General features: G+C 38.5%; 12 protein-coding genes and 1 pseudogene across 13 annotated transcripts; 5 read left to right on the top strand and 8 right to left on the bottom strand.

Annotated features, from left to right (window-relative positions):
* Positions 1-3,352: 3,352 nt before the first annotated feature.
* LOC112180548 (1-aminocyclopropane-1-carboxylate synthase) lies at positions 3,353-6,263 on the bottom strand. The gene is made up of 4 exons (XM_024319105.2): positions 5,835-6,263; positions 5,618-5,749; positions 5,337-5,497; positions 3,353-4,700 (listed from the first exon to the last, which is right to left on the bottom strand). Exons 1-4 carry the CDS (start codon positions 6,003-6,005, stop codon positions 3,698-3,700), a joined length of 1,467 nt encoding a protein of 488 aa, XP_024174873.1. The 5' UTR covers positions 6,006-6,263; the 3' UTR covers positions 3,353-3,697.
* Positions 6,264-8,677: 2,414 nt separating this feature from the next.
* On the top strand, positions 8,678-12,395 carry LOC112177462. The gene is made up of 2 exons (XM_024315751.1): positions 8,678-9,417; positions 12,338-12,395. Exons 1-2 carry the CDS (start codon positions 8,678-8,680, stop codon positions 12,393-12,395), a joined length of 798 nt encoding a protein of 265 aa, XP_024171519.1.
* LOC112176507 (2-C-methyl-D-erythritol 2,4-cyclodiphosphate synthase, chloroplastic) lies at positions 12,331-14,323 on the bottom strand. Its single transcript, XM_024314465.2, has 3 exons — positions 13,895-14,323; positions 13,676-13,806; positions 12,331-12,853 (listed from the first exon to the last, which is right to left on the bottom strand). Exons 1-3 carry the CDS (start codon positions 14,220-14,222, stop codon positions 12,620-12,622), a joined length of 693 nt encoding a protein of 230 aa, XP_024170233.1. The 5' UTR covers positions 14,223-14,323; the 3' UTR covers positions 12,331-12,619.
* Positions 14,324-15,171: 848 nt separating this feature from the next.
* Positions 15,172-17,999, bottom strand: LOC112176508 (DET1- and DDB1-associated protein 1). Its single transcript, XM_024314466.2, has 4 exons — positions 17,821-17,999; positions 15,870-15,930; positions 15,583-15,647; positions 15,172-15,466 (listed from the first exon to the last, which is right to left on the bottom strand). The coding sequence occupies exons 1-4, from the start codon at positions 17,902-17,904 to the stop codon at positions 15,380-15,382; spliced, it is 297 nt and encodes a 98-aa protein (XP_024170234.1). The 5' UTR covers positions 17,905-17,999; the 3' UTR covers positions 15,172-15,379.
* Positions 18,000-23,624: 5,625 nt separating this feature from the next.
* Positions 23,625-27,253, top strand: LOC112176505 (G-patch domain-containing protein 1). Its single transcript, XM_024314464.2, has 11 exons — positions 23,625-23,819; positions 23,890-23,974; positions 24,068-24,144; positions 24,241-24,268; positions 24,361-24,460; positions 24,546-24,612; positions 24,803-24,887; positions 25,688-25,857; positions 26,075-26,302; positions 26,378-26,494; positions 26,791-27,253. Exons 1-11 carry the CDS (start codon positions 23,742-23,744, stop codon positions 26,854-26,856), a joined length of 1,101 nt encoding a protein of 366 aa, XP_024170232.1. The 5' UTR covers positions 23,625-23,741; the 3' UTR covers positions 26,857-27,253.
* Positions 26,977-29,226, bottom strand: LOC112176504 (meiotic recombination protein SPO11-2). The gene is made up of 10 exons (XM_024314463.2): positions 29,062-29,226; positions 28,863-28,992; positions 28,638-28,775; positions 28,457-28,545; positions 28,239-28,367; positions 28,065-28,159; positions 27,901-27,963; positions 27,743-27,819; positions 27,524-27,651; positions 26,977-27,443 (listed from the first exon to the last, which is right to left on the bottom strand). The coding sequence occupies exons 1-10, from the start codon at positions 29,224-29,226 to the stop codon at positions 27,309-27,311; spliced, it is 1,149 nt and encodes a 382-aa protein (XP_024170231.1). The 3' UTR covers positions 26,977-27,308.
* A 2,809-nt stretch (positions 29,227-32,035) lies between these two features.
* Positions 32,036-33,423, top strand: LOC112178891 (probable WRKY transcription factor 29). The gene is given in 3 exon segments (XM_024317154.2): positions 32,036-32,453; positions 32,613-32,929; positions 32,932-33,423. Coding segments are annotated over 3 exon segments (915 nt in total). The 5' UTR covers positions 32,036-32,109; the 3' UTR covers positions 33,186-33,423.
* A 7,803-nt stretch (positions 33,424-41,226) lies between these two features.
* Positions 41,227-45,603, top strand: LOC112180464 (annotated as a pseudogene).
* Positions 45,604-59,611: 14,008 nt separating this feature from the next.
* LOC112179272 (endoglucanase 20) lies at positions 59,612-62,320 on the top strand. The gene is made up of 8 exons (XM_024317640.2): positions 59,612-59,999; positions 60,111-60,323; positions 60,675-60,875; positions 60,950-61,027; positions 61,127-61,279; positions 61,364-61,472; positions 61,558-61,724; positions 61,827-62,320. Exons 1-8 carry the CDS (start codon positions 59,802-59,804, stop codon positions 62,142-62,144), a joined length of 1,437 nt encoding a protein of 478 aa, XP_024173408.1. The 5' UTR covers positions 59,612-59,801; the 3' UTR covers positions 62,145-62,320.
* Positions 62,321-63,082: 762 nt separating this feature from the next.
* Positions 63,083-71,099, bottom strand: LOC112176338. Its single transcript, XM_024314207.2, is given in 10 exon segments — positions 63,083-63,729; positions 63,884-64,090; positions 64,495-64,618; positions 64,928-65,130; positions 65,696-66,475; positions 67,571-67,640; positions 67,808-67,911; positions 68,002-70,674; positions 70,797-70,876; positions 70,879-71,099. Coding segments are annotated over 10 exon segments (4,458 nt in total). The 5' UTR covers positions 70,952-71,099; the 3' UTR covers positions 63,083-63,585.
* Positions 71,100-71,833: 734 nt separating this feature from the next.
* LOC112176904 (E4 SUMO-protein ligase PIAL2) lies at positions 71,834-78,646 on the bottom strand. 2 transcript variants are annotated; one of them, XM_024315033.2, is made up of 16 exons: positions 78,286-78,646; positions 78,125-78,197; positions 77,977-78,042; positions 77,830-77,895; positions 77,617-77,699; positions 77,124-77,175; positions 76,968-77,039; positions 76,046-76,176; positions 75,909-75,957; positions 75,721-75,805; positions 75,533-75,631; positions 75,372-75,423; positions 74,929-74,980; positions 74,074-74,190; positions 73,153-73,992; positions 71,834-72,885 (listed from the first exon to the last, which is right to left on the bottom strand). In XM_024315033.2, exons 1-16 carry the CDS (start codon positions 78,486-78,488, stop codon positions 72,103-72,105), a joined length of 2,823 nt encoding a protein of 940 aa, XP_024170801.1. In that variant the 5' UTR covers positions 78,489-78,646; the 3' UTR covers positions 71,834-72,102. The 2 variants fall into 2 exon arrangements, with proteins under 2 accessions (XP_024170801.1, XP_024170802.1); XM_024315034.2 differs by having other exon boundaries at positions 76,046-76,113; positions 78,286-78,645.
* Positions 78,647-90,681: 12,035 nt separating this feature from the next.
* Positions 90,682-94,119, bottom strand: LOC112179045 (serine/threonine-protein phosphatase PP1). The gene is made up of 4 exons (XM_024317359.2): positions 93,647-94,119; positions 92,335-92,894; positions 91,241-91,453; positions 90,682-91,068 (listed from the first exon to the last, which is right to left on the bottom strand). The coding sequence occupies exons 1-4, from the start codon at positions 93,822-93,824 to the stop codon at positions 91,057-91,059; spliced, it is 963 nt and encodes a 320-aa protein (XP_024173127.1). The 5' UTR covers positions 93,825-94,119; the 3' UTR covers positions 90,682-91,056.
* A 9,487-nt stretch (positions 94,120-103,606) lies between these two features.
* Positions 103,607-104,176, bottom strand: LOC112177461. Its single transcript, XM_024315750.1, has one exon. It carries the CDS (start codon positions 104,174-104,176, stop codon positions 103,607-103,609), a length of 570 nt encoding a protein of 189 aa, XP_024171518.1.
* Positions 104,177-106,015: the final 1,839 nt, after the last annotated feature.

The following is a 106,015-nucleotide window of genomic DNA, read 5'->3' as shown; positions in this document are numbered from 1 at the left end:
ATAAACCCATCCAACGGTCGGTTTTTCCATTTTCTTTGAATTGATAGGGGTTGCTCTTTGGAGTGTATGATATATAAATATAGGTTTATAAAAATTAGTGTCTTTAAAAATTTATTTATCAATAAATTAGTATCTATATATAAATATAGATTTTTTTGGTACAATATAGTTATATAGATCTATTATCTTTGGTTTGTATTTGATCATTATCCATTGAATTTCCAAAGCTTGATTAAAAAAAAAAACTTGTGTCTTTAAATATTTATTTATAAATAAAGCCCGCAAGGCCCGGCCCAAAAAAGCCCGCAAGGCTAAGCCCGGCCCGGCCCGAAAAAGCCCGCAAGGCCCGCTTTATATGGACGGGCTTGGATCCTTTGATTTTTAATAAAGCCCGGCCCGGCCCGACCCGCAATTATTTAAAAATATGGCAAGGCCCGGCGCGGCCCGGCCCGAGCCTGCTATGAATGGGCCGGGCCGGGCCCGGCCCGGCCCGTTGACGACCCCTACATTATAATATGGAGCTGCATCAAATGGATGTGAAAACAGTCTTTTTGAATGGAGAGTTAGATGAGGTCATATATATGAAACAACCTGAAGGTTTTGTGAAAACAGGAAAAGAAGATCATGTATGCAAACTGAAAAGATCAATTTATGGACTTAAGCAGGCTTCTAGACAATGGTATAAGAAGTTTGATTCAGTGATTTCATCTTTTGGCTTTTCAGAAAATATTGTAGATGAATGTGTATACATTAAGACAGTTGGGAATAATTTTATTTTTCTTATACTGTATGTGGATGATATTCTTTTAGCTAGTACTGACTTTAAATTGCTTAGAGATACCAAAGCTTTTCTGTCTAATAATTTTGACATGAAAGATTTGGGTGAGGCATCCTATGTTTTAGGAATTGAAATTAAGAGAGACAGGTCACAAGGCTTATTAGGCTTATCTCAACACAATTACATCACAAAAGTGTTGAAAAGATTTGGTATGGAATCTTGTGCTTCAGGTGATGCACCTATGACAAAGGGTGACAAACTGTCCAAAAACAAAAATTCTAAAAATGGGGGGAAGATGTCTGATATGGAAAGCAAGCCTTATGCTTGGTTAATTGGTAGCCTAATGTATGCACAGGTCTGCACCAAACCTGATTTGTCATTTGCAGTTGGAATTTTATCTAGGTTTCAGTCTAATCCTACCCATGAACACTGGGTTGCAGGAAAGAAAGTGCTTAGATATCTGCAGAAAACCAAATCTCACATGTTAGTTTACAGACAAGTAAAGAAGCTTGAACTAGTTGGCTATACTGATTCAGACTTTGCAGGCCATTATCCGGATTCTAAAAAGTCCACATCTGGTTATGTCTTCATGCTTGCAGGAGGGGCTGTTGCATGGAAAACCATGAAACAATCATTGATTTCAACCTCCACTTTGCAGGCTGAGTTCATAGCCATTTATGAAGGAGTCTGTGAAGGCTTGTGGATCAAAAATTTTCTATTGCATACTAAAGTATTAAGTTCAATTGTTTCAGATGCATTGAAGATATTTTGTGATAATGAGGCTGCAGTATTTTTTGGTAAAAACAGTAAGAGGTCCAACAACTCTAAACACATAGATTTAAAATTCTATAGTGTTAGAGAAAGAGTGAAGCATGGTGAGATAAATGTTTTGAACATAAATACAGAGTCACAGCTAGCAGATCCCTTCACTAAAGCATTATCAGTTACAAGTTTTCAGAAGCATACCAAGAACATAGGAATTCTATCTGAATTGGAGGCTTGAGTTCAGTGGGAGCCAATTTTAATTTTTAGAATTTTATTTTGTGTAATAGGATTCTTGCTCCAGTTATTGTCGTTTTTGTTTTTGCTTGTAATTTTGATACTGCAGTTTCTGAATAAAATGAGGTATTTCATATATGTGTTCTTTTCGTTTTGGCATTATTTTAATTTCTACAGTCTTGAAAATTACAGTTCTTGAACTGTAAAATATCAGTGTGTGTTGTCAAGTGAACTTTTCTGCATTGAGGAATTTTGTAGGTTCAGTTTCAGTTTTCAGTTAAGCAAATATAAGTTCACTAGTGTTTTCAGTTTTGCTGTTAAGATTTTGAGTTGTCAAAATCATTCTGTTGGACTATGAGCATTGGATTTTTGCAGGTAGATATACTTATCCAAATTTAGCTCTTATTATCACTTTGAGCTTATGTGATTGCAGTATTTGATGTTAGTGATCTTTAATCAATCTGGTTATTTAATCAAAATTGGTTTGAGGTTCTGCATTATTTTCTGTAAATTGACCAAGCTGAATGAGCTATGAGTTTTTGTGTATTTCAGTGCACACTTCAGTTTGTTGTCTATATGGGGTTATTGGTTCAATTGTGTTGTGTACAGACAATGTTAGTCCAAGTGGGAGAATGTTAGAATATGTGGACTTAACATTATCTTAATCACATTGAGATAAAACCAGTTGATTTAATCCTATGTAAATAACAAGGAGTACATGAATATAACTCTAATTCCAGTTATCTACGTGGGTGTATATCTCCTAGTAGAAGTAGGGAACTCATTTGTAATCAACCTGAATTACATTAAGTGTTTGTGATAAATTCTAAGTCTCCTATCAAGATAAACATGAAGCAAGTATTGGACTCCTTATGGGATGAGTCCAGCTCAGGTTTATTGATCAATATAAATAGGGAGCAAAGTCCCTGTATTCATCACCGTTGTTAAGCATATTGTTCAGCCCCATTCTGAAGCTTTTGGTGTTGACATACAGAAGGCTTTCTGCTCTAGTTCTGCTGCTGTTCATTCTCGTTTCCAGTTGCTCAAGATGTCTAACCTTGGACACGTTGTTTCTGCAGGGATCCAGAGCGTCATTCATCTACGTGGAGTCCTAGTGCAGCTAGAAAAGCTATTCTGCAGATCTTGTGATTGTTATGCAGCTGGTTTATTGTTCTTGATGTGTGTTGTATGATATGATCTTGTGGTTGATGTGTTGTTTGTTGCATCATGTAGTTTTAACAGGAAAGTCATCTCGAAACAACGGAACAAGCTTCATACTTCTCATGCATACTCAAAATTTAAATCCGGTCCAAGATCGACAATTAACAAATTGTTAATTAAGCAACAGTTTCATATTTCTCATAAAAACTTCTGTGGTCGTATGTGTTTTAAGATAGATGGAAACTGAACAACTCTTTGTATAGTGTTTATTTTATTAAGAAATCAGCAAGTCCATCGATTTTGTTCATCATATAAAGTTGTCTTGACCATTTCAAAGGTGGATCGTAGAGCAGCCAACAAAGAACTTTGATTGATCATGACTCATGAGGCAAATGAAATTCTTGGCATTGTGTGTGTTCTTTTCCAGAAGTCTCTAGTATATTCATATTTTGGTGTAAAACAATGTACAATGAAGTGAAAGCACTCAAAGCTCTTTGATGGAAAATTATTACAAATCAAGACAAACTTTTTTCACTGAAAGTGAAAAAAGAAAAACCTGCAATCTGCAGGTGAGAAACAATTGCATGTATTGACTAGCTTCTAGGTGGAATACCTATTCTTGGTTATTTTCTTGTGTTAATTTACGAGTATACCCATCCACCTAGCTAACAATTAACCTATAATGAAATACAGTAACTAAGAGATTTTATGCATCAATGTTGCTAGCTGCATATCTAAATGGAGATGATCATCACTTTTCTAAGTGGCTCGAACAAGAGGTGACTGTGGAATAGGGGAATGCGGTGACATGCTGACCTCATCCAATATTCGAAAATTGAAGGATTTGAAGCTGAGACTCAGCTTTTTATTACTTTGCCAGCAGCTCTTCTTCTTAATTGCTACCACAGCATCCTTGTCTTGAAGCACAAAGTTTCTGATTCGTTCCAAAGCAACTTCCATAGTCTGGTCGTCCATGTTGGCAAAACAAACCCTGAACCAACCCGGTTCGGGGCAATGAAAAGAAACACCGGGTGACACATTGAGCTTAACTTGATGGATTATGGTTCTCCACAATGCCATCTCTGCTTCAAAAGTTTGCTCCTTTAAATGCTTGTGCAAGTCCATCCACACAAACAAGCCACCATTGCTCTTCAAACAAGTGGTACCTTGTTCCTCAAGTCCCACAGTGAATCTCGTGTGCCTTGCTTTCAACCTCTTGGCACTTTCTACAATGAATCTGTCCACAAACTCATTGTCTGATAGCATCGATGCGATTAGATGCTGAGTTTGTGTAGAAACCAACCCGAAACTCGACATCTTTCTCGCGCAATTCACTACTGCATCATTGTATGAGTACACTATCCCAACCCTAAAGCCAGGGAACCCCATGTCCTTGGAAAGACTGTAGACAATGTGAACCAGATCCCGGTTGCATTCTACTTCTTCTTCCTCGAGAATTTCAGCAATGCTGATGAACCTAGGCTGAGTGAACACAGTGGCAGCATAGATCTCATCAGAGACTAGGTGGATATTCTTCTCATTGATGAAAGTTACTAGGCTTTTAAGGGTCTCTCTGTCTAGGACTGTGCCTAGTGGGTTTGAGGGGTTGGTAATGAGTAAGCCTTTAACTCTGATGTTGGCCTTTTGGGCTTTCTCATAGGCATCTTCCAAGGCTGCTCTGGTGATCTTGAAATTGTTGGAGCTTTCACAAGCAACTGGAAGAAGTTGTACCCCTGTTCGCCATCTCAAATCTCTATCGAATCTGCAATGATGTAAAAAAGTTATTTAGCAAGCAACTCATGAATGGAGAATATTTTAACCGTACGTTGTAAACAAATATGAAATTCTACGTCGAGAATTCTAAATTTCGCATAACAATAAATAAGTATCAGAGTAGATAATCTACTTGTAAGCAACTCATGCATGGAGAATATTTTAACCGTACGTTATGAACAAATATGGAATTCTACGTCGAGAATTCTAAATTTCGCATAACAATAAATAAGTATCAAAATAGATAATCTACTTGTCGGATCTCCATAAAGAATATATTTTAATGATGTGTTCAGTGCGCCTAACTACCATAAGAAGTTTACAAGTGTTCAATTGTACAGTTGTACTTGTCCTTTTAAAAGGAAGGATGGTCCTCATTTTCCCAAGGCATCTTTCATGTTTGTCAAAGTGAGGTATAGATTGAATGGTGTCTAGCCAAGACAATTTGTACAAAGATCGTTTTGATTCCCCCCTCAATAATTCAAGATGGTCCAAGACGACCACATAAGGGTCAACACAGTCTCTTTCATTGCTAATTTCTCATATCTCGCCTAAATTAATTAGCTAATTTTTTCCTGTCTTAGTTGGATCATAGTCAATCTTAGAAAGATAAAACTAAGCTTACCCAGGATAATAAGGAACGGGAACCAGAAATGCCTCTCCGGGATCAGCCAAGCAAAAGGCAATCATCTCGTGAGCTCCGGTTGCTCCGCCGCTCATAACAATGCGGTCAGGGTCGAATGTGACTCGATTTCCTCTCACTTTTCCCATGAAATTTGCAACAGCCTGTGGAGTTTCACAACAATAATTAACTTTGTTAATATTTGAACAACAAACTTGGTAAGATTGTGTAATGAGTTAATTAGTGATGCTAAGAAAATCTTGTAGATGTTGATCAATACATACATTTCTGAACTCTGGCAGGCCATGATAGTCTTGAAAGATGGCTATGTCCTTGAATTCTTTTGCTCCTTGTGCAGTGCAAATGGAGGCTTCTGGGTTTTTCAGAACCCATTCTTGAATCAAATCAAAAGAAAGCTGCATAGAGAAGAAACCAATTAGTAAATAGCCAAGAGATGAAATTGTGCTAGTAAAACAAGGTTTCTGTCTTTGAATCTCTTACTTGATTTTCTGCTAGACCCATCTGAATAACCCCTTGAGGGTTCGCGGTGGGGTGGTAAGGATTACTATCAAACGCCTTCCAGCCATCAAAATATGGCGTGTTTTCGCCATGTCCATTGCCGGTTGCTATCTTAGACAACAGTTGCTGTTGGTTGCTCAAAGTGAATCCCATTGTTCTTGTAATGCCTTAAAGATCGATGGATACCTTCAGTGCAATGAGAAATCTACCAAAAAGGAGAAAAGAGAGCTAGCTAAAAGGTCAGGTCCTTTGGGAACTCGTAAAATGCACGAAATTGTTTTGCAGTTGAATGAAGAATACTACTTCCTGAATGGTATTTATAGACGTTATGGATGAGGTTGGTCTCAGATGGCTATGCAAATTAAATAAGCGTCGGACTTTTTGTTCTTGTATTTCTGGGGAGTTTCCATGAAGCTGCAACTGACGCTTCTTTAATTTTGAAAATCTAGTCGGAAGTTGATTTGTGTTTGAGTTTCAATCAATGTTGACGATGTGGTGTAAGTGGTTAGAACACCCATTACCTAGAATTCAGATCCTAGATTAGAGTCACCATTCTTTATATAAAAAATAATAATAATAATAATAATGTTATAAAATATTGACTTACGTCGTAGAGAGTAAGGAATGTATAAATAGAGATGATGGGAAAATAGAGAAGTATATTATTCAGTCTTAGAGGCCTCCCTTATATAGAGGTAGAGTTTACATAATAAGTGTTCAGATTATTGAGATATTACATGTAGATTCCTAACTAATAACATGTACAACCACATAAAAATTAATATTTACAACAAATAATAATAATAAATTTTTTTAAAAAAATTCAATCAATGTTAAACTAAATAGATGGGCTCAAATTCTAAGCCAGTTGGGGAAAGCTGTTTCATTGTCACTTCCTTTATGTAACGACAAGGCATTATTGAAGGTACCTTAATTGTCAGCCATCATCAATATCTAGTCCAGTGTTCACTGAATAGGTCTCTACTCAGTCAAACCATCCCTGTGAAGTTTGTACCAAAACGAGTTTTGTACATGCCTACACGGTAACACACATTAATTACACGGAGACTTCTCTAATGGCATGGGGGATGAAAAATGCGGAACATGAGTGTTCAACGGATTTGAACCAAAAATCTCATATAGTATACCAATAAGTTTCTGATATCATGTTAGATAATTACTGACATGTTAAAGTTACGATTTTGAGTCAATAATGCATATTAAGCTTAGAATAGACTGCTATACTTTCAAAATTGTATGCTTATACTGAAAAGGACGGACATGAGGATTTTCAAACTAAAAAGTAAAAACACAGTTCTATTAAACTTGATTTCAACTATTACTTCATATCTCAATATAAAATGTGAACGATCACTATATTGGGTGATTAGTCTCACCAAACCAGTAGGACTTTGTATCTGTGGTGGAGGCCGTGGAGCCAAAAGGGGGTCAATGAAATGCCCAAACGAACCATTTTATGGGTTAGAAATTACTAATTCACACTTCTCTATAATCCATTTCATAAGCATCTTTATAATGACAGATTTCTCACTCCGATAGAATTTAGGGTGGCATGACCGCCTTGTAGAATTATGAAAATACCGAGTACTTAAAAGCATGGTCTCATCTGCGCCTTATATTTTAAAACCAGCATCTATGACAATGAGAAATGCTAAAATCAGTCTTGCTGGATTAAAGCTGGCTGCTGTGGAAACCATAGAATACACAGAGAAAACACCCATGTCATATTCAAGGTGTTGTGCTACACGATCAGTTACAGTTGACTCTTGTAGAAGAAACCATACGACCTCCAATGGTCTCGCTTTCCGTAGATCACTCAGAAAAAACACCTATTATTCAATAACAGAGCTCTCGATCAGTTTACTCGATGTTCATCTAGAATTTTCAACTTTTGGTCCCATTATATTGAATGCTCCTGAGAATTGAATTGCAGTTGCACCAGATCCCCATTGTACAGGCTGTTTGGTCTGATAATGGGGAGAACAACAGCCTTTGACTGCAATTCTCTGCGCCATTTATGGCGGTTGGTTGCTGCAACCCGCGTAGACTTGGAGTGGAGACACTGTCGGTGAATTTCCTCCAACTACGAGCAACCTTTGAAACAAGTAGTACTCCTAGTTTAACTGTTGGTGAATAAAAAAATTATTAAACTACCTGAAAAATTATTAGGAGTATTTATCAATTCTTTTTCTAAGTGTCATGAAAATTTTCGTGTAGAAAATTAACAATTTTTACTTGGTTGATAATTTTGGGAGAGTTAATTACTCCCAAGAACAATGAGGAAAATGATACTGATCAGTGAGAGGAAAATGAGGGTGGCTTTGACTTTCATTTTTCATCATATTCATCAAGGTCGATCACTTTCATAATTTCATTATCAGTTGAGTTTGCATTAAAAATTGGGTCAATGTTTTAAACAATTGGGACCTTTTACATAATTAATTAATTATATGTGCAGCAATCAAGGGTTGGTTTAGTTGGTAAGAGCATCTTTAGCAATGCTAGCCATTTTTTAGTCAAATTTTAACTAAAGTAGTTAAAAAGTTATTGGGCAAATTACTGGTCACACCCTCATCTTTTTGGGATTCGACAGTTCAGTCCCTCGTATCTTAATTTTAACAAGTAACTCCTCAAACATTCAAATTTCACACAATTTGGTCCAAAATGACCATTTTACCCCTCACTTCCTTTTTTTTTTTTTAATTATTCTTCTCTCTCTCTCTCTCTCTGTGATACGAATCTACAGACCCCCTCTAAAGCTCCAGTCTTTCTTTCCCCAACTATTTCTTCTTCAAATTGCAGCAATGGATCCCTATTATGAACAAAGACTCAGAGACGAAGTCATTTACCTCCACTCTCTCTGGCACCAAGGTCCCCCTAATCGCCGAAACCCCATTCCCATTCCCTTTCCCAATTCCACAATCCGAGCCACCCCAAATGGCGGAAACCCCCAATTGCCGTACCCGATCGCCTCCCAAGAAGGCCCCACCACCAAGAGGAAAACAAGAACCGAAATTGAATTGCCCAGCAGCAACAAGAAGCCCTCCCAACCTGACCTGCGTTCGGAATGGCCGGGTCCGGCCTTGAACGATGACTCAACCTCTGAGTGGCCCTCGTCTGGGTGGACAGTGACTTCAGCCAAGCTCAATTTGGCTCCGGCGTCGGCAGAAGAGCAGTTGAGGCACCACGCGCTTCGGCTACACAACAAGGCCTTGGAGGCCTGCAGCGGATTCTTTAAGGGCAATGTCGGGTCGGGTAGTGGGTCCGAGTGTGAGGAGGAAGAAGAGGATTGCAAGGTTGGAGATGAGGAGAATGAGGAGTACAAGTTGTTGTTGAATTTGTTTGTGGAGGAGAGTGGGTTGAGGAGTTATTACGAGGGGAATTGGGATAGTGGTGATTTCTATTGCTTGGTGTGTGGTGGGTTGGGGAAGACGAAGAAGATCAAGGGTTGTACCGGGCTTGTTCAGCACGCGGTTTCGATAAGCAAGACGAAGAAGAAGAGAGCTCACAGGGCTTTTGCTCAGGTTGTGTGTAGGGTTTTAGGGTGGGTGGGATTTTGGCCGGAAAAAAAAAAACACAGAGAGAGAGAGAGAGAGAGAGAGAAGAAGAATTTAAAAAAAAAAAAAGGAAGTGAGGGGTAAAATGGTCATTTTGGACCAAATTGTGTGAAATTTGAATGTCTGAGGAGTTACTTGTTAAAATTACGATACGAGGGACTGAACTGTCGAATCCCAAAAAAATGAGGGTGTGACCAGTAATTTGCCCAAAGTTATTTTAGCTAGCCACTTTAGAATTACATCTGCATCAATGCTCTCTATTTTAGCTAGTTTTGAATTTATATTATTTTTTAAATGAAGATTAAATAGTTTAAATGTATTTATAAATTACATAAAATAACTTAAAAAGAATGTTTTAAATTAGAGAGAGCTTCATCCCGCTCTCTATATTTGGGAGCGAGATAGCTAAAAGTTATAATAGAGAGCCACTTAGGAGTCTGGTGCAGCTGCTAAAATAGATAAAAAGCTATACATGCTCTCCAAAATAGCTAAGGAGTCAAAATAAAGAGTCTGCTAAAGATGCTCTAAGGGCGTGTTTGTGGTTGAGCCACAATCCAAGTTTGATCCTCGCTGCTAACCATACCTTGTTGGTGGGTAACTGGGTTATAGTGTATGATCTGGTGACAATTCACCAAAACCCTAATAGGGGAATATATATACACACACACACACACACACACACACACAACCGTTCGAGAGCGGATGTCCGCAACCCAGAAAAAATGCTGACGTCACTCCTCCGGCCTTGATCAAGCATCGACGGTGCGGCTTGCCGGACGGAGGCCAGGGGTCTGGGAAGCCAGTCTGTCGTCGAGTGGAGTCGTAGCCGACCGGTTTGCAGCGCTGCCCAGAAACCTGCAACCCCAACCTTCTCCGACCTCGATCGCTACCAAGAAGCCGTTTGGGATGCCTCCGACCTCCTTCCGGCAAGCCGTGCGCCGCCATCGAGGCCTGAAAGTGGCTGCTGCGCCGACGTCCGCACTTTAACGATAGTGCGGACGTCCATCTGTGATCAGGCCTATATATATCATATCTAGAGCGGAGGTCCGCTTTGAAATTAAGGAGCGAACTTCTAGTTTTGGGTTACTTTTAGGTCGCATATCCACATCTTGATCATTCAGTTTTTAGGTACTAGTGTATAGATCATCTCTGCAAAATTTCAGCCAAATTGATGATCGTTAAGGTATCTAACTCGCTTAAACCAATCGACGAACTGAATCTGTCCTACCTGAACCGTACTAGTTTTAAGGCAGTTATCAATGTCTTAACGGTCATCAATTTGGCTGAAAATTTGCAGAGATGATCTATACACTAGTACCTAAAAACTGAACGGTCGAGATGTAGATATGCGACCTAAAAGTGACCAAAAACTCGAAGTTCACTCCGTAATTTCAAAGTACAACTCCGCTCTGGATAAAATTTGTGTATATATATATATATATATATATATATATATATATATATATATATATAGGGCCCTTCTAATGAGGGATCCATTTTTTTGGGTCTTTTATAGAGATAGGGCATTAGACCAACTTTTTAATCATATTTTAACATCTTAACCGTTTAGATTTTAGGTCCAAATGTGTAGATCACTTATGCAAATTTTTAGCCAAATTGATTATCGTTAAGATATTTAAAATGGCGACTTAAGATTATAAGTATGAACTATTCAAGTTTGACAGATTTGGTTCGTTCATTGATTTATTCTAGTTTGATACTTTAACAAATCACTGATTTGGCTAAAAATTTGCAGAAATGATCTACACATTAGGACCTAAAAACTAAACGGTTAAGATGCCGAAATGTGATCGAAAAGTTGGTCTAGTGCCCTATCCCTATACAACTATCCATATACAAGACCAAAAACAGGATCCTTAGTGGAAGGGCCCTCTATATATATATATATATATATATATATATATATATATATATATATAGGGCCATTCTATTGAGAGATTCTATTTTTTGGCCATTTTAACAGATCGCTTATTAGACCCACTTTTCGATCATATATTCACATATCAACCGTGTGTTTTAGGGTGAAGGGAGAACCTCTTGTCGACTACATAGAAACTCATCTGTGGCACCATCACTCCATCAATTATGACTAAGCTATGTAATTTATGTATCGAATTTTAATTTCAGAAATATGATTAGTGAATCGGACGTGTCATTTGTAATTTGTGTATCGAGTTTTAATTTCAAAAATATGATAAATATTTAATGGCTATTAATCTTTGAGACTTTTTGTCAACCATACGGGTGGCTGTAAGATGGGGTCATGGAGGCGGACTTTGTTGGTCAGCTTCAATTGTTCAAGATCAAGACCGCTACAGTTTAGTGGAGACCCTGTCGTTGAACCGGCTCTGCTTTGCTGTGTTTGGTTCTCTTCCATTTGCAGTGGAAATTGTTTACCCCCTCATCCTAGTCAAAAGTCAGACATTAGAACGATTCCTCCACGTGAGGCATTGAACACTTGAGAATATAAACAGACCCTTGTGGCTTTGAACAAGTCGAGCCCTGATCAAGTGACTGGCCCTGGAATCTGGGAGTTGAAACTCCATGACCCTTTAGAGTACTAAAACCTTCCCTGAAATATATTCAGATCACATTCTAGAATGGTACGCACTGGGTGGTTTAAGGGAAGGTCAACAAGGGTTCGAGGCCTCAAGCTACACTGCCATAGCTTGCGACCGCTAATCGCCTCTCGAAATGTTAGCTTGTGAGATCTCTCTAAAGCCAAAATAATCAAAGCAGGCTTAAACTAATGACTAAGAAACGCGAACAAAGGCATATTACATTATAAGGGATAAGCTCAGGTCTTAGCAAGAGGCAAATGAATTCAAATTTGGCAAACTAGCTAGTCTTTGTAGATTTTGCATGTGCCTTGCTCTGGATTTTCAGGGTCAATCAAGATCTCAACACAGAGAATATAACAGTTCACATGAAACAGCCTACCTAGTTTAGGCAGCACGTTCCAATGACATCATATTGCCCAATCATACTATTGTCATATATTATGACTTTTCTCTCAAAGGAGTTCAGGAGAAAGAAAACAACTTTACATGTATCTAGCGCAAAACCAAATGCCATGAAGAGTAAGCAACCTATACGAAGCAGCATAAAAGAAAAGAGCTGTAATAAGATACAAATGTAGCACGTGATAACTGGAATTGAAGGCCCTTTCTATTTCCTCATAAGAAGAACCACTGTGTGAGCTGCAATGCTACGATTTTCTCCTAGGCTGTCGACCTTCTCATGAGTCTTGGCTTTCAGATTCACAACAGATGGGTCTGCACCAAGCAGCTTAGCCAAGTTGGCCCTCATAACCTCCTTATGTGGGCTCAATTTCGGTCTTTGAAGAATCAAGGTGGCGTCTAAATTTCCAATTTCATAACCTGCCTCATGCATCAATTTCACCTGGAACAACCATAGCACAGATGTGAAGTTTGCTTAAATTAATTTTTCTCTATGGATTTTTCTAGCATTCTGTTCAACATCATTGAAGGCATTTCTTAATTTAACATACAGAAAAAGAAACACAGACAAGAGTGGTCATGAAGATTGGTAGACCCTACAGAACAAGCACACTAGGCAATGCTAACAGGAACGAAGTCCATGGAAAATTATCTTCCATATTGTTTACTACCTAATCTTGTTTGCACATTTTCTTATAAACAACTCACCTGCCCCTGCCCTAGGATGAGACACCGAGGGCTTCTGCCCCATACCCCACACCAAGGCGGTCCTAATTTTGTATATATAAAAGAAGAAGAAGAAGAAGAAGCCTATTTTTAACAAACTCGATTCTTTATCTGTGAAAGATCAACTTCAGTTTCGTAAGAGGCCCCTTACACCAATGCAGCCCCTAATACCTTCAACCTTTACATTATTATGTTATTCTTTATAATTTTGCTTGTAAAATTGTGAGTGGATTGGAGCCCAGCTTTTGCTCGAATAGTTAAAAAACTCAACCCTTTAACCCATCATTGTTGCCCTATCGTCACGCATGATCGATCACTCAACAATTCAATGCTTAGTCTAACCTCGTGTAGCTTTTTTTTTATTTATGTCCCCAGCAAATCAGACAACACAAAGACCATAGCTTTCATTTGTCCCAATCATCCCAACTGTTACAATTAGGGCAACAATGACACAAATTGTATACAAAACTGATTCCGAGTGATCAATTAGACCTACAAACCAGAAAGAAAAAAGAACAAGGGAGCTAGGACTACTTACAGCTTCTTTGATGAAGACAGAGGAAGCCGCACCGCGCCACTTGGGATCCGAATCCGGGAATATCTGCCCGATATCCGGGAGGCCCAATGCTCCCAGTATAGCATCCACCACACAGTGAAGCAACACATCCCCTGAGCACAGTAAAATTAATTAATTAATTAAAAAAATTTGTGGTAATTATAGTAGATGAAATTTGGCTATGGAAATTGATCAACTTACCATCGGAGTGAGCCTCGCAGCCTCTATCGTGAGGGATGTCGATGCCGCCGATGATCAGAGGGTAGCCGGGCTCCAATCGGTGGAGGTCGAAGCCGTGCCCGACCCGGAAAGGCAAGGTCTTGGAGGGGGTGGCCGAGGTTTGGGCTTGGTCGACCTCGAGGGCCGTGCCGGCGGAGGCCCAAACTAGGGGTTTGGTCCTGGGCCGGGTTTCCGGTAATCGGAGAGATGGAGAAGAAGAGGTGTGGAGATTGGAGAGGAAAAGAGAGTGAGGGAGTGATTTGGTTGTTGTGGCGGCGACTGAAGAGGCGGAGAGGGATGCGGCCGCCATGGTGGTTGAAGAGCTGGAAGCTCCGGGAGGCGAAGCGACGGCGTTTTGGGGACTGTGTGTGGTTTTTGTTGGCTCGGTCCGACTGTTTTGGGCCTCACTTAAGAGATTGAAGATGATGCGGCAATGATGGGACCCACTTTGGTACACTTGTCTCGTGTGAAACTCAAGTGCTCAGTGGCATATTCTTTTTTTATTTTTATTATATATATATATATTTTTTTTTTTTTTTTTTTTGCGAAGAAGAATGATTAAAAGCTAAACATTGACCTCTTTAAATATCCAGCTCATATTTGCTTAACTTGCAGACCTAGTTAGGTTTCTGCTAGACCAAACCCGTTAGGTAGAGGCATATTCATAATTTGAGTAACTTCATTCATTCTCTTTTTTGGTCAAAATAATCCTAATTTTTGGAAATGGCGTGTTTGGTGTTTATAGTTTTCTCTGTTGTTGGTGGGAAGTGAAGAACATAGAAAGCATGGAATGCAAGGGCAAATGTTCTTCTGGCCATATAAACGTGACAATACTGCGTTAGGGATATCATGAGATACAATGAACCCTACCAGCAAGGAAACAATTTAAAGACCCAATTAATGATACCCTCAAAGTCTTTCCCATTTTCCACTTTCAAGTTTTGACTATAGTAGAAGAAAACCTACACGATGAGGCCTGGCCGTAGCACAGTTCCTACAACTGGAAACCTACAAACTTCTATTGAGCATATCAAGTATGACCAGAATACTAATCCCATGGCTTAAGATGCAAAGTAAAATCGATTAAAACAACGTGTGCATTGCTCTCTTGTATGCAGGCATATGCCGATAGGGTGTATCGCATGCACCTTCCAAACCTGCAGTCACCTTACACAAGCATTTTTTTTTGGGAAGCATGTTCCTCATTCGATTCAAATGAGCATGGAACTAGCATTTGGAAGACATATAGAACCATAACATAAGCAAAGCATGTAACTAATCATTTTATTTGTTTAAAGCTGTATATCTAATTTGTACAACACAAGTCTACATGTCTGTGAAGCAGCTTTTACACTTAATACATCTATCACTTGTGACACTAATATTCACACTGTGGGTATGCTGAACTTCCAGTATCCATGCAACAACAAATGAGCCCAGTTGGAAGTGATAGAGGCAGTTTGCTTGTTAGGACTTATCTGAGACAGAACCCTTAAGTTGCTTGCATCCATGCTCTGGTAAAAGATTTTCTGATGCAGCTCGCTTTTGTCTCAACTGCAACAAGAAGTCATGAAAACTAGAATAAAGCTTCTCTCTCACTATTCTCAGTCATATGCACGTCAGCATATGTAAGCTGTCAGAAAAAGGAGGCATAAAGTCTGCATTAGTACCTTCTCTTCGGCATGCTGCTGATACATGTGCCTCAGAAGAATGTTTTTGGATTCAGTAGTTATCACTGCAAAGTGGTTCCAATCAGGTAAGTTTCAAATTTTAAAACAACACAATTAGCAAATTCCAAAGCAAAATTTACAAGTCTAAACAGCATCCCTGATGGGATCTTATTAAGACCCTGAATATTGATGCAGGAACCAAACTCTACACTAATCAACAGCAAATGTGAAGTCAAACAAAAGGCGTTACCATTGAAATAACAGGGATAGAAACATTTCTTCATTACCTTGATCAGGTGGTGGAAGGGTCCGGTTGTGGGTAGCATGATAGGTTGTAGGAGTCATTTTCTACAGAGAGATGGAGACAGGATTATAAGAAAGAAAAAGCATTTACTTCCAATCGCTTTGCAATCACAAGCACAAATCATGACATGAAAGCATTAATTCACATCATTTTCAATTTTTGATGAGAGACATACGACAAGCTATAATTATTACTTCCACTTTCCATTCTAATCTAGATTGGTGATCAGAATAAGTAGCCAACACGCTGCAGCTGTAACTATTAGCATAATACAAGCACACTATAGAATATGTATTCTGGTGGTTGGAATCAGATAGGCCTTTTTCAACACTAAGCCAACTAGCCAAGCTAAATGATGGATGATACCCATACTAACATATGTTTCAGAGTATTGCTAAACTCTGTACCAACAATCCTGCTTCTCTTTACAAGGTAGGGTAAACTCTTTGCAGTTTCTCTTTCATTCATTTCTTAGCACTCAGTCATACAAGAAACAGAACATTCACCTTCAGTATAAAAGCTGCTAAGTTATCTTCTAGGTATAAGGAAAGGCAATAATATCTTAAAGAGTTTGTTGAGACGTAGAGAACACATATATCGCTCTGACTTCCTCACTATATTTCATGTTGGCAATCCTTATAACATATTTCAATCAATGTGTTCTTGCCCACGATGTGAGCTCAGTCATTCTCAAACAGATCTAAGCTTAAGGTGCTACGCTAGACATGCCAGCTATTTTTGCAGAAAAGCACAGACACCATGTTTTCTCATGCATATAAATTTGAACACTATTGAGCATCTCACCATTACTGATTGGTTTCGAGTTAGATGCTCTAACGTTAACATGCTACAAGAACAGACAATTTGGCCAGACATACTCTATACCGCCCAATACGACTTATTCATGCATTTGGCTCAACTAAGTAAGCATTTGGAGAATGCAGAAATCCTACATCATGTATTCTAACCTTGCATACCACCATATAAAAATTCTAGACGTCTTACCAAACATACGACAAAACCATATTAAACGCATTCTATCTGGCAGACAATTATGGAGATATTTTCTATAACAGCCATATATAGGAAGGCGAAACCTAATTGGCACACTTTTCAAATACTAGTTTCCCCACCGTAACTTAGCAAGGTATTAAATGAGCTTCATGTATATGGTATACTCATCAGTAGAAGCTATAATCACCCATCATTGCCATGTAGAACAGTTCAAAATGCCAAAAATATCTCAAATTCAGTAAAGTTGTAACTAATGCCTCTGCTTGCCAATTCCTTGTGAACTCTCTAAGATTTGAACACAACAGTATATGTTAACTGAAGAACAAAGCTTCATTTTGGCAGAAAACATTTTTAATTGTATATGGTAAAAAGAATGAAACTTTATGGAGAAATGATGATATAATTTAGATCACAACACTATGAATGACATGATTGTTAACAGTCACAACAAGCCATAACTAAAAGCAACACATTGTTCAATGATCAAAAGATCAAACAGAAAACACATCTGATAAATTCTGACCAAGAAGAGCAACATAAGAGACTGTAATTCATGGATCAAGCTAATCTAGAGACTGTAAATCAAGAAAACTGGTAAATTCTTGTGATGCTAGAATTCTGTATTTACTTACACTATTCATTACAAGAACAAAAATTAGAGTCACTAACAGAAATCATGATTCTCATACAATTCAAACTGGGTCTCAAAAGTTTCTTAATGCACATACCCAGAAGCCCTTATCTAGAACTGAATAAGATCACAGCAAAAACCAACCTTCTTTTCTCAACTCGGTTCAGAAAAAAAAAAACACAACTTGGCAACGATCATTACAAAAAATTACATAAGACAATTGAAGCAGAAAACTTGACAAGAAAAAAACCGAAGCAAGCTTTTGATGATTGAGAAAGTGAAGACTCACAGAAGGATTTGTGGGATCGGAGGGTCGGAGCTGGCTAAAGTTGTGAGGGTCATATGACGGCCAGTTACCGAACAAAGACCCCATGAAATGCACTTAAAGAGAATGCCCTGCTGATTCTAGAACCAACCCCAATCACGCACACACGGAGAGAGTTGGTATATGGCAAAACCTACGAATCCATCCATGTGTGCCGTATTATATAGAGGCCACCACTGTAATTCTAATTATTTGTCCCACCACCTCGACTTCGCTGCCCACTGCCTAATTACAAAGGAAGTAATCCTGTTTCCATGGTAAAAAGTAAAAAATGCGCCGGGTTACTTCTGTCATTTTTTGTGAGGCAAACAAAAGGTCTTTTTTTAGGTCTAATACTAAAAAAAATCTTTGTAGGAACTAGGAACATTACATACCAAATATATAATATACCTTAGCTTTCGTCCAAAAGAAAAATATGCCTTAACTAGCATTTGATATATTCATCTAGACTGAAATGCTAATAGAGTTATCAAGTTGGAAACTTTCTTTCTTTTTTTTGGTATGAATAATACTATCATTTTAGTTTGGGGAACTAAGGCACTGACCTAGCCGCTCTCTGCTAGGGTTTATTGAAGAAAACTTTTCCTCGACAAAATCTTTCAATTTACCCAAACTCGATGGCGGATGTCATCCCTAGCCTTGCGGATGCTTGGCTCCTCTTGGCACTTGCTGTCGGCTTGACAGATGGACCGTCGCCGGCACTGTTTTGTTCACCGCCTGCATCGGTGAAGTGGATCAATAGAGTTCAACCAGATTTGCCTTCTGATCTCTAGCTTTGAGAACCGCTGTACAAAGACGAGGCTGGACGTGGTGGGGATATATTGGGTGAGCTTGGCGGTGGTGAGATTGAAGGTTTTGGTGACGGTGGTCGTTCAAAGGTAGAGGAGACTATGATGGGCTTCTGGTCTCGTGCAGTTGGTGTCAAGATTGGAGCCTCGCAGTTGGATTCTCATACTAGGCGAGATGTGAAGGGGAGCTGCTCAGATGCGTTAGCTCTTTCACCGGTGACGCTGGTTACGAACGTCGACGGTGGGTCGAGGTTGAAGGATGAGGAAGATGGTGGTTGTGGTGGCTTTCGATGCAGCAGGTGTCGTCAATTGGCCGTGCTATCTCGACAGAGGAGGCTGCTGCGGCGGCGTGGAGCAGGTCAGTGGCATAGGTGAACGGGAGCAGGGCGGGGTGCCCTTAGCAATTACAATTTAGACTCTCTGGGCTTCGTTTTAGACTGCGGGCTGGGCTTGGGTGGGTTGGACTCTAAAATTTGGGTCCTGGGCCTCCTTAGTTTGGGGTGTGGAGGATGATTTGTCATCCGCTAATCCAAATATTGTTTAATTTCATTTAGGTCGCAAAATCTAGTTTGATCGGTTGTTACATTTTATTTAACTTGCTTCTGAGCTTCTAGGTTTTGTTAGAATAAATGTGCGTAAATCTCCTTAAATGGTGGGTGTACCCAAGAGTGCGAGGTTATGTTTGTTTAGAATAGGTCATTTGTATATCCTAAATGACGGCTCTTTCTGTCGGCCCCTTGGGGATGTGTCGTTTCTGGTACTGCTTGCTGAAATATAAAATTGGCTGACCTCATTCGATTCAAAAAAAAAGTTATCAAGTTGGAATCATTTTTGGGAGCTTCTATTCAAACCTCCAAAATTAGTATTTGGATCTCTCTCTTTTTCCAAATAATAGTTGACTTTGTCAACTCATGTCAAGTTACCAATAAAGACATAAAAGAGGGGAGGGAAAAAAAACGCCTCTTCTTATCTCTAGTAGTTTTCAATTTGGAGAAAACCTTCTCCTCCAACATAAACTCTAAAATCATTGACCATTGTATCGCACCAATATCTAACTCTAATTTCTCGATTAGTACTACTAAAACCTAGAAGCATTCACTTGAGAAAATTGAAATTTTGGTTATGCATCTTGATTACATGGTATGATGTTCTCGATTTGTACTACTGTACTCAAAATTAGAAGTATCCACTTCATAAACTTGGAATTTTGGTTCTTGGTTTGATTAAATGGTTCGATTTGGCACCATGTTTTTTTGTGCAGACCATTGGGAAGAATGATTAGTATTTATCCTTAGAGAGTCCAAGACCTAATTGTGTTTGACATTACTTTGAATGGCCTTTTATTTAATTACTCTTGTATAATTGTAGGCTTTTCGATTAACTTGGTATGACCTGAAAAGTTGGTGCTATTATGCTATCTAACTATTTGATTGTTGGATTTCTTTGTTTCCACTTCAATTCTCTTGTACTATAGTTTCATAGACTTGATAGCATGGTAGACTTTTTTTTTTTTTGATACAATAGCAGTACACAAAGGCCAGAAGGTCAGAAAGAGAAAAACAAAGCAAGAAAGCATAACAGTAACATAAACCAAACTGAAACAAAAGTCAAACTATGATAGTTAGAATTTGGAAGAAAGACTAAAAAATACGCATGGATGAAAGAAACAACATAGAAGTGACAAAATTATGTGAAAGAAAGAGACTACCACCTGGAGATTTTTGTTTTTCAAAGGTAAAATAGGATTGTGAATTGTTCAAAATTTGAAGGGACCCATTATCGATTTTGGAGGTATGAATAGAATCTAGAAAAGAAAAACAAAAGGATTTTTATTGATTTTATTAGACGATGGGCATTTTGGAAAAATTAGGGAGGTGTGGATGGCATATTGGTATTTTGTAAAAATAAATTGGAGGTCTATTAAGTGGGGAGATCCAAATACCAATTTTGGAGATATGAATAGAAGCTCCCATCATATTTTCTTCTTGCTGAAAAATTGGTAATTTGAAATTACTAACAATATAAAGAGCTTGGTGTACTTATTTTGCTTAGAAGGCAAGGATCAATCTGATGCCAAGGATCAATCTTATGCAATATCTACACTATCTCGAACATAATTTCATTACGATATTTAATTATAACCACAAGATTTGACTCATTTGAGCTTTCAGCCTAACTAAGTTTCAGGCCTGAATTTTTTTTTTTTTTTGAGTCCTTAACCCAAAGCACAAAAATAAGTTAAAATCAACTAACTTACCCCAATAACAAATTTGTGTTCTCACTAACCCAATTTAACAGCTTAATGTCAATTTTAGCCTTCAAAAGAGTACGAAATTAAACCACAGCCACTCATCTCTCTCTCTCTCTCTCTCTCTCTCTCAAATCCCCTTTATTCGACTTCCACTGGCGACATCGATCTCTGACATCCCGGCGACAACACAAACCATATAACCGATGACATCCTCTCCCTCCCCAGCGATAGTTCACCATCGAGCCCACTTGAGGCAATTTTCCGATGAGATTATTGTACCAGAGGTCCAAATTGCATATCAAAGTTGCAAAGTTCAGTCGCCGAGCTCCGCCAGGTTCTAGGACTCGGACTTCTCGGCTTTTGATCTAAAACTCTTGGTTCTGATAGATATTGAAGGATTGTAGGGCAAAATACTCATCTTAACTAGAGCCCATATCTCGATTAAGAAAACATCTAGTCTAAGGAAGAAGAAGATAAAGAAACACTTAAGATTTGTTTAAGGCCGTCGTTGGATAAGTAGCGAGGTTGAAGATGAACAATATTGACGGAGCAGCCAAGTTCAGTAACAACAGCGGAAGAGGGTTTCTGGGCCCATCTTGGAGCTCAAGTTTGTCTCTTCCTTGCGTTCAAAACCAAAGCCCCTTTAGTTTACATGAATTGTTAATGATTTATATGGTAATTGTCACATCAGGTTCAGCTTTATGCAAACATATTCATTTATTTATTGTTGAAATGTTGTTGTTTTCACTCTTAACTTTAGTTTCTTTTAAATCTCAGTTAAACTTTTAGATTGGGGAGAGGAGGGCCATAGATTTGACTCTGAAATATTCTCTGTAACAACAACTTTTACTTAAGAGGTTGTTTTTTGGCATAAACTTAACCATTCTAATGTAACCCAGTGGTTGTCTTGCCTTTGGAGATAATTATGGGGGCAATAGACGTTTTAAATTGATATAATTTCCTTATTTTTTTCTTTAATCAAAGTTTTATTTGTCTAAATTTAGAGAGATTAGTTCTCATTCCGGCGACTGAAAATTCTATTGGGGGGCAATAGACGTTTTGAATTGATGTAATCTCCTTGTTTTTTTTCTTTAATCAAAGTTTATTTGTCTAAATTTAGGGAGATTAGTTTTCATTTTTGAGACCAAAAGTTCTATTGGGGGGCAATAAACCTTTCCGGCGACCTATAAGATCTCTAACCACTTCTTTAGGGACATCCGGTGAGGTTGTCAAAGCAGTCCGATGGGCGGCGGCCTGTGACCGGAATCTGGCAATCGGTGACTGGATTCCGGCAAAAGTTGGCCAAAATCCGACGATCGGTGACGGAATCCCACGAAGTCTCTTATGGTCTCTCTCTCTCTCTCTCTCTCTCTATGTAACAAAGGAGTGAGGGTAAAAAAGTCTCAAAAATAAAAAATAAAAAAACAAAAAACACTTAATGAGGTATTAGGGAATACCTCCTTAGAGTGTTTTTTTTTTAATCAACCCAAAACTGGTGTTAATATATTGCATCACAAGCCAGAATAGGCCGGTACATACTCTTCCGCCGTAGAGAAGAAGCTAGTAGTAGTACCCACAATGGTACATAGCTATAGACCCACTTATTAGACAAATTAAGCAGATAGACATAGCGAGAATTCCCTTTCGGTACTACTCTGAAGGCGCTAGCAGACTAGGTTCCTAATACAAGGAAATTATTGTAATTAGACAAAAGCAAAACCCATAGGGTTGGGCCAAGGGCCAAAGCCCTAGCCCAATTAAAAGCCCAAAAAGGAGATACTCCAAAACCGCAAGGCCTAACAGGATCTGGATCAGACCTAACCATCATCTCCCACCAGTGCATGCTCGTGCGACATCGTCCACACCTATTGCCAGGCTGCCATACCCTGCTCGCCTACCACAAGCAACCAGGCCGCACCGTCCCAGCATACAGCGCCCACCAGTTGGCCTCGCTGCACACCCCTCCAAAAGCAAAAAGCCCGCCACCCTGGTCCTCCAGATCCACACCGCCGCATATCTCATTAGAACTACGCTGCCGCTTGAAACCATTAGAACCATGACGCCACTCAGCTCTACAGCACGTACGCAGATCCAACCAACCCTGCACAACGCCATAACACATAGAGATTCCGTCTGGAAACCAACCCAGCCTCGTCCAAACCTTGAGCTAGAAGCCTCTCCCTTTGAACTCCCCGAGCAATAGCGTTCTACACCCGTCAGGCAGCGGCCCAATAGCGGCGAGGCAGACACCCGTCGATCCGAGCAGAAGTTCTCAAACTCTCGACCTAGGGCAGCAGGGTTTTTTTGGAGCTCCTTAGAGTTTTTTTTTGTACCTCCTTAGAGTGTTTTGAGTAAGGAAGAATTAAAAAAACTTAATGAGGTAAGTGGGAAAAAAATCTCTAAAAAACTTATTTTTTATTTTTTATTTTTTTATATTGGATTGAAAGAAAGTTATCATGAGAATACCCGTTGGATGGATTTGTGGTTGTATTGCATCAATTTGAATTTATATATATATATATATATTTTTTTTTTTTCATTTGAACTACTAAAAAGAACTTGAAATTTAAAATATTAACCAATACTTTGAGCTCGTAGCTCATTTTTTATTTTTCAGTTTTACTTAATTGCTTTGGTAAATAAAAAATAAGTTGGTAGAGCAACACGACGTCGCTTAGATGGTAGTGGAAGATTGGTGCGGTCGTCGAGACTCGGTTCCTCTATTAGGTTTGTAGTTTGGCGCTGTGCAACTTCTCTTTACTCCTCGACCTCCGGGATTTGTGAGAGAGACGGCTGCAAATCGCGGCTCGTCGGTCGGAGTCACAGAAGCTACAACAACCCAAACCATGGCCGCACCGGAAGCCCCTGTCAACTATGTCGGTGTGGCCAAAAAGTCCGCCGCTTTCCGCCTCATGAAACAAATGGTACTCTTGTTTCTCTCAAATTACACGCCTTTCACTCCAATTTTGTTGAATTAATAGGATTTGAATTCAGGGCTGGGAAGAAGGAGAAGGGCTTGGGAAAGACAAGCAGGGGATCAAAGGCTATGTTAGAGTCAAAAACAAGCAGGACACTGCTGGTTTGTGCTTTTTTGTTTTTGGGAACTGAAAACAGAAAGTTTATGTCTTGTTATGATGAATGTGTTCATTTTTTGTGTTTGTTGTTGGATTAGGTGTTGGTGTAGAGAAGCCTAACCAGTGGGCATTTGATACAACCCAATTCGATAGCATCCTCAAAAGATTGAAAGTGGTAAACTTTTTCTTCTTGTTATTCAAATCCCATTCTAGCAAATCCAAGCTTTTGCAAACATGGAACTCATTTGGTTCTTTTTTTTTGGATTGGCAGCAAGCAGCTAAACCTATTATTGATGAAGGTATTTTTTTAAATTTAATGATTGTTGTGTATATATGATGGCAAATCTATGATATTTGATTACTATCGTCTAATTGTCATTGTATTTTATAGCTGCTGACAAGAAGAAGAAGAGCACTGAAGTGGAAAGCGAGGATGAATTGCCTAGTGAGGTTAAGGAACCAGTTGTCAAGGCTACTCGACCACAGGGAAGGTTGGTGTAATTCTCATCGAGATTCTAGTGTTTTCATTACCAGCTGTTTCACTAATTCTTCTTTGTATTTGGCTATGATTATCAGATATAAGAGAAGAGAAAGAGGAAAGCTTGTTGATGCTTATTCTTCCAAGGATCTGGAAGGAATCCTTGTAAGTGATAACTTTCGGAAAATATTTCTCTTGCATAATGAGTACACAAATTTTTGTTTTAGAGGGTAGTTGGCAGTTATGTTGTGGATTATGGTAAAATGGTGGTAATGAAACTTGGATGCAAGGTCCTGAGTTTTTTCTTGGCATGCATTTTGTCATTGCTGACTGTGGTTGTGCCTGCATACTACAGGTCAAAAGGGCGGCGTCTCCTGAGATAAATTATCTTGATGATGAGTCAGAGAAGGCAACCGAGATTCAAGTTATATGTCCTGAAGGTAAGTTAACCTGGAATAGATGTACATGCAAGGAAGTTAACTGTTTTGTATTTCAACTCCCCAGTAGACTTCAGTCAAGGATCCAGTACATGAATACATAATCTCTTTCCTTCAGCTATAGTCATGCATTTTGGGTGACCTGATGATCTTTTGGTACACTTTTCATTCTAATGTTGCTACTGATCAACCTTTGTTGAGACTTGAGAGTGCTTATCAAAGGGTACCCAGAACGAATGTTTTACCCTCTAAAATGACCAATGCCTATTGTACATATATCTAAAGAGATTTTCCTCGTTCATAAGTTGGGCATTTAAAAATTGGTGTTACAATGTTGCATTATTGTTATAATTATTAGTTCAATGGAATTTTTCTCTTTTTTTTTTTTTTTTTTTTTTGCAAAATTGAGGAATTGGTCATGAACGAGGAAATGAACGAGAAAATTGGTGTTATAATGTTGCTACTGATCAACCTTTGTTGAGACTTGAGAGTGCTTATCAAAGGGTACCCAGAACGAATGTTTTGCCCTCTAAAATGACCAATGCCTATTGTACATATATCCAAAGAGATTTTCCTCGTTCATAAGTTGGGCATTTAAAAATTGGTGTTACAATGTTGCATTATTGTTATAATTATTAGTTCAATGGAATTTTTCTCTTTTTTTTTTTTTTTGCAAAATTGAGGAAATTTTTAATGTATTTTTCCTTGGGGAGATTAGTACTCTTGATCCTCTTACTATTTAATTGGCATAGAACCTTTTCACCATTCCTTTTTCTTGTAATGATCTTGTTGTGCTCTTACAGAAACCACATGTAAAGAGATTCCTCCAAATTGGTGGGGCCATAAATATGGGTTCGTCCCTGGGGGTTTGCTTGGTGCAGAATTGAAAAGGAGGAAGTTAGAAAAGTCCCAAGTGAATGAGAGAACTATGTTTTACGAGGATGATCAAGTAAATCTATACAATCTTGTTCAGGTATGTGCTGTCCTGGTTCTGGTTGGATCTTTTTTCTGTAACTCAAGCATATGGTTTTATGATTGTATCTCAATGCAATCATTACTCTTACTGCCTCATGCTTATAGCTTTTGAGAATGGACTAAACAGCTATAAGAAAGTTATTAAACGGAAGTGGGGCATATTTGGAGTTGTGTTATCAGTAAGACAATTTATGCGGTTTGCCTTATATGTTCAGGACAAATCCACAACTGGAAAGCAAGGACTAGGCATTAAGGACCGGAAAAAGAAAGTAGCCGGTTGCTACTTTGAGGGGAAAAAGACATCATTTAATGATAGCGATGATGAAGGTTCTGCTGATCTTGGCGCTCCCATGGAAGACAAACAAGATGAGTCGTTGGAAGTGGGAAGTGGCAATGAACCAAAACTAAAGCTGAAAAAGCTTTCTAAACAACTTCTTCGTCAGGTGAGTCTTAAAAAGTTCTTCATCCAAATTTTGATCTTAAAAATTTCTCTGGCACTAATTGATAGCCTTTTCTAGGCACCTGGAGAGTCAATGAAACTGAAAGCACTGAAAGCTTTGATCGATGAACATTCATCTTCTGTTTTCTCTGACTTTTCTTCAAAAAGAGATGCTGTTGCTTACTTGAGACAAAAGGTATGAGCACCAGAAAATATTTAACAGTATTCTAATGTTCCCTTCAGAAGAACATATCATTTTACCCCTGCCACATTTCTGAATTCGCACAATGTGGTTTCTTAAATGGTTTAAGCACTTTATTAAAACAAAGAAACTATGTCAGTTTATTTGGTGGGTGCTCGCTTTACAAGCAAATGGCAAAGGGAGCATCTTTCTGAATTTGGATTCCTTGTTCATTCTATTTTTTTTTTTCTCAATTTAGTGTTCATGCTTTCTTGCTTCTGAGGCCATAACTTTGTTGGTGGTGACTGCAGCTGGAAGGCAGCTCAAAGTTTATTGTGGAAGGGAAAAAAGTGAGTCTCAGATCGAAGACAGCCTGAAGATTTTGGTAGAGATAGTGAGGTGATATTATTTTTCGTTTGCCAATTTTGGGACTTTTGCGGTATGATCTGCACATTGCAGCTGAGCCTAGTTTATAGTTAAATTATACAAGTATGCCCTTGCTAGAGTTGTAGTAGTAATCAGTCCGAAGTAAAATCCCAAGCGTCATTTTTTTTTAATGTGTTAAATCTGTGTCCGTAATGTAAGCAGTATGTCAGAAGTTGCAAAGTTGCTATTTTCTAGTTATTGTAATGTTAAAATAAGATACTAGTGTAACCGATTCGTTTTTGGTTCTTCTCTAGCCTTCTGACAATCCCAATGGCTACTGTGAACCAACTACTATTGTTTGAATACTATTTGAATCACACACATATATAAGATGAGGGGGTTCAAGCATTATCTCTATCCATTTCATGGTATTTGACTATCTAACTTGAAGTAGGGGCTAATGCTAGATGTAATTGGCTCGTACAATTTTCTTTGCCATGAACTTTCCCAAGTAATCATATCCATGACAATAAAGTGCTTCAATTTCTGCTCTCTGGCCGCTCTCAACCATCAGTGTCAGCTCTTCTCTGTAGCTCTCCTGCACACACAACCTAAACTCAGTTAAAGATGTTAATGCTGTCGGAAATAAAATGTTCAGGTGCAGGATATGTTGTTAACCTGCAACATGTCCGATGACATCAAGCTTTTAGCAATTTGGATGTCCTTTGGTTTCAATGGAACCAAAGCTTCTGCGGGTATGAGATCTATGTCATCAGCTCGCATTCCCAACCACTTGACATTGCAAGCTAAAACATAAAGTGAACCCAGTTAAAATTTGTAGTTTCTTTCTGCATAGCAGCAAATTGTAATACAGTATCAAATTAAACAGAAAAGTACCATATCTGTAAGCTTCCAGTCCCATCCCTATACTTCCGAACTTGAAAGTGCATAAAATAGCTAAACCCGCTGGGTTCCTTCAAAAATAATTTTTCGGTCAAAAGATGAGAACTAGCAATCCAACTATTGCAGTATTCACAATAACAGAACATCCATACCAGTCGACTAGTGCTAAAATCGGCAAATCAGGAAATGCATGGCTCAATCGATGAAGCAGCAGCCTGCAATATTCAACAATGGTCGAGACATATCTAATTGAGTCATTAGAATACCTCCAATCTTCTTGTGGGAATCAATGTATGTCTGCTTGTTCAGAACTTACCTCGTGGCAATATCTGGGTACCCTTTGGCAGTGATAAGAATGCTGGGAATTTGGTTGAACACATGGTCCTCAACCAGCCGCTGGTATATTGCATGCTAAATCAAACAAAATTAATCTTCTTAAACTTTGAGAACGATGCCTGAAATCGGATCATAATCTTGGTAAAACAAATACCTTTTCGACTACAATGATGTACCGCGCATCTGTTTTCATCATCAACTTATCTATCGAATTCAAGTCACCAGTGATAGCATGCCCGGAAAATCCACAGGCAGCACAGTCCACAACCTCTTGGTTTGGCTCCTATAGCAAATTTACTGATTAGGTACCCAGCTGCTTCAAACATTTACAGATGAAATGAAAATCATGTGGAGAGTTAAAAGTAAAATCACCTGCAACAGCAAACGGCCGGCAACAAGTCCTCGGCTAGAGGCCATGATTCCGAGGCTGTAACGGCTGCAGCGAAGCAATGCCACTACATCTGCATACACACAGATCAATTTTAAGCCATTTCCAATTTAACCAAACTTAGAAGATTGTGATAAATTTGAGTTTGGTACTGAAGAACCTGACCTTGGATAGTCCGATTGACCTGCGATTGCGACGAGAAATACTCCGGCGAGTCGCAAAGCAACTTGTAGAAGAGCTCCCGCTGCGTGACTCTCTTTCCTTGCCCCAAAATCTCAGAGCACATCGCCATCACCTTCCACACTGTCACATCCATTCCACAGTTTAATCAAATCGAACCGAAACAAAAAAAACCCGGTCAAATTCGATCGATATCTACAATCAATTCACCTCTGATAAAGGCTTTGGCGGCATTGGGCCTCAGAAGCGATCTGGTGCAGAACGAGCGCGTCAGGAAAATCCATGAAGTCCGAGTCACCAGGCCCCGGCTCACTCGACTATTGCTTGAGCTTCTAGCGACCTAGTCAATTTTCAGTCAAATCAGTGAGAAAGTTTCGGAGAGGAGTTCGGTTGAGTAATTAGGGCTTACGAGAGGGAGGTCGGAGATTGCGGGGTCCGGCGAGGTCAGGATTCGGAGGAAGTTGAGGACGGCGACTTGGATTCGAGCTATAACCTCCGGCGGGGTGAGGATGTCGGCGTAGCAGAGCTGCTGATCGGAGAAGAAGTTCAGCGCCGATTTGCAGGCGTCCTCCATTTTTGGGATTTGGGAGTTTACAGAGTCACCGTTTAAATAGTCGGACTTGCGAATCGGCGCGCCAGAGAGGTGATGGGCACGACGTCGTTTTGGTGTTGTTTAGTTGAAGGCCCAAAGATGCCCAATAACACCAGTAGTCCAATTCAAAAGGGGCCGAAAAAAACCAGCCCAGGAAACAATGAACCATGAATGATTTGTCTCAATTTTATCATTACTTGAAATCTGAGACGTGAGCTCGAAAATGATGAAAAGTCTCTGAGTTCCACAAAAACATAGATGGTTGTATCATTTCCGAGAGCAGATCGATGGCTATGCATTTCCGAGCTTATAGTTTTTGAGCTATTGTTGAATCATTACAGAGAGCGCGCATATTGATATTTCATTTTCAAGTATTGTATCATTGAATTGTGACATTTTCAAGCTAGAACTACAGACATGTATATATACCTTATGTAATTTTATTATTATGAATCGTACCATCAAGCATGGATGGCTGTACCCATTCATGATACAACAAACAATCAGTTATAATCATTTGAAATGGCACAGAAATCGTGATTAACCAACTACCCATGCTCCTAGATTACAAAATTTCTCTGATCTGCCAAAAGGATAATGTTGTTACTAAAAACATATAAATCAACAATATATGGATTGTCCTCCGGTAGCTTATTAAAGTGTACTCCAGCTACATATATCTAGTCATGTAAATAATATAACCTCGAGCAAAGATATGCCCCATGAACACAAGCCAAAGAACTGAAGAAGGAAGATCCGGCTCTGGAGTCCTGAGGTCTCAATTAATCATGAACACAATTTTCCCTATATAAGTAAGTTAAACTTAATACTTTTCCAGTTTTCCGAACTTTCTATGTTAATTCCTGGGCTTGGTAGGAAAAGGATCTTCAATAGTAAAAATCCAAAACAAGAAGATTTCTCAATAGTGATACCATATAGTGGTGGTCACCACCGTCATATATTGGACCAAGTCATGGCCAATATTCTTGAGCTTCCCTTGGTTTCAAGTCACTTAATATTCGTCAAAAGGAAGAAAAAGTCACATATTGTAGGCTTCTTTTTTGGCCTTTTCGTCCATCACCGTCCCTTTTGAGTATTTTATTAAAATTAAATGATTAATTGTCACTGTTAGTGTAGTGTCTTGCAACTCCAATTGCCCATGCCAAGGAGGCAAGGAGCCATATGGGGATGGAGGGGAATGCAAGTTGAAAGCAGTGAACGAATATTTCTTCTTCGATATTGACTTTGGGAATCTCGTGTTTACAACGTGTACGCTTACACAAGGAAAAATGGTGTTGAAGTTGAGTTAATTCTAAGGCGCTTTACATGAGTTTGTTAAACAAGGCGTCCTCTAAAAATTAGTGATTAGTGTTCTAGCTAAATATTGATCCCAACTCATGTCCAGTAGTGCGACCGTGTGAGATGTGTGGGCAAGCCCCATAGATTCATTATAAGTGTGAAGTCTCACCTCCAAAAGCATTGTGATGTTAATTAGCAACAAATTAATTACATAACTTGTATGACGATTACAAATTGTTGAAATTAACTCTTTTTGCACTAGTGGATTCTGCCGAGCCAGGGAAGGCCAAAAGGCCAAAAGTTAGAACTTTTGAGTTCTAAGAGTGGGGAATGGATGTAGGTCATAGATGTTTTGGTTGGGGGAGGTAGGAAGGGTACCAACCAAGATAATGGTTACATCTATGCCTACAATGTCCATAAAAAAGATAAATGTGATAGCACAACACAAGCCTTTATACATTTTCTCTTATATATCATCAATCATCTATTTTTATAGAAAATGTTATTGGCACTTCCGACTGAAACTTATGTTACACTTTATTTGATTTTATTATATGGCATATGTATAAAAATAAGGTAAAAAAATTACTAATGTTAGACTGCAAAATCATTTTAGGAGTCTGTGTGATCTCTAACTTGAAGTACAAAGTTTTATTTGAGAAATCATCAAGCTATTTGTTAATTGTAAATATCTAACTTGTACGTTGTAGATTAATTATTGATCGAAAGTAGTTCATTTTATTGATCCGATTCGAGCCACACAAGGCCAAACTTGAGAGTTTGAAAGTGGGGATGCATGAATATTGAAAGGGTTAAGAGCATATAGCTCATAGATGTCTTGGTACGGGGAGATAGGGAGGAAGGGCCGGAGGTAGCAAGGAGGGGGACCAACCAAGACAATCTCCTCCATCCCTGACAATTGTTACATGCATATCTATATCTATAATACCTAATACACATGTATATGCATGCCCCATGTACATAAAAGATGATGGATGTGATTAAAGTCCTCACCATTATTACAAAAAGTGGTTTTCATCGTCAGCATCTTCAAATTTTCATTTATCCGAAAATCAATACAAATTTTCAAGTCCAACAGTGACAAATTATGAAGAGCTTCACCCAGTCCTGATTTCAGAGGCACGTTCGAAGAAACTAAGTCGCAACTCGCAAGTTGCAGAAAAGGAAAACTTTCAGTTTCATATTTGTTGACAAATTTGGCAAAATTATTGGAAGACGACAAAATAAAACTTTTTTGGCTTTAAATACACAACTTGTAAGTAATCGGCGCCGAAATACGGTGTGCGCGGGGAGAATTTAGTTATCTAGTTCTTCATTGGCTGCTGGTGTTCACCGGAGCCACGTAAGATGCGTGTACGGTTGTCAATTTTGCTAAACAGGGGATGGAACCCTTTTGACTTTTTTGCAATGTCAACCCCAACCCCAATGAGAAACCACAAGACGAGTATATATAAGCAAGCCTTGTTTTAGATTCCTATCATCCTATTTTCTTCACAATCAAAAGCCAGTCTAGTCTCTCTTTCCGTCTCTGCGATTCTGTATGCTATGGAGAACTGGGATTTGCAAGCTGTGGTGAGAGGGTGCAAAAACAATCTTGAAGGCCTTACTCATACCATGGAGTTCTCTCAATCATCTTGTTTTGGCTTTGCTCCTGTAACCATTGAAGAAGATGATGAGATTTTCCAGGCTTTTCCTCAACTGTTTGAAGCCACAACAGCTTTGGATGAATTGGAGGAGCTTTACAAGCCCTTCTACCCAATTTTGCAGCCTATTTCCCCACCAACCATTCCTATCGCCTCCGTATCGGTTCCGCAAGAAGTCACTGCAGAAGAAAAAGAGCCAAAGAAGCTGAAAAGCGTGAAAGAATCCTCACCCATGTCCAAAAGAAGGTTGGTAATTCTATATCAAAAATGATTCATAAAGGAAATGTTATGTACATATTGTCAGACTGACTGTCGGAACCTCTTTCACTCATTTTTGCCTAGATATGCTTTTAGTTTTGACCAAATGTTTGATTTTTTTTTTAATCTTTCAAATGCTAATTTCAGCAGGAAGAATCAGAGCAAGAGGGTGGTGCAAGAGGTTCAGGAGAAAGATCTGTTCTCGGATGTGTGGGCGTGGCGAAAATATGGGCAAAAACCCATCAAGGGATCGCCATATCCGAGGAGCTATTACCGGTGCAGTAGCTCGAAAGGATGTTCAGCAAGAAAGCAAGTTGAAAGGAGCAATTCCAATCCAGAATTGTTCATCATAACCTACACTGCAGAACACAACCATGTTCATCCTACTCGGCGAAACTCTCTTGCTGGAAGCACAAGAACCAAGTTCCCCAAATCTCAGAAAAAGAAAAGAGCAAAAATGAGTTTGTGCCTGTAAAAGAGGAAGCACAGAGACTGCCGGAAGAGGATGAAGTTAGTCACGAGAGTGTGATGGATATGATGTTGGGAGATGAAGTTGTTCCGGGCTTTGAGGATTTTGATCAAAAGTTGGAGGAATTGAGCGAATTGATGGCCGAACCAGTCATGGCCGATGGTTTCTTTTCGGATCAGTTTCCAGATAATTACTTTCCAAGTTCTTGGTTCCTTGGTCACTCTACAAGTACTGTAACTGGAGCTTGCTGACGATTTACCAAGAGGTCATACTCATACATATATAGCTAGATATAGCTTTCAGGAATCAGAGAGAGGGATGTGATCGAGTTGCATTTCGAGAAGATTAATTTAAAAACTTCAGTTTTAAACTGATTAACATATGAATTGTAATTAGTATATATAGTCTCAATTATTATCTGTATTATCCATAGTTGAGGATTAGGAGGTATCACCTCCCAGATTTAATATAATTGGTGTAATTGATTAATGTCCCACAAACCGCCCAACCTCTAGCTGTAAGCAAGAAAATGAAACCTAATTACAATTAAATCAGTACTTTATTTAATAGACAGGATAAGTATCAATTATTTTGAAGGTCAAATTGAACAGATTTGTTTGTTGGTAGGAAAGCAATCCAAACAGTACTATGGTGTCAGAAGAATTCTGTAGCTAGCTGCAGCTCCTGAATTATTGATGGCATAGCACAACTGGTAACATTTACACAAAGTGACACGATTTTGTCCCAAAACCACAACTCATCTTCTTCAGAATAACAGTACATAGATAAGATCCATGGGATTCCAAAATTCGAGAATTGCATAACTACATGCATTTTAATTAACTTTAGGGTTTAGTTTGTCTCTCTCTCTTTTGAACTTTGCAATATTCTTGATTCTCCAAACCCTTCATTCATTCTTCATACTACTTAGTTGAAGTATAAAATGGATGCACTCCAAATGATTAATTATGCTAATTTTATACACAAATGAACCAACGAAGTTAATTAAACATGATAGTAGAGATGGCTAGCTGTACGTAAGATTGAACTCGATCTTTTCAGTTTGGCTAGCTTGCATCGAAAGGGGTTTCAGTTGTGAATATGAAGTTCATTGAACTGGCTCGAAAATGTTTCCGCTTTGCAATTAATTGTTAAGCAATGATATCAAAACACAAATCCATCCAAACGGATTTGGATCTAAGAACCAATGCCCTTGGACGTACAGCCACACCAAATTGCATGAGCTCCATTCTGTCTATAATCTTATGGCCATGCATATAAGCTTATCTTATGGATCTTGTTACCATTAATAATTTCTCTAAATTAGAAGTCTGAGTTGAAGTTAGACATTTTGAATCGTTATAGCTTTCTTCAATACTCTTTACCTCTATGCATAGAAAAAATACCGGAGTCTGGGTATAATTAAAATCATAAACCCTAAACTCTATGCTTAATAAAAATATCGATCAATTAGGCTTAGTATTCCGCGTGGTTGAGTCCACCAATAGCTTTCAACTTTTCAAGTATTCAAACTGGCCCTGGCCCCGGCCCCTAGCTAGCTGCCCACCTCTATATACTGCTTTAGTAGGAAAAAGATGGATTTACAATGAAAGCCATACGGAGAAGATTTCGTGAAATTGTATTGATCGTGGTGGGGTGGCCACGGCGGACCCAAAAGCCACCTCTACCTAACTTGTACAGTTGCCTCCATTAATGGTAACCAAATTGCTTCACTAATTTCTTTTGTATATTAATTCTTCCATCACTCGTGGAGTTCGTGCCTAGCTGTGTATTGCAACTGACTCAAGATATTGCTATCCTATAGCTGGATAAGCTACCTAGGAGGGGATCATACTATATATGTACATATATATATATATATATATATATATAGTATGATGGACTTTTCCTTGTTTTGACTTTGAAATCGATCTCTTCCATTATTTTTAATTGTTACATATGCTTCATCCCCGTGATCCCACCTCAGCAAAGACCTTTGTGCATGATTTGTAAAAACTAGCTAGCCAGCGGAAGAGATGATTTGAGTTTAAATAAGTGATTAACGTAAGAGGAAGTGATGATGGTCATGTAGTTTACAGCTAGTTATAGCTAGATCTAACACATACAAATTAGAATCATGACATACTTGTGAGTACAATATCATTTACTTTTAATTAGTACTGAATCATCAACTCACGTAAATTATACAATGATTTTGAAATATCATCAACCACGTGAATATGCCTTGTTATCCATAACATTTATAGTTTGCACCACATGTCAAGAGTTCAACAGTAAACTTACACTCTTATAATTCACCCTAAAATGAGGTGACAAATTATATCATTTTCCCACTAAACGAGTTCAGATTCATTTGAATAAATACGGCTTCCACATTTCTTCCCATCCTTTAGAAAGTCGAAATTTCAAAGCTACTGAAATAATTGAATCAGAAGTTGCATTCTTCCATTCTTTATATATCAACCTGGTAAATTCCCGGTATTATTATACTGCCAGCTGACTTTTTCTGCATGTCAACAGATTGAATAAAGAGGAGTATTAATTAAGCTGCTACTGCTGCTACTAGAGTTATTGATCTATATCCTTTGACTTTCTATATATACTGTCGACCGATCAATGGTAAAGCTACTCTAGCTGGTATGTGTTTCTGAGAAACACACAGGCTTGAAAGTTTGACTAGGGTTTTAATTCTTCTCTGCGATTCTTAGCTTTCTGCCTTGGTCTTGAGAATTACATTAAAGACCTAGACAGTGTCAAGACTCGAGTAAGAAACTTAATTGTCCTGCAAAATGGGCCAGGCCGCCAGATGGAATAGACTTGCTAAATTCGATCCGGAAGATTTCCACACTTGTTTGTCTACAGGCCCAAAGCAGGAAGAGGCGGAGGCTCCGCTTCAAGTTTCCAACTTCCTAATCTCTAACTTAACTATGCCAAGACAGCCCAAAATCGGAGGATTGCATTGAGATTTAAGACGTAACTCGTAATATTCTCTTCATTCTACCTCGCCAGAAGTTTTTCCACCCTGCGGTAGAACCATATCAACTTGCCACATGGTCTAACGCCCCAGCAAAAAATTGCCACGTTGAAGTTTTTTTTACAGCTTAAACCATCTATTAGCTACTGCCGTTAACAAATACAAACCTTACAAAAAAGATCCTGAAACTAATTTCATCCTCTCTTAAATTGTTCTTTTGTTCTACACTCAATGTTGGGTAAAGACGAAGCCTAAACTGAAGTAGTCTCCAAGCTTCCTACCCTCCTCTTCTCCATTGTTGGGCTTCTTTCCGAAATCCACTGTCCTTCATATCTTGCATCTAATTAATCTAGCATTTCAAATTAGAAGAAAAAAATTAGTATGAATTTTCTGACTGCTTCACTTGTTAAAGTCAATAGAAAAATGCCACATTAGCCCAAAAGGATGTAGGAATCCGATCTTTGGTACAAAAAGAGATTTCTTTCCTTTTTTGTGAATTTTCCTTCTAGTTTCAGACTTCTTTCCCATTTTGGAAATTATCTCCTAGCTTGATTACGACTTCACCATTCATGTGTCATTCTCTTATTTTTCTTTCCCTTGCTTCACGAAACACAAAATATGAAGCATAAGATAGGAGCGAGAAACTAACCAATCTTAACATAAAAAGATAAGGGAAAATGTTCATTTACCCAAATTTGAGCTACACTAATCCCACTTACCCAAATATCTTATAAGATTGCTTACTTACCCAACAAATTTTTTTTTTTTGCCTAATACTGAAATAAATATTTTTTAATTATTTTTTGAGACAATTTTGCCCTCCTTTTTTTGTCAATTAGAGCCAGAAGTCATTACAGACTTCACGTGACTCCTGTTACCGGTCGCCGGACTCTGGTCAAAGATCGCCGGAATCCGGTCACCGGTCAAAGATCGCTGGAATCTTGTCATCCGCCACGGGAATCCGGTCACCGGTCATCGGAATATCCCTAAAGAAGTCATCGGAGGATATTATTGCCCCCCAATAAATGGTTTATTTCCCCTCAATAGAAAGTTTATTGCCCTCCAATAATATGTTTATACCCCCAATAGAAAGTTTATTGCCCCCCAATAATATGTTTATTTCCCTGCAATAATATATTTATTACCCCCAAATAATATGTTTATTGCCCTAAACCAGTCCTCAAAATGAGGGCTTGGACATTTGTGTTGTAGTACTACCACCCAGAAATGATTCAAAACGATAAAACTATTTAAGTAAAAGAGATTTGAGAGAGATTGATGAGAGAATTGTATTTCATCATTGAGAATAGGAGCCATATATGTAGGGATTACAAAGTACATGTTCTAAAGTTACAAGGAAAACTTAATCCAAGTAGAGCTAGGAACTCTAGAACCTTCTCTCCTATTGCTACTCCTAGTTTGATTAGGCACACTAAATCGATTTTCCTTCAACACTCCCCCTTGTGCCGCTCAAACTTGGTGGTGACGCTTCATCCGTTGCCTCGTTAAAAACCTTGCTTGAGTGAAAAACCCTGTGGGACAAAAACTACTTCGAGGAGGAGGAAAAGAGTGCAACACATCATTCATTCTTTGAGATCGAACATGTAGACATCATAACTCCCCCTGATGTCGATATCTCCCCCTGATTGCTAAAATCATGGGAGTTCGGATAGCTTTCTCAATCCGATGTTCTTCACATGTTTCTCAAAGATGGATTTAGGTAACGACTTAGTGAATAAGTCCACTACATTATCCTCTTATCGGATTTGATTCACTTCAATCTTTAGAAGTGATTGTTGTTGCTGATTATAAGAGAACTTAGACGATATATGTGTTAGCCAAATAGCCACCCTCAAGTATAAGGGGTACAAGTAATAGTATAGGGATTTAAGAAAGGTTGTCGAACCCACGAGGATTGGATTCCTTTCACTAGCTAGGGTGTTAACCTAAGGAGAGCTAGAATATGCAAATGTACAATCACAAACCTAAATTCACAAGGAAATCTAGGCTCATGGTGAGTATGTCTCCTCGTAGTTGATTCCAGAGCGTTGTGAGAAACCTTGAGCCACGAGGCAGGCTTTATATCTAACCACGTCATTTTTCTCATTACGCGTTCTAACAAAGACCCATTTATGGCCAACAGGTTTTACATCTGGGGGTGTCTGCGTTATAGGCCCAAATACCTGTCTCTTTGCTAGTGAATCCAATTCAGCCTGGATCACATCTTTCCATTTAGGCCAACAGGTTTTACATCTGGGGGTGTTTGCGTTGACATTCTTCGACAGAGCGACGTTCGATATCAACATATTCTATAATTCCTTTTGCAACATGATATGTAAATGCATCATCAATAGCCATATAATTTCTATCCATCATCTCATGTACACTAGTGTAATTCATGGAGATCTCTCTATTCTCTGGAGTTGGTTCTGACATTGGAGCGTCCCCCAATGATATCTCTTGGACATAACCATAATCCGGAATATTCTCATGAGATGAATTATTTACATGATGATTAATGGATTATTCTGTGCCAAACTCGCTTTCTTTCTTGGGCGAGAATTCATCGAACCTATGGGCCTCCCATGCTTTCTGGCAGGAGTCGTGGGCCTAGCCACAAAGTCACCATCACTGTGAGAAGGGACGTTGGCGCCATGCTCAGTTGCCCTTGAGATGGCGTCATGTCCTCTAATTTTAGGGACATCAATCCTTGCAGGCACGTTTGCAGCAGGTATATGTGATCTCGTCACTTTAGCAATATCAGAAAACACATCAGGCATCAATTCTGCTACGTTCTGGAGATCGAGAATTCTCCACACTTCAATTTCGGATTGTGCGGTTTGGGGATCAAGATGAGACAAAGTGGGGACAGACCACGACAATTCCTGTCGATCCTGTTGAACATTTATGTTCTTATCTCCCCCTAACGACGGGAAGACTGTCTCATCGAACTGACAATCCGCAAATCTAGCGGTAAAGAGATCGCCTGTCAACGGTTCTAAGTAGCGGACAATCGTTGGAGAATCATATCCAACGTAAACGCCTAATAGTCATTGAGGACCCATTTTGGTGCGTTGTGGCGGCGCAATAGGCACATAAACTGCACACCAAAATATGCGTAAGTGTGAGACATCAGGCTCATACCCAGTCACCATCTGGGACGCAGAAAAGGGTTGAGTGGCAGTGGGCCTCAGACGAATAAGCATGGCTGCATGTAATATTGCATAACCCCAAGTAGAAATAGGGAGATTGGTGTGCATTACCAATGGCCTATCGACCATTTGTAGTCGTTTAATGGCAGCTTCTGCGAGACCATTTTGGGTGTGAACATGAGGAACTGGATGTTCAACATCAATCCCCAACGGACATGCAATAATCATCAAAAGTTTTTGATGTAAACTCCCCAGCATTGTCTAATCTTATAGACTTAATAGGATGATCTGGGTGGTGAGCCCTTAACTTAATAATTTGTGCTAGGAGTTTAGCAAATGCAGTGTTCCTTGTGGACAAAAGCATAACATGTGACCAGCGTGTCGATGCATCAACCAACACCATAAAATATCAAAATGGTTCGCATGGTGGTTGAATAGGTCCACAAATATCACCTTGAATTCTTTTTAAGAATGATATATTTTCTTTAGTGCCCTTTGCATAGGATGGTCTCGATCCTAATTTTGCTAAAGAGCAAATTTTGCAGAATGAATGATGGGCTGTAGAAACAACCAATGAGGATTTTGGTTGAGCCACGAAGTCACAATAGACTTGAGAAGAAAAATTTAGAGTTGAAAGAGCATTGGTGGAGTCAATGCCGCCTTGAGGCAGAAGGGGGACGGCGGCGCCTGCCAAGGGTGGCCAGTTTTGGGGGTGAAAGGCGCCGTGAGGCGCAAGAGCTCTTTCGGTGTCCAAAAACCAATTTTTACTTCTTTTCGTTCTGAAAAATGGATGTCCGTGTGAAGTCTTCAATATACGGATCATCATATCACGACCCACTAGTACAAAAATTGAATCAGACGACACCTCTCAAACGACGCATCATAGTTTTCTGTCGTCTGATTGATTTTTTTTTTTTGGACGTCATTTTTACAAAATCCGTCGTCTGATATGGAACTATGAACTAGTTCAGAAGACGTTTAAGGATAAAACTGTTGTATGACCCTATAAAAATTAAGCGGCAAGTTTCCACCATGTTTGTGGTGCCAAACCCCATCTCAAACCCAAAATTTTCTCCCAGCACGTATTAATCATACGACGAGAAACAATAAAACTGTGGTCTGATTAATATGTTTGGCAGAAAGGAAGGAGATTTGCCACCATCATTTTTCTCCAACTCCCCAACGAGGGAAGTCAAATTGATAGAAGATAAATTACAATTTTAAATAGCTGCATTCAGACCACATTTTTATAAAATTCTGTTGTGCGAGTCATTGTCTAAATTGGTAGAGCTTGTCCATATTGATATAACCGGGCTTGAAATCCCAACACTTGAGTAAAAAAAATAACAAAGCTCATTCCTCACTTTCTCAACAGCGCCTCACTCTCTCTCGACATAAACCCAAAGCCAAAACCCAAAGCTCGTCAGTCTCGACAGCGTCTCCCCAAAACCAAAACTTCACTCTCCCAAACCCTCATTCTTCGCTCGGGCTTCACTTTCAAACCAAAACTAGTCTCTCTAACCAATTGCCGGGCTTCACTCTTCGCTTGACAGTGTCATGGCAAAGGCTGTACTTCCTCACCATCTCCGGGACCAGCCCCTCAAGCCCATCAATGACCATAATCCAAGAGGTCGCCATCCTCTCCGTTGATTTGAAGGCATGCCCGGCAACCGCTACTACACCGCCATGTTTCATCCCTACGACCGCATCATCGGCTCCCCTCCGGCGGTCACTTAACCCATGGTTACTACACCTCCGGCGGGAAGAAGATCTCACCCACCTCGATTTACTTCGAGAGTCTGCCCTATAAGGTGATTCCACCACTGGGTCATTGACTACGACAAGCTAGGGGAGAAGGTCTTCGATTTCAGGCCAAGATTGACACCTAGGTTTTGTGAGATTTTTCGAATCGGAGGAATTAAATTGGAGAATCGATGAGTAACTAGAAGAAGAGGAATTTCTAGATTCAAGCATAGAGTGGTGGTGGATCCGAAATACGCCGACAAGACGTGGAAGGTTTTGGAGCATGCTAGTGGCCTCAGCTTTGAAGAGCTTTACAGGTTTTTCAATCTTTGTCCACCAGCATGATGATATCAGAGGATGAGAAAGAGAGCTTGGCTAAATTCCTCAAAACAGAGGTGCTCTTCGAGGTCTCCAACCAGGTATCTACTTCATCTTTCTCTCAATTTTTGATTTCCCCTAATCTGTTCAGTTTGAAAATCCGATCTTTAGTGTTTGGTTTTCTTCAATTCGTCTTGAATTTGCGTTTTGGATTTTATGGAGATTGATTGATTTCAGGGAGGTTGTGATCGGAATCTACTAAAATGGGGTTAATTTCGGGGATTCTGTGCACGATTAAAAGAAATCCATATGTGTGTATGGTTGTTGAAACCAGTTATTTAAGTGATACTGGCCTATATATAAGAAAACTATTTTCTTTTGCAGCGTGATGAAGAGGACATGGTGGATCTTGGTAGAATCTACCCGGTTGAGTTCAAGGAGTACTATGTCCAAATGCAAGCTGCCAAAAGAAGGCAAGCACCTCTTTCGTCACAGGTATTTGGAGTTTCTTAAGCCTTACATTATTTCTTATATGCATAAAGTTGTCTTTCTGTGTGAGGCTACTATTCCATCATGATGGAAAGAACAATTAAAGATCATGTTCTATTTGAATGGCTTGTAAATTTGTGATTTTGCTACCCTTTGTTTTATGTAGGGTTGGCCAAAGAGAGGAATCTAGTTTTCCATTAACTTCTCGTCTTGTATATACAACTTGCATTATAAATTTTATTTAAATAACTTCTTTATCTTGTTGGAGCAAACATGCTTCTAGATTCAGATTATAGTAAATTATACTTGTAGACTATCTCGTTGCAAAAGACTTTTCTAACAAAAGAATTAGACTATATGAATTGGAGGGTTGTAATGACAAACAATACATATTGGATATTGCATTGCAGATTGTTTAATTGGCTTTATGATAGTGCTCTATTAGAACAAATGGGCATGTGCTGGTGATTATACGCATTTATATGCGTGTAATTATACCTAAAACACTATAAATAAGCAAATCCTCATGTCAATTAATATGTAATTAATCCATTTTTATTTACTGTGTAGAAAATAAGCGGAATTGCGGAAACGAGAGAAAATTGTGCGAAATTGGAGTTTCCAACAAAAGGACGAAATAGTCAACTGTGGTCAATGTCATCGAAGAAGCGGAATACAATTGCCTCCAATTATATATGCCAAAGTGGATGGAGAAAGGTGAAGAAAAAGAAAGGAAAAAAAATGGTGGAGATTTGTTAATTAAAATGTTTAATTAACAAGCTTGTTTGTTTAATTAACAAACATTGATAAGCATGCTGCACGTGCTCTTCTTCTTTCCTTTTTCTTTTATTATTATTTTTTCTTCCTACCCACTCACAGGCTACCACGTGGCAGCCTAATCCCATTTCTCACTCAAATATCTGCAGCCACACCTTAATTGGGACTCACTCTTTTTTTTTTTTCTCCAGAGGGACGAAGAGACCACTCTCTCTCTCCTATCACACACAGCATTGTCGCACACCAATATTGGGGGCAGCCCCTTTGGGCTACTCTCTCTCCTCCTTCTCCTCCATTTTTCCTCTTTTCTTGATATTTTTTTTTTGAGATTTCAAGGATTTACTCACCCAAAGCTTCAAGAATTCATCAAAGGCTTCTACCTCTACAAGATTCAAGATTTGGGTAATTGTGGGAGTTGTAATTCAAGACTAGTCATGTTAGCTTTTTAGCTATTTGTGATTATTCTTGTTTCTCCTACACTTCTATACTCTTTTCCCTTTGAATTTTGTATCTTTGATGTTTATAATTATGGGTTGTGAGTAATTTCCTTGTTGGTGGTTAGGGTTGTGTCCCTAACCCAAATTTTGTGTAAAAGATGTTTAATTTAATGTAATGATGCAATTTTCATATGATGGATGCTTATATCTATTTTTGTTGGGTTAAAATGCATGTCTAGGAGCCAAGTCAACTCTAGGGTGTGTATTTTGAGCATGTCGGATAGAGTTAGAGGCTTGACCCCCTCTATTTCCTAAGCTAGAAACCTTCAATTTCGTATTCGAGGGGTTATAAGCATGGAAACTTACACCCGTTGAGTGATTGTGCGGGCGGGTCACTTAGTAGTCTAATTCCTCGATCTTTACGCCTCTTGATGTGAATTGGTGACCCTTGAACCGGCTCTAATTCATGCCAAGTGAGTTCCTACGGCCCTTGAACCGGAGTAGGAATACCATGAAAGGGAATTTAGGTCTTTGAGCCTTGAACCGCCTTGGATACGACTACCGCCAAAGTAGGGATTTACATCTACATTATATTAGCTTCCGACACCTAGAATTTGGGTGAAGGAACCTCCCTAACACCCGACATTCCCATTTATTTGGTTACACTTTTATTAATTTATTTGCATTTTTATTAATTGCTTTACATTTCATTACATTTTGTTAATCTAAAATCATCTCTCAAAATATTGAATTTCGACTCATTGTAGATAACCATCACTAGGCTCTTAGTTGTGATTAGGCTTTGGTGAGAACCAAAACCGAGCATTGCTAGGGCTTGGTGCCTGATTAACATTTTTATTTATTTTATTTTTCTTTTCTTTGTTTGCTAAGTGTCTTTATTTCCGATTACCCAAGGATTGTGGGTTAGCCACTAATCCCCGTGGTACGATAAACTTTGGACATAATATTTCCCTATCTTGACAATGATACGTACGTTTGCGTAAATGTGTATCAAGTCAGCTGGCATCAATTTGATCCTCATATTTACTTTTCCTTCCCCATTTTGCTACAGGGATAAAGAAGAAAATTGGAGCATTGCAATTAGAAGTATGTCAGAAGTTTCCAGTAGACACTCTTACTTGGTTAACAGTTTTTTGTCAGAAGTTTCCAGTAGACACTCTTACTTGGTTAACAGTTTTTTAGTTTAATTGTCTTTAGATTTAATATATTTTACTGTCCTGTCAGGAAGTTGATGAGATAAAGATAACTGCTAAAACAGGAAATGAGGTATGTTTTGTGTTGTATTCGATTATTATCATCAGTCCAAGAATACTCAATGACCGCAAATTGCATTTTGTCATACATAGATTATTTGTATATGGTTAAGCCTTTTTCGTTGAATTATGCAGGTAGCAACTAAAATACTGGCCAAGCAGCTAATCAGGCTTAGGCAACATATATCTAACTTGCAATGAAGTAGGGCTCAAATGAGAGCAATAGCAACTCATACACAGGTTGACTGTCAACTCTATATCTTTATATGAGATTCATCCGGATTCAATTTTCTCCTGGTTTGTTGTGCTCTTAGTAAAATTTATATCCTCTTGCAGGCAATGCACGCCCAGTCATCAATTGTTGTTGGCATGAAAGGTGCTAGTATGGCAATGGAAGCTATGAATAAGGTTGGACTAATTTAGTTTGTTGTTATAACTTTTACGTAACAATATGTTGCAAGATGTTAAAACTGGCTCCAATAAGAAGCACTAGTCTGAAAGAAGCCCTGTCATCATTCATCACTCATGTTAACCCATCAGTTATCTTTTATCTTCTTCTTTTTTTATCTTTTTGTTAAACAATTTATTTTCCCTTGTAAATAAAGTCCAAGAAAATGTTACTTTTAATTTCCGTATTACTTCCCATTGTCCTAGTGAGTGAAATTAAGCTTATTGAGTAACAAGCTCATCATGTTGCAGCAAAAGCTCCTGCAAAGCAAGCAAAGGTGATACGTGAATTTCAGAAACAGTCTACACATATTGTTATGACTGTAAATGGAATTCATAATTCAGTCCAATGAGTCTAGTAAATGGTAGAAGGCAGAATGAAAGAAAAAAAAGAAGAAGAAATTTGGAGTTGTTTAGATTCTTGTAGATTGTTTTTCAGTGACATTTTTCTGTACTTTGAGACTCCCCATAGGCAGTTTTTTTGCTAAACATTTTAGTACTCGTATGAAAACCTGATATTTGAGTGTATGTACTTCACTGCATGTATAAGTTATGAACTTATATTTAAGAGAGTGCTTCTGTTGTGCAGGTTAATGATGCTGTTCTTGCAGTGGATAATACACTTTTCCTATTCTTTAGATACCACCCTCCAGGTTTGTTATCCTTGACATTTGTTGTTGGTTGTGTAACCTATACATTCTTTTTTAGTTGTTCCTGGTTCGTTATATATTTTGACTTATTTTTCATTGAATTGCACCAGACGATTACATGTATATCAGAGATGACCCATCTGTCTTATATGTTCATTTTGACAATGAATTGTTGTATTTACTTAAGAGTGCTGGGTTGAAAGCTTTGTGCAATGGTTGCCAGTGGGACTTATTTGGCCACTGTACATAGACAGGGTGCTGCAGTTTGGGGAGGTGCCATCAGCGAGTTCAAACGACTAATGTGTTATGCTCATCCACAAGTAGCTTTTGGTTTTCTGGTTTCAACTTGTAGTGTTTCATATCCCTGGAGGGAATGAATTTGTTGACTCTTTCATTAATTGATATCAATTTACTGAATACATTTTGTATATGGTTGGATTTGAGTTAATTTGATTGTTTAGAACTTTTGTAACAATTAGACAATAAGAATAAATGAAAAATATTGTCCAAGATGTTATAGCACAACGTGTTATCTCAAAGCACAAATACGTTTAATTGTTAGTCTTCACACCACACGTTCTGTCAAAAGAATTGTCGAATGTATACAATAGTTACGACGGCTACAAAATAAAAACTGTCGTCTGAATAAAATTCACGCAACGAGCATAAAATAAAGCGACCTTTTAATCGTAATCACACAACGGTTGCTAAAGTTGCCTGTCGTCTTAGTAAAGTTTACACAACAGTTAATGCTGTCGAGAGCCTGTCAACAGATATGCCAAGCCCTTCAGATGACAGTTCTCTAACTCGGCCTTCATCAGACGTCACCGAGATATACGACAGTCAGCCTCCCTATCAGACGACAGTTTTTAGCCGTCGTCTGATTCAATTTATGTAGTAGTGACCTGGGTGTCCCAAACGGTCATGCCAAAGCCTATATGTGTCAAAATCGCATAAATCATCTCTTATAACATGATTGGATTCAATTATGCGAATAGTGGTTGCATACAACCCACTAGATTGACACATAAGTTTTTCTAAGACTCGTTTATGTCCGTAGTCATTAGAGGTGATGCAAAGGAACTCTTGTCCATTCTCATAATGTGTTTCCACATGAAAACCATTGGCTCTTATATCTTTGAAGCTCAACAGGGTTCTTCCTGCCCTAGGAGCATAAAGAGCTTCAGTGACATTTAAAATTGTGTCATTTGGCAACATAAATTGGGCTGGTCCTCTACCATAAATCAATTGAGATGATCCAACCATCGTAGTCACGGAAGATCGAGAAGGCGTCATCCATAAAAATAGTTGCCTATTTCAAAGGATGGTATGTGTAGTTGCACCATCCACGAGGCATTCTAGCTCTCCGGGAAACATACTAAAAAATAATAAAGTTCAAAATTAAAATAGGTCCAAGACATTAAATAAAAGAAATCGAGACTTTATTAATAATAGCCAATGATTACATCAAAGTTTCGTGACCAAAATCTAATCCAACATAAAAATCAAATGTAGACAAATCGTAGTCACTATATCCGTTTGGTAACTCCATCAAATATGACCAGGGAAGTAGAGAGAGATGTCGGTGGAGCGAAGCTCTCTTAAGTACCACTAATCTCAATTACTTTCCTAGACATCATACTTCATTGGATGCGCCACATAAGAAAGAATTAATACAGAAATGTCATTTATTGACTAAGGCATATTGCCATTACATAATTCTTGGAAAATAAAACTAAGGACTATACTAATCAAAATCTGCAGCATCCTTGTGCAATTCTTTGTCAGATTTGAAGTCCTCTATAGTGAGATTGACGTTGACATCATCACCATCTTCTTCTTCTTCGGCAAGATAGGCTTCATGCTCTCTAAAGTCTCTATATGCTTTATAATGCGCAGCTAATTGTTTGTTTGCATTGCATTGCTTAAACCAATGCTCACTTGATCCACATCGATGAAACATGTCATTGTGATTTCCTCCCCTTAATTGAGGTGCATTGTTTGCACTTGGGTGGCTTCCCCTAGAGGAGTTGGCGCCATTCCCAAGGCCTTGGGAGGCTCCTCTACATCCTGGAGCCCCACGGCCTCCTCTCCCACGTTGCCATGTGTTCGTCCTTCATTTTGACGATTACCTTCCTCTGTAGGGCGGTTATATGGACCAAAATGTCCGTTGTGTCCCTTATTTTTAGGGTTCCTCTCCTTGCGCCCTCCTTTGGGTGCATTATTATAATTCACCTCATGAACCCTCTTAGTTCCGATAGACCTTGAATTATAATTCCTCACGAGGATATTATCATGTTTTTCAGCTACAGACATCACATTAATTAGCTGATGAAACCCGTGATCCGTCCAGTATTGTATTCAGTTCTATATTGCTTTGATAGCAAAATTGCTGAGACGGGGAAGGTGGAGAGAATTTTCTCAATTAGCTCTTTCTCTGTGACGGGTTGTCCACAGAACCCCAACATTGTTTTGAGGCGTAGAACTTCTGAATTATATTCAGCTACAGACTTGAAGTTGGCGAATCGTAGATTGCCCCATTGAACTTTCAAGTCGGGGAGGAGGGTATCCTTGACATTACCAAATCGCTCTTCTAGCGCAACCCATAATTCTCTAGCATCCTTGATTGTCATGTACTCCAATCGGAGTGATTTATCCATGTGACGTCTCATCAATATGAGAGCGGTGGCATTATTTGTAGCCGTACGCTCAAAAATAAGCGCAGGGTTTGGTGCTTGAATTACGGGTAGGTTCCCTTTTGAAGTGAGATGATCCTCAACATCCGTGACCCAACTATGATATTCTGAGCCAGTTGAGTCAAGTATAGGAAAGTCAAGCTTCAGCTTCGACATCCTGAAATAAGAAGAAGCAATATATTAGTTTCGGAGTTAAAACTTCCACGACAACTAATAAATAATAAGGTTTCCGAGCTATGCTACCAAGAAATCAATTTCCAAGAATAATTGGATTAGACCGAAACAATGATGTTTATATGGTCATAAATCGATGCTTGCGGACGCTCTTAGTCCGAAGCATTACGAACACTCTTAGTTCTTTAATTGAGTGAATCCCCACGATTCCGCTTACTCAAGAATCGAACCCACGTTATAAGAAATGTGGGATGTAGAAGAAGGGAGGTTGCAAGTCCCCGAAGAAAAAGAAGGAGAAATTAAATTGCGAAAGCGGGAACTTTAATTATAAATACTTACTTGTTTGTTTGGAGCTTGAAAACTTTGAAATCTTGTACTTGGAAGTGATGTAGATTGGTTGGCTTGGTGATGCTAGGCTCGTGTGATGATATGCGGCTGGTATATGTGGATGGCAGCAAGTAGTAGCTGCCGAAGATGAGAGCTGAAGATGGAGGCCGAGAGTAGTAGCTTGGTGCGCGGTGATGGACGTCTGAAGGCTAGCTGATAGGAGCATTTTAATGTGATATTTTAATAGTTAATTCCTCACATTTTGCTTAGTTATTCCTTAACGAATCGATTTTTAACTTAATTTCTATTTTTAGGTACATTGGAGTAGATGAAGAAGAAATGAGTGTTACGTCCATAATTACCTAGAAATGATGGAGAAGAATGAAAATGCACTAAAAAGTCAACCTTGAATATTTTCTTACTCCGGCTAGGAGAAACCAAGCCAAGCAAAGAAGAAGGAGCAGCCGCCTGACCAAATGAACTTCAAATGAGCTGAAACCTTCCAGATCCATTCTAGACACCCAAAGGATCATTTCTTATGAAGAGTGCCAGAGAAAAATATGAGTGGAAGGCCTTCAAACAATCAGCCCAATTCTCTACAGAAGCAAAACCGGAAAACTGGACCTGTAAGAGGTCCAGCAGCATTTCCGGCCCAACCACATGGAATAAAGCTCTGAAAATTTGTGAGGATGATCTACACTCATAGTGGAACATTTTTTATGAAGAAGTCGAAGGCTCATTCTGAAGTTTTGATGGAGAAATAATTGAAGGAATAAAGGGGAAGAAACTGACCTGAAAACAGCTCAACACCACATATTCATGTTTCCCACCCATATGAAGAAAGCATTTCTTTTTCCTTGGATACAATTTTTCTACCCTAAAAGATCATCATCACTTCCACATTTCTTCACCTTCATGCTTTGCTTTCATCATTACCTCATCTTTTACATATTTTACAAACCACTCTCATACTCCACTTTCATTATTTTTCTTCATCTCATCATTTCTCTCTTCTTTTTCTTCCCTATTTAAACACCTTCTCCTCTCACTCTCAATCACAAATTCCTTCATCCATCTCATCTTCTTTGTCTCTCCATTTCCTTTCCATTTTCCTTCTCCATTCTCTAGTTGCAAAGTTCTGCATTTTCAAGCAAGGAGAGGAAGAAGAAGAAGGAGCCGTGAAGATCATATCCTCCATCATCCACTTTGAAGGCTTGCTTCCAAGATTCAAGATCCAACCATCTAGCTCTCCATCTCCATCTCCACTCACGGTGTAATTCGTTCCTTTTCCTTGTAACCTTTTTGGTTTCCTTGTTTGATTTCGTATGAACTTGTTTCTAGTTAACAATAATGTTTAGGGCAAAGTTTAAGCCCAATTTCTATGTTTAAATAAAGTTTTCGAATTCTATAATTGTGATTCTAAGTTGCTTATGTGAGTTTGTTCGATTAAATTTGCTTTACAGAAAACTTTTATATGTTTATCTTATTTGGGTCGACACTTATAGGATTTGCATGTAATTGGTGCTAGGTTTAAGAACATGAAATCGACTTTTCGTTTTGTGTAACTTGAATCAAAAGTAGTAAAGGTTCTGGACAAGAATCGAATTTAATTGAAGAGGATTGCAATTAGGTGGACTTTTCCATAACTAAGTTGTACACTTGAGTTGATAGCCTTTCTCTATGTCTAATGCGTTGAACATGTCATGATTGACTAGCTTTCTAGGGCTTGATTGCATGTTTGATAGGATTAATCTAGGTGCTTTCGCTTAGGTTAATTAGCATTGAAAAGTAAAATATGGGAAATCATTTGCTTTCGAATGTTTCACATGATCAACTCCTCTCTCATGACTTGGAAGAACAATTATAGGGTTTGAATCGAATTTGATTACATGGAATTGATTTTGATCTTTGTTCCTTGCGATCCACCCTTGTATATATGTTTTTATATTTTCTTTATTTTATTTATTTTAATTTTCAATTCTATAATTCTTAAAACCCTCCCCCCTTATTTTTGTTCACTTGTATATATCTATTCTTTATTTTATTTTTGTAAATAATACTTTTCTTTATTTGTTACACAATTACAGGTGTACCCTCAATCCCCGGAATAGAACGATCCCTACTTACTTATACTACTAACGATATTTTCAGGGTTAAATTATGCGCTTCCCAAAAGCGGCATCAATTTTTGGCGCCGTTGCCGGGGATTGAAAAATCACTTGCTAAATTGTGTCATTTATTGTATATATTTGTTGTTTAAAAATTGTTTAAAACTTAGTTTAAATTAACTAGGATGTTATTTATATTATTGAACACGAATTTTAATTGTGGGTTGTAAATTGAGAGGAATAGGTGAAGTCTCTTTTGTTAATATTGGCCTAAACCCCTTATTGGTACCTAGCTCAGGTCCCTTAAGGTTGAGGGCGGCCTTTATTAACACTTGTTGAACTGTCTTCACACTTGTGAACTTTTTCATCTTAGTAAGTATAGCCTATGTGGAATGGTGTCTAGGAATGGGACAACGTTCATGACGGGTTTTTGAATCCAGAAGTGCTTGCAAATGGGCCTAAACCACTATGTGGGAGTAGCTCATGCCAAAATGGATTTTTCCTCTCGTGTTCGTCCTCCCCCACCTGGCCATTTCAGTAAGGTTGCCCAAACGATTTGAAAGGGAGTTTGTGTCTAGGCGACTATACTTGGGCCGCACGTCCACTTGATTTACCGCTTGGAATTTGATTCGATATCAATAATGTTTATAATAAAAGAAATACTTATGAATATTCTATACGTGTAAATTTTTTTTTTGTTGTTGTTTCACACTTTAAACTTGTAAAAATACTTTTCACGTTTTATACTCACTTGAGTACTTAACTTGTGTCTTATGTACAATATACTTGTTAATTATACTTGTAGTTTGTAATTAATAGTTATACTTGTTTTTATTTTGTATTTCTTTGTTAATTATAGTTACTAACTTTATTTAATGTAGGTACCGTCTGGCTGCAAGACGTAAAATACAAGCGCTACTTGGGAGACAACCCATGCAAATAAGATTTGCTTTCTTTATCCTTATCTTTTATTTTTCGTTTTTGCTTATTTGTTTTAGTTGTTATTTTCGTAAATTTCATCCCTATATGCTTACTTATTTCATTGCATGCTTTTAATTGATTACATTGAAGATAATGCAATATTTAAGTGTGGGGGAAGAGATTTATATTTTTGTCTTTCATTTTGAGTCCTATATATATATTTGTCTTTTATTTTTTTGAGTCCTTTATATAAAAAATAAAAAAAATTAAAAATAAAAAAATTGCATTCATTCAGTCTTATTAAATTCAGCTATTTACAAAAAATTAAAAAAAAAAAAAAAAAAAAAAAATAATAATAATAAAATACTCTATACTAAACCATGTCTGCATCTCCGTAGGAGTTTAGGCTGAGCTCAAGGGAAATGCGAGAGTCACCGCCATAGCCGCTACCTCCCTCGGAAGTAGTCTTCATGTTGCCAAAGAAGTCCTCACCATGCATGGGGAATAGTGGAAGGGTTTCAATCTCCTGGTGATATTCTCCTCGTTGTTCCATGATCGATCCATCAGCACCATAGCCGACACGTGACCCAAAGTTTAGATCAATGGATCTACCATCATCAGTAGAACTAGTGGATCCAAAATTGAGATCGAGAGATCCACCAACCGGAACATTCCGAAATTCCTTCAACTTCTGCCTCTCACGAGCCTTGAGGTTCTGGAACCAAAAGAAGACGTTTTTGTCCTCGATCTGCCCATACTGTTTCAGATGAAGGCAGATCTCTTGAATCTGCTCTGGAGTTGGGTACTTAAAACCCTTATCATAGTAAAGGCCCTTGAGGATTCTTAGTTGAGGCGGTGTGGGAGCCCACCGGTTATTAGTCCCGGCTGCTTGGTTGTTTCCTCCATCCTCGATTTGTTGCTGGGTCTGTTGCTCCATTAGTTGCAGAGTTCGTGGTTCCATGTTGATGAAGAAATGATTTGAGTTTCGAAAGAAAGGCTGAAGGGTTGAGAGAGAAAGGCTGGAACTCGGAAGAATTTTCTTTTGGAGTGAACAGTCGCTCAGAATGCACCTATTTATAGAACGAGTGAGCAGATCTCCACCGTTGGATCGACGATCTCTGAGATTAAATCTACGCGTTGGATTAAAGTCACCCGAAAACACGGAAAAGCTGTTGGCTCGTGAAGGACACGTGGGGGAACCAAACTGATCTCGAGGAGCTGTGACAGATAAGCTACAGCCGAAAGTAGGTATGATTGCCGTAAATTAAGGAAAAGAAAGGACGCGTGGGGGAACCAAATGGTTCTCGAGGAGTTGTGACAGACAAGCTACAGCCGAAAGCAGACCTAATTGCCGTAAATCATGGAAAAGAAAGGAATATTTACGCGTAGGGGAGTTTTTCATGTGTTTCTTGGGCCGTGAACTGTCATAACTCTTCTCCTTCCCGGAGAAGCTTTGTTAAAACCCTGTGCTTGTTGAGATTTCTACCCTATTTTGTGCTTCATATATACATCCTTTTTTGTCTCCTCCAGATTTTACTAAGGTTTGTCTAAACGTGCAGTTTCAAATTCCTTCTACTTCCTCATGGCTCGAACCAAGGTTACCCCTCGCAGGGGAGTCAATCAACACCGTATTCTCTCTTTGGAGGAAGAAGGTCGTCAAGCGGCCACTAGAGCTGGGCTTACTCGTCCATGGGACCATCGTCCTATCCGTGAGCGTACCCGCAGTCCCCCTCCTCTGCCTCGTCGCTCTCCCAGACTGCATCCCGGAGAGTCTTCTTCCTCACCAGCTGCTAGTGCTCCTCGACCTATGGCCACCCTGGAAAGCTTGTCGGATTCGATTGATGAATTGCGTTCCTCTCTCCGCGATGGTATTATGGTGACAGATTGGAGAGTCAATTGCATGATCGATTACATCTCTGAGATGAACTGCTCTTTGATCCGCTGTCACACTGCAATAAACAAGCTTGCTCAGGAAGTCAATAACTTGCAGAGTTATCCTCCTGGGTTTCCTCGCAAGGACACTACTGCATCACACCATGAGAACTCTCCTCCGGAGGCTGAAACCAGCAAAAGGGCTGCCACTCGCCCGCATACCGCTCCTCCAAAGGAGTAAATGGAGGTACAAGTCTAGGCTGAAAGACTTTAAACATTAAGCGCTGCATGGGAGGCAACCCATTTCAACCGTATCTGTGGAGGAGCCATCAAACGCAGATTTGCTTTCTTGAACTCTTCCTTCTATTTTATTTTCATGAATTTTAAGTTGTTTTAGGTTTTGTTGTGTTAACTTTCTCTTCTATGCTTGATTTATGCTTTGCATGCTTTATATTTGTTATACATTGAGGACAATGCATGAATTAAGTATGGGGGAATGATTATTGCTTTATTGTATTTTTAGTAGTTAGTATATATAAAAAAAAAAAAAAAATAGTTGATGTTGGATTGTGTTTTTATTGTGTTTTTAATTGATGTTGTGATACACTAAGGTATATTGAATTAAACATAGTCTTGAAAAAGGGTAGCTGTTTCAGTCCCATTGCACATCGAGACTCCCTGTTCCCGTACCTAAGTGTTGAAATTAAATTAAATTGTAAAAAAAAAAAATGTTGGTTTTAGAGTGTTTTTGTTTGTTTGAGTCTTAGGATGCTCCTAACGTCTAGGATGAACATGTCTCCGAATTCATGGCTGAAGGTTTTCACAATCAAAATAGGACTTAATTGAATTCTGTGGTTAATCGACATTGTGATACTTGTATGAAAATTTGAGATAGGATTGTAACTTGGTTCATTAAGCATGCTAGGATTAAGTCTAATTCATTTGACCCGAAGTGAGCTATTGAGCTAAAATACTTTCTTTTCGAGTGCTTAATTGATAGTTCCAGAATTTCGTGGCTGTATTTGCAAAACCTCATCATTCTTTGAAAATCCAATGATCATGTGCCATAGATTTTAATGGACTAGAGAATACTAGAACTCGACTGTTGTGACTGTCAAAACTTGTATGCCATAATATGCACTGATCCTGGATAGGATAGAAGGCATTAGGGTAACCACCAAAGCCAAACAAGCATGTGTCCCCAATTGTGCCCGTCGTGGGACTCCTTAGAATGAACCCCTTTGAGCCTACGTTGAAAACCTTTGTTTCATCACCCTCACTACCCTACCATGAGCTTAGTACAGGATATCTCTACCCTGGTCTTAAGGACTTAGTAGAGCATGACATAGTATGTAGGGGTGACGATGAAAGACAAGTATGGGGTGGGAAAAATCCAAGAAAAAAAAATTTTGCCTTGAAAAAAAAAAAAAAGAAAGAAAGAAAGAAAGAAAAGCGGCAAAAGAGAAGAAAAATTGAAAAGAAAACTCTTGGGAAAATGTTGAAGTGTGGTTTTGGACTTGCAAATTTGTAGAAGGCTCAAAGTTGAAAATTATGCCTTTGTCCATTCCCATGTTGGTTAGAGTGAAGGTTTAGCCCAAAACAATGATATTTGGTCTACAAAAATAATGACATAAGGTGGTCCTTATATGCTCTGCTAGGTCCTTAGGATTTTTTTGTATCCTTAATCTTCATTTCGAAAACCCTAGCTTAGCCCCATTACAACCTGTTTTAAGTGCTGACTTGATCCTTGAGATGGGCAGTCTTTGGTTAGTGGAGTCAGTTACGCAGTCGAGCTTATGGTTTAGGTCCATTTTTGCACTCAGTCATTTCATGAGGTCTTTAAAAATTCTTCACAAAATGTGTTTATTGATGAAATATGCAAGCTGTTTGTTGCCTTACAATTTGTTCTCTTGCATATACTTGAGTGTGAAGCTTTTAAGCATAGCCATTTCTGAGAGAAAAATCGAGAGTATGCCCTGTGAGTTTGGATTGGACTTATTCGAAACATGCTATCATTCACTGTATAACTTAAGTTCTCCATATCTTGCTTAGTCATATGAATGTCACAGGTTTATTAACCATGGAATTATCTTTGTGATTTTGATTAAGTGTTTAACGTGAAAGCTATGAGTTTGGAGTCTCTGAGACAACAGTTAGGAGCAATAGAGTCATTTACTTGCTTTTTGTCAAGTCTTTGTTCTGTTTTGGATTTTTTTTTGTTTTGTTTTGCTAAGGGACTAGCAAAAGCTAAGTGTGGGGGAATTTGATAGGAGCATTTTAATGTGATATTTTAATAGTTAATTCCTCACATTTTGCTTAGTTATTCCTTAACGAATCGATTTTTAACTTAATTTCTATTTTTAGGTACATTGGAGTAGATGAAGAAGAAATGAGTGTTACGTCCATAATTACCTAGAAATGATGGAGAAGAATGAAAATGCACTAAAAAGTCAACCTTGAATATTTTCTTACTCCGGCTAGGAGAAACCAAGCCAAGCAAAGAAGAAGGAGCAGCCGCCTGACCAAATGAACTTCAAATGAGCTGAAACCTTCCAGATCCATTCTAGACACCCAAAGGATCATTTCTTATGAAGAGTGCCAGAGAAAAATATGAGTGGAAGGCCTTCAAACAATCAGCCCAATTCTCTACAGAAGCAAAACCGGAAAACTGGACCTGTAAGAGGTCCAGCAGCATTTCCGGCCCAACCACATGGAATAAAGCTCTGAAAATTTGTGAGGATGATCTACACTCATAGTGGAACATTTTTTATGAAGAAGTCGAAGGCTCATTCTGAAGTTTTGATGGAGAAATAATTGAAGGAATAAAGGGGAAGAAACTGACCTGAAAACAGCTCAACACCACATATTCATGTTTCCCACCCATATGAAGAAAGCATTTCTTTTTCCTTGGATACAATTTTTCTACCCTAAAAGATCATCATCACTTCCACATTTCTTCACCTTCATGCTTTGCTTTCATCATTACCTCATCTTTTACATATTTTACAAACCACTCTCATACTCCACTTTCATTATTTTTCTTCATCTCATCATTTCTCTCTTCTTTTTCTTCCCTATTTAAACACCTTCTCCTCTCACTCTCAATCACAAATTCCTTCATCCATCTCATCTTCTTTGTCTCTCCATTTCCTTTCCATTTTCCTTCTCCATTCTCTAGTTGCAAAGTTCTGCATTTTCAAGCAAGGAGAGGAAGAAGAAGAAGGAGCCGTGAAGATCATATCCTCCATCATCCACTTTGAAGGCTTGCTTCCAAGATTCAAGATCCAACCATCTAGCTCTCCATCTCCATCTCCACTCACGGTGTAATTCGTTCCTTTTCCTTGTAACCTTTTTGGTTTCCTTGTTTGATTTCGTATGAACTTGTTTCTAGTTAACAATAATGTTTAGGGCAAAGTTTAAGCCCAATTTCTATGTTTAAATAAAGTTTTCGAATTCTATAATTGTGATTCTAAGTTGCTTATGTGAGTTTGTTCGATTAAATTTGCTTTACAGAAAACTTTTATATGTTTATCTTATTTGGGTCGACACTTATAGGATTTGCATGTAATTGGTGCTAGGTTTAAGAACATGAAATCGACTTTTCGTTTTGTGTAACTTGAATCAAAAGTAGTAAAGGTTCTGGACAAGAATCGAATTTAATTGAAGAGGATTGCAATTAGGTGGACTTTTCCATAACTAAGTTGTACACTTGAGTTGATAGCCTTTCTCTATGTCTAATGCGTTGAACATGTCATGATTGACTAGCTTTCTAGGGCTTGATTGCATGTTTGATAGGATTAATCTAGGTGCTTTCGCTTAGGTTAATTAGCATTGAAAAGTAAAATATGGGAAATCATTTGCTTTCGAATGTTTCACATGATCAACTCCTCTCTCATGACTTGGAAGAACAATTATAGGGTTTGAATCGAATTTGATTACATGGAATTGATTTTGATCTTTGTTCCTTGCGATCCACCCTTGTATATATGTTTTTATATTTTCTTTATTTTATTTATTTTAATTTTCAATTCTATAATTCTTAAAACCCTCCCCCCTTATTTTTGTTCACTTGTATATATCTATTCTTTATTTTATTTTTGTAAATAATACTTTTCTTTATTTGTTACACAATTACAGGTGTACCCTCAATCCCCGGAATAGAACGATCCCTACTTACTTATACTACTAACGATATTTTCAGGGTTAAATTATGCGCTTCCCAAAAGCGGCATCACTAGCAGGGCTAGCTGGGTTGCGGCAAGACTATAGGGGCAGTGCACAAGGCAGCAGGGGCTGCGATGAGGCTGTAGGGGGCAGTGATACAGAGCTGCAAGCGCACGAGCACGCAAGCTATAGAGAAGGAGTGCAGCGCGCGAGGGCAGGCTGCAGCGAAGGCTCGGCTAGCTCGGGCTAGGGGTTGTGGTGGTGAAAGAAGATTTTCGGGTTTTGGTTTTGGTTTTTGTTTTGTGGTTAGAACTCGTGCTGATAACATGTTTAAGTAAAAGAGATTTGAGAGAGATTGATGAGAGAATTATATTTCATTATTGAGAATAGGAGCCCTATAGATAGGGATTACAAAGTACATGTTCTAAAGTTACAAGGAAAACTTAATCCAAGTAGAACTAGGAACTCTAGAATCTTCTCTCTTATTGCTACTCCTAATTTGATTAGGCACACTAAATCGATTTTCCTTCAACAAGAACAATTGATAGAACAATTGCAGAACAAAGCATGATGGTGGCGTTGTAAAGAGAGCTTAATCAAATTGTGCATACGACAAAAAAAGCTAAATTAAGTTATGCATAAGACAAAATGTTTAATTAACAATGCAACAAGAAGATTGATAAAAGCTTTGAAATGGGCTTGTCCGCTTGTGAACACAAATTAGGAGGAGAAGCCACAACAACACAATTGACTAACGCAAGCCTTAGCTAATAATCTTGTCAAATCATTGTGAAATACCAAGGGAAGGTGTCAGGGCCTGTGTTCTTGGATTACACAAGCTCCTCTAACTCAATTTACCAGGCAAGCTCTTCCACATATGGCTCTGATGATTCTAGAAGGCTACGCTGAAGGTGGAGACGGCGAGGTGCTTAAACGCCCTCTTCGAAGGTCGTAGTTGGTCAAGGAACCGGGTTCGGCTTCGAGCTGGACGTCGAAGTCCATAACTAAAATCAGATTTTGGAGGGTGGAGAGAGAGAGAGAGAGAGAGATTCCGGCTAGAGAAGGAATGGGGAGAGAGAAGGAATGGAGAGAGAGATTGCTGGTGGCGCTAACATAATTTTATAATTAAGTTGAGCCTAATTGTGTCTTTTGGCACTTAAGGTAAGTGGGTTTTGTGTTGACTCAAATTTTGGTTTTTGGTCAAAACCCCAAGAGATAATTATATCACCTATCAAAAAGCCTCTTCTCTTATACGCAAACCTGTTCGAGAAAAGACCCGTAGCTAATTGCTAGATTTTTCTCATCTCCTCTATGTGGTCTTTAACCCGAGTTACCAAATCGGCTTCGCAACTCAAACTACCTAGGTATGGGTGATCAAGAAGGAAAAGGGTACACGAAAGTGTTACTTGAAATAAAAAAGTTGAGCCTAATTGTGTCTTTTCGCACTTAAATGGGAGTGAATGGGAATTTTAGTGGGGTTGGTGGGTTTTGTGTTGAATCAAATTTAGGCTTTTGGTCAAAAATCCCAAGAGATAATTATATCACCTATCAAAAAGCCTCTTCTCTTATACGCAAACCTGTTTGAGAAAATACCAGTAGCTTTACTAACACTAGGCAAATATAATTGCTAGATTTTTCTCATCTCCACTATGTGGTCTTTTACCCGAGTTACCAAATCGGCTTCGCTACTCAAACTACTTAGGTATGGGTGATCAAGAGGGAAAAGGGTACACGAAAGTGTTACCTGAAATAAAAATCTTTGCACGTTATATAACAGCCGTCATAGGCGATATTTATAGCTAGAATTGATTACTATATCCACCATCTTTTTTCTACGGGTACAGTTGATTTCCTTCTGGTCTAAAAGCTTCTCCGACTCAATTAAGGGTTCAATGAACATTAGAAAACATCGAAACTAAGCTTAACTAAGGTGAAATTTAACAAGCTAGAACGACAAGTTTAGAAGCTAATGACGTTGAGGAGTGCATGGGTACCATGTCCTACCTAATTTGCTCAATCGCCATAAATTCCTTGTTTATATTCATTTGCGTCACCCTTCATGTGCATACAAATTAATTTTCAGTTATTTCGTTAATATTGTTGTTTTTACTCCACTGTTGCATGGATTCATCATATGCCTCGACTTAGCTCTAGCTCTCTCTATATAAGTGTGTGTCTTGAGCCATTGGAGTTCAGAATCCTTGGCTTTATCAGTCTCTTTCATCTTTTTATTTGGTGAGCAAGAAGAATTGGCTCCTAGGGCGCTTGTGTTTCTGTACGTGAAAGAGTTCTAGCTTTGGGTTCTTGAAATCAATTAATCATTATGGGGCATGGTGGAGTTGTTGCTTGTGTTTTGGTATTGTGGTGTTTTTTGAATGAGATAGTCTCAGCCATTGACTATGAAGATGCGCTTGGCAAATCTATATTGTTCTTCGAAGGCCAACGCTCCGGGAAGTTGCCGACCATCCAGCGAGTATCTTGGAGAGGAGACTCTGCACTTTCCGATGGCCAGCTTGAAGGAGTACGTACACACACGTACACACTCATATATGCTTCATGAAGACTAGTATTAAATAATATGATCATATTTAGTACCTAAGTACGTTAACGTGGGTATGTGGTGTGCATGCAGGTAAATTTGACTGGAGGATACTATGATGCAGGCGACAACGTGAAGTTCGTGTGGCCAATGGCATATAGTGTGACCTTGTTGAGTTGGAGTCTCATTGAGTACCAGCAGCAGATATCTTCAGCAAACCAGCTTGCATACGTCCAGAGAGCAATCCGCTGGGGCACAGACTTCATAATAAAAGCTCACCTTTCGCCCACCACCTTCTATACTCAGGTACTTATGATTGTGTAATACAGTATCAGAGCATGTATACTAGAAGGTAAGTCGGAATTGTTACTCCAACGTACCTTCGTGTGGAGGCTTATATTTAGTGACTAGCCATTTGAGTACCTTTTGGATGTTATAGTATATAGTATATACGTACGTACGAACATATACAGACCTCCCCAGCAGTGGTGCAGCCAGAAATTTTATTATGGGGTTTAAAATTATAATTAATATACATACTTGAAAAGAAAGAAAAAGAACAAAACTTGATGAATAAACAATGACCAAGAAATTTTCACATATATAGGTGGCTCGATTTCTAAGTAATTTACACTGAGAGAATTCTTTATTTCATAGGTAGGAGATGGAAATGTGGATCACCAGTGCTGGGAGCGTCCCGAAGACATGGACTCATCACGAAAGCTCTACAAGATCACTTCGAGTTCTCCAGGCAGTGAGGCCGCAGCTGAGGCTGCTGCTGCCCTCGCTGCAGCCTCAATTGTCTTTAAGACAGTTGACTCCACCTATTCGGCAAAGCTCTCAAGTCATTCCCAATCTGTAAGAATCATATATCCTTTTAGCTCAATTTTCTCAACCAAGCTCTATAAATAATACAGTTTCTCCATATACAGCTGTTTGACTTGGCTGACAAGTATAGAGGGTCTTACCAAGTCTCTTGCCCTTTCTACTGCTCCTACTCTGGCTACCAGGTAAAAACTCAAGACAGCTACATAAATTTTTGACAATGAATATATACTAAAATAGATTCAGTATGAACTTATGGTTCCGGAACTTGATATCTATATAAGGATGAGCTGTTATGGGCTGCGGCTTGGCTATACAAGGCAAGTGGAAACAGAAGCTATTTTAGTTATGTGGTAAACAACCAAGGATGGAGTCAAGCAATGTCTGAGTTTAGTTGGGATAACAAATTTGTTGGAGCTCAGACTTTACTAGCCAAGGTATGTACACTGCAATTATATAATGCCCTATTATCTTCGAATCAAAGATGAATATGTAAATTAATCATATGGATTTTGTCACAGGAATACCATGCTGGAAATACTGATTTGCTCAAGTACAAGACCAATGCGGAGTCATTTATATGTGCAGTGATGCCAGGGAGTAGCTCTACACAAGTTCAAAGAACACCCGGTATGATCATCTTACGGTATTAATGACCAAATAACTAAACTCTTAGTTAAAGGTTAATTTGAAGTTCTGGTTGCTCTGTTTGCAGGTGGACTTCTGTTTATTAGAGACAGTAGTAACTTGCAGTATGTTACAAGCTCTACCTTGGTGCTATTCATCTACTCAAAAACCATAAGTAGTACACAAACTGGTGGAGTTCAATGCGGCTCCACGTTTTTCTCTGCTGCGAAAATCAAAGCCTTTGCTAAAGCTCAGGTATTCAATTTTCTGGAAAATTTTACAAAAGACAATTTGATATATTATGTTGTGAGACTGTCGATTGTAGACCTACGTGACAACTTTTTCATATATGATCAGGTGGACTACATCCTTGGAGCCAACCCCAAGCAGATGTCATACATGGTGGGTTTTGGTACCACATACCCAACAAAATTGCACCATAGAGGTTCATCCATCCCTTCAATCAAGACCCTCCACACCAAGGTGGACTGCAATGGTGGCTATACCTATTACAATTCTGGGAGTCCAAATCCAAATACTCATGTGGGTGCAATTGTTGGGGGTCCTGATGTGAATGACCAGTTCCAGAATGCAAGATCAGACTATTCTCATTCTGAACCTACAACTTATATCAATGCAGCTTTTGTGGGATCAGCAGCTGCTTTACTTGCTTAAAGGCAAAAGACACGGCCTTCTATCTGTTCCTACTTCAAGAACTCAGAATAATTCTAGTTCGTGTAATTACTGAAACCGAGTAGTGTGACTAGTATAACTAAATAAAAGTAGTAATAACAAGGTCCATGTATATTTATAACAGCTTAATAAAGGGTTACTGCTAATTATACGTATTATATTAGAAATGCTAAAAGAATGTCTGTCCTTATAAATAGACTAATAGAGGGATGAGGGGTAACTCACCCTACTTTAACAAGAATTTATGTGGCGAACTAGGACCCTTAGAAAAACCGTAAAAACAAAGAAGTGAAGCATATAGTTTGGTGTGGTGAAGTTTGTGTTCAACACATAGCTTTGATCGATTGAATAAAAATGCTTAGGATTTGCCTTTGATAAACCTAGTTATACATGTCAATCATACTTCATCAATCATACTATAAGAGGCGAACTCAAAATTCAAAATTTAAATTGTTTAAAATGTGATTTGAACTTCTCAAAACTAGAGCCTTATCTTCTTTTGTCTCATCCTATTGCTCTCTCGTAATTTATATATATTTTTTTAAGAATAAATAGGCCTCTAATTATTGCCTGCACTCTTTCTTGCTCTCTTGTATGTTGGATTTGGTTGGTAGAAGTGGTTACAAATTAGATTCTTCTCTGTATCTTGGAAAAAAAAAAAATATATCTCCTCTTTTGCCCAGAAAATAATTAGACTCTGGATATTATGACACCCCCCACCTTTGCTCAAAACCCAGAGCTTGAGTGTCCGTTAATCTACTGTTGCTGCCACATCCTCTCCAAGCGTTCAAATTTTCAACGTCCACAAGTTTCTTTTCCTAATTCAGAGATAAAAAAATCTTTTTCTTAAAAGAAAAAAAAAAAAAAAAGGAATAAGGACGTAAGCTACGGTTACTGTTCTTGTTCCATAATTCATTCCATACGAAAAAGACTATGATCTTTGAAATAAATCTAGATCCTGTTTTACAGTTGCAGTATAAGCTACAGTTTCTCATCCTTTCTGCTGAAGCATCTCAGCAAACTATACAATAGAAAGTTTCCTATACCAAAGCAAAAACATGCGATTGAGTAGTCTCCTCTGCCTTCCCTTTTCTGACCCTACAAATATATGAATAAATGTACACTCCACTTCATTGCCTAAACAAATCTAAGCTGCTGGCTAACCGTATTGTGTTGATGTTCTTTCTGCAACTGTGATGTTCTCACATATGGTATAGAATAAGACACCTTTCCAACATGATTCAAACTGCAGAAGAGAAGGTGCTTGAAGTACTTGTGAGAAGAATGAGGTCCAGGCAGGTGAACTTAATTGTCATCGAGAAAACTCCCGCTAAAGAACTTGCTATGGTCAATAGCTGTCCAACTTGGTCTGTCCATGAAAACTTTGTCTAGCTTGTCCATTAGAATTGGCATGACAGGAGGCTTACAACTGGAAAGTGCCTAACTCATGGCCATGCCTCGTAAGATGTACTTTTCGTTCACCAACCCATTCTAGTCGATAAGATAGTTCGAGATTATGAATCAATAGTTTCAAATTGTCCGCCTGACTCAAACCTTTTGCATTCTCCTACCACCCAAAAAGAAAACGAATGATAAGCAGTTGTTCAGAAAATTTGGAGTGTGCCACATGGTCATGCAGATGTGATAAATGCCAACATGGGATTAAACATAAAAAATAAATAAATAAAATTTGTACGTATGCAGATATGTGGGAGAGTTACCTGGATATTGGCTTGCCCATCATGTCCCATAATGCTTGCCATTATGCTTGACCTCGTAGAATTAGGTGAGAATCCCTCCCAAGGGGGAACAAAGATTAATTTTGTGCACTGGACAGGAACTAAATTTCGACTCAGTTTCTCCCACCACACAGATCCCAATGACCACCATCTGATCATCAACCCATGCTCCGAAAAAGCAACCAACCCCTGCAGTTGTATGTGTTACAACTAGAAAAGTGCACTCTAACAGAGTCCTGTTTATTGTATACCAAACAGTTCTAAATGGCTTTAACCGATTCTGTACACTGTCTTTGGTACAAAGTTTTGAGTTGGGTTAATTAAAGTGAAACTGCCAATGATCGTTTCAAATCACAATATTAGTATTCAATGAATAGATAAATAAAAACAGTTGGTCATGACCTGAGGAGCCAGGTTTCCATACAGAGGGCACGTCAATTACGGCTAATTCTCCTAATGACGTCTTATATTATCAGACAGTTCCTTATGTTTCTAGCTAAAAAAAAAAACAGTTCATTATGTTTGAATGGTGCTATTGGTTTGCAATCTGGCTACATAATATTACTTTCGCTTTGGCAATCAATAAAACGTACCTCTCCATCTGGGGAGAAGTTCAAAGCTGAAATTGCAGTAACTAATTTCATTTCTGAACTGGCCGCAAGCAAATTTGGAAGTCCGGGAGGTCCGCTTGCATCCAAAATTTTTATCTTTATAATACTACATTGAGAACAATACACAAATGTCAACAGCTAAGAAAATAGAGTCAATAAGCAAATATATCAAATTTGGTCAAGTACTATTTCAAGAGATAAGCGCAAAGCCCAAAGAAGTAAAAAATTTTGTTTAAACTATAACCAAGGACTTTGAAACATCTAATAGATTTTTCTGATTGATCCTTTTATTACCTTCATATGTCACAAAATAATATACAAAACACTGCACAACAATGACCAAGAGACTAACCCATACAAACTCAACTAGCAAAAAACAAGAGAAAGTCACCCTTTTCTTAAATTCTTTGAATACCTTTGCATGTCATACACCCGAATGCTAGCATTGTTTTTCTCTCCAATCACATCACCAACAGCCAACTTGGTCCATGTATCATTCAGCGCTACCATAGGAAATGCACGTGCAACTTCCTTTAAAGCAGACATTGAACTTTGAAAGCAAGTTTTGCGCATGACTGAGTTGCTAGGGTCGACAGTTAGTAATATGAAGTCAATAACCTGCAAGTCTGTCCAAAAGTCAATAAAATAAAAGCCTGAGCATTAAACTAACTAAACTAGAAAGACAAAGGTCCAACTTAAACTAATATCTGCTACTAAAACAGATCCTTCGTCTGCCATTTCCAGTTGCTTAAAATAGAAATCAAGCTTGCAAAACAAGGTTTGTTCATACAACACAATTTGCATGATGAAATGAAAAGACTAGCTCTTGAAAAAAGCTATTATGTTATCATAAATCATAAAGTAATTATGCACTTTCGTGATTTATAACAAAAACAAACCTATATAACTGGGAATAAACAGGAATGGATCATGACAATAATGACTAATAACAAAGGTTTAAGCGTCTAGAGATGAGATAAGCAAAATTCCCACTAGAAATCATACCTGCATACTAAATACATCATAAAGAAACCATTCATCAATGGTACAACATAGGTAGATACTGTGCACTAGGTGTGTTTCATGATGTCTATAAGGTATATCCTTGAAATTTAACACTTTTTTTTAATTTGCTGTTCAAATTGAAGATGGACTCTCGCCCACTAAGAACTGGCAAACGAACCTTATCTAGGTATTGAGCCAGGTGTCTTGGAGAACCACGCACAACCCTCATCAGAGTCATTAGAGATACTAAATGAACAGGTGAATCAGATGCAGTAGACCAGATTTGGCTCTCCATAACAGCTAAAAACCCTGGTACATCAGCCATAGCTAAACTTGGAAGAAGAACACCAACCAATGTGTCTCGAAGGCCAATTGAAACAGCCAAATTTTGTGCGGATGAATAGGCAGATGGGCCACTTACACACTCTATCTGGAAAAATATATCCCCAATCAGACGAGGTATTTCAGAACTGATGCATTCTTTCCATGTACTCTCCATACCTTCAGCAAGGAGCTCTGCTGCGGTTGAACTATATTTCTCATTCATGGCCATAACCAGCTTCATCAATGGATGAACTACTAGCATGGCAAGACATGGCTTTACAAGACTAGGGTACCAGATAGCCAATGCTGCTGCAACAATAATATGAGATGTCATCGCATCTTGGCTTGTCCCCCCAACACAAGAAATCCAGTCTTGCATTTCAAATGATTCCAGCCATGCATGTATATTCAATTCTTCAGACTTAAAAGACAATAAGTTGGTAGATGCTTCTTCTATGTTTGAATTTACATGTTCAGTCTCCCCAGGACCACTTATAGAGCTCAGATTCAAGTGGCCATTAGCTTTTTGACTGCATAGGGGAAGTGGAATTGCTCGAGAAGCAGCACAGTGGAATAAAGAGCGTGCAGCCATACGTACATGTTCACTTTCGTCTTGCCAAAAACTCACCAAAAGCTGTAAAACACAGTAAGAATATAAGATCAACATAAAATATGATGGGCTTAACTGTCAATCATAAATCCCTAAAATTACCATCTGGAAGTGGATATTGTGATGTTATTGCTGAACAATAAACAAGAAAATTTATCAGACATACAAAATCTCTTTATGGCCAGATAGCTAAGAGACCACATATACTTGTACGCATTTAAGCCACGTGATGTGGCGTTTAAACATAGGCATTGCCTAAAAGACCACATGATTTTAAACCATGTTTTAAGGCCACATCATGTGTTTTAATTGTGGTATAAGAAAATGTGGTCTGTTTAGCATTGTCCTCACAAACCTTACTTCAACTTTTTACAACCAACACCTTTGCTAGTTTTATGAAAAGCCAAACAGCTAAAATTACAAGAACACCAAAAACAAAAAAAAATAAGAAAAGGAGAGAGGGAGAGGGAGAGAGAGAAAATAAGTGATCAAAAAGACAAGATTTTTTTAAATTTATTTATTTTTAATCTTGGGCAGGGAATTGATATTCCAAGGTCTCCAATTTCGTGATTCTACCCTTCTCTCAATGACTAATAAAATATCATGTGTACATAGGCCATTAGGTAATAGCATTGCCATTCCACAGTATGGTTTTCTTCAAAAACAGTGTATGTTAATAGTTTTGAAGAAACTGATTGCTCTGTCTCCTTTGTAAAACAACCGGTTGAACAGAGATTCTAAGCAGAAAAAGTAACCCAGAATTGATGTTTAGAAATACATATTACTTAACAGAAGCAGTCAGGTACTTTTAAGTTTTAACTGATATCCATAATGAATCTAGTCAACTAACATTATTTATACTAACCATCTAACATTATTTAAACTAGGCAAGAGTTTTGAATTATATGATTGATTATCAAGTTAAGCAAATGACATGAGTAATTACTTCTTCATCACTGCTAAAATTACTCTGGACCACTACTCTGGCAAAAGAAAAGAGGGAGTGACTTCCAGCAAAAGTAATTCTCCTTTACATTGCCCACCAGGGGAACAAGAGGAAATTTAAAGTAAAATGCATTGAAATTAATAATAAACCAAACCATAAGCACAAGATGCAACCTGAAGTAAAGGCGGCTTTATATCTGGAATTTTCTCTGCAAAGTTCCTAGTATAAAATGCTGCTAACGCACTGCAAGCAAAAAAAAAAAAAAAAAAAAAAGATCATACTAAGAAACACAAATACACAGCAGGTGTGCAGGATAATGGGGGAATCTAGAAAAAAAAAATATATATATATATATACACACGCACACACACTATTAGATTTCACATGCAAAAGCACATTTTTGGGATCACCTGCTGGCATTTGAACTGGCATGCGACAAGCTAATCATGCGTTGGGCAAGAGACACCATTGTCAGTGACCTGATTGCACAAAACTCCGATGACATTCTCCAGAGCTGAAATGTTGTTCAATGTCTCAGAAAAAAAATTAAAAAGAGCTAAACAAGAAAACATGTCTCAACAACAGTGCAGATCCTTAAAAGTACCTCAAGAATAGCATTCAAATTAGGAAATGTCAACGTCAAAGACCCTTTGTCACCTTGAAAACCAGAAGCGAGAAAAAAATTATCTGGTCTCTTCAGATTTAGATCAGTTATAAGCAAGTTATCAAGCTCAGAATCTACATTCCACAAATGCAAGAATCCCAAGCTAAATCGAAGTAAACATTCTTCAAGTGTTCTAATCCATTCAATCTCTTGAACAGTATCATTTGAGGTCGAATGCACACCAGAACCATTATCTACAGGCTTGTGCTGGGGACTTAGTGTCTCAAATCCCTGTCCCTTGCCACCATTATCCTCTTTCTTATCACGGCTATTTGGTATAAGGTCATCCTTCTGATAAGGAAACACTAATGATGCAAGATCAAAACTGAGAGCAGCAATTCCTGGGAAAGGGCAAGAGCATGTGATTGGATGCTTGCGGCTCTGAATGGCCATTTGAGGGGCTGAAAATAATTTTTCAGAATCACCTTTACTGACTCTGGAAGTGTTGGACTCAGCAGTATTACCAGGCAACACATTTGATGAAGTGGCCAATTTGTCCGAACTATTGAAATGAGAGTGCATAGAAGCCCCATCTTCAATTACTGGAAGAAGTAATGAAGAAACCGAGGTATTTCCATTCAATGCACTGCCAGAAATGGAATTCATGCTGATGCCTTGACAGAAATGGTCAAACATTGAATGAGATGCCGTCCCTCGAAGGACCCGCTCTCGAGCACCTGTCTTTACATCCCATATGTACAAGATATCAACGGTATCAGATGTTCCTGAATGGTTTCGGCACAAGCATGCAATATAACCTCTTCCAGTGTCCCATACAACTTTTGCAGGATAGCTGGGATGTCCAGGAAAAATTCTCTCTGCTCGCAAAGTCTCGAGAGAAGCAAGTGTTACACATGAGTCCTCCCCAACTGAGAGAAAACAGTCGCTCCAAGGACGGTAAGTATGAGCTGGGGGAAGAATTATTTGGCGAACTGGGCCCACATGCTGGTGCATTACTGTGATAAGATTCCCAGTGTCAAGATCCCATATGCGGACTGTGCAATCCATGCTTCCAGACACCAAAACCTGATTGAAACTCCATCCTTTGGCAACACCTACCATCCTGTGTGCTGCCAAGCAGAGCACAGCACCTGTGTGCCCCAAAAAGAGCTGTCTGGACATATATGACTTCGCCTCATGACGCGGACTTCCACCAAGAGAAGCCAGGCCCTCCAACAAATCAAACCGTACCATTTCTATTTCTCCACTAGAGAAGCCATACACAACAGCATAAGGAACAAAGAAAGTTTCTGAGATAACCATGGAAGAAGACACCATCCCTTGCTTATTAACTAAGCCAAGATTGTCATTTTCTGCATGTAAATTATTTAAACTTCCGGAGCTTGAAACAAAAGGGTATGAAGAAGTCAGTTTGGTCTGCATAACCTCAGATTGATTACTTGGCATAGAATTTGCAGTCCAGTCAACAAAAGAACGGCCTACTCCATGCAGTTTAAATGATAGGCAGAATTTACCATGGTCATCATGTTTCCAACATGTAGACCATATCGTGATGTGGGGTTTCCACTGCAAATGTTCTTCACCAATTAAGTAAACTGATTCAATCCGAAGAATATAATGGCTCAACTGAATGAAGCTGACTGATAGTCTCACATCTAGAGGATAAGTGGAAGCAGGAATCTCACAAAGACGCTCGCACTTGAAAGTATCTCTGACATAGGATATCAAGTAGACAATTGAAAGACCTGTGTTATTCCAAACAGCAAAAGTTCTTGAAAAGATTCCATGGGGTTCTTGGGCTTCTAGATCTTCAGTTTTAAGAAAGATCCCTCCCACAAAATGTGACTGAGTGGAGTTACTTTCTTTACAAACGAGATTGTTGTCCATGAAAGAAATCTCTCCTATTATAGTACCAGTAGGCAATAGCCTAAATATGCAGCGACTTTTTAACACAAAGGCAATAACATTCTCACAGGTCGCTATTGACATTACCTGTCCTCCCTCACTTAATCCCTCAGCACAAACCGTGTTTTCCATCTGAGAACCTGTATGCGAACCAGTCCCTCCCTCCCTATCTTGGTGCGGCTCCTTTGGTAGTGAAACCAACTGTAACCGACCAAATGAATCAGCCATAACTACAGAATGTTTCTCCTGATCCTCGGTCAACAAAACTACATCCATAAACTTCAATGACCCGATGGACAAGTTTCCATGAAAAATAGTTTGCACAATGCTAAGAGTATACGAATCAACAACAACCACAGTGCATTTGGAAGGCTTCTTATGCTGAGCCTCCCTATCAACTAAAACCTCACTCGACTCAACCGAATGATGGTCATTCAAATGGACAGTATCAACAAAACAGCACGCAACACACATATACCGTGGATTCGAAGGCAACGTCCTAACCATGGAAGGACTGCCCACCCAAGGCGGCAACTTCCTCCTCCGCCGGCAATGCCCGCTGCTTCTACTCCACACACACAGCATGCCATCAACACAAGCACTTATCAACGCGCCGCAGCTGGAGTTCAGCTCAGCATTGCTCAAAGAGTCCCTCTTCTCACTCTCCGAAACCGCAAGGGGGTCGCAGATGGCCAGGTCGGCTATGGCCGCAGCATGGCCGCACAACATAGCAATTGGCACGAGTTCCTGCAAGAATTTATTTATACAAACGGATTCAAATTCAGCTAAGAAAGCAAGAAATTTACAGAGGCAAAGTCGGAGGGTAGTTTTAACAGGGAGATGTGATGTGAGTGAAGAAGTGAAATTACCGAGGTGGAATGAGAGGAGTGGAGGTTCCACCAGATGAGGGAGCCATCGGATCCGCCGGTGTAGAGAGTCGGGGGTGGTGGAGGACGGCGGCGGCGGTGACTCGGTGAGAGGGAGGCGTGGCGGACCATATGCACGCGACGGATCGGCACTTCATGACTCAGTGAGTTGAAGCGAGTCGGATCACCATTCGAAACGTTCAGAGCGGTTGTTACTTGCTACTGTTGCGACGGACTAGAAGTGGTTGTCGACTTCAGCCCAGTGAGGCAGAGCCTCACTTTGATGAGTTTGGTCGTTGTTAATATTCGCATAACAAGCGACATGTCGTTGTGTTATTTTCTAATTACTGGCTCCTCTGTTTAGGAGTTTATTTAAACAGCTTCTGTTTATGTGGTGCTTCCGCTAAACAAAGATTTCAACTTCTGTTTATGTGGTGCGGAAGTCGAAGTTAAAAAAAAAAAAAACATTTTAAGTGTTTTTTCAAGGTGGTAAAGTATTTCCATAACTTCGGCTAATAAATTTTTATTTTTCTGACTTCAGAAACTTATAATAATAGTTCTAATACTAAAAAATTATAGGACCTTCTGAAGTAACTTTTTCGGCAATGTACAATTCATCATGTTTACCGTGAAATGAACTTACGGATGGTCTTTCCAAGCTACTAATGTTGGGATACATTTTCTTGAATCTCCACCACAAGCCACTAAAGTTTACCTTGATGATTTGCGTGCAGTTACAGGAAACAGAAATATATCGGCTCTTAGTTAAGCTGTTTCTTTTGTTGTTTCAGGATCTTTTTAGACCCCCATGTAACAAAAAATAATTACAGGACCTTGGCAAGAAAATCACGCATAATAACAATAATGACCTTGCATTAGAACTGCATGGAAAACTTTTTGAACAAAAACAACTAATAAAAAGATCAATCAAGACATCAAGTGGCTTCAGTTCTATATTTTATGCCTCTACTAGACTATATCAAAAGTCTCCTCAGGAAGATCACTTGAGGGCAAACTCACCAGCCTGGTAATGCTCACGGTTGAACAAATCTAGTTAAGCCAATATAATTGTTGTTGTAGACAAAACGATTAGATATATAGATAACATCACAACTACAACAGACAAAACTTGTACTACAATTAGCCCCAATCATTACTCTACAAAACAAACTCCTAATTCCTAAATCAACTTACCCGGTTGACCAAGGAATACAAAATTGACCAACTATTATAATATATACAACAGCATAAACAACTCCAAGTCAACCTGTGCAGAATACTCATATGAAACCACTCAGACAAGAACAATCTATTGAGGATGATTATTAGGTAGTTGAGGAACCTGAGCGCTCATATTAGAAGGCAGCTGGGATGGAACAGATGGTGGAGAGGTCAGGTGTGAGGAACGGGTCAGGTGTGGAGGACGGGTCAGGTGTGGGGGAGGGGTCAGGTGTGGAGGAGGGGTCAGGTGTGATGGAGTGGTCAGGTGTGAGGGAGGAGTCAGGTGTGGTGCAGGTCTCGCAGTTTCAGTTGGTTGGGTTGGCCGAATTATGAACTGGTTCAAAGCAGCACTATAAGCCTGACCTGAGAGACTTCCACGCATTCGACCTGTTGGTCGCCAATTCTGTTCAGATGGTGAATTCCCCAACCCATCAGCCCCTGAAACTGCTTGGACAGTTCCTCCAATGTTTCCACGCTGATCCCCTGCCGATCCTCTAAACCCTGCAGCATTTACAGACAAAGATGGCCTGGTTCTGGGAGTTTGATTTTGTGCTGTCATTGGTGAAGACTGCCTGGCCTGAGCAGCTCGCTGAGCAGCCATTATGAAACTCTGTTGGTTGTTTAAAGAACTTGGTGTTTGACCAATTCCAACTTGTGCACTCCCCTGCATCACATGGGACCGCGAGGAATGTGCACTTGAAGACTGGCCCACAGTTGGGTGAGGCCTCGGATTAAAAGTTTGCTGTAGGTGTGCATTTGTGAACCCCTGGAGCCCCGAAGATACTCTGCTAGCACTTTGCAATTGGCTTGGAACCGGAATGCCAACAGCAGATTGACCATGAGTAAAGGACCGATCTAGGGGAACCCGATTCTGTAAGATCAATGAAATGAAACTCGCCAGCATCATTAAAAGAGTTAAGAAAAGGAAATCTTATAACACTGAAAATTTATAAATATTTTGCGGATACACAAGAAATGTGTTCTGTGGAAAGTTTTGACCAACAACTTAACAGAAATGGATAGTAGTGATGAAGCCACAACAGTTTAAGGTCAGAGGTTTTATGCTGGCATACATACGAGTGGCCCCCTGCATAAGTGCATAATTAAATGGGCATCAAGAAAAGGGGGAGGCACCAACCTGTGTTGTTCTTGAGCCATGATGCAATGAAGATGAAGCAATGTCTGACACTTGAACTGGATTCATTCGGGGCCTAGAGAAGTGCTGTTGCCTTTCCAAGTCGCTACATACTGCATTGAGAACATTTGCTGGGGAAGTGATAGACTGGCCGGCCTGAGAAGTGAGGGAGGCAATATTGGGAGCTGAGTTATTGAAACTAGTTCTGGGTCTTTGTTGCGAGCCCATTGTTGGGGACGATGCTGGAAGGGCCTGGACTGCTATTGGATTCCTTACTATTGGCAGCCCGGAGCCCAGTTCTCTGGGTAATATTTGTGATATCCCATACTCATTGCTACCAATCAGATTTGCAGATTGCAACTGTTGTGAGTTCACATTATTGGGAGTAGAAAATTGATTATGCATTACAGACATCAAAAAATCTGTGTTCCTATGACTCCCAGCTTCTCGATTAAGTGCAAGAGAAACAGCATCAGACAACAAGGAAGGTTGTAAAGAACTGGGACCAGAGTGAGAGATACAATTAGCCAATTGTGTGCCAGGGGTGAGCCCGCTATTAGCCAAGTAAACTCCAGACCAAAAGTCATCCTCTAGCTGAGCAGTGTTTGTATTGCTCAAAGGTTTCACATCTTCAGGTCCACAAGCACTAGCCGTTTCCATCTCAATATCATCATCATTGGTAAGATCCATAACACTAAGACCTGGAGTACTTTCATCCTTCTCAGATGTTTCTTTCAGTTTGTCTGCCACATCTAGATCATCATCTTTTTCCAACTCAACCTTCCATGATCCATCTTCAGAGATAATTACTTGAGAAAATTTCTCTCCTACCTCTCTCAGGACCTGGGAAAGAAAATCAACATACATAATTAATATGGAAGGAACACAGACAAGAACATGAAGACCAAACAAATAGCTACTTGCCTTGACCATATTTTGATCGATCCGAATTTCTAAATAGCAGACATACTGATTACAATGGGGGCAGCGCCACCTTGGTCGTCTTATATTCATAACCACAAAGTTATCGAAGTCGAAGCACTACGGCTCATAATAGTAACATAAAATAAAATAAGAAGAAAAATGTTAAACAACCATAATGGAATTAGAAGAAAATTTCAAACTATAGAAACATGAAAAGCTAGATGCTTCCATTTAGAAATAATGATAAATTTCATCAGCCTTCAAAGTTGAACAGAATTTAGATTTCAAGTTCCAGCAAGGAAAAAAAAAAGGGAAAATTGTGTTGATAACCACAGCTAGGTTACCTAGTATAATTGAACAGAGTGATATCAGGAGAACAGAAGTTACAGTAAACTAGGGTCTTAGTCTATAACTCTGAAATTTTCCTCAACATAAAACTAGCCTTTCCTCTCCTTTCTACAACCAAAATAAAGAGTGATTTTTCCTTTTTGTTTTCTCCAAGGCTAAATGGGAAAAATAAATAATAATAATAATAACAGAAACTTTAAAAAAACAAAGTACGACCCTAATCTCTTGATAAAATTCGAATATCACGCGGCTGATTCTTCTAAAACGCTTGCGCATAATTTAAAAGTGGCAATCACCATTGTAAACAGAATCCAGGATACCTCTAGTGTTACAAGACCAAAAGAGCGGAGGTCATATAAAATTAACTATGCAAGTAAAGATCATAAAGCTCAAGAAAATATTTTACACGACTCAAAAGCATCTTGATGATAAACATAAATTTGGAGCAAAGGCATATATATGTGTGTGTGTGTGTGTGTGTGTGTTTATACGGCACAGAACACTCACCTGAAGATGTTTGCACAAATATCCTTTAACAGGAGTTTTGATACGCCTAGAGCTGTTTTGCACATGAAAGCAAAATAAAACAACCAACATAAATTTTATATAGAATAATAGAAAAATTACACTCATCTATCTTACTGCAGTAAAATAGACAAAAGAAACAGATGATGACAAGATGGAACTTAAGCAAATTACCCTCGCGGCCTCGCCATTCACCAAAAAAAATAAAAATAAAAATAAAAAAATAGACACAAAAGGAGGTAACCAAAATGCTAGCTAGCCTTGACAATTGTCCTGAAGAAAATTTTAATAATGTGGTCCAGTCAAAATCTCCAAATAATATGCCTCCAAACTAAAGAGTAACAAGTTAACTAATAATATTGCAACTAAAATACACTGAAAAATATCTATCATGAAAGCTACAAATAACTAATATTAAGACATACCTTATGGGACAATTAAGTGATATTTTTGATCGCCCCTCAACTATATCAGTATCTAATAATCAAGAAAAGACAGTTACATTATAAAATAGTCTAGCACATGGCCAAACTTTAGGTATTAAAATGTATATCAATATAGTGGTTAGTCGTCCTATTTAAAACACCTGGTGAGGAAGGTACGATGGGCTGAACATAATCTTTCAGTACTGGGGTGTCAAGTGATGATGCGATGCTCATAAAGGCAACCACTATGATATAGTGACCTAAAAATGGTTATAGCACTGTCAGAATTGGATGAATATGGTAGGCCAAACTATAACACTTACGACATTAAAAACAGGCAGAAGCTTACCATTGAACTGGCCCACAGCTTGAAGAAGATTTGTTCCATATTTAAGCATTCCAGTCACATTTGAAGGCAACTGTGATCCAGTATCCTGACAAAGGAAATAATTGTCACAGAATGTTACTAAATGAAAACTATGCTACAATCCAAATGCTGTCATATAAATCAAGTATGGAAGATAAAGCCACACATACCATTGAACAAGTGATCCTTTTATCTACTCCCTTTCCATTGAGAAGAAAGCTGCCAAAAAACAAAAAATCAACGTCATCAGAATAAAGAAGGGGTAACTCCTGCTAAACTAAAAGGTAGAATGGTAAATGAGCCATACTTCACTTGTTGGGGACTTATAATACAAGAAGATGTCTCCATATTATCTGTTTGTGCAACAAATAACCGCTGCAGGAAAATACAGAGGCTAAGAACAATGATGACTTTTATAAATGACAGGTAGGTCAAGCTCTGTGTACAAAAAAATAGCAGTATATAAGGTGCAAATTATAAAAGGTAGAACCCACCACAAGAATATGATCAAGTGATCATCATCTATTCCGACTATTCGTCAGTAAAACTTCCTATGAGAATTAAGGGGACAAATGCAAATTATTGACTACTTATAGGACGTAACAAAAATCGGTAATTAACGATTTCTAGAATCAAAGATATAGGTACTCTTGTCCACTGTTCTACATAAAATATTATGTTTCAAACTACAGATTAAAAATTTTAACCATTGTATGCATGCACAGATCTATACATGAAGTAGGTAGCATGAGATTTAATGTCTAGGATTATAAATTTGTTTCCTACAGCTACAGGTCAGTTGGAGAATTAAACCCTGAAATTCTGATGATTAACCACAAGCCCATTGTATAGTTATTTTCTCATAACATCCTTTAATAATGATGGGTTTTGCTGTGGTTACATCATAGACAATTGGGTGACATCTCAGTCATCCATATCATAGAGGTGTATGTATGTACACCTAAGTTACAGATTTATATTTCAACTGTTAGATCAGATATGGCCGGATGAATCATAATCATTGAATCATCCATATCTAACCTAATACATTAGTTGTGTATGCAAACCTTACATGCTTATTCGATCAGTGTCGTGTACGTATCTACAGGTAATATAGATAATATGTTTATTCATGTGCATGTTGGATGACATTGAACAATGAAGCATGTGTAATTTACGAGCACTTAGAAACACGACTAACATTGCAGCTAAGTCAAGAAGAAGCTTACAATTTTTTCTTGAGGAGAATACGCGGTACTCTTTGAAATATGGAAATCAAGCACGTACGTTCCATATCCAGGCTAAATGTACTCAAACATAACAAATACATGATTCAGAACAAACTAAAAAGGAAAAACAAAATCAAAAGAGGAACAGAGGGCTACCTTAACTTCGAGAGAGGCAAGAATGTGGCCCATCTTCATCGTTGGATAATATCTGCATCAAACACACCCACATACGCACATTTTCAGTGTTTAAAAAATGTATAACTAGTATAATTAACAAAAACAGCTGTTGATTCGACCAACATGGCTATTACAGAAAGAGAACAGGGGTATTTTAAATTCCTATGAACATGAAAAGCGATTAATAAATATTGAGCAGAAACTAAGAACAGAGCTACTGGAGTGTAGAGAGGATTACATTTAATTGCTTACATCCACATAATAGTTAAGTAAGAACATATTCTTGTATTGTACTGCAAAGTTACTACATTTAATTGATATCAAATCCGTCATTTCTAATATGACATGGTTCAGAATCATTATGCTTCTTTTTTTATTATCAAGGGGCTCATGGGCTGATATGGTAAAATCACAAGGAAAGACAAAATCTACTTATATCATGTGTGTACATATACGATAAGAGTCTCCCCACCTCTCCATAACTTTTTCAACATTAGAAAGAGAACAGCTAGGTCCGGTTGTAATATCCCCCGAGCCACAGAACCTACTGGAGATCTATAATTGCAAAAGATGAACAACAGCAACATTTACATCAACCACAAAAACAAGTTCAAATGTAAGCCTCAGCAAAAAGATGAACTTCAGCAACACCAAACAGTAACAATAAACTAATTCAAAAGCAAACCTCATTAGCTAAAGAAAATAGCTCTTCACTCTCCTTCTCCGAAAACCATCCAGTACTACAAGCATTCTACCAAGAGTAACACATATTCAGTCACAAAACAAGCCGATTTCGCAATTTTTTTTCGATAAAAATCAACTCTAAATATACCTTCACAGATATCATCAGCACCATGATAGCAGCTAGCAAAACGTCATTGTTTTTCCTTTGGCATATCTGCACAAACGAAAACAACAACAAAATTCTAAATCTCCTAACAAAAAATCAAAAATTCCATAAGCTATGAAGAACAACCTACCTGTCTCAACAGAACAGGCAAATCGGACGCCTTCGCCGGAACCTCATTGTTCGCAACGGCATAGTCAATTCCTCTGAAAAACGGTTCCAACAAAACTTAAGGGCACACATTCAACCAAAAAAGGATTTTCGAAGCTACAGCTCTGAACAAGGAATCCTTACCTGGAAAGAGAGAGGCAGAGGTTGAAGAACTCCATGGCATCGCCGCGATAACCAGACTGGACGTGAGCGAGCAGCCGGTCGGCGACGGCGGTGATTCGGAAGGAGTTGACGAACGAAGCCGAGACCTGCTGCCCGGCGCCGCCACCAATATTGAGACTGACTAAGTTACTCGCCGCCTGCGGTGTAAGCGTTGTTCCGGTCATTCGCTCCTCAAGCGACTAAGCTTCCTCACTCGCGCTTTTCTGAATCGGCTATCTCTCTCTGTGAGTGTGAGTGTGGCTATTTCTGGGGGCTTTTTGGGTGGAAAAAAATTTCCAGGCGAAAGAAGAAAGAAGAAAATGTTGGGGGGCAATTAATATAAAAAATGAAATCAATGTGTGGGACTTGCTGTCGTGAGGGTTCTGTGGTTTTTCCTTCCAAGATCCCCTGTAACCTTTTATGGTTCGCTGTAACTTCCCCCCGTGAACTTTTTCTTTTCCTTTTTTTGATTTTCACAGACCTTTTGTTATCTATACTATTATTAAGAGAAGAGGTTTTGTTAGCCAAAATGTATATAAAATTACATATGGATCCTTACATCATATATTAATTTGAAATTATATTTAATAACTAAGGGATAAGAAGGTAAATAACAAAATCAAAATTAAAAAAAAAATAAGAAAACAATAATTTACTTATCTGCAGATAACTTCCTACTTACCCACTATATGCATTTCATCTAAGACAAAACTTCCCACTATTTGTAATAACTCCCCACTTATTTTGAAAAAAGCTTTTCCACATCTATTTAATTAATAATTATCCACACTCATCGGATGTGTTTTGTTCTAGTTTATTTTAAGATAATTTAAAAGTAGATTGAAAATCAAAAATCAAAACTTACTTACCCCCTTCACCGCCCTTAACCACCCTCCCAGGCTCTCACAATTCCACCGCCCAAATCTCTGAACTCATAACTCATAGAGGAAGCCCGGCGTTGGTGTGGTAAGTAAAAGTCTTGAGTGGATCCGACTCAAAAAAACTTGAATGGAAGATATTTTGGGTATAGTGGTCTTGTCACGTGATAAGTGACGGCGGAAAAGAGTTTTTGTTTTATTTTTATTTTTTAAAGTATATGTATTTCTGGATGTGTACATTTTTGAAAGTTAATGGAGAGTGCACATGTGATACAAATAAATAAAGTAAATAAAGAAGACAATGAACATCCTTTAAATTAAACACTTATTAAAATTGATGGTGAGATGATTTAAAGTAGGAATGTGAGAGATTGTTGAGATGAAAAGTTTTCTCGAAAGACTAAACATGTGGAAGATGAGTTTTTATCTTTTTGAAAAATAAATGTATCTCGAAGCGTATATCTTTTTAAAAAGTTAATGGAGTACATATGAAAAATTCAGGTATTGTCCCTAAATTATGCTGCCAAGTCCAATTTGATACCCGAACTCTCAAAAGTATCAATGTGATACCCAAAGACCTATATTGGCATCAACGTGATACTTCCGTCAAAAAAATTCAACGGCTCCGTTTGTTTGCTGACATGGCAAGGGTGAAATTGACTTTTTACCCTTTTTTTTAATTCATTTTTTTTCTTTTCATTTCTTTTTCTTCTTCTTCAACCTGACTCTTCTTCTTCTATCTCCACCTCCTCTATCTTCTCTCCTTCTCCACCACCCAAACCATCACTAACCCCGTCGATATCCTCCTCAATTTGGCTCCGCCATCGTCAGCGAGCTCCAGTGCTTAGGTTTCACCAACCTCGTCCTCTGCACCCACACCGACCTCGACCTCACGCGCTAAAACGACATCGAGTCCTTCTTCGCCACCGAAAAGCCCCAATTCGTAATTTTCGCCGCCGTTAAAGTTTGCAGTCAGTTTGCTTTAAGTTGCAATGTATTCCACAGCTTATGGTTCTAATTCTGATGCTCTGTTTTTTTCTTTTGGTGACCGGTTATGCTGATTAATCCAGTATGGGCTTGACACATCTTTGTATCCATATGACCCATCCGATTCAAACAGGTTCCAGCAACCTCCAGCTTAGCCACAAGAAGAAAGGAGGCGCTGCATCGATCATCATGTGAAAATAGATGTGGAGTTGACCAAAATTTAAACAGAGTTGGTTTCTGAAAGACCGCTTCAATGACCATTGTGTTCAAACTTTTTGTTGAGTTTGTGTACAACATTTCTTTTTCAGTTCCAGACTCGTCTTCCCTTTAAAATGTATTTCTAGTTGGTGTGTAAATTGTACTGCTAGTTAGGATTTCTTATGGATAAAGAATAGTGTTATGAACAGAGTAACTCGAGACATTCTGGCAGTTACAATGATGTGGTCTTCTATTGTTTTGATTCATTATTTCCTCGTAATGTTTCTGACATGGGGCATCGTCAATTTTTCTGCAGAAAAACATTGTCAATTTGTCCAGAAAACAATTATGCTTAATTTTTTTTTTTTAATAACCAATTATGATTAATTTATGAATGGGAGAATCCTTAGCCAGCAAGTGTTGCTTATGTATTCCTTTTGTTTCTTTATGTTGGATTCTGGCATTTTTTCCAGACTCATCTCAGCTCAGCTTGACTTATCCGAGAAGACCTGTTTGGGCAGTCGGAAATTTCCAATGCCAAAGTTCTGGCAAATCGTCTTAAACTGTTCTTACCTTTCATCGTATTGGAGATGGGGATCTATACTGTAGATGTGGTCCAGCTAATAGGAGTTGCTTCACTTCTTTCGCATCTGTGAGGGATAATTCATTGGGGCTTTGTTCCTTGATTTGGGATCTTCAATAGTGTTTTTTTGTGGTACACGGCCGGGTTTCTTTTCTCTCGACGAGTTGGGCCAGATCGGAGTAATGAGAGTCGAGAAGAGCCACCAGGACGGAGCTGGAGTTGATCTAAGCGGTGGACGCCGAGGAGGATGATGAGGAGGGCTTCTGAGGATATTCCGGCAATGCGAAGCAGGTTCCGGCGAAGAAGAAGAGGAGGTGGAGAGAGGCGAGAGCCAATACGCCACAGATGCGTAAACCTATGGCGGCTGTACAATGCGGTGGATTCAGAGAGAGAAAGGGAAGAAGAAGGAGAAGGAGGAGAGAGACAGAGAGAGAGATACTGAGCATCGATCTCTTTTCACTAGGATTGGTGATGCAAGCTCTTTCATCAAGTCAACCGCCTTCATCGACCGCGACCCCTCCCTCAAGTCCCTCATCTCCTGCCTCGACCTCGCTGCTAACCCCAACTCCCGATCCCTGCCGAACTCCGCTTCTCCTATCACCCTCCACCGCCGCCGCCGCCGCCGCCGCCAACCTAACACATCCTCTTCAATTTCTCAGCATCCAACCACCGAGCTCGAAGAAGAAGCACACCTAGAAGAAGATTTAAAAAAAAAAAAATTCGGTGATGAGATTTAACATCAGGGTCATTTTGGTCTTTTCTCTTTCTTTTTTTTTCTGACTTGTTTGCCACGTCAGCAAACAGACGGAACTGTTGGATTTTTTTTACGGAAGTATCACGTTGATGTCAATATAGGTCTTTGGCTATCACATTGATACTTTTGAGAGTTCGGGTATCAAATTGACCTGGGCAGCATAGTTTGGGGACGTGGGCTGAAATTTTCTCAATACAAAAGGAAGAAAGTAAATAAAGAAGACCATTGACATCCTTTAAATTAAACACTCATTAAAATAAATGGGGCGATGAATTGAAGTAGGAAGGGGAGAGTTTTTTTTTTTTTTTAAGGAAGGACGACAAGCTATATTAAGTGAAACTGAGGAGTACATGGAGCGATGCACAAAACATCGAAAGAAAGCAAAAAAAGATAACGAGATGCACAAACGCATCTATAATAAAGAAAAAAACAATAAAGCATAACTAGATGCACAATCGCATTAAGAAGGAAAAGGAACTAGGTAACCATGTAACTTGATGCCGACTGGCATCGCTGCACTGCATATGTCACTAGAGCAGTGTAAAGGTAATAGTAACCGTAACTGTAACCAGTGATACGAACATCTAGGGGAGGTGATTCACTCACCCGAAGTTCGAAAGTAACTGAGGGTGTCAAAAACTCAAAAATTAGCAAACGAACTCCCAAGAATCATAACCAATACCATATCAAAATGAGCAGTTGTCTTGGATCCAAGATCCAAAATTGAGGACAACCTGGGTCCCAAATACGGATCCAAATCCGACCCGAATCCAAAATCAAGTCTGCCAAGACAGACATGACCACAGTCCAGGCCCAATTGAAGAAGCCCCATAACCAAGATCCAGCCCATATGAAAATACTCTGGGCACCCAAAAGGTTGGGCACCCTTCTTGAGCCACACCACCTCGCAGCCAAGACAGACTGCCGCGCCTTCGGGGTAGCATGGCAAAGACTAGACCAAGAACACTACAACCAGATGGTCTGATCGCGAAGCTTCTTGCCCAACGAACCTGATCTTAGTGCCTTTAACCACCATAAGTCAAACCGTCGTCGCCAGAGATAGTCTGAATGCCGTGACTCCAACCAACATCGGAACAACGCGGCATCAACCCCACTAGCCAAAGAGCAAACCGAAAAATAAGAGCCGGGATCCCAAATGCGATTTGGATCCACGAATCAGCAAATGAGCCTCCCTCTGGAACTTGCCGGAGGACGAGCAATATCACGCCAAACAGAAGTGATTGATACTCATCTAGAGACTGACAGGATACGGGTGCAACAACCAAAGGGTTGGACGGAAGGGGTCCACGAGTTCAAAGAACTCGGCAGCTAGGTACCAAGGGCACCATCAATGATCGGAAAGCACAACCCTAGGGTTGGCCGCCGCACACGGGGAGAGATTGTTAAGATGAAAAGTTTGCTTAAAAGACCAAATATTGAAGAATGCTATTTGCATCCCGAGAATTGGAAGCACATAATGTGTGGAGTTTGTAGAATAAATTCAAGGCTCTTTATTAGAAAATAAACAAATAAAGTAGTGTGTCTCTCTCCCTTAAGCTTTGTTAGGGTTTAGGTAGCAAGCACGTTGGCGATCCCAAGAAGTTAACGTCTTTTCCAACGAAGTTTTTTCAAGGCTTTTTACCTTCTCTTTGGCTACGTAGCTCGAACTTTGATTGTCATGTTGTAAGGCTTAAAATAGAGTGGGGGACACAGGTTAAACAAAAAGATGATAGAGAAAGACGATCAAGTCTAATTTCTCATGTCTTTGCCTTTCTCAACAAAGTCCTTGATTTGAAAATAGAAATCAACACTCATTGAATGATCAAACATTTTTTGTTTGAATACTCAAAAGGGGCTGGGCAATACTTATCGAGGCAGAAGTGGAGGTGAGATTGTTATTCAAACTACCTAGGCACATAGAGAACTTTTTGCCCCGCTTAGCTTAAGTACAGGATACCAAAAAATACCTCCATGTTTCTCGTACCTTTATTGAAACAAAATGGTTTCATGTTCCTTCGTCAATTGGTGAAGTCCGGGAAGGTTTCAAATTTCGGTTTTGGTTTCAATTTCGGTACTTCAAATTTAAGGAAATTTAGGAGAAAGTTTCAATTTCGGTGGAAATTTAGGTTAAAAAGAAAGAAATCACATTAATTGCATTTATAAAATGATATTTTTGAATGAAACTTTTATATAGACTAAACTAACATATAATAAAGGGTCCTTGACCCAAAGCACCAAAATAAGAAAAGATTAGCCCACTTACCCCAACAACAGATTTTTGTTCCCACCTACACAATTTAACAATAAATGACCATTTTGCCCTAAGCCTAATTAATAAATTACAGCATTGCCACTCTCTTTCCTCTCTTCTCTAAGCTCTCTCTCTCTCTCTCTCTCTCCCCAGACGACTTCGACGTATCACTCCCTCGCTCCAGACGACTTCGGCGTATCTCTCCCTCGCTCCAGACGACTCTGGTGTCTCTCTCCCTCGCTCGATAAGACTCTGGCGTCTCTTTCTCTCTCCCCAGACAACTCCGACGTCTCTCTCTCTCTCCCCAGACGACTCCGGCGACTCTCTATCTCCCCAGACGACTCTGGCGTCTCTCTCCCTCGCTCCACACGACTCCGGCATCCCTATCTCTCTCTCTCTCTGTCGAGCTTCCTCGAGCTTCGTATTGAGGTTAAGTGACTCGTTGTACCAGTAAAACGTGCCGGCCGGCGACGTCGAGCTTCAAGTCGGAAGAAATCGACATCGAGCTTCGGTGCCGGAGTAGTATGATTCGACGCGACGAGGTGGATGTGGCGAACGAAGTCAGTGGCTACTCCGACGAGGACTGGAGGTTCGGAGAGGTGAGAGAGGTCGGCGGCGAGCTCCGGAGGTGATTCGATCCAATGGTTTTGGTCTGACTATTGATTGGGGTGCCCAAATCAATTTCCAATTTTTTTTTTTATTTTTTTTTTTTTAAGTAACGAGACAGAAGGAAAGAAAAAAGAAGCTTTGAATGTTTATTGCCCCTTAATAGACATCTATTACCCCTCTATTTGAGGGCAATAGACGTTTTGAATTGATGTAATTTCCTCTTTTTTTTTTTCTATAATCAAAGTTTTATTTGTTTAAATTTAGGGAGATTAGTTCTCATTCTGGCAACTGAAAGTCCTATTGGGGGGGCAATACATGGCTGATAGTAGTCTATTGGGAGGCAATAGACGTTTATTAGAGGGCAATAGACGTCTATTGCCCCTCTATTAGGGGAAATATGCGTCTATTGGGGGGCACTACATGGCTGATGGTCGTCTATTAGGGGCAATACATGGCTGATAGTCGTCTATTGGGGGTAATAGACTATCGGGGCAATAGACGTCTATTGGGGGGCAATAGAGGGCCAATAGACGTCTATTGCCCCTCTATTGGGCGACAATAGACGTCTATTGGGGGCAATAGAGGTTTTAGAAAAGTCCGGTGGGTGGCAGTCGATGATCGGAATCCTGCAGCCGGTGACCGGATTCCTGCGAAAGTTGGCCGGTGACCGGAATCCGGCTGCCGGTGACCGGGCTCCGACGAACTATGGTTTCTCTCTCTTCCATTCTCTCTCTCTCTCTCTCTCTCTCTCTCTCTCTCTCTCTCTCTCTCTAAGTAACAAAGGTGAGGGTAAAATAGTATTAAACAAATAATAAAAACAAAAAAAAAAATCTTAATGGGGTATTAGGAAAGACCTTCTTAGAGTGTTTTGGGAAAGAGGGAATTAAAAAAACTTAGTGGGGTAAGTGGGAACAAAATCTCTAAAAATGGTGTAAATGGACAAAAACCTTATAATAAACCTATTTACAATATAATCTCTCTAAAATTATACATAAATAATAAAATTGTGATATTTAATATAGACGAGTAATTAACTAAAACTGTAGTAAGTTGCTAAACTAGTGTTTTTATCTATATGTAATTATAAATGTTCTGTATATTGACAATGTGAATGTGATTTTTTTTTGTTTTTTTTTATGGCTGAAACTCAGTGGAAGGCTTAGACATCACGCCTTTTTCACTAATAATTAGAAAAATACAACGGGGGGACGTAATACCAAAACCCCGTGAATGAAAATAAACAAGTACAACAAAAGAATATAAAGTATTAGTAATAAGAGCTACTACAATGTGGTTCGATCAATGTGGTTGAACTGCTCCCATTTAGTATCATACAATACTGGCATACTGCTCCTAAGTACATGAATTTTGGAAATGATTTTGGTCCTTCATCAGATGGGTAATGTATGTGTGTTGATCTCTTCCCACATGCAATCCATATACCGGATATTGTGGAATTACCCAATATAGTGTTTCATTGTATGAAGCATACGACATTTGGGACAAAGAATGATCATAAAGGCCATATGTGCTTCCACCTTGTGAGCTTGATCCAATTCTATAAGTATTTTCTTAGGTAGAACTCATTTCATGATGACGATGATGAGAATGGAATGGGTTAGGGTTATCACTATATTGAGTTCCTATGTCCATTAAGTCAAGACTTGAAAAAAGTGATTCAAACTCATTTAGAGACAAATGGCTATTGCGTCTTCCTTGTGCATCCCTAGCTCTAGAATTGTATTCACAATTTTCACCAGGATAAGTAGTATGATCATCACTACTATATTGGTTGTGGTGCCATGATTTGCCACTCCCCCTGTCATTTCCATAATTTGCCTCACGATTGCAAATAGAATCATGATGTGGTTGGAGACTTGGTGCATGAGTACTTTGGTAGCAGATAAAGCAAAGAGGGTTTTGCAAATAGAATCATGATGTGGTTGGAGATTTGGTGCATGAGTACTTTGGTAGCAGATAAAGCAAAGAGGGTTTTATTGTATCCAATTTCAACTTGATTGGAAAAAAAACAAAATCAAAATTTTCATATTTTGTTAGTGACGAACAAAATTTTGGTGTGAATTTTTTAATATATTTTTTGTATGTAAATATTTTGGAAATTAAGAATTTCACAGAAATATAAGGAAAATTTCAGAAAATTTTGGGAAACTCCTAACAGAAATGATATAGCATATAAATTTAGTTTCGGTACTTCAAATTTATGGAACTTTCGACGGAAATTTATGCAGTTTCGGAGAAACTTAAAACGTATTAGTGTGGTCAGTAAAAGTCGTGAGTGGAATTTACTACGGCTGGATTTGGTACGGTAACCGTATTTTTTCATCTGAGCCTAGTACCAACCGAAACACATCGGTAAGCTGAAAACCAATACCACTACCGTGCCAGAAAAGTCGGTAACCGTAGATTTCGGTTACCGAGATTATGGTTTGTTTTGTCTCGGTTCAGGCCCAACCGAAGAGGAGGATTGGGCCTAATATTGATAAAAATTTATGTAGGCCAATCACCCATTCTGGGGTGTTTTTAGACCATTTTTCCTGTACAGTTTTTACCAAATACATAAAAGCTATTAAGCTCATACTTAACTCTGCAATTTCCTGAATAATACATGTTCATCAAGTCTATTCCTCACCTTCTTATGGAGATGTGAGTTCTAGAGTTGATGTTTTCACTTTTTCTCTTTCAATTCTACATTCACAAATTACAAGCTCACATCATATGTGACTGATGTCCAAGTCTAAAAGTTATTGAATATTACATAACCTCAAACTGAAATAAACAAAAAGCTGCAAGCGATTTGATGATTCCAATGACTAAACAAACAGAAAGAAAAAAAACACAGCAGCTGCATCCAAATCTTCAAGTAGACTCCAAACACTTAACAAAAAAATGCACAGCAGCTATATCTTCGAACTGGATGTTTGCACCATCCAAATCTTCAAGCAGTAGTTGTCGTAGACGAGTTCGCACCTCCCAAATGCAGAGCAGCAGTTTCTTCAATGTTAAAACCACAAAAATTATACAAATAGCCAAGTCAATATAGAAATAAGTAGATGCATTAATAAAAAATAAAAAATTCAAGTAACCTAAAATTTCCAGATTATACCTTTCTGCAATTCTTCTAGATCGTTATACAAGGACATCTCATCCATTGTTGGTTCTGAATAGAAATTAGGCTGCTTAGATCTCAACCAATCAATAGTGCAGACTAGTGCCTCAACCATTTGAGGAGTGAGTGAACTCCTAAAGGGATCAACTACCCTTTTTCCCAAGGTAAATGCATTCTCACTTTTGTTTTGTATGATAACAATTAGATCAAATAGCAACATACAATTAAAAGCAACAGATGCGTTTCATGCTTTTAAACTTTTGCAATCGTGTTCAATTTATACTTAAAAGCAACATACAATTAAAAGCAACAGCTTCATACTTTGCATTTGTGTTCAATTTATACTTAAAAGCAGCATACAATTAAAAGCAACAGCTTCATACTTTGCAATCATGTTTAGTTTATAGTTTATACTTAACTACAAGTTCTTTTAAGTACAAGCAGCATAGATACTTCAAGCAGAAACATATACACACAGAAAGTCACAAAATAATTAATAAGAGAACAAGCATAAACTTATTCACACAGAAAGTCTCAAAGTCACATACTAATTAATAAGAGTACAACCAGAATAGATACTTCAAGTTCAAAGAATTTTAGCATCCATAAAACATAATTATACAGAAGAACTGGTAAAGTCATAATCATAAACACCCATACACAAAGTCACAAGCAGATACTTCAAGTTCAAAGAATCAAAACCCAACCAAGTACACACAAGTTTAGACGTTTAGTTACCTAATCAAAGACCTCTATCACCTCTCTGCCTCAGGATAAACTGATAAACCCTCAACTGAAATCCATGGTCAATACCTTCAAGCTTCAAAGGACTTTCCTACCAAAACACATATTAACATATATGTTAGATAACCACGATCAATTTCAACCATGAAATTAACAAAATCAACAACATATTCCATTTTTTTCATACAAATTAGAGCAAAAGGAATAACAAGAGTACAAAACTAAAAAGAAAATGATTTTACCTAATTATTTGTGCTCCGAAACATCACTTGAACACTGTATAAGCCTTCGAGTAACCATTTCAACCAAGCAACTGATTTAGGGTTGGTCGAACGGTTTGGGGATTTCCAAATCAAACGATATCTGGGTTGAAACTTATGTTAGTGAGGTTCGCATCAATGATCGATTGTTGTTTTTGGGATTGGATTGGGGCTGGGTTGGTCTGAGATGAACTGAGGAAGAGAGAGGAACTGAGGGTCGAGACTCGAGAGAGAAAGGCTGCGGGCACAAGTCGCAAATGACCTAATCTGACTGACCCCTCTTAGGTTACCCCAATCTCCACTAAGATCCAACGGCTGTCATTCACAGATGCTAGAAATCAACGACTTAAAACATACATATATATATATATATATATATATATATATATATATACGGTTGGTACGGTAATACCGTATAAGTAGAATTGGCATACCGCTACCGAGCCGCGTACGAATATACGGTACTGTAAAACCGAACCGGACCTTGGGTTACCGTTTTGCAGGCGTCGACAGAGACTGTTCGGCCGGTTTCGGCAGGTCTGGCAATTTAAGCCACCCCTAGAATTTACCCTAAAAAAACCCTAAATGGGAAGATATATTGGGTATAGCAGTCTTGTCATGTGGTAAGTGAGGGCAGAAGATAGAATTTTTTTTTTTTCAAAAAGTGAATGTATCTCGGGATGTGTACATTTAAAAAATAAATAAATGCTTCTGGGGAATTGTACACTTTTTAAAAAGTTAATGGAGTGCACATGTTGCACATAATAAATAAAGAAGACAACCAACATCATTTAAATTAAACGCTCATTAAAATAGATGGTGGGATGAATTGAAGTAGGAAGATGAGAGATTGTTAACATGAAATGAAAAGTTTTCTCCAAAGACCAAAAATGTGAGGGCAAATGTGGAAGATAAGTTTTTATCTTCTTGAAAAAAAAATGTATCTGGGGGGCAAGTATCTTTTTAAAAGTTAATGGAGTACACATGTTATACATTATGAAGAAAGTAAATAAAGAAGACAACTGACATCCTTCAAATTAAACGCTTACTAAAATAGATGGTGAGATGAATTGAAGTAGGAAGGTGAGAGATTGTTAAGATAAAAAGTTTTCTTGAAAGACCAAAAATGTGAAGAATGCTATTTGCATCCCTAAAATTGAAAGCACATAATGTATGTGGAGTTAGTAGAATAAATAAAAGGCTCCTTAATAGAAAATAAACAAACAAAAAAGTGTGTCTCTCTCCCTTAAGCTTTGTTAGAGTTTAGGCAGCAAGCACCTTGGCGATCCCAAGGAACTAACGTCTTTTCAATGAAGTATTTTTTAGGCCTTTTACCTTTTTTTGGCTGTGTAGCTCGAGCTTTGATTGTCATGCTGTAATGTTTAAAACAGAGCGGGGAACAGGAGTTAAACGAAAAGAGGACAGAGAAAGACGATTGAGTCTATTTTTATAATGTCTTTGCTTCTCTCAACAAAGTCCTTGATTTCTCTTTTAAGACAATTTTTATTTGAATACTCAAAGGGGGCTAGGTAATACTTATCGGTGCAAAAGTGGAGGCCAGATTGTAATTCGGACTAGTCAGGCATATAGAGTACTTTTTGCCCCGCTTAGCCTTGGCTCAAGTATAGCATACTAAAAAATACCTCCATGTATCTCGAACCTTTTATTGAAACAAAATGGTTTCATGTTCCTACATCAATTGGTGAGGCTGCATTCATTTTGACGTTTGGGAAAGGCTTATTTACCAATTCATCTATTCAAGCGTAATGTAAAAACTCATTCTCATATTGCATTTCCAAAAAGGTCCCAAACTTGGCCACTGGTGGATGGTGGGTGTTTTAGAGGACCAGGAAGAACAATTCTATGTCTTCATTAAGGAAAACGACTCGCAACAGAACAGAATATCAAATCCTAACCAACAAATATCAGAATATCAGATCCTAACTATCAAAAATTCAAAACTCACAGCCAAAGGAGACTAAGAGACTACGATCAAATGGAACCGCCCTGCTATAATATCAGGCAATAGTGGATTATCACTAGAGCATGAGTTTACTCAAATTGTAAGCAACATAAAATCTTGTTTTTCCCTCAAACAAAAACTTCTAAAATTCAACAAAACAAAGTCAGAATCTCAATTATACAGTTCAATCTGATTTTTCATTTTCTTTGCCGAGGAAAGGTGTATCAATCCCGGACACTAAAGGCTCTTTTGACACACTGTAGATGTAGGTTTGCATCTTCATACTTGCAAACGAAGGCATTGTTGAATTATCAACCTTGCAACTGATATCATGCCACGCAGCACAGGTGATGCAGAAGATATTGTTCTCAGAATTACAGTTAACGCTTCTGCAATTAATCAGCCCTTACCCTGCAAGACAGAAAGGCAGGTGGAAATGGGTGAGTAACTCATTATAGTTTCATTCCTCAAAACCATCTATTACTCCGATGATGATAAAACTAAATTTCAAAGAGCCTTCAGTATCATTTTAACTTCTATGGTGCTCCTCTGTAAGTAATCCGTATATCTAAATTTTATGTACCTTATGAGGTGGAGTTCCTGGTCTTAACATGTTGCTGCCTACACCAAGCTTTCCTTTCTTCTCAGATGCTTTCAAGATCTGGAAGGAACATGTCAATGTATCATCCACACTCATCATGGCACCAGCATTATCAAACTCACCACAGTAATTTGGTGCTGAAAATATTGTCACCAGCTTCCTCTTTCCAAAAAACTCATATCCATCTTCCACGACCTGATAAACAAACCCAATAAAGTCAAATCCACAAACAATAACAGACTCTCATGTATACCATCACTTCAGAATTTTTTTTTTTTTTAACAAAAAAAAAAAGCCATCTAGGTGGACGCAAGAAATTTCGCCGCTATAGAAATATTTTTCAGGTCTAAACCATGCAGAAACTATCATGGGCGCCTACAATCTGCACAGCTAAGCTCTAGCAAGGGGTGCCAATCTCTATTATCTGTGCCAACAAGCACAAGGGACCAACTGTGATTAACTTATTATACCCAATAACAAAGGTGGGCACCAATAGTGGAAGGGAGAGCATGGGGAACAGAAACACCTTGACAAACAGATGCAGTTGGTTCACACAAAATCTTTGCTATTCATTTTACAAGTTCACCAACATACGGAAGATAAGATTGACACAAAATCCATACAAATCTCAAGACAAGTATGACTGCAAGTATAGATATAATTGTCTGAAGGTACATTACAGGTTGATATGAAGTTCCTTGGTGATGCATAATAGAGTAGAGCATACAAGTCCATGATGATAGAACTAAATCTCAATCAAAAGAGGAATGGTGATAATATTAGATATATAGAGCTATATACAAAAGGTGGATAGAATTCACAGAATGGAGCTGACACAAAGAATATACAAACTCACTTCATCATTTAATAAACTTTTGCATAATAGAAGATAGTGAATAATCCATAAAGTCAGTAGTCATCGAAGCAAATATAGCAGAGAAGAATCACACTCAACCCCAAAGCTCTTCCACTCCCACTACCTTATAATCCTACAAAATTCTTCTTCTATGTTCCCCTTAAATTTACACATACACATACATAAACAAAATGGAGAGTAACTAAAAAAGAAAATTTACCTGGTGAGCACGGCAGACAAGGTCAAGGTCATGTTTTTGGAGAAATTCAGCAACCTTGTCAGCCCCAAATGTATATGACACACCACGATCATTCTCTCCCCAACCTTCAACATCTTTATCAGGATCAGCCCATAATAGATCACAGAGAAGGCCCTGATCTGGTACGTCTACTGGGCGGGCAATATTCCTAATCTGATCTAAGTTTTTCAAATCAGGAGATAGACCACCATGCATGCAAAGGATCTTCTCATCAACAAGAGCAGCGACAGGCAGACAGTTGAAGCAGTCAGTAAATACCTTCCAAATACGAACATTAAATCTTCTCTTGCACTCATCATAGAACCCATATATGCGGTTGATGGAAGCACATTCATGGTTGCCTCTGAGGAGGAAGAAGTTCTCCTTGTATTTAATCTTATATGCAAGGAGAAGGCATATTGTCTCTATGCTTTGCTTCCCACGATCAACATAGTCCCCTAGGAATAAATAGTTGGCTTCAGGTGGGTACCCACCATACTCAAACAAACGTAAGAGATCAGAAAACTGACCATGAACATCTCCTGTCGTACAGAAAATTCAAATTTGTTATCGCACTAAATAACAGAAGGTTTATATCTATTCCACTCAGGAAATTAAACAAAAACGATAACAATCAAATTAATTCCAAACGCAACTACAAATTGGCCCTTGACATTTGGTTAGATCTACATATTAAAATCAAATTCATCATTATAAAGGAACTAAAGGATAAGTTCCTTTAGTTCCAGTAATGCTATCAAGTCCTGGCACATAATCCCGCCAATATTGCAAACCTTGCCACTTTGCCAGTGAAAAACAACACAACATCCCTTTGTGATCAACATTTGGTTGATTGGACAAACCAAGTACCACTTGAGCACTACGATTCTATATAGTACACCACTGATTTTGCTAACCAATTAATCCATTTAAGAGCCTCTTACAAAAACTTTGCGCTTTATGTTCCTCTAACTTGCAATTGCTCTTTCTGTTTTCGCCTTTACAAGTCGGCCGGCTGTTCTATCCATCTACATTTAACTGCTCTTCTGTGCTACTCAAGTACTAGCTCAAACCATTGTACAAGAAAGAAAGGGGAAAAAAAAATAAAGAAAGCATTTTCCACATAAAATCTGTTCTAGCTACACAAAAATATCCCATTTCAAGCATCAAAGCCATTTCATGAACTACATCCCAATTCAACAAATACACATGTAAACACAGTCAAAGAAACTAGCTTGCAATTCAGCCGAAGCTAAAACCAAAACAATTCAAACTCATATATATATATATTTACCGCAAATCTTTATGGGAGCTTCGAGTTCCAGAAGATTGGGCTGACTGAGAAAGATCTCCTTGGAGGTGGTGCAAAGATGCCGTATCTCCGCCTCCGTCAGCTGGACCTGCTTCGTCGTCCGGCCGCTCTTCGCCGACACAAGCCTCCGTATAAGATCGTCCACAACTGTGTCTTCCATCACAGCACAACAATACCCAAACCCTAGCCTTCTCTAAGCCTCGGTTGCTCAAAAGTCAGAGAGAGAGAGAGAAAAAAAGAAAGAAAAAAAGATCCGACTATAAGGGCGAAGCGAGAATCAGAATAAAATGGAAATCGAAATCAGAAGCAAGATATCTTTAGGGTTGAATTGTTTATGAAGATGTGGTGGAGGAGTGCGTGGCGGCCATTTTCGGCTCGCGAGGACAGAAAGAGAGAGAGAGAGAGTTGAAAAACGAGTGTGTTGGGATTTTGTTTTTTTTTTTTGGGGGGCCGGGAGGGGGAGGGGGGGCCGCTTTGCGTTCAAGGGGAGGCAAGAAAAAAGAAAAGGTTCGTGCGAACCCTATCTGGAGACTTGGTGAGCATGCGTGTGGCACGTGGCTGGCCGGCTTGGTCATGGACTCGTTATGACTCATGAGTTTGAATTCGATGGTGGTGATCATGAATCCATCACGAGAAGAAGTTTGAATTTGAAATTGTGAGTGGGGGTTTAGTAATTGAGAGCCTTTAACGTTGATTTTGGATAAAGCAAGAAAGGCTTCTTTATTATTTTTTATTTTAGATTATTTTAGATTGGATTTTATCTATAGAGAATTATGTTATACGTTAATAAACACATGTACAAAGCAGAAAAATAATCTAGGCTTTTTGTCTCACGATTGAGTTCATTAATTAGAAATGGATATAAGTGAGTATATCCGATAAGGATCAAAACAATTGAGTGTACTTAATCCTTTAATTTCTTTTCCAGAAAAAAAATCCTTTATTTTGATATTTAGAGTTTTAGGGCGTATCGTTCAGGGTTTTAAGTTCTAAGATTTTAGAAAGAGGGTTTTGTTATTATCGATCTATGTGCTTTTTCTTCTTCTTCTTCTTTGATTTGATGGGATTATTTATTTATTTGAAAGGAAGTGGGTGGTAATCCATTAAAAGTGAAATGTAGGTAACAATACATCATGAGATGAAGCACTAAGTAACCAGTAACCTGACAATATTATGGTTAAACCCTAATTTATTCATACTCCTACAGAACGGCCCTGTGCAAAAGGGGTATCCCCGAAGATGTCTATCAACTAAGTAACCTGCACCTTGTGACCATAAGACCTAGTGAACCAAATAAAGAAGGCATAATATGTGGGCCCAATACCAAACCCCAACAATCGCGAAGAACGTTTAGGGGTTCTTTGCCTTTTCCTGTAGCAGCCGTCACTAGATCCAAAACTGCCAGCACCAAGGCCATCGCTAAATCTATCAATCTAATCCGCAATCCTGAGATGATGACACGTAGAACTGTAAACCTCCACCATCTACACCTTTGTTAGCCAAATAGTCACTCTCAAGTATAAGGTGTACAAGTAATAGTATAGGGATTTAAGAAAGGTTGTCGAACCCACGAGGATTGAATTCTTTTCACTAGCTAGGGTGTTAACCTAAGGAGAGCCAGAATATGCAAATGTATAATTACAAACCTAAATTCACAAGGAAATATAGGCTCATGGTGAGTATGTGCATTGGGGTGGTAGTGGAATTGTTTGTTGGATAGGGTGGTGAACCCAATAAAAATAAATGCTCAAATGTAACATAAATTACTCTAAACTAAACTAGAAACTAGTAATATAATGGATGAAGTTAGGGGTTTGATTGTCTACCACTAACCTCCCTTGCAAGTATTGAAGTTCAAAAACAAGTTATGCTATTCTAATTTCTCAATTACCCTATTTGCATCCGAATAAGACTACAAAGGCTTAAACTCCTTTAATATTATCAATTCCAACCGGATAAGTATAGAATTAACTACCTACGAACAAATCCTACGATTAAGTCTCAATTCATTGTTCCTATAGATGCATAAAACTTTGAGTTTAGATAATTATGCAAGCAAACCAATCCTAGATGTAGGTGATTTTAACTCACAACCTTCATATGCACATAGAGGATGCTATCATGCTATCAATAGTTCAATACTCAAGGTTAACTACTCCCTAAACATTTTTTCATGAGATGACAAACACAACACATTCAAAGTAGTTAAGCTTTAATGAATGCATATTCACTTCTTGAATTAGCATATGAAGATGAAAATCACAAATAACATCAAACGTCAATTAAAACATCAATTCATACAAGTTTGGCTAGAGCTTTCCACCCTAGCCCCAACAAAGTAACTACTCACTCATAATCATACAAATTAGCATCAAATCTATAAAGTACATCAAGGTAAATTAAAGAGTTGAGGAAAGAATGAATTAGTTGAAGCTTGACAAATCAATGGGTAGCTTCTCATTCGTTTTCCTTCTTCAATGCTCCTTGAATCCTCCTTGATGGTGGAATGGATGGATGATAAACTTTTTTATGGTAATGATGAATGGAATGGTGATGAAGATATGATGCTCCTTTTTCCAACTTTGAGTGGTAGTGATGGAGTAGTGGTGGTAGTGATGAAGGTTGAGGAGTATGGATATTATGAGTTTGGATTTTGGGAGGTGGAGATGGAGGTTTTGTGAAGGAGATTAAGGAAGAAAGAAGATGTAATGGGCTGGTGTGGGTGATGTCTTTTTCTTGTGAAGTATATGTGTTTAAATAGATAGAGAAGGATGTGAAAATGGTGTTGAGAAGTCAAGATAGCAGCTAGGTTTTTGAATTAAGCAAAGATGTGGAGTATGAGAGCGGTAATAAATCCCAAAAATGAGGGAAAAGAGTATAAGAGTGATGGTGTATGTTAGAGTAGGAAATGATGAGTGAGTGATAGTGATTAAGCCCAAAACATGATAGATATTGAAGTGATGATGATGGTGGACTTTTGGGTAATATGGAGTGTTTGGTTGAATTTGAACCAAAATGTTTGGAATTTGGTTAAGATAGAATGATGGTGAATGGATGTAATGGAATAGATGCTATGGTACTCATCCTCCTTACTCCCCCATGAAAATGGCCGGAAAATACATGACACCACCGTAAGTGGTGGTGCACTGTCATTTGTGGTGGTTCGTCGAAATTTGGAATTTAACATTTGATAGTCATTCTTCCTAGCTCCAAGCTCCAATTCTCCACTTCAAAGCCCAAAATTGATGTTTTATTCACTCTTGCAATATTCCTAGATAAATAAGAAAACGATTTGATGAAAGCTAAAATAGACTCAAAAACAAGCTAAATTCAATATTTAAGGAATGCATATCTATGTAAATTAAGGTCTAACAACCGTCGTGGGAGATTGACCTCTATGAACACCCCAATGGTGGCCAATCCACCATGCCCAAACATTAGGACCCTGTAGCCACCATCACTTCATCGCCAACCCCAACTTTAGTCAACAACCCAACAAGAAATCAAATCCACAACTTAGGGCAGGATTTGATGTTGACAACCACCGCTACCATCGCAGTCAAACCCACCGCAGCAAGGCATAGCAACCTAAGCCACCACACCGCCTATGTTCTCAACCCATATAGACACTGCAAACAAAGATCCACAAGCTCCAAAGCCACACATAATAAGAGAGAAAGGTCGAGGACCGTTCATTTTTGGAGACAACAACGTGAAGAACCATCACTACTATTTTCGGGTCTCCCGAGAGCTGGTTGCTAACAGGGTTTGGAATCATGAGGCTGTCTGGTCTCGGCTCTTTCTCTTCTCACAATCTATTAAAGACAACAAAAGTTAGAGAGAGACCGGGTTTGCCGACCTAAAACTCACTGATGCTTAAGTCAGTAGAGGTTGACAATATCGAGAGAAAAATTAGATCAGAGAACTTACCTATTCTGGAAGGTTTTTGGCCTTATATAGGCATTAGAGGACATTGAGTCCTGTTCATTTAATATGTGGGAGAGGCATGCTCTCCCTGGAATATGTCTACGCTGAGGATCGGCCAACCTGAGCGATAACATCACGGTGGTCCCGGTAGACCCCGTTGGTGGGTATTTGGAAACTAGTATTATTTTATTGGTATTATTGGCATATGATATAAGAGGTATGAACAACCGCCACCTTCATACCGAGGAGCCACTAAGAAACCCTAGGAGACGCCTACCATAGATGGAGCATTTTTTCTTAGCAATGAGAATTTATTTGATTCGATGAGATTTGAGATTGGATTATTTTAAATTCTATATTAATGTTGACCAAATTTAAATCGTTGACGAACCTAAGAATTTAGAATTTATTTGCATTTTGTTAGATTTTTCTAATCATAAATATAATTCCATACTCTATATTTATTTAGGTTTTCCCAATTGAGCCACAATGCTTGAAATACGAATAGCAAAGGTTGTTAACTAGTGGAATTAATTAGAGGATTAGGCAATGATTTGAACTTAAGGATGGAGTATTAATACATCCACATAACTATTGGGAAAAAACATAACTATGTTTTCCCAAATCATAATCTTTGGTTGTTGATTTCTTTTGTTTCACTTCTTTTAGTCCTTGGTTGTTGATTATTTGCTAGTAGAAGCATTTCCTTTTGGACGTACTTTAGCGATCTTTAGGTATAGATGTTTATGCTTGCAAAATTTAGATGTTGAAAACCTCCTAATCTTTCATTGTTTTTTTAATATTAGATAAAAATTTCGTCTACAAGTTTACTGTGAAGCGTAGAGACTAATCAAAATGGACCTATCTTTGTTATTACAGACCTATGATGGATAGAAACTAGAAAGAGCACTTATATCTAGAAGACACAAGCTTCAACCCCACATTAGGCCACTAACTACCCTATTAGGGACCAAGAGACCTAACTTCTTGTTCAAAAGTATATGGTCCTCTGGATCGGTGTCAATAAGTTAAAAACAAAAAACAAAGATTTATAAGACATTTGATCTAGAACAGTTATGTATAGAGCAGTAATCCGATTGGAAACAATCTTCTTTGTTATAGGAAAGCAAGTTCATCCTCTTAAACGTGTGGTTAGAGAACGATCATAACCCGTTAATTGTCTTGATTTTGGAATGACATCTTTAATAGGTATAACAGAAATGGAAACAAATTTAAATCATTAAAATCTGCACCAATTTTTTTCCTGTGAGGGAGTGATATTATCCGTATTCAAACTATCATCATGTGCTATAGCCGACTATAAGAGGTTTCTTTAGCAGATGTTGTTATAACGTAATTACTTGAGTTTAAAGAAAAATGGCACTCGAGTTGATTTTGGTTGAGAGTATAATTTAGCTACCATGAGTATTTGAACATCAGATGTAAGTACATTACATAAAAGCGTATATAATACATAGAAATGCAGGAAATTCACATTCCTAATTCTTAATACATGATAGGGTGCGGCTATTGTCACCCTACATTTTAATTTCAATTATTAAATTTACTTATGTAACCCATTTCTATTTCCAATAATATCCTTACATGACATATCCAATTAAAAGAGATTTTTTTTAATGAAAATCTCGCAGTTAATTTATACCAATAAAAAAATTATAATATATTAAAGTTTCCTAACAAAATCATAATCTAATTTACTTCTTTTTTCTTAATTTTTTCTTTCTGCTTCAATGTTCATCTATTTCAATCTATGTCAAAAGATTAGTCAGTTAACAACTATGACTCTATGAGCGATGAAGAAAATATTGAGATTTTTCTTTCGTGTTTTAAATTTGGGAGCTTCTATTCATACCTCTAAATTTGACATATGGACCTCCCCACTTAATAGACGTCCAACTTACTTTTACAAATAACCAATTTGCTATCTACACCTCTCTAATTTTCCTATAATGCCCATCGTCCAATAAAATCAATAAAAGCCTTTTTTTTTTTTAGATTCTATTTATACTTTCAAAAATCAGTAGTTAGACCTCCTTCAGTTTTTGAAGATTTAGAATTGCAGGAATTTTTTTTTTTTTGGAAGTTCATCCTCCATATACAAGTAACAGAGGAATGGGCTCGAACAACTGAAGGAATACCAAAATAGAGAAAATTACATATAAGTGCATATTTCAATGTTTCTTTTTTAGCTTTAAGGCCACCAAATATTTCTTGTTCTCATAAGGCCATTAGGTTAGAAATGGTGTTAAATATTAAACATTAAAAATAATAGAAATTACAGCTTTGCCACTGGTTTCTAAACAGACCCAATTTCACATTCTAGGTCATTTGGAATCAGAAACCGCCTCTCTCTCTCTCTCTCTCTCTCTTTCGATCTCGATCTCGACGGAGCAACGCCTCTCTCAGTAGCTTTTCCTCTCCGTCGGCGCCTCTCTCTCAGTAGCTTTTCCATCGGCGGCGCTCTCTCAGCAGCCTCTCAGTAGCTACATTTCAATAGCTTTTCCTTCGGCGCTTTCTCTCTGTCGCAGTTGCTTTCTCTCTAGTAGTAACATTCCATAGCTTTTTTCTCTCTGTAACCTTAGTAGCTTTGGTGGTTGCTAGTAGGTTTCATAGTTTATGATAGTAGATTTTGTGTTTGTTGCTAGTTGGTTTCATAGTTTATGATAATACATTTTGTGTTGGTTGCTAGTAGGTTTCATAGTCTTTTGCAGTAACATTTCATAGCTTTTTTGTTGTTTTTGTATCTTTTGTAGCCTTTAGTAGCTTTGTTTGTTGCTAGTAGGTTTCATAGTTTATGGTAGTAGATTTTGTGTTGGATGATAATGGGTTTGACAGTTTGTGATAGTAGATTTTTTGCTGGGTGCTAGTAGGTTTCATAGTATTTCGTAGTAACATTTCATATCTTTTTTGTTGTTTTTGTGAAAATCTTTTATAGCCTCAGTAGCTTTGTTTGTATCTACTTGCAAAAGGGAAAATGGCTGAACATAGAGACCAAATACCACAGTATAGAGCAAGTCTACAGTCATTCAATGAGAAGATGAAAACATACAAAGGGATGATCAGTCCAGATGTAATGTTGAGGTTGAATAGGACACCATTATGGGAGATCATTTATGTCTTCCATCATGGACTTTTAAAATACAATGAATGCAGAAAAGTAGATGAGGACATTTATAGAATGGTCAAGACATACGACGTCAATCAGAAAGGGTTTCTGCTTGGGGAAAGGATACACAAAATAACTTGTGAAGATGTAGCTATCTGCCTTGGAATGCGATTAGAAGGAGTCACATTCGAGCTAAACAAGCACCACTAGAAGCCAACAAAGAATCGGATGATCGACAAGTATTTTGGAGATGCAAAGAAAGTGACAAAAGCGATGATCGATAGTGCACTTGCCGAATCTTTGAAAGACCCAAAGAATCAAGTCCCAAGTGAGGTGGCATCGCTAATCGTCATGAATCTGTTCGTATCCTTCTTATTCTGCACCTCAGGTTCTACATTGTCCTGGAAGTTGGTAGAAATTGGCACCGAATGGAATTCTTGGCGACGATATTCATGGGCAACCTTGGTATTAGACCATCTGCACAATGGTTTAAGTAAGAAGCAGGAAGACAAAGATGTCAATTTGTCAGGTTGTTTGCCGCTAATCATGATAAGTAACCACTACTGTTAGTTTCATTAACATATCAGTAGATTTAGCCCTTAAAATTAATGTTTTTCTCATTGCTGTGTAACAATATTGGTTAGTTGATAAGACAAAGATGGGAGGAGCAATCAAGAGAAATGAATTAGGGTCGCCAAATTTCATAAGATGGTCACTCGTCGAGCTGCACAAAGAAATGGAGAAACTAACCAATGAGCTGATAGAGGTAAAGAAAGAAAAACAAAGAATAAATTTGCAATATGAAATCAGTTTAGAAATATATTGTTCTAGTCTTTAACATTGTGTGTACTTTGTTTGATGAAAAAAAGAAAATGTTTGACCGAAAGCTGACAGAGGAAGACTTAGAAGTGGCAATGCATGACATCAGAGGAAAAAACAGAGGAGTAGTATCAGAAGAACCAAACGAAGAGCTGAGGGAGGAAGACTTTGTAACTCCAACTTTTGGAGATTGGGTAAGTATATTTCTTTGTTTATTTTCAATAGCTTTCTCTGCCTAGGTTAGTAGCTTTCTCTGCCTATGTGATCTATAACAAAGTAATTTTCTTCTAAAATTTTAGTAGTTTACTGTAACTGTTTGAGTAGCTTCTTTTAAGATCATCAGTAGTTTTTTAAAAATTTCAGAAGCTTTCAGTTTCATGGACGAGTTAGTAGATTCGTATGATTATGTTAGTAGCTTTCTTTAATCATTTGAGTAGCTTTTTGTATTCAAATCAGTAGCCAAGAAACTTTCAGTTTCATGTAATTAATTCTGAGCAAGTTTGTATCTTTGTATAGTTATGTTAGTATGTTTTAACAACCACCTCAGTTGCTTTTTAATGTGATTTTTTTTATACAGCATAAGAAAACCACCCAAGAGCGACGAAGAGAATAAGCAGAAAGTCAGAAGAGAATGAATGACATAATAGACTCGTTGGAAGAAGAAACAACTTAGACAAGTTTCTCACAAGAAGAAAACCAGAAAACTCAAGACTTGTTGAAGAAGTTGACGGAAGAGAATGAAAAGCTAGCAAGGCAGAATGATAGATATTGGGAGATGTTGGACAAAGCCTTTGAGGAAGACAATATAGCAACAAGGAAGATATAGAACTTGCATAACAAATTGTTGAAGAAGTGAAAAGTTTTTACAACCATTGAGAAGGAAAAAAAGAACTTGGAGGACGTCATTGAGCAGCAGAGAGAAACGATACACAATCTGGAAAATGAATTGCTGGAAATGGAAAGAAAGCTACTGGAGAAGGATATATTGGATTCTCAAGAGGATTTATGGAAAGAAGATATAGAAAACAGTAAAAGTGATGGTGAGGATGGTGAAGATGGTGAGGAAGAGGGAGGAGAAGGAGATGATGGTGAAGATGGTGAGGAAGAGGGTGGAGAATGAGCTGATGGTGAAGATGGTGGAGACGATGATGAAGACAAAGAAGAAGAAACTGAAGTGAGAACAATAAAAAAGAAGCACACAGCAGCAAGAAAGATAAAAGAGGCAGGTCTTCTCAGAAACAGGAAGCAAAAAAACAATCAAGGAGAAGGGAAAGGGTGAAAAAAGCTGCTGTTAAAGAAGAACCTGAAGAAGAAGCTGTTGATGAAGAAGAAGAACCTGAAGAAGAACTCATTAAAAAGATGAAGAAAGGGAAGAAGCAAGCTGTAAAGAGAAATTCAATGGTGGATCGAATCAAGAACAAAAAAAGGAAGGCTACTGAAGACAAGGAGTTCACGTATGCCACTAAAAGAAGAAGGAGCGGCAAGAGGCATTAGATGATAATCGGAAATAGTAGCTTTATGTAGTGGTGACAGTAGGTTTTTGAGGCTATGAAAGTTGATTTTTCATGTGTGGACAGTACCTTGATGCTGTTTAATTTCCAGCTTTGATATTTGATAGAAAATGACGTCGGGCTGACAGTAGTATTTTGAAGTACTGACAGTGCCTTTACTAACTGTTAACACTAGCTTTATGTTTAATTTTGAGCTCTAATATTGGATGGAAATTGATGTCTATTTTGTTAGTTTCAGCTTTAGTTTTCTTTTTTAATGTCCATTTCCAGGTTTGTTTTGAAATTTTATGTCGAAATCATTAGATAAAGTTGATCAAAAGATACTCTCAATCATATAAACAGATACTGCAAAGGTGATAAAAAGATACTGTTAATGTTGTATAAAGATACTCTGTTCATTTATAGTTGCCAACACAAGTAAAAACTATACTCTGTAAAAGAATGACAGTATAGTAACGGCTACTCCAAATGGTATAAAAAGCTATTCAAATTGTTATAGAAAACTATTGTCAATGTTGTAAAAAGATACTTCATCTGTTCATGTACTACTTCCAGCTTTCAGATTGGCGCAGTACACGTTATCTTGTTGTGGCGCCCCAACTCACCACACCGGCCACACTTGATACGCCTCCTCATGCCTCCTTCTGCTGCAAACTTCATTCGAACAGATTTTGGCCAGCGAGATGGCCTCCTAACCAATGGAGGCTTAACAACAAAAGTTGAACTAGCTGCATCTTCATAAAACTTCTCCATATTTGGTATAGGATGAATACCATGCTCGTAGGAATCCATGTAGCTTTGACAGGTGTAAAACGCCTCAATGTAACTATACACAGGTTCCACTCCAACCTTTTGGATTGCAGTAAGAGCATGTGAACATGGGAATGAATTAATTTGCCATTGACGGCAAAAGCAAGTGTTGTTCCCAAGATCAACTGCCACCGATTTATCTAAATGAACTTCAAAAACAGTCTCACAAGACATACTAACAGCCCAATGCCGCCCAATATCCATTGATTTCTTCAACAAAGCCTCTATTGGAGGACACAAAATAGTGGTCCACCTCTTGCCTGCAACCTTCCTCTTAGACATATTCTCCATAACCTTAACCCTTAAGCCTTCAAACATCTCAAATATAGGAAGCTCACTCAAATCTCTAGTCCAATTGTTAAATGACTCGGCAACTCTTCACCACTATCCTCTTGAATGATATAGTCCTGATCGTCACTTGGTGTGCTTGGAGGAGATGGATGCTCTTCACTTGATTGAGCTATAAGATTCATACACACCTAAACAACACACAAAGTGAAGGATATAAGTAACTAGAATTAAAATAAAATGCAAGGTATATACAAATTAAAAATTACGACTTTTAAAAAAAAAAAGTAAATAGAAGAGGAATCCGATCTTTGGGTGTTGCCTATCGCACAACAGTTCGGTAATTCCTTTCAATGAGACCAGGTAAGGAGGGAAAAGATTTCGGTGGAGCAATGCTCACTTTTCAACCTTTCGGTTACCTTTCTCTTATTCGATCCTTGCCTAGACATCGCATTAATTGGGTAAGCCTACTTATGTTGAGCGAGTAAGCTAGTCGTTACAAAGATAAAATTCCTAATCTAATTTACTCTAATTAATATAATTTTTTTTTTTTTTTTCCAAATTTATGCCAACTTCTAATCCAAAAGAAATAAATCTAAGGGAAATGAAAGAAAATGTCACTTTAGAGAGTGAAATGATAAAAAAATCACCTAGTTTCTCACTTGATAAAAAGGTCCATTGTGAATTGCTAGTAATATTAATTTAGTCCTTATGAATTAATAAGTTGATGTTAAAAAAGGTTAGTTTTTAATATTTTTTATTCTGATTCTACCCTTAAAGCCTAATACATGTTTCTGATTCCCGTTACAGTAGAGCCTGATCACCCAGAAATTTGAAACCCTAAATGCAACAAGATAACCATGGAGCGAAAGAGGACTATCACTATGAACTGGGATGGCCTCCACAACGAAGAAGACAATGACCGCTTCTTCGAGTCCGGGGAGAGAATCTCCTCCGCCGTGCCTATCGACCTGGAAGCCTCGTCCTCCGACGATGAGAATTTCGACATCAGTCCTTTGTCCTTTGCCTTCTTCCACACCCGAGCCCGATCCGGAACTGAGGGCGTCGAATTTGTCGTTGCCGGCAATGTCTATACGGTCGAGATCAGGAGAGATCGAAGCTTTCTCGGCGGATAAAACGAAGGAAAGAAGATCTAATCGGCATAATCTCGAAACAACGGCTGACGAGAATGTCATCGACTAGCGCTGCGCCTAGCTCTATAATGTGTTCATCCTCGACACCTCGTCACTCCTTGTTCAGGTTTTGCTCTGAAGTTCACTTTAAGCATTTTTTCGATTGATTTTTTTTTTTTGCTCGATCATATCAATTTAAGTGTTTGGATACAGAAACATAAGCAATCTGATGAAGAATATGGCCGGATGTTGCATGAATTTCAGGCCGAATTAGCTTCCTCCAATGAGCTCCGGCAAAAACTCCAAAGAGAGGTTCGTTGAATTAGGCATAGATTTTTGTGTAGATAAGGTGTTTGATGAGATGCTTGTGAGAAATAGTAGTGACTGTGATTGTAGATTGAATCTGTGAGTCTAGAAAGGAACAAGAAAATGTATCTTAATAGTGACCGGAAGGTGTTTGTGTTTATGCCTGACTGAAATTTTTTGTGTAGGATTCACAAGGAGCAAATGGAGAAATGGCAGGAGGAGATCAGAGAGTTGCACGCGATTGATGCTTCGAATGAGGAGGCTAGTGCTATGCTGCATAATGCTACATATTTGCTTCAGAATCCTCATGTTGATTCTTGAAGGTAACACTTATATTTGCTAGTCCTGTGTTCATTTGACTACATATGTAACATACTTCTGCAAATTGAGACTCCCGATGTTGATTATGTTATGTATGGCTGGTGCAATA

This window comes from Rosa chinensis, chromosome 7 (assembly GCF_002994745.2).
Source record: "Rosa chinensis cultivar Old Blush chromosome 7, RchiOBHm-V2, whole genome shotgun sequence".
Lineage (NCBI taxonomy): Eukaryota > Viridiplantae > Streptophyta > Magnoliopsida > Rosales > Rosaceae > Rosa > Rosa chinensis.
This window is presented reverse-complemented; position numbering and strand designations above follow the sequence as displayed.

Excerpts from the sequence above, each read along its gene's own strand:
- LOC112180548 (XM_024319105.2), bottom strand. The coding sequence starts at position 6,005 with ATGGGATTCACTTTGAGCAACCAACAGCAACTGTTGTCTAAGATAGCA. Across the intron at positions 5,498-5,617 it reads GCCTGCCAGAGTTCAGAAAT|GCTGTTGCAAATTTCATGGG; the intron begins GTATGTATTGAT and ends GAAACTCCACAG. Across the intron at positions 4,701-5,336 it reads CCCGTTCCTTATTATCCTGG|ATTCGATAGAGATTTGAGAT; the intron begins GTAAGCTTAGTT and ends ACATCATTGCAG.
- LOC112177462 (XM_024315751.1), top strand. The coding sequence starts at position 8,678 with ATGGATCCCTATTATGAACAAAGACTCAGAGACGAAGTCATTTACCTC. Across the intron at positions 9,418-12,337 it reads GTTGTGTGTAGGGTTTTAGG|GGTCAATCAAGATCTCAACA; the intron begins GTGGGTGGGATT and ends CTGGATTTTCAG.
- LOC112176507 (XM_024314465.2), bottom strand. The coding sequence starts at position 14,222 with ATGGCGGCCGCATCCCTCTCCGCCTCTTCAGTCGCCGCCACAACAACC. Across the intron at positions 13,807-13,894 it reads CTGCGAGGCTCACTCCGATG|GGGATGTGTTGCTTCACTGT; the intron begins GTAAGTTGATCA and ends TACTGTGCTCAG. Across the intron at positions 12,854-13,675 it reads CTGTCTTCATCAAAGAAGCT|GTGAAATTGATGCATGAGGC; the intron begins GTAAGTAGTCCT and ends TGGTTGTTCCAG.
- LOC112176508 (XM_024314466.2), bottom strand. The coding sequence starts at position 17,904 with ATGGGGTCTTTGTTCGGTAACTGGCCGTCATATGACCCTCACAACTTT. Across the intron at positions 15,931-17,820 it reads CCGATCCCACAAATCCTTCT|AAAATGACTCCTACAACCTA; the intron begins GTGAGTCTTCAC and ends ATCTCTCTGTAG. Across the intron at positions 15,648-15,869 it reads CCTTCCACCACCTGATCAAG|TGATAACTACTGAATCCAAA; the intron begins GTAATGAAGAAA and ends ACCACTTTGCAG.
- LOC112176505 (XM_024314464.2), top strand. The coding sequence starts at position 23,742 with ATGGCCGCACCGGAAGCCCCTGTCAACTATGTCGGTGTGGCCAAAAAG. Across the intron at positions 24,145-24,240 it reads TCCTCAAAAGATTGAAAGTG|CAAGCAGCTAAACCTATTAT; the intron begins GTAAACTTTTTC and ends TTGGATTGGCAG. Across the intron at positions 25,858-26,074 it reads ATCTATACAATCTTGTTCAG|GACAAATCCACAACTGGAAA; the intron begins GTATGTGCTGTC and ends TTATATGTTCAG.
- LOC112176504 (XM_024314463.2), bottom strand. The coding sequence starts at position 29,226 with ATGGAGGACGCCTGCAAATCGGCGCTGAACTTCTTCTCCGATCAGCAG. Across the intron at positions 28,368-28,456 it reads CCGGCCGTTTGCTGTTGCAG|GAGCCAAACCAAGAGGTTGT; the intron begins GTGATTTTACTT and ends AATTTGCTATAG. Across the intron at positions 27,964-28,064 it reads TACCCAGATATTGCCACGAG|GCTGCTGCTTCATCGATTGA; the intron begins GTAAGTTCTGAA and ends TGAATATTGCAG.
- LOC112179272 (XM_024317640.2), top strand. The coding sequence starts at position 59,802 with ATGGGGCATGGTGGAGTTGTTGCTTGTGTTTTGGTATTGTGGTGTTTT. Across the intron at positions 60,876-60,949 it reads TCTCAAGTCATTCCCAATCT|CTGTTTGACTTGGCTGACAA; the intron begins GTAAGAATCATA and ends CTCCATATACAG. Across the intron at positions 61,028-61,126 it reads GCTCCTACTCTGGCTACCAG|GATGAGCTGTTATGGGCTGC; the intron begins GTAAAAACTCAA and ends TATCTATATAAG.
- LOC112176904 (XM_024315033.2), bottom strand. The coding sequence starts at position 78,488 with ATGACCGGAACAACGCTTACACCGCAGGCGGCGAGTAACTTAGTCAGT. Across the intron at positions 78,198-78,285 it reads CTCTGCCTCTCTCTTTCCAG|AGGAATTGACTATGCCGTTG; the intron begins GTAAGGATTCCT and ends ACCGTTTTTCAG. Across the intron at positions 75,632-75,720 it reads AGCTGTGGGCCAGTTCAATG|GTCACTATATCATAGTGGTT; the intron begins GTAAGCTTCTGC and ends AACCATTTTTAG.
- LOC112179045 (XM_024317359.2), bottom strand. The coding sequence starts at position 93,824 with ATGGAAGACACAGTTGTGGACGATCTTATACGGAGGCTTGTGTCGGCG. Across the intron at positions 92,895-93,646 it reads AGCTCCCATAAAGATTTGCG|GAGATGTTCATGGTCAGTTT; the intron begins GTAAATATATAT and ends TCTGTACGACAG. Across the intron at positions 91,454-92,334 it reads TTGTCTGCCGTGCTCACCAG|GTCGTGGAAGATGGATATGA; the intron begins GTAAATTTTCTT and ends TTTGTTTATCAG.
- LOC112177461 (XM_024315750.1), bottom strand. The coding sequence starts at position 104,176 with ATGTTTGAAGGCTTAAGGGTTAAGGTTATGGAGAATATGTCTAAGAGG.